Here is a 134523-nt window from a genome sequence, read left to right as displayed (position 1 = left end):
TGTTTTGTTTTATTCCCTTTTATCGCCTTTTATTTCTTTTTAATTAATTAATTTTCTTTTATTCCAAGAAACCAAACCGCTCCCGAATCCACCTCTCCCACCTTATGGAAACAACACCGAAAACAAAAATTAAAATGATTTTTTGAAAAAATTCCCTCCCTCTCCTTTTGCTGTTCCCGCATCCAGCGGCTCCGCAATCCCGGCTTTAGCATTCCCAGAAATCCGGAGCCGCCGGATTTAATATTCTCTCTCCTATTCCCTGGGACTAAACTCCCAACATTTTTTTCCTCATTCCTTTCCCTTTTCCAGCCTCTTCCCTGCCTGGGTTTGGTGGGGTTTTGGATTAACCGAAGCGGATTTCCCCCCCCCCCCCCCAAAAAAAATAATTAATAAAAATTAAAAATATCTAGGATTAGGAGAATTTCTGGGAGAAATAGCGGGAATTGCCTTGAGCCTGGGCGGAATTACAGCTTGGAAAAGAAGGCTCCATCAGTTTCCCGGGAGACGGGATAAGCCCTACTTGGGTGTTCCAGCTCTTTTTAGCCCCACTAATAATTAGTCCCATCCCAGCCCCGAGCTGTCCTCGTTTGTTGGGATTTTTTTTTTTTTTTTTTTCGGTTTCTTTTTCCTTGGGATCATCCCGAAATGCGCTGGATGCTGCGGGCAGGGCCGGCTTTTCCAGCGTTATCCCGGGAAAAAGGGGTTGGGGCGGGGTGGGGGGGAGAAATTTGGGATCCCACCGGGGCTTCCCCGTCCTCTTTGTGCTTTGATGTCCTTGGAGCCATCCCTGAATGCCACGAAAGGCCGGGATATTTAAAGGGAAATTTAAAAAAAATGGGGAAAAGCCGCTTTTCCTGGAGGGAGAAGTCATGGAAGAATAAATCTGTGGATAACGGAGGGAAGAGAAGCGGCTGGAGCGGGGCGGGTTTGGGAGCTCAGGCCCTGCCCGGTCCCAGGCGCATCCCAAAAACGAATCCCGAAGCGGGGATTTGACGGGGAATTGACGGGAAAACCGCGCGGGGACGCAGCGATCCCGGGGCGCTGGGAATGCTCGGGAAAAGAGGGAAAAGCGGGCGGGAGCGGCAGGGCAGGAGCAGCGGGAATGCGGCGGGATGGGGCACGGGCGGGCGCGCGGCGCTAATTGGAGCTGCCCGCGCTAATTAGCGAGAGCTCATTAGCGGTGTCACCCCCTCCCGGCCGTGACCCCGCGCCCCCAACCTCGGGAAGGGCCGCGGAAATTCCCGGTTTTCCCAAGCGAGCGCGCCCGCGGGAATGTTTGGATCCCGTATTTTATTTTATTTTATTTTTTTGGGGAATGCCGGCGGGAGCGGCGCTTCCTGGGGAAAAAAACCCCTCCCGGAATAAAAGACTGGGAAGAAAAAGAGCGGGGAAAGGGAGGAAATGCGCTGGAATGAAAATGGAACTGTGCAGGCTGAGGGCGGCTCGGGAATTTGGGAAGGAGCGGGAAGAGGGAGGGAGCCGGGCCCGCACGTCCCGGGCCTGGCCCGCGGTTTGGGGCTAAACCGGGAACAATCGGAGCCTCCAGGTGGCTCCCACCCCCCAGAACTCCTCCTGTGCTCCAAGACTGGGAGATGGGATCCCAAAAAACGCGCGGGATCGGCGTATCCCTGAATCCATCCATCCCTGAATCTGTCCGGGAACCCACCCCTGAATCTGTCCTGAATCTGTCATGAATCCACCCCTGAATCCATCCCTGAATCCATCCCTGAATCTGTCCTGAATCCGTCCCTGAATCCATCCCGAATCCCTCCTGAATCCTTCCCCCCGCGGCCTCCACTGCGCTCCCCTCGGCGGCGGCGGCTCCGGGCCGGGCTGAGGGGGAGGAAGGGCCGGGAATGGGGCTGGAAGGGCCGGGAATGGGGCTGGAAGGGCCGGGAATGGGGCGGGAAGGGCCGGGAATGGGGCTGGAAGGGCCGGGAATGGGGCGGGAAGGGCAGGAAAAGCGGGAGAAGGAGCGGCGGGTGTCCCCTACCTGCGCCCCGGCCCGGCTGTGCGGGGAGCCGGGAGCATCCCGGCATTTATTGGAGCTCCAACCGTGCCACTGTTGACTTTAGCACAAAGCAAAGATTTCGCCGGGCGCCCGTTTAAAAATGAATATTTTACCGAGATATCGATCAGCTTTATAAAATTCCCTTCCAGCGCCGCGGGGGGGGCGCCGGGAAAGGGGCCGCAATATAAGATCTGTGTAAATTTGCTGAACTCTGACGTGGTGGGGAAAGTTTACCCTCCTGGAATTTGGAGCTCCAGCCACCCCCCCCACACACCCCCCACCCCCCTCCTCCCTTCCCGTTCCTGCTCCTTTTTTTTTTCTTTTTTTTTTCCCTTTCTTTATTTTTTTTTCTTTTTTTTCTTTTTTTTTTTTTTTTTTTTTTTTGTTTACTGACTTTGTTTATTCACAGCTCACGGTTGCTTAACCAGGCAGGAGCAGAATGCGCTCGCGGCGAGGTTGGGATTGTGTGGAGAGAGGGGAAAATGCCAAGGGGAGGAGGGAAAGGGAAGAAATCACGCCCCAGCCGGAGGATTTTTGGGTCGTTTCGCTTCTTTTTCTTTCTTTTTTTTTTTTTTTTTCATTTTTTTTTTCGGGTCGTTTCGGACTCAAATCGTGAAGCGGGGCGGGGGAAAATGGGGGGGGGGAAAGAGGGAGGGAGAAGAGGGAGAAGAAATGGAAGTGGGGAGGAAAAGGGAGCGAGAAGAAAGGAAGAAAAGGAGGGGAGAAAAAAAAGGGAGGAGAAAGAGGGAGAAGAGACGGAATTGGAGAAAGAAGAAAAAGGAGCAGGAGGAGGAATGGAAAAGAGGAAAAGAGGGAGGAAAAGGGAAAGAGAAGAAACGAAAGCGGGGAGGGAAAAGAGGGAGAAGAAAGAGCAGGAAGGGAAGAAAGGAAGGAGAAGAAATGAGGGGAAGATGGAAAAAATGGAAGTTGGGAGAAAAAAGGAGGGAGAAAAAATGAAAGTGGAGAGAAAGGAGGGAGAAGAAAGCAAAGGAAGGGAGGAGAGGGAAAAATAAAAAGAGGGAGAAAAGGTAAAGGGGGAATAAAAAAGGGAGGAAAATAAAAAAGAGGGGAGACAAAAGGCAGAGGGAAATTCAAGGAAGGAGAGGAGGGGGCGGAAAAAGAGGGAGGAAAGTAAAAGGAGGAGGAGAAATAAAGGAGGAAACAGCGAGAGAATGCAAGGGAGGAGAGGAAAATGAAAGGAGCGAGGAGAAAAAAATGAAAGGGGAAAAAGTAAAACGGGAGAAAAACGCGAGGGGCGGGCGAAAAAAATAAAATTGAAAAAGAGAGAAGACGGGGAAAAATGGAGACAGAATAAAAGAGGGGAGAAAAAAGAAAAAGGGGAGAGAAAAACCAAAAGCGGGGAAGGAAGAAAAGAAGCGGGGGGGAAGGAAGGAAGGAAGGAGAAAGAGGGGGAAAGGGAGAAAAAAGAGGGAAAGGAGGAAAAAGGGGGGGGAAAGAAGAAAAAGAGGGGGAAAGAAGAAAATAGAGGGGAAAAGAAGAAAAAGAGGGGGAAAAGAAGAAAATAGAGGGGAAAAGAAGAAAAAAGAGGGGGGAAAGAAGAAAAAAGAAGGGGAAAAGAAGAAAAAAAAGGGGGAAAGGAAGAAAAAAGAGGGGGAAAGGAAGAAAAAAAAGGGGGAAAGGAAGAAAAAAGAGGGGGAAAGGAAGAAAAAAGAGGGGGAAAGGAAGAAAAAAGAGGGGGAAAGGAAGAAAATAGAAGGGAAAGGAATAAAGAAGAGGCGAAAGCTCCGCAGAGGGAGCGAGATGCGAGGCCGGGGCCGGGCCCGAGGCCGGCAGCGGGGGCAGGGGGGGGTGTCCTTGTCCCCAAAGCGTCGACACCCCCGTGCCCGTGCCCGCCGGAGCCTTTTATGTGCTAATGGCAGCCCTTGCACGCCCCGCTCGCCATCGTGTGTGTCCTCGCAGAGATCCCGACACGTTTCAGCCCCGTTTTGTTTTTTTGGGAAGGTTTTTTTTGGGGTTTTTTTTTTCCCCCCCTCTCCTCTTCCCCGCCCCTCCCCGCTCGTTGCCTTTTCTCGCCTTTTCTCTCGCCGCGGACAATGCGGAATTTTAAGAAGGATTTGGATGTTAGTTGGGAAAGCAACATCGCGGCGTGGCCGGCGCCGCGTGGGAAAAACAACAAGTGGTTGGGAAAAGGGCTGGAAAAGGGAATGGAAGGAAAGGGAGAGAGGAGCCGGGAGGTGCTGAAAATAAAAAGCTCCGCGCCTTTCCCGCCGCCCGCGGGAAAACCGGGATGCTGTCCCGGGAAAGGCAGGGATGCGCTGCCCCTGCCAGTCCCAAATCCCGCCCGCTTAACGCAGCCGGGAGGATTTTGCCAGGATCGCGGGGATTTGGGAAAGGGGTCCCCGCTTCCCACCTTGATTTTCCCTGGCGGCGGTGCCAGGGTGGGATGGGCTGGGAATAGCGGGATCCTGCGGGAATGGGGTGTTCTGGGAGGGATGAGGGGATCCCGAGGGGATGGAGGGGTTCCGGAAGGGCTGGAAGGATCCCAGAGACATCGCAGATTCCAGCGGGGGATGGAGGGATCCCGGCGGGGGATGGAGAGATCCCAGCCGGGTTTAGAGCGATCCCAGGCGGGTTCGGAGTGCTCCCAGCCGGGTTCGGAGTGCTCCCAGCCGGGTTCGGAGCGCTCCCAGCCGGGTTCGGAGCGCTCCCAGGCGGGTTCGGAGCGCTCCCAGGCGGGTTCGGAGCGCTCCCAGCCGGGTTCGGAGCGCTCCCAGGCGGGTCCGGCTGTCTGGCGGAGATCCCGGGAATGCCGGCCGGGATCGGCGGGGTCCCGTCCCGTCCCGTCGGGCGGCGGAACAGAGATGCAGGGGGAAAAGCACCGCCAACACGACTTTAATGGAGTTCCGCGGCCGCTCGCGACCGGAATACACAGCTCGAAGCCATAAATAAAGCATACAGAAACGATAAATTAATCAGATCCAAGTCGTTTACTCTCCCGGCAACATCAAGCGTTTGCTTCAATTACAACGATCTATCCTGCCTTTTTTTTTTTTTTTTTTTTTAATTATTATTATAATTTTTTCGTATTTTTTAATATTTTTTTTTCTTTCTCCCCCGTTCCCCCCCCCTCCCCCGCCCCCTTTTGGTTGTTTTTTTGTTTGTTTGTTTGTTTTTGTTTGTTTTTTACAGCGTTACAAGACTTTTGGTCCTCGGTTTCCGAACTCTAGGAATATTCACAAGGAAGGAGGGGTTGGTTCTGCCTCGGGTGGGGGTTTTTCTTCTCCCCCCTCCCCTCACTCGCACACAAAAAAATAGATAGATTTAGACCTGGTGGCGACGACGACAACGGAAAAAAAAATAAAATAAAATCATCAAAACAAGCCCCGGAGAAACCCCCCCGCCCTCCCCTCCTGTGCCCACCCCACCAAACCAAACCACCCCACACGGAGACCCCCCCCTCCCTCCCCTCCCCCCGCGGGTGGATTTGGGAAGGGGCCACACGGCTGCAGATTCCCGAATGGATGCGAACATCTGGAGCCAACAGAAAAAAAAAAAAAAATATATATATATATATATATATGTGGATATGTACCGTGCTCAGAGTCCATCGCGAGGGGGATGGGGGGTGGAGGGGGAGGGGGGAAAGGTTTCCCCCCTTTTTTTTTTTTTTCCAGGAGCGTTTTCCCGCTTAGGAGGAGTTCATGATGGGCCGGGAATACACGCCTTGGTAGTAGGAAGTCTCTCCGGCCAAAGGCGAGGCCTCCAGGGCGCTTTTGTTCGTGACGGGCGCCATGGCCAGGCCCGCGGGCACGGGCGAGGCGTAGCCCGAGTAGTGCATCACCTGCTCGTAGGCCTTCAGGTCCATTTTGTGCGGGTGGTGGTGCTGGTGGTGCGGGTGGTGGTGCTGCTGCTCCGAGGAGGACATCAGGTTGTTGATGGAGAAGGGGTGGTTGAAGGCGTAGTGGTGCTCGGGCTTCAGGTGGCCCTCGTGGGCCAGCCCGGCGTGCGGCGGGGCCAGCAGGTGCTGGCCCGGCGAGGCCGAAGGCTCTCCGGGGCTCAGCCCTTTCAGGTCGGCCAGGGCGCGCTTGTGGTCCTGGCAGGGCGAGGAGCTGGCCGGGGACTCGGCGCCGGCGGAGCCCTCGGAGCCCCCCGAGGAGCTGCCCTCGCCCAGGCCTTGGTTGGGGGCTTGGCCTTTCTTGCCGCCGCCGCCGTTGCCGCCGCCGGCGCCGTCCTTGGCCGCCAGCTGCTTCTCGCACTTGAAGCGCTTCTGGCGGCGCAGGTAGCAGCCGTTCTCGAACATGTTCCCCGAGTCCGGGTGCAGCGTCCAGAAGGAGCCCTTGCCCGGCTTGTCCGGCGAGCGCGGCACCTTGAGGAAGCAGTCGTTGAAGGAGAGCGAGTGGCGGATGCTGTTCTGCCAGCGCTGCTGGTTCTGGCGGTAGAAGGGGAACAGGTCCATGATCCACTGGTAGATCTCGCTGAGGGTCAGCATCTTGTTGGGGGACTGCTGGATGGCCATGGTGATGAGGGAGATGTAGGAGTAGGGCGGCTTGGCGTGCGTGTAGCTGCGCCGGTAGGTCTTGGGGTCGCGCGAGCGGTTCAGGTTGGACTGGCCGTAGATGGGGCTCATGGAGTTCATGTTGGAGTAGGGCGCCAGGGCGTTCATGGAGCCCGCCTGGCCGCCCATGGGGCTCATGCTGGGGCTCAGGTGGGCGCCCATGGGCGGCACGCCGGCCGAGCCCATGGCCGGCATGGCGCCCGCGCCCGGGGACATGCCCGCCAGCGAGGGGCTCATGCCCGTGTTGGCGTAGGACATGTTCATGGAGGTGGCCGCCGCCGTCATGTTGGCCGTGCTGCTCATGGCCGACATGGTCATGTAGGTGTTCATGCTGTTCATGCCCAGCCCCGCGTTCATGTTGCTCACCGAGGAGTAGCCCTGCGGGGACAAGCGACAGCGGGCACGGGGATGGCGCGGGGCACAGCCCAGCCCAGCCCAGCCCCAGCCGCGGGGCTCGGCGGAGGGCACGCCAGGAAAGGGTTAAATCCCGGCGCGGGGTGGTGGTGGTGGGTGGGGGGGGACGGGGGGGACGGGGGGGAGGTTGTTTTTCTTCTTCATGAAACCCGAATATATTTTGGGATCTGTGTAAGGAAAAGACACGGCGGCAGCGGGAGCGGCGGAGCCGTCCCGGGAAGCGGAGCAGCAGGAAAGGAAAGGGGAAGGGAAAGGGAAATATCCCAGCCCGGAGAGGGAAAAATGCCTGGAGGGGCGGAGGGAAAGACAGGGGAGAGTCGCCCGCCCCGCCACCCGCACCTCGGGACCCCCGCCCGCGGCGCCGAGCCGGTGCCGGAGTTAATCCCGGGGGGTTTTGGGGGTCCCGGCTCCCTCCTTACCTCGGGCTCCCCGTAGTAGTTGCTCCAGTCCGTGTGCTCATGGCCTTCCATTTTCACCGCTCCCAGCATACTGGAAGTGGAGTGCATGGCAGTTTAAAATTTAACAGCCACAACAAACGACGGCGGAGAGCGACCCAAAAAAAAAAAAAAAAAAAAAAAAAAAAAAAGAGCGAGAGAAAAAAAAAAAAGAAAAAAAAAAGGAAAAAAAAAAAAAAAGTCCCCAACCCTCCCTCCCCTCCGCCGGAGCCTCTGGAGGAGGAGGAAGAGGAGGGAGGGAGGAAGGGGGGGATGGAGCGGCGCTGGGGCTGGGGTGGGTTTGTTCCGCCGCCGCTCCTTGGGTGGGTTTTCGCAGCGCTCCGCGGCGAAGAGGCGCCCGGAGGCGACGGAGGAGCCGGAGGAGGAGGAGGAGGAGGAGGAGGAGGGAGGAGGGAGGAAGAAGAGGAGGAGGAGGAAGAGGAGGACAAGTGCTGCAGTGACGTGGGTGCCCCAGTGATATAGCACGGAGCGGCCGGGCGAGCCTCCAATCCCCAGGTCCTCGGCTGCCCATTTGAATAATCAGCTCACACCTAGGCGGGAGCGGCTCCTCCGCGGCCCCGCGCACCTCGGCGCGCCTCCGCCACCGCCCCGCGCCCGGGGACAGCCTCCTGCTCCCGGGGGACACCGCTCCCACCTCACCCTGCTCCCGGGGGACACCGCTCCCACCTCTCCCTGCTCCCTGGGGACACCGCTCCCACCTCATCCCGCTCCCGGGGGACACCGTTCCCATCCCGCTCCTGGGGACACCATTCCCATCCCAGCCGGTTCCTGGGGACACCATTCCCATCCCCGTGCAGCCCCGACGGCAGCGGTTCCCCCGCAGCATTCCCGCTGGGATCAGCCCCTCTGGAGCGGCCGGGGGTCCCCCCGAGCTCCCCGCTCCCCTCCTCACGCACCTTCGCTCCCCGCGGCGAACGGGCCCGGGGCTCTGCCTGGCCGGCAGCTCGGGACGCGGCTCTTCCCGGCAGGAAAACCGGGACTGAACGGAGCAGGGAGAGCAGGGAAAGGGGCGGGCAGCGCCGGCGGGGCCGCGGGGGCCGGCCCTGTGCGGCTCCCGGTGAGATCCCGGTGCCGATCCTGGTGCAGATCCCGGTGCAGATCCCGGTGCCGGTCCGGGTGCGGATCCCGGTGAGATCGTGGTGCAGATCCCGGTGCCGGTCCGGGTGCGGATCCCGGTGAGATCGTGGTGCAGATCCCGGTGCTGGTCCGGGTGCGGATCCCGGTGCAGATCCCAGTACGGGTCCGGGTGCGGGTCGGGATGCAGATCCCGGTGCAGATCCCGGTAAGATCCCGGTGCCGATCCTGGTGCAGATCCCGGTGCTGGTCCGGGTGCGGGTCGGGATGCAGATCCCGGCGCGGGTCCCGGTGCGCTCCGTCGGGGCAGCGCCGCTGCCGGAGCGCCTGGGAGCGGGGAAAAGCAGGAAAGGAGGAAAAGAGGGAAAGAGGAAGGAAGGAAGGAAGGACAGACGGGTGACCAAAATCACCACCCCGCTGGTCTAAATCCCCCCCCCACCGCGGTCCCGCCGGCGGGGGAGGACCGAGGGCGACAGGGAGGGACCGGGGGGCTTCCCCCCATTCCCACCGCCCCTTCCCAGTGCCCGCCCGGCTCCTCCGGGAGCATCCCGGCCGCTCCCGGGAAGTGTTCCATGAATTTCCACCTAGAGGAATTTTTTTTTACCGTCGTAAAAAACAAAAACAAAAACAAAAACAAAAACAAAAACATAAAAAACCCGACCCAAGCCAACCGCAAACCCCATTTATTTGTTTGTTTGATTATTTATTTATTCATCTATTTATTTAATTACTGATTTATTTATTTATTGAGCCCGCGCTCCCCAGAGGGGCTCCCCCTGCCCCACACCGCCGAGAGTTTTTAATCCCCCAGAACCCCTTCAGGGTTCTTTCCCTGGGCTCCCAAAATCCCTCAGGATCCACGGCCAGAGGAAAACAACCCCGTCACCTCCTCCTATCGCGATACCGCCGCGACAGCCGCAGCCCGCCCCCCTCCCAGCCACCCCTTCCAGGCGTTTCCTGCCGGGATTTGGGGGGATTTGGGGGGCGGCCCGCAGGGAGACGCCCCCTCCCCAAGAGGGGGGACACCCCAAAAAGAGGGAGGGGCCGGGCGGGCCGCCCCGAGCGCGGTGGCGCGGCGCCCTCTGTCGCCTGCAGCGGCCGCGGGGGGACGGGGAGCGACACCCCGGGCACCCGGCTGGGGTCACCCGGCTGGGGTCACCCCCGTGGGGTCACCCCGGGCCCGCAGCTCGCCCGTCCCGGCTGGCAGGAGGTGCTGGCGCACCCCAAGCGCTGAATCCCCCCCGCTCCCCGCGTTTCCAGGGAGCTTTCTGCTCATCCAAAGGCTCGGGAAGCGGGGGTTCTGGGAGGACGGGGTGAAATTCGGGATGCGGCTGCTGGGCAAGGTCAAGGATCCCGCTGTCCGCTGCTGGCTGGATCCAGGCGTTTCGGGCCAGATCCCGCTGCCTTTCCATCCCCTTTTCCCTCGGCCCGCCAGGTTTGCTCCCATGGATTCCGGAGAGGCCGGGATGAGCTTTTCCCTGGGCAATTCCCACCTCGGGCCCGGGCCCCGCAGATGTTGGGGCAGATGTGAGCGCGTCTGGCACCTCCGCCTGAGGGGTGAAGGGAGGTGACGCCATCCCCGGCTCCCGCCTTTCCCAATTTCCTGCTTTTCCCTCTTCACCCGGCGCCGCTTCCCCGCTTTGGCTCCGCAGGACTTGGAATTTCGTCCCCACCAAAGGTGAAGATTTTCATCCAGGTGTGGACTGGGAGCTGCCCCGATTCCTTGGATTTGTGATCCTTGAGGACGTTCCTGCCGTCCCAGACACTTCAATCCCCTTCTCCCACAATTCCCCCAGCCGGCTCCGTCCATGGAGCGCATCCCGGCGGGAATGGCGGTGCCCATCCCATCCCCGTGTGCCCACTGGGACAGGCACAGGCAGCGCATCCCGCTCCTCTCCTCAGACAAAGCCTTTGTCTCGGGAACACGAGGACACCGAGCAATTCCAACATTTGTATTCAGCAACGCGGGCCTGGAAGAGCGGCTGGATGTGGGAATCGGCTCCGGAGGCTCCGCTCCCACGTCCGAGCACCTCCCGCTCCCTTCTCTCCTTCCGCACGGATAAAATGAATCTCTTCAAAGGAGAACAAGCAAGAAAATCGGTGTTTTTCCCGCAAAAAATAACATTTTTGGGAATACCAGGACCGCTAAAAATGAATAATTTTCCGTGTCGTCTTATTTAAACGCTCACGGTCGGAACGAGCGCGTTCCCGGCCATCTCCACCCGATTTCCTTCTCTTTAATATTTAACTAATATTTAATTTAAATTTAATTTTGAAATGATGCTCTTATTTGCATTGGGAGCCATGGCTGGGGGGGTGGCTCCCACTTCCCAAGGGATGGCCGGAGTCCGGACGGGCTTTTCCCGCCTCCATCCCTCGTGCAATGCCGGTGCCCTCCCTCCCAGCCGGATAATTATTCCCCCTTCTGCTGATAATTATCATCATTAATTCAGGGTAATGAACTCTCCCGATTGTGCTGCTCCTCCGAAAGAAAAGCGGGATTGGGTTTTTCCCCTTGAACTCAGGAAATTGGGAGACGGCGGCTCCTGAAGAGCCGCCCTCCAGGAGGATTGTCGGAGACAAAAGGGATTTATTGAGGCCTTTCCCTGATAAGGCATGGAAATCATGGATGAATCAGTGCCTGGAAGCACTTCAGGAAGAGGTGGGAGATGGGATTGAGGCGGGAAGAGGGAAGGGTGAAGGAGGGAAGCTCCCATTGCTGCCTCTCGCTGGGTTTATCCCAAATTTTTCCTGGAGGATCCATCTTTGGAAGGTCAAGAGTTCTGCTGGGTTGGGAGCATGCCCAGGAACTTCCATTCCAACAACGGGAAGATGAGGATGAGGATGAGGATGAGGATGAGGATGAGGATGAGGATGAGGATGAGGATGAGGATGAGGATGAGGATGAGGATGAGGATGAGGATGAGGATGAGGATGAGGATGAGGACAAGGACGAGGATGAAGATGAGGATGAGGATGGCTCTCATTCCTGAAGTTGGGGATTAAGCTCAGCATTCCCACCAAAGCTCTCCAGGAAGAGCCGGCAGCACATCCCAAGGATCCAGCACCAATCCGGGAACCCGCACCAGGATCCTGCTCCTGAGGTCCCACAAATTCTATACGTTGGGAAAAGCTCCTGGAAGGATCCAGATGTGGACCACCGACATTCCCTCTTTTTCCCCACCCAGAGAGCCTCAGCTCCGGAACAGGTGCCGGAATTCCACCGGGAATTCCCACAATTACACCGGCCAATATTGACTCAACTGTTTGAAGAACTCTCCAACCGAGTCCCTCCTAATTAGATTCCACATTAAATGGGGCTGCTTAATTCCGGGAAAGATTTTCCAAGGCCTTAGGAAGGCTAACAAAGGAAAAGCCGGGAGCGTGCAAAAATTTCCCCTCTTTAATATCCCAAGGATATCCGTCCTTCCAGCTCTGGAATGGGATCCCTCAACCCCAGGATCTCAGGGGCAGGCCGGTTGGCTCCATCCACGAGGATTCCTGAGGATCCAGACAGTCGGGATACATCCCTATTTCTGGCCCTGGCACTCCCTGTCTCCACGCTCCTCCTTGCTCTGTAATTATCCGATGAAGGGAAGGAGCCGCTGGAATCAAATAAAACCCTGGAAAAGCCTGATGGGAATAGAGCCCCATGGCCAGTTATCCCCATGGGAATATTCCCGGGAATATTCCAAACGCTCCCTGGGGACAAGGCCGGCATGAGGCGGGGATCCTGGCGTGGCGGGATGGGATCACAGCAGGAACGGGCAGAACCCCCTTGGAAGAGGCCTCTGGAAAAGCTCCGGAGCAAAATCAACAGAGGGCATCTGCCGGCTGTTTGCCGTGGGCCACGTGACGCCCATTCCCGGCTTTCCAGCAGCACGTTTTGCTGGATAAACAAGATGCGCAGGCATCCGGAATGACGGCCGGAGGAGCCGGGAAACCGGGAGCGAACGGATTCGTGCCCAGCTCCCACGGCACAGCCAGAAGGATGAGCCCAGGGAGATGCCCAGACCGAGAAAGGAAGGGAAGAAAGTCTTCCCCCCATCCCGGGAAAATCCGGCCGTGGATGTTTTCTCCCGGCAGGCAGGGGAGTTTTCACCCGACTGAAATATCCAGGTTTTGGGTTCATCCCGGGAAATATTTTTGATGTTTAATGATCAGTTGCTGAAAACCGAAATGTCCTTGGGCTCCCAAGAAGAAAACAAACAGGAAGAAAATGGAACCTGGAGCCTCCTCCCAAAACCCTGGGATTTAACAGCTCCCTGTTATTTCCTAACAAAACCCCGGCGCTGCTGGAGCGCTTCCAGCCTGGCTGAGGTGCTCCGGCTCCCACCGGGAATCGGCCGCCCGGGAAGGGGGATGGGTGACCCCGGGGAGGGCCCAGCACATCATCCAAGGAGCAGAATTAAGGGACCAGAATCCCAAATTCCTCAAATTCAAAAATTCCCAAATCTCCTCCGTACAGGTGGAGACGGGCCCAGTCCCACCGGCCCCAGCCTTTTGGGATTGATGGGATTTGGTGCCGGAGCAGGGAGACAGGAGCTTTCTCAGCGCTCCGGGAGGCTGCTTTTCCAAGGAGATCCATCGGAGACAGCCTCTCCGAGGATTCTGACGGACATTTATAGCCCTGTGAGTCATTCCCGGCCTTGTTTAAACCAGTTAGACCTGGCCAAGACCTTGAAAATAGCTCCATTTATCCCGAGCGGCTCCATTCCCGCGCTCCGGGTATAAATAGCCGACGGAGCCTCTCCGAGCTCGGCACCGCTCATTCCCTGTCACCCCCCGTGTCCCCTCCTCCAAGCCTGCTGCCAAGGGCACCCCGTTTTCCCGGGAATGAGGTGTCCCCGGCAAAACAGCCGGAGCGGAGATCTCCGCTTCCAAGAAAACCACGGGAGCTTGGGATCGGGCCCCGTCTGGGAGCCTGCGGTTCCGTGACCACTAATAGCAGGCCAGGATCACCCCATAAATCTGCTCGGGGTGGGCACAATCCCGGTGCTGTGCCTGGGGACCAGGGAGCGGCGGCGCCGCGGTGACAGCTGGATCACGGTGGGAATTTCGGAGCCGCCCCATCCCAGTGCCACCCCGCAGGTCGCTGCCACCTGCGAGGATATTTTCGTTCCCTTTCTGCTCTTTTCCAGGGGGGAAAAAATTCCATTTCAACTCGGGCTTTAAAATCCAGGGAGGCTTTGACTGCGGGATCGGCTTCATTTTGCCGGACAAGGGGAAATCCTTTGGTTCCGCTGGAAAAAATAAAGATTTTTCTGATGGAAAAACGGCCTCAGGTTGAGGAGGAGCTTTTGGCACCTGCTCCAGCCCTGGAAAAGCTGGAAAACAGGGAATTTCAGGCTGCCTGTCCTGAGTGGGATGAGGGCATAGCTCATCCCAGCCAGGCTGGCTCCCACGGCCAGAATCCAGAATATTTCCAAGACTTTTTGCCCCTAAAACAGAGCCGGTGATTCCCTCCCAGTAAAATCAGAATTCCTGTGCCCCTGGGGCCTCGTTCCCTGTGCTGGTGGCCCGAGGCAGGCAGGTGAATCCAGAGCCTTCGGATCCTAAATCCTGCGGGCTTGGGCTGCTGAATCCAGGGATTTTGGCCTTTGAAATCCGGTGGGTTTGGTTACTAAATCCGGTGCCTTTGGACTGGTAAATCCGTGATTTTGGATTGCTAAATCCAGTAGTTTTGGCAACTAAATCCTGTGCCTTTGGCCTCTTAAATCCAATGTTTTGGGGGCTAATGAATCCAATGGTTTTGGAGTGCCAAATCCAGTGCCTTTGGCCTCCTAAATCCAATGGGTTTGGGCTCCTAAATCCAATGGTTTTGGGCAATGAAATCCAATGGTTTTGACCTCCAAAATCCAATGTTTTTTGTCTTCTAAATCCAATGGTTTTGACCTCCTAAATCCAATGGGTTTGGGATCCTTAATCCAATGGTTTTGACCTCATAAATCCAATTGTTTGGGGCTCCTAAATCCAATGGTTCTGGGCTCCTAAATCCAATTGTTTTGGGCTCCTAAATCCAATGGTTCTGGGCTCCTAAATCCAATGGTTCTGGCCTCCTAAATCAAATGGTTCTGGGCTCCAAAATCCAATTGTTTTGGGCTCCTAAATCCAATGGTTCTGGCCTGTTAAATCCAGGGCTTTTGGCCTCTTAAATCCAACATTTTTGGGGCTACTGGATCCAATGGTTTTTTGCCTCCCAAATCCAACGTTTTTGGGGCCACTAAGCCCGGCACTAACCCTCGGGCTGCTAAATCCAGCGCATTTCCAGGGAAGAGCCGTTCTGCAGAGGGCTGGAAAAGCTCCGTGATGGCAGCAGCTCCAAACCTCTCTCCCCCCACCTCGCTCCGATTTTCTTTTTTTTTTTTTTTTTTTTAATATTTTTTTCCCCCTCTCCGAGGAAACAGTGCCCAAATCAACACCCGCCCCAGGAACGGTTTTCCACGGATCGGACGGCGCTCGCCGCTGGAAAAACTTCCAATCAGCTGCATTCCCGAGCTGGGCTTATTTTTCACAGTTTTCTGAGTGCGTTTTGTTTTGGTGCCAGAGTAAAGAGCTGCAGGGACAGGCTCCAGCCCGAGCTGCTGCAGCAGCATCCTCGATGGGTTTTGGGACGGAGAACGGGGTTTCGGAGCTCGGATTTGGGGCAGGAGAGCATCCTCCACTCGGGAAAGGGCAGTTTGTTATCCCTCACCATCCCAAAACTGGGATACGGAGCTGAGATTGGGAGGGAAGCCGCCCTCTCCCCCCCGGCTGCCCTGCGGCTCCGGCTGTTTTGCAGCTTCCCAATCCCTTTTCCAGAGGGTGGAACAACCTTAACCAGAGCTTTTTAAAGCTCTCCCACCTTTGCCTCTCTCTTCCTCCGGCTCGGTGTCCCGGCGGCGGCAGAACAAGACGGCTACAGAGGCCGCTGGAAGCTGGAATACACTGGGAGGCCTTTTTTTTTTTTTTTTTTTTTTTTTCTTTTTTTTTTCCCTTGGAAAATATTTCCCTGCCGCAGGCTGCGGTGACAGCAAACATTCCTGCCGGGGCTGGCGCGGGGAGGCATCACCCCGCGGGATGGGGCTCCCGGGGCGGCTCCGGCCCTCCCCAGCCCAGGGTGCCATCCCCTTCCCCGGGGATCCGCACAAAGGCTTTTTGTGCCTCCGGCTTGTTTTTCCAAGGGGGGAAAAGAGGAGCTGGCCCGGCCCCCCGGGAATATCCAGGGGAGCCCTGGCCGCTCCGTGTGCCCTCGGCTCAGCGGGGAAAAAGGGAGGATTGTTAAAAAAAAACACAGCTCGGATCCGGAGCGGGGCAGGCAGGGCTGCGGTGGTGAATCAACAGAGCTGCTGCTATTTCCAGCTTTTTCTGGGAGCAGGGATAGAGCCCACCCCCCGCTTCCCCGGGCCAGGTGTGCGCCGAGGGATTTTGGGAGCCACCGCGGGAATGGTGGCACGTGGCACACACGTGGCTCCGGTCCTTCCATGAGCTTCCACGGGCAATTCCAGCCCTGTGGGAGAAAAGCCACGGGGCAGAGAGCACCGGGATATCCATAAGGTTGGAATTTTTTAATTTTTAAATTTTTTTTTAATGTATTTCATGGAATTCCGCGGTGGTTTGGAAGGGAGCTTAAAGCTCATCCCGTCCCATCCGTGGGCAGGACGTGGAACACCTTCCGCCATCCCAGCTCCTTCCATCCTGGCCTCGGAGCCTCCCAGGGATAGGGCAGCCCCAGCTCCTCTGGGAAATCTGTTCCAGGGCCTCATCACCCTCCCAGGGAAGGATTTTTTCCCCTCGTATCCAACCCGGATCCGTCCTTCTCCAGCTTCTCCTCTCACCCCTCGCCAAAACTCCTAAATGGTCATGGAGATGAGATGTCCCCAAACCCCAGGAGCTCTGCCGGTACCGATCCAGCGGGCCCACAGCCGGAGCTCCCGGTTTTCCTTCTCCTTTACAGCCGGGAAAAGCCATTCCCTGGGGCCATGCGGTGACTCCAGTCCCACCCAGCCCTCATCCCACCGGGAAGGGGCCAGGGCTCCGCTTATCTGCAGGAGCAGCCTCCCTGTCTCCATTCCCAACCTTTCCAGCCCCATTTTCCAGCTGATTCAATCTCTGCCGAGGAGCCAGAGCTCCCCACCGGGAATGTAAATCCACTCTGGAGAGGAGCCGGAGCCCTGCGCGGCTCATCAGCCCCGGCTCCACCTGGGAATGCCGGGGCCGCTCCTTATCTCCAGAGATAGCGCTGGGGATGTGCCGGGAGTGTCCTCATCCAGCGGGATTCACCTGATGGAGCACCGGGATTCTGCTTTATCCTGTGGCCTTTATCCCGGCTCTCACTGGGAGGGTGCAGGCACATCCCAGCTTCCAGGACCAGGGGGCCAGAGCATCCCAATTCCCAGAGCAAGCATCCCAATTTCCCAGTGAATATCCCAATTCCCACAGCGAGCACCCCAATTTCCTCAGGGAACATCCCAATTTCCCCAGGGAACATCCCAATTCCCACAGCGAGCATCCCAATTTCCTCAGGGAACATCCCAATTTCTCCACTGAATACCCCGATTTCCCCAGGGAGCATCCCAATTCCCATAGAAACCATCCCAGTTTCCCCAGTGAGCATCCCAGTTTCCCCAGTGAGCATCTCAATTCCCATAGAAACCATCCCAGTTTCCCCAGTGAGTATCCCAGTTTCCCCAATGAGCATCCCAATTCTCATAGAAACCATCCCAGTTTCCCCAGTGAGCATCCCAACTTTCACTGGAGCACACAACTTTCACTCCCGCCCCTCTTCCCCCTCGGCTTCCATCACAAAAGAGCCCCTAACAGGATAACATTCCCAATCCACAGGCGCCATCCCCGCCCCCTGGGGCATCCCTGCATCCCGAACTTCCACCCCGCTCCCCGCCCTTTTAGGCTCGGCGCGGTGGGGGGGTTGTTTCCCACCGCTTTTCCCAGCTGCCTGGGAAATCGGGATGCGGCCGTGACCCCCCCGCGCGCCAATCCCGATCCCTGCTCCCATTAACACCTCATCAGCTCCCGGGGATCCCGGCAAACACCGGCCGCTATCCGAGGAAATCCGCGGGCCTTGTGATGCAGGGCCCCCGTGGCGGGAGGAGGATGAGGAGCGGGAGATTTCCTGGCGCTGGGATGCGCAGCTGCTCCCGAGGCCGGCAAACAGCACCTGGGAGCGCGGGGAAGGCAGGATGTGGATTCAGGAAGCGTCCCTGCATCCCGCTGCTCCATGGAGATGCTAACGGGCTCCCCATTATCCCGGCTTCCCTGGGATCTGGGATTGGGAGCGGCGCGGGGGGCTCGGCCGGCAGCCGGCCTTGGGAAGGAGAGATCCAGGATTTATTCCTGCGGTCGGGAGCAGGCGCTGACAAACGGCCGCCGCTCCTTTGTTGGGAATGCTGGGAGATAAAGCAGCCTGGCAGCTCCCGGGAGGTCAGGGCTGGGAATTCAGGACGCTCATCCATCCTTCCTCATCGGGAATGGGACAACATTCCCGAGGAAACATCCGCTGGAGCAGCGGGAATGGGGAGAGGCGGCCCCAGCTGCATCCCGAAGGATTCCATGGATGCCATCCGCTCCCGCTTCCCTGCGCCGTCACCTGCAGGGCCTCCCAGAAAATCCTGATCCGCAGGGATCCGCTCCTGGACAGCCCAGAATTCCACCCTCTGCCTGGAGGCCTTTTCCAAACATTCCCCAACAGGATTTGCCTGTGGGAAAAATCCCCCCAAAAACTGGGATTTTGGGCAGGGAATGTCGGTGCCAAGGGTGTGTCCATGGAGCGTGGGACACACTTCCCATGCCAAGCTCCAGAACATCCCCATGGAATTTCATATCCCGCTGTGCCCGAGCCCGTCCTGTATGGAAAACTTTGGGAAAGGGGAATCAAAGCTCAGGCCGGCCGGAGTGGGATGCTCAGAATCCCTCAGGATCGGTCCCTGATGGAGCTTGGGATGGGAGCCAGTGGCATCATTCCCATGATTCCCATGATTCCCATCATTCCCTAGGGATGCAGGTATTGCTGGCTCCCCCTCGGGCTTTATCCAGAGGGAGACATGGAAGCTCCAAAGGGAAAATCAATCCATTGGGAGGCAAATTGGGAGCAATCCCGGTTATCTCCCAGCACGCTCCAGCTGAGTGATGAAATCAGGGATAATCCCGAGCTCCGGGCGGATAACACCTTCCCAATCCCTCAGAACCAGCTCCCACTGCTGGATGCTCCAGGCTGGAATTTCAGCCAAACTCATTCCAAGAGCAGGTGGATTTTGGGAAGAGCCAGGGGGAGCTCGGTGGATCCCATGGGGAGGCAGGGATGGGAATGCTGGCATGGGAATGCTGGGATGGGAATACAGCAGGGCTGGGAATGCTGGGATGGGAATACAGCAGGGGTGGGAACACTGCCGGGGTCGGCCCCATCCCTCCCTGCTCCCAGAAGGAATTGTGTCATTCCAGGTGCTGACATCAGCAGAGAGCTCTGCCCTGGGGCTCCCAGGACAAGGCAGATCCCAAGGCGCATCCCAAGGGTTTCCCACCCTATCCCAGCCTCCTCCTGCAGCCCTTCCCCACGGGAAGAGCAGCTCCAGGCTTGGAAAACCCAAATTCCATCCATCCCAAATCCTCGGGGATTCCCAGGCATGGATGAGCGGAGCCCAGACTCCAGCTCAAGCTGGGCCCTTGCCTAAGGATCGTTTGCCAGGAGCTTCCCAGGTTTCCATTTCAAATATCCAGGAATATTCCCCAGCCCCAGGATCCGATGTTTTGGGAATAAATGGAAGCGAAGCATCGCTTTTTGAAGGAAAACCACAGAATCCCAGTGCAGAGACAGCTGGGAATGTCCAACCATTCCCCCAGCACATTCCCAAGCTTTACATCCCTCCGGGAACTGGGATAACTGGGCGGCTCTTTCAGCGCTTCCCAACCTTTTCCAGGAGGAATTTTCCCCTAAAATCCATGGAAAAGAGAAGGGTGTGCCCCACCCCTCCCTTAGACATGGCCACACCTCCCCCACCGCCCCCAGTTTCGCTTCCCAAGTATTCATCCCAGAAAAAGAGATTCGTTCCCTTCCCAGCATTCCCATTATCCCAGAATTCCGCGGCCGCCTGGGCAGGGGGGAGCCGCCGCCGGCCGTGTTTGACTGAAATAATTTTATTTGAACACAATTCCCTGTTTCAACACTTTTAAGGAGCAGGGGGTTATTTAAGATGGATTCAGTTTTAATCAGTTTAATGGGATTTTCTGGCTTTTCATGGAAGCGCTTCCAAATGGTCCTGATTAACTTTTCCGAATCAATACGCTTAAGGGCAAAGCATACAATTATCCCGGCAAATGAGCTCCATGCCGGAGCTCCGCCCCGGATCCGGCCCTGGATCCTCTTTCCCAGCTCATATTCCATGAGGAAAAGGGGCAGCGCCCCATGGATCCCTTTCCCAGCTCATATTCCATGAGGAAAATGGGTGGTGCCCCATGGATCCCTTTCCCAACTCATATTCCATATGGAAAAGGGGCAACACCCCATGGATCTCTTTCCCAACTTGTATTCCATGAGGAAAAGCAACAGTGTTCAATGGATCCGCATCCCAATTCATATTCCATGAGGAAAAGGGGCAGCACCCCATGGATCCACATCCCAATTTGTATTCCATGAGGAAAATGGAGGATCAGCCCCAGTTCCTCTTTCCCAGCTCCCATTCCCTGAGGAAAAGGGAGGATCAGCCCCAGTTCCTCTTTCCCAGCTCCCATTCCCTGAGGAAAAGGAGCGTCACAAGCCCTGGAATTCCAGAGGAAAACCTCTGGCTCTTGCCTTGCCTTCCCCACCCCGGTTTTTAACTCCAACACATTCAACTCCCCCAGAGTGCCCAAATCCCTGGAAAAGCCGGGTTGGGATCGGCGCTGGCACTGGGATAACCTCAAACGGGATCGCGTATTCCCGTTATCCCAACCCAACCGAGGACGTGGGATCGCATCCGCCTCCCATCCGTGCACGGATCCCATCCCGCTTCCCATTTATTCCTGCAGGATCCAGCATTCCCGGCTTTCGGCGAGGCGCAGCGTTTTTCCGAACTTCCCGAGGTGCAGGATTCTTTGGGAAATGTCAGAGTTCCCGGCGGATTAAGCGGGAGCCGGAGCAAACAGGAATGACATTATTGTAATTCCTGCTGTGTAATTCCTCCTTTTCCTGCAATATCACGGCTCCCATCCCCAAATCCCGCTCCGTGCATCGTCCTTCCCATTCCCTGCTCCCAGATTTTGATTTATTCATCCCATGGATAAAAGCAAAGAGGAGAAAAAGAGGATTTCCTTCCTTTTCCTTTCCTTCTTTTTCCTTCCTTTTCTTTTTCCTTTTCTTTTCCTTCCTTTTCCTTCCTTTTCCCCTCCTTTCTCCTTTCCTTTTCCCTTCCTTTCTTCCTTGAATTCAGGCGAACTCACACCCCATTGAAATTCCAGGTTTTTTTAAATAACTTTTTAGGGAAGCATTCCCAAATTTCCCCAGCGGCTCCTGCATTGTCACAGGACTCCACAGCAGCAATTCCCAGCTCATTCCCAGCCGTGGGATACAAGGAATGTGGAATTGATATCCAGATGGAAAAGTCAGGCCCCTGGTCAGAGCCAGGATCATCCAATCCCTAAAATCCAGCTGCTCCGGGAACAGAGAACAACCCCTGCCAGGAAAATGTGGATTTGCTGCTTTTTTTAGGGAATTCTGGCTCCTTCCAGGACATTCCCAGCTTCCCTTTAGGGTTTATCCCTCTCCTTGCCCCACCCGCTGCTCCGATCCCCAAAACCAGCAGCAAATCCTCTTTTTCCTGTTTCTTCTGTGGGATCCCAGCGGATTCCACAGGGATGGGATCCATCCCTCACCTCCCCTCTTCCCACCGGGGTCCCGTTTGGGCCTTGCAGCCCGGGGAATCCAAAACCTTGGGAATTGCCGCCCTTCCCGAGCCTCCGGGGGAGGATGAGCACGGGGATCCGGGAGGGAAACACTCCCGGAGCTGAATCCCATGGGATTTCCAACAGGAGGGATTCTGGGAAGGGATTGGGAGCACCGGCACATTCCCTTGGGAATGTCGCTCCAGCCCCGTTTGCAGCAGGGAATTCTTTCCCACCCCGCCGGTGCAGGGGCAAAGCCGAGCGGGAAAAGCCGGATTTAAGGGAAAACCACTCCTGGAAAAGTGGGAAAACCGTGGAAGGAGACACCTTGGAGCTGCTGCCAGGAAGAGGAATCGAGTTTCCATGTTTTCCAGAGGTTTTCCCAGCTGTTTGCAGATGGGTTTGAGGCGGCCGCGGTGCCAGAATTTGGGAAGAGCGGGGTGGGGGAATTTCCTCATGGGATGGGAATCTGGGATTCCCAGGAAAAGCCTCTCCTCCCCTCGGGAGCAATGCAGCTGCGGAAACGGCTGGAAAAGGGAAGAATCCATGGATTTGAGCGGGAAAAGAAATCCAGACCCGAACGAAAAGAGGGAGCAGCTTCCCAGTGAGGTATCCAAGATTTCCAGGTGTTCCAGCCCATCCATCCCAGTGTCCCCATCCCGATTCTGGGAGCACGGGAAACTTCCCGGCTCCCTGATTTCCTCCCTCTGGAGCTGCTCCAGCTTTTCTATTTCTGGACTCCATTCACCCCCGGCCGGCTTTCCATAAAAATTCCCGGTGCCTCCGGCCTGGCAGCCGGGAAAACCTCCAGGAGCCCATAGGAAGCAGCAAAGCCTCCGGATCCAGAGCTCCAAAATTATTATGGAATGAGGGAGCGGGGAGGTGATGTCAGCCTGGATTTCAGGTGGATAATGCATCCCTCTGTCCCGGCTCCCTCCTGCTCTTCCCGAAAATTCACCACAACCACGGAGCGAGAAACTTGGGAATACTCAGGGATTTCACAGGGAGCTGCTGCTGCCTTCCCTCTATTCTGTATTCCCGGGTTTTTCCTTTTCCAGTGGTTTTGGGATACAGAGCTCCCGGCAAGGAGAACCACACGTTATTCCCAGCCCAGATTCCCACGGAATTTGGTGGTTTCCGTCCATCCAGGTGCGGTTTCCATGTCCATCAGTGTTTCCCACCCCACCGAATCCGGGGGGAATTTTTTCCAGCAGATATATGGAAAAGAGCCACAGGGAATTGCCCCATGGTCCCCAAATTCCTCGGGAGCAGAGGAGGCTGGGAGCAGGCTGGAGGATAATTCATGGAATGGGAAGAGCCACCGGAGCTTCCCCGCATTCCTTGGCCATGGCCGCATCCCAAAGAGGGGCTGAATCTGCTCCTCATCCCATCCCCACATCCCAATCCCCATTCCCATATCCCAATCCCCATCCCTGCATCCCAATCCCCATCCCTGTATCCCAGTCCCCATTCCCACATCCCAATCCCCATCCCTGTATCCCAATCCCCATTCCCACATCCCAATCCCCATCCCTGTATCCCCATCCCCACATCCCAATCCCCATCCCCACATCCCAATCCCCATTCCCACATCCCAATCCCCATCCCTGTATCCCCATCCCCACATCCCGGTCCCCATCCCAGCGGGAATTCTTTGCAGGAGCAGACACAGGAGCATTGAGCGGGGCCTGGAATGCGGCGGCGGCTGCCAGAGCCCAGGAGCTCCCGGGAAAAGCGCCAGGCCGGGAATAAGGAGCTGCAGTGTGGATCCCAGACTGGATAAACACATCCCAGCTCCCGGCTGGCATCGGGAATGAGGCCCTGACCTCCGGCTCCACTTCCCGCCGGGATAACGCCGCCTGCTCTCCCACCGGGAAAGGGAAACCGAGGCTTTTCCACCTTTTCCGCGGAGAAAAAAAGCAGGGAAACACTCCGGGGAGCAGCCACGGATCCACGGAAGTGACAGCCGGGATCCAAACACCATCCAAATTCCAGGCTTCCCGAATTTTTGGGTGGATATTCACTTTATAAATTCTCAAAATGGATAAATCCCTTTTTTGTTGTTGTTGTTGTTTTTTTTTCCCCCCTTATCATTCATCCCGGGATCCTCCCAAAAGATTTCTCCAATATATTCATTGGAGAAATTTTTGGGAATTCCTTTACATCACAAAAAATTTCCTGATTCCTTTCCCTCCCAAGCCCGGGAAGGAGCGGAAAACTCCGAGTTAAGAGGGGGGAAAAGCCCGGGAAGTTTTATGTTTTATTTCCCGGAAGACGAGGTCAGCTTTTGGCTGTTCCCGATCCAGCTTTTCCCAGAATTCCCGAAAATAAAAGGGGTTTAAGGAGGGGTAAAAAAAAAAAAAAAGAATCAAAATTGGCTTTTCTGGAATTTGGGAAGAATCCTATTCCCACAGTTCCTGTCTTTCCTTGGAATGCCTTGGAGATTTTAATCAGCGTTAAAAAAAAATATTCCAAAGTGTATTTCCAAGCATCCCAAATCCCAGGATTTGGCGGCTCCCAGGAGAGGGCAGCAAATCCCCACATTTCGGGCTTTCCTCGGGAAAATCGGGAAGGAGCGGGAAGGGCGGGGGGAGGCGGGGAAATTTGGGAGCAGCCCATGGAAGTGGGGCTGGAACACCGTGTCCTTCAGGATCCCTTCCAAATATTCCGGGATTGTGTGGAATTCCTGGATCCCGAATTGTTGGGAAGATGCGGGGGGTGGAAAAGGGATTCCATAGGGGATTTACCTGGAAAAGGGGAGCGGGACCCTTTAAACGGGAATTCCTCCAGGAAAATCCCACCCCGCTCAGGGGTTCATCAATTCCCAGCATCCACAGGCTCCTCTCCACTTTTCCCGCTTTTCCCAAGTCCTCGGTGTGGATTTGGGATCCCCAGCCCCGGCGGGGGGAGCGGGACAGGGATTCCTGGACAGGGATAATGGGAATGAAGAGGAAAATTAACTGGATTCCAGGATAAGGAGAGAGCAGAACGATTCCCTTGGACACCGGGAAAACCACATCCCACTGAATCCCAGGACGCTTTCCTTGGAATCCCTTGACTTAGAGGCTCCCTACAAACCCCGGGTCTTAAAACCCCAGAACTGCTGATCCCAAGATCCACAGATTCCTTGGGATGCGCCCAGCAAATCCCGCTTTTCCCTCGGCATCAGAGCAGGCTCCGAGATCCGGCATCAGGGGCGGTTCCTGAGGGTGGGATTGAGGAGAATCCCAGGATTTTTAGGAGTTGGGCTCTACTGGGGATATCCCAGGATTTCACGGATGCTCCTGGAACGGGAAGAAAGCCGAAGCTTCCTAATCAGAGCATCCTTATCCCACGGCGAGGCTTCAAATCACCTGGAATTGTCCCCCCTGGAGCCAAGGTTATTCCCGCTCCTCCCGAGCCAGAGTTTTCCATGGAATTCTGGGATCAAATCCACGGCGGAGTTTCCTCCTTGGCAGCAAAGGAGCCTGCAAAGGTTTCCTGTTGCTCCGGGAGGTGCAGGGGGCCCGTGGAAGCTGCGGCCGCTTCCATTGTTTAATTCCATGTTTTCCGGTCTCCGGCTGTGACGGGAACGCCCGGAGCTCCTGGGCTGGCACCCGGGAATTTCTGCGCCAGCACAGCGGGATCCCGCTTTCCTCCGTCCCCCTGGAACACCCCATGGAATTGGGGGGGATGAGGTGCCAGCATTCCCCGGATATTCCCAGCGGGATCAGCGCCAGCTGCACCATTCACCACGGCCGTGGATTTCAGCAGCGAGGAGAAAATCCACCTGCTTTCCCAGGATTTCCAAGCCCGTTCCCAGGAGTATCAGATGGATCTTTATCCCCCTTCCCATCCCGGCAGTGGGGCCACAAATGGGCTCGTTCAGCCAGCTCCGAATTCCCAGAAATTCCCGGTGCTTGGGATTTGGGGATGACTGAGGCAATGAGCTCCACCATTTCCCGGCCAGGGTTGGGATAAATGGGATAAGGAGCAGCTGAGGGAGAAGGGAATGTTGGAAAAAAGGAGGATCTGGGTGTGTGTGGGGGAATCTCGTTCCCTACAACTCCGTGAAGGGAATTAGGTGGGAATTGGGCTCTGCTCCCAGGGAATAAAAGATGGGATAAGAGGGAAGGGCCTCAGGGGAGGCTGAGGTTGGATATCAGGAATGTTCCTCTCCCGGGGCAGTGGTGGACTCCTGACTCCAGGAGGGATTTAAATCCATGTGGATGCGGCACTGGGGGGACCTGGATCACTGCTGGATTCACCATCGCATTCTGTGATTTTAGAGGGGCTTTTCCAACCTCGGGGGTTCCCTCATTCCTACTGCCCTTTGGTTCCACCATTCCGTGATTCCATGATCCTGTGATCCCACAATTCCATGATTCCATGGCCTGGGCTGAGCTGCTGCCAGGGATAAGATTCCCTGGATCCCTCTCATCAAAAAAAAATCCCCACAAAACCCAAACCCAGCAACTGATTTCCAACAAAGGAACGAAATGGGGGGAATTTCTTCCCATTTTCACTCCTTGCACCCAATTCCAGCAGAGCCGCCAATCCGGGCTGGAATTAATTCCCGGTGGGTCTGGACGTGGGGCTGCTCCTCAGCTCTCCATGCCCGGAATCCCGGGATGCGGCGCCGCAGGGAAGGGGCTCCAGCGGGAAGGAGCCGGGGCCCTGCGGCGCTGGGAAGGAGCGCGGGGAAGGCGGGAATGCGCGGCAGGAATGCGGGATGAGGGATGCGTTGCCGAGGCAACCATTCCTTCTCCATCTCCCGCCTCCCCCCGGAGCCGCGGGGGGGATGCGAGGGCGGGGTGCGGGATGATGCGGGATGCGGGATGCGGGATTCGGGATTCGGGGGGGCTGGGGGTTGGGGGCGGGGGGGGGATGGGGCTGCGGATCCCGCCCTCCGCAGCGCCGGGAAGGAGCCGCTGGAGCGGGAATGCTCCGGCCGGGAGCCGCAGGACGGCGCAGCCCGGCGGGAGGAGGGCGGAGGGCGCTGCGCTGTTTTCCAGCGGAAATCCTGGAGCAGAAAGTTGCGCGGCGTTTATTTCGCCATGGAAAGCCGATGCCTGCGGCGTAGGGATGCGGGAGAGGGGGAAGAGCCCGCGTGTCCATCCCCGCTCTGTCTTTCGCTTTAAAAGGTCCGGATCTTCCCGGTCATCTGATCCAGGTCAAGCAGGACTTTCCGTCGGTGACGGATCCCACCGGAGCAGCTTCCCGCAGCGGCCGCTTCCCCCCGGCAGGAGGGCGTGAGGCTCCTTCAATCCCTGGAATACTGAAAGGTAAAACATTCCAGGCTGGCTTCCTCCTCGGCAGGGTGAATGAAATCCTGGAGATTCGCGGGCGCTCCTTAAGGTGGATGGCGTTGATTCCCAGGCCGGGTTGGGGTTGGATGCCGGGCCGGGTTGGGATTGAATCCCGGGATGGGTTGGGATTGGATCCCAGGCAAGGTTGGGATTCCCAGGCTGGGTCGGGGTTGATTCCCAGGCCAGGTTGGGATTGGATCCCAGGCCAGGTTGGGATTGGATCCCAGGCCAGGTTGGGGTTGGATCCTGGACCAGGTCCTGATTGATTCCCAGGCCAGGCTGGGATTCCCAGGCCATCCCACCTGGTTTGAGGAGCCCCACGCAGGGTTAATTCCCACTGCGCCCCAGAGCCTCCAAGATCCCAAGAATCCGGGATGCTGCGGCCCGAGGAGGTGTCCAGGCAGGGCGCGGGTCGATGGAGGGATTCGGGGGGCGGCGAACGGACGGAGGTTCCCAATCCCAGGGGAACGGGCACGCCGGGATCTCCGTGCCCTCAGCCCCATGCCCTGCCCGCAGGTTGGCGCCGGCGCCGCGCCGTCCATGGATCGCCTCCCGCCATGAGCACGGAGGCCGAGCAGCTCCTGGGGGCCGGGATTCCCCTCTGGAGCGTCTCCTCCGGCTGGGCGGGCTCCGAGCCGCCCCCCAACAGCAGCGCGGCGGCGGCGGCCGAGGCCGAGCGTCCGTCGGGGCGCGGCGAGAGCGCGGCGGAGATCGCGGGCATGGTGGTCCTGCAGTGCGTCTACGGCCTGGTGTGCCTGCTGGGGCTGCTGGGCAACGCGCTGGTCATCTTCGTCATCCTGCGCTACGCCAAGATGAAGACGGCCACCAACATCTACCTGCTCAACCTGGCCATCGCCGACGAGCTCTTCATGCTCAGCGCGCCCTTCGTGGCCACGGCGGCGGCGCTGCGGCGCTGGCCCTTCGGCCGCGCGCTCTGCCGGACCGTGCTGGGCGTGGACGGCCTCAACATGTTCAGCAGCGTCTTCTGCCTCACCGTGCTCAGCCTGGACCGCTACATCGCCGTGGTGCACCCGCTGCGCGCCGCCTCCTACCGCCGCCCGCGCGTGGCCAAGCTGGTCAACGGCGGCGTGTGGCTGCTGGCGCTGCTGGTGGCCTCGCCCATCCCGGTGTTCGCCGGCACCGCCGTCACCCGCGACGGCCGCGCCGTGGCCTGCGACCTGCTGTGGCCCAGCCCGGCGTGGGCGGCCGCCTTCGTGGTGTACAGCAGCGCGCTGGGCTTCGTGCTGCCCGTGGTGGCCATGGCGCTGTGCTACCTGCTGCTGGCCGGCAAGATGCGCGCCGTGGCGCAGGGCGTGGGCTGGCGGCAGCGGCGGCGCTCCGAGGGCAAGCTGACGCGGCTGGTGGTCACCGTGGTGGCCATGTTCGTGGTGTGCTGGCTGCCCTTCTACGTGGTGCAGCTGCTGGAGCTGCTGCTGCCCGGCCGGCTGGACGCCAGCGCGCACAACGCCTCGCTGCTGCTCAGCTACTCCAACAGCTGCGCCAACCCCATCCTCTACGGATTGCTCTCCGAGAATTTCCGCAGCTCCTTCCAGGGCGTGCTGCGCCGCTGCCGCGCCGCCGGCCTGTGCTGCTGCCGAGGCGCCGACGGCGAGCCGGGGGACAGCGAGGACGAGGAGGAGCCCCTGGATTACCGCGCTGCGCCCCGCGGCGACGCCAAGGGCTGCGCCTGTCCCCCCCTGCCCTGCCAGCAGCACCCCCTGCGCCCCCAGCCCTGCTGCGCGCCCGGGGCCCTCCTCCCCAAAACCACCCCCTTCTAGGGGAGCCCGGGCGCCGGGCCGAAAGGGGATCCCGGACGGAGAGAACCCGCCGGGCCGGGGCCTGGCCGCGCCGCGCCGCTCTCCGAAATAAAAAGCCATAAGACTGGCCTGGGACGGAGCGAGTTCCCTGGATTGAGGAGTGGTTATTGCCGCGATTCCGGCAGCCGGGAGCCTCCAGCCGGCGTGGGGAGGATCCCAAAACGTCCCGGAGCGCCAGGCCCTCATGATTAATAAACAATACGTTCCCGTTGCTTCCCGGGAGATGGGGAGACACCGGGGAAAATCCCAAGGGCCGTCAGCTCTGCTGAGTCCCCAGCAAAATGAGACCCCGTGGAACACACCCCCCCCCCCCCCCCCCCCCAAATTCCCAGGATTTTAGCACGCCCCGGACCAAACTTCCACCAAAACAAACCAAACCAGGAGAACCGGGTTTTGGTGGGCTCGGAAGGCCGGGGTGAGGAACAGCGCGTGGAGGCGGCGCGGAACGAGCCACTTGCAGCTCATTTGGGGTTTAACTTTGCCCTTGGAATGCTGTCCATTACTTATGGCTCATTCCTTCCTTTTTAATCCCACTGGGGAAGTAACCAGCCCCGTTCCTGCCCTGAACGCTCCGGAGTTTTCCTGGATTCCCGGAGGAATTTCTGGGAAGGGGAGAAAGAACATTCCCTGAGCAGTTCCTCTAAACCAGACTGGCAAAGCTTTATTGGTGCCCGCACGGGATCTCCAAGAGACAATTCCATCTCACAGGGTAAAATTCCAACAAATAAATAAGGATTTACAAACGGCCCCGGGGCGAGGGGGTGAGGATAAAACAGGGAGTGCCGGGAATTCGGGGGACTCCGACACCGTGAGGGAGGAATTCGTGATAAAACTCCGCAGTGGGAATTTGAGATTAGGAGGGAGGAGGAGATTTTTGGGGGTGTGGTGGCAAAACCTCGGATCCACCCAGGAATGAGCTGGGGTTTGAGCTGGATAAGGAGGAAAGGTCCGTGGGGAGCCGATCCTGCAGGTGGGATGGTGCCTCTTAGCAAGGTCTTTCCTCTCTCCAACCTCATCCTTCCTTTCCCTTCCTTTTTCCTTGGATATTTTCCCAAGTGACGCCTTTCTATTTTGTTATCTCTTTCTGGATAGTCAGGGATAATTATGGAGAATCGCAACAGCTCCCTCCTTCCCACTGCAGCCAAACTGTCCTAAAATAAACCTGGCACATCCACGGATTTCCAGCCCTCGCTCCATGTGGTTTCACTTCAATCCATCCCAAGGGATCCATGGACGCGACCCTCGGCTCCCCGGCCTCCGGGATAACGACCCCGTAGGAAAACTGCCATTCCTGCAGCGCCTCTGTTTTGATTTTCCTGGGATTTTGCAGCCGAGGTTTAGCGTTCCGGGGAGGGGGATGCTGCCTGCTGGGAAGTCCGCAGGGTGGGAAGGGGGAATGTGGGGGAACAGAACCACCCCCAGCCCGGCTGTGATCCCAAGGCTTCCGAGACTCCCGGGATAACATTTCCCCGGCACGGAGCTGCCAAGGGCGGCCGGAGCGGGACCCCCTCTGGCTCCCCAGGGAAGGGTGGAGCTGGAAAACCAGATCCTTATCCCGAATTCCACCCCCAACCCCAGCCCGCGGCTGGGAATGAGGATCCCGCCCCGCGGGAATGTTTTGCTTTGGGATAGAGTCAGCCCTGCGGGAGGGAACGGGGGGGGAATCCCTGTGGGCGGGAGGGGCCGTGAAAATATCCCGAATCCAACAATCGAAGGCAACTTAAGTCATGGAAGGAGCCGGACGTGGCACCGCAAACCTCCCCTACAAAACCCACCCCGGCAGCCCTCGTGTCCCTGTTTAACCTCCACATCCCGCAAAAAACGTAACGCCAGGGATGGGGAATCAGGAATTCGAGTCCCACCCTGGTGACACCGAGCCGGGTCCCCGCTGTCAGCAGCGGCCCGAGGCGACAACAGGTGCTTCCCACAACAGCTTAGAACAAACAAACCCCATCCCAAAGAAAAGCGGGAGCCTCCCAGCTCCCGGGGAAACCCGTCCAGCCCAGGGGAGGGGGATTTGGGTCGAGGTGTCCTTCTGAAGTCCCCTCCTCGGCCACCCCGCGCTCTCATCCCACGGGTTCAGAGTCGCTTCCACGCGGAGCCGTCCCTGCTGGGTTTTCCCTCGCGGTTTTCCCTCGCGCCGGCTCGGGGAAGGGAGAGCTGAGCGCCAAGGAAGCGGAGCGGGAGCGCGGCAGCCTCCGGGTGTTCCTCCGTCCCCGCTCTCCGGCGCCAGCGCTCCAAGAGGCGGCTGGGACCGGAGGAGTTATTGCTGGGAGCGGGGTGATGGCAGCGCCTCCCGAGTTACCCATCAGAAAATCCCAGCCGGGAGGGGCGGAGTGGGGGAAGGAGGGGAGGGTAAAGGTCCCCCAGCTCGGCCTCCCGCTGTCCGTCCTGCCCGCTGTCCGTCCTGCCCGCTGTCCCTACGGCTTCTGCGCGGCGGGGACGGGCTGCAGCCCCAGCTCCTTCTCCTGGGGGCCGCTGTACTTGTAATCCCCCGAGCCCTGGGAGCCGCAGCGCTTCCTGGCCAGGTGGAACCCCGCAGCCAGCAGGGCCAGGAGGCTCAGCAGGGCTCCGGCGGCGATGCCCACCAGCGCCGCGGGGTGCAGCCCCTCCGCTTTCGGCGGGGCCCGGCTGGGCACGGCCGTGGGCGAGCCGGGCTCCGAGTCCCCCGAGAACTCTTCCTCGCCGTCCCCCCCGCCCAGGATGCGGACGCAGTCGATGCCGAGGAGGTGGAAGCCGCTGGGACAGCGGCACTGGAAGCTGCCGGGGGTGTTGGTGCAGTTGAACTCGCAGTAGTTGCTGTCGCACTCGTCCACGTCCTTGCACAGAGAGATTTCCTCGTCCAGCATGAACCCTTCGGGACAGTAGCAGCCGGTGGCGTCGCAGACGGGCGGGCACGTCGTGGTGTTGCAGAACAGGACGCAGCGGGTGGCGTTCAGCGGGTCCACGGCGTAGCCGGGCTGGCAGGAGCAGCGGTAGCCGTGCGGCAGCTCCTCGCAGAAGTGCTCGCACGGAGCCTCCCAGCAGGCGGGCAGCCGCTGGCAGCGCCCGTCCTCCATCCTCCACCCGCGGTGGCAGCGGCACTCGAAGCCGCCCTGGGTGTTGACGCACTCCTGCTCGCACGGGCCGGGCTCGGCGGCGCAGTCGTCGATGTCCTCGCAGCTGATGCCGTCGGCCGCCAGCCGGTAGCCGACGGCGCACATGCACACGAAGGAGTCCCCGGCCACCACGCAGTGGTGCTGGCACTGCGCCCCCTCGCAGGGCGAGCGGCAGCCGCGCCCGTCCGCGGCCAGCAGCGCGCCCTCGGGGCAGGAGCAGCGCGCTCCCCCGCGCTCCTCCGCGCACGTCCCCGCGCAGCCCCCGCCCGCCAGCCCGCACGGCCACGCTCCCGGAGCCTCCCGGGCCCAGCGCGGCCCCGCGCCCTCGCTGTCCTCGCAGCGCAGCTCCAGCCCCAGCTCGGGGACCAAGGCCAGGCTGAGCGGAGGCAGCGCCAGGAACTCGGTTCCGCGGGCGCCGAACGGGGTGCGGTAGGTGACGGCGGGGCCGTGCGGGGCGGCCAGGCGGGGACAGCTGCCGCCGTAGCTGTACTGGCAGAGGAAGCCGTCGGCCGGTTCCTCGCAGCGCCGCTCCTCCCAGCGCAGCTCCCGGGACACGGTCACGCAGCGCTGGCCGCAGCGCTTCCCCGACGGAGCCCAGTTGGTGTAATCGGTGCTGCGGTCGCCCGTGACCCAGCGGAAGCCGCGGAGCTGCAGGCCGGGCTCGGTGCAGGACAAGGTGGGCGACAGCGACAGCCCCAGCCACAGCCGGCCCGGGCGGTTCTGCACCAGCAGCGCGATCGCCTCCTCGGCCACGGTGGAGCGCACGGTCATGAGGTGCCCCCCGGCCCGCTGGCAGACCTCGCTGGCGCCGGAGAAGGGCCGGGACTCCCAGAACACGGCGAAACACTCGTGCTCCAGGCACTGCGCGCCCGCGGGGAGCGGCTCCCGGGGCTGCGCCAGCGCCAGCGGCCCGAGCAGCAGCAGCAGCAGCGGCAGCAGCGGCCGCATGGCCCGCGGAGGGGGCGGCCGGCGGCGGCCCGAGCTGAGCACGGAGCTCCGCTCCCGGCCGCGCCCTTTATAGCGGCCCCGGCGGGGGAAGGAAGCGCCCGCGGGGCCGGGAGGGAGCGCGGCGGTGAATCCCGGCCAGGAGCTGCCCCCGCCCCGGCTCCCCTCCCGCATCCTCCCGGCGGCTCCGCCCCGGCGGGGCCCGCCCGGCAGCGCGGGGGGAGCGGCGGCGGCGGCCGGGGCGTCCCGAGGGAGCCTCGGGAAAAGGGGGAAAGGGCGGCGGGACCTCCGCCTTCGAGGTGGGAATTGTCACCCCGCTGGGACCTTCGTCCCACTGGGATCCTCATCCCATGGGATCCTCACCCGGCTGGGATCCTCATCCCGCTGGGATCTTCATTCCTCTGCAATCCTCACCCCGCTGGGATCCTCATCCCGCTGGGATCCTCATCCCGCTGGGATCCTCACCTGGCTGGGATCCTCATTCCGCTGGGATCCTCACCCCGCTGGGATCCTCATTCCTCTGGGATCCTCACCCCGCTGGGATCCTCATTCCTCTGGGATCCTCATTCCGCTGGGATCCTCACCCGTCTGGGATCCTCATTCCGCTGGGATCCTCACCCCCCTGGGATCCTCACCCGTCTGGGATCCTCATTCCGCTGGGATCCTCAGCCGTCTGGGATCCTCATCCCATGGGATTCTCACCCCGCTGGGATCCTCACCCCGCTGGGATCCTCACCCGTCTGGGATCCTCACCCCGCTGGGATCCTCATCCCATGGGATCCTCACCCCCGGGATGTGCCCCAGCCGCTGCCTCAGTGCCAGCACTGCGGAGGTCACAGCTCAAATCCCGTGTCCAGCCCTGGATCCAGCACGGGAAGAGGAGAGGTTGGAGCGTGTCCAGGGATGGGAATGGAGCCGGGAAGGGGCTGGAGCCCCAGGAGGGAGCGGGGAAAGGGGCTCGGCCTGGGGAAAAGGAGGCTTCAGGGGTGACCTTCTCCCTCTCCACAATCCCTGACAGGCGGCTGGAGCCGGGTGGGATCGGGATCTGCTCCCGGGGAATAACGACGGGATGAAGGGAAACGGTTTGGGTTTGATCCGGGAAAAGTTCTTTAACAGATAATTAACATATAATTACATATATCCATCCATAGTTATACATAATTTAGATATCTCTTCTATTCGGTGATACTATTGTTATTTTTATTTTTATTTTTATTTTTATTTTTATTTTTATTTTTATTTTTATTTTTATTTTTATTTCTTCTTCTTCTTCTTCTTCTTCTTCTGATATTATTATTATTATTATTATTATTATTATTATTATTATTACCTTTTTCCCTATCTCCCCTATTCCCCACGGACACCTCCGAATGGATATCTCATCCCATCCCATCCCAATCCCAATCCCAATCCCATCCCATCCCATCCCATCCCATTCCATAGGATTATCCTTAGGGAATCCCTCTGTGCTGCCAGCACGGGGCCAGGGACAACCCAAAATCTCAGTCCAAATATCCCGATTTTCCGAGTTCCGAGTATTCTCCACTCCACAAAAAGGGGAGGTGAAGCTGTTCTTTCATGGAATTCCAACAGCCTCAGGCACCGCAGCTGGGATGAGCAGCGAATCCCAATTTCCTGGGATCGTGGCAAGGAAGTTTCTTTATTAAACTTTATTAAATGGGACTGAACTTTATTGAACTTTTGTTTGTCCTTCCTTAAACCCTTGGGGTTTGTTTTGTCCTCTCACAACCCTGGCTGCTTCCCGTAGATCCCCTGGGGCTGTGGGGAAAAGGGAAGTTGGGAATAATAATAATAAAAATAAAAACAGAAATGGAAATAAAAATAAAAATAAAAATAAAAATAAAAATAAAAATAAAAATAAAAATAAAAATAAAAATAAAAATAAAAATAAAAATAAATTAACTCTTCTTTAATCCCATCGGATGCTTGGGATCTGCCACAAAAATGGAAATGTCCACGGGATTTACTTCCAGCAGCAGGGATGAACCTCAGGGGGCTTGGAAGGAAGAATTTATCCAAGCAGGATCATTCCCAGGAATCTCCTGGAGGGCTGGATAATTCTGACCTTTCCTGGCTTTAGGAACATCTGTTGCTCCCACAGTTTTCACTTCACTATTTCCAATTCTTCTTCCACTTCTCCTTTTACTTCTGTTGTTTTTTCCGGGGAAAACCACCAAGAAAAGGGGGGAAAACATCCTGGCAAACCACAGGAAAAGAAGGAAAATGGAATGTGGTGGAGAAGAAAAGAAAAAAAAAACCCAATAAATTTCTGCTCCTGTCGTTATTTTTATTTCTTTTATTTATTTACATTTTTTTTTTTTCTTTTGCAGTAACTGCAAACCCAGATTAAAAAATTCCTTGCCCAGGATTTTTCCAGGAAAAAACAGAGCCTTCCCAAACAATGAGCTGGCTCCGCTGGCCTTGCCCCACTGACAAGGCTCGTCCCTGAAGGATGACGGAGTGGGATCCAGCGGGATCTCATCGTTCCCTTTTATCCCACTGAGTCAGGGTGCCAGCACTGCCCTTCCTGCTTTTCCTCTTCCCGATCCCATTAATCACCTTCTCCCTGCCTTTCCCTTCGGCTCTGACTCATCCCTGAGCCCTCACTCCGCTCGGAGGGGGCGCTTGGAATGCTCGGCCTGACCCCCGGATCCGGGAGCTGGCGTCAGCACGGGGGGGGGGATTTTTGTCTTCTTCGCGGGGTTTTGGGATGAGGTTGCTCCGCTGGAATGCTGGCAGCTGTCCATGAGGGAATGGAAAGCGATGGAATGGAAAATAATCTGAAATATCATGGGGTAATAGGACCTAAAGGGGTCCATCCTACTCATTGATCCCGAAAAAACCCTCCTGCGTGGAGCGCTGCTGAAACCAACGGGATTGATCATGGAGTTGGGATCTTGGTCGTGGGGTCGGGGCCTTGGCTGTGGGATTGGGAACCTGGTCATGGGATTGGGAACATGGTCACGGGATTGGGACCTTGGCTGTGGGATTGGAGCATTGGCTGTGGGATTGGGAACACGGCCATGGGATTGGGACCTTGGCTGTGGGATTGGGATCTTGGTTATGGGATTGGGAACATGGCCACGGGATTGGGACTTTGGTCATGGGATTGGGACCTTGGCTGTGGGATTGGAGCATTGGCTGTGGGATTGGGAACATGGCCATGGGATTGGGACTTTGGTCACGGGATTGGGACCTTGGCTGTGGGATTGAGACCTCAGTCACGGGATTGGGACGTCGGTCACGGGATTGGGACCTTGGCTGTGGGATTGGGAAGATAGCCATGGGACTGGGGCCTTGCTCACGGTTTTAGGACCTTGCTCATGGACTTGGGCCCTTCCTCCTGGGTTTAGGGCTTTTTTTGTAGCTTTGGGACCTTTTTTGTGGGTTTAGAACCTTCCTCGTGGATTTTGGACCTTCCTTGTGGTCTTGGGGTCCAACACAGCCCATCCCACTGCTCCCACCCCATGGCCCCTGCCCAGGACCACAGATCCTGGGAAAGGTTGAGACCACGGGATAAGGAAAGGATTTGGGATCGCCACCCACCGCTGTGGGGAACACAAGGATTAGGAGCACCAGAGCACGGATTTTTAGGAATATCTTTATTAAAACCCACTGCAAACACATTTTTGTTCAGGTTCTCTTGGAATTTCATCCCGAGAGAGGTGCCGGGATAACTTTATCCTGCAAATCCAAGAGTTTCACCCTGGGCAAACACAGCACTCATCCATGGCAAAAGAATTCCCAGGAGCAGGATGAACATCCTGTCTCCTGTGGAAGACAGAGCACCAAATGATCCTGCTCCCATCTGTGGGATTCACCTGGATAACTCCCAGAGGAGGCCACAGATCAGGATGTGGCAGGAAAAACGGGAGACAGGAGGTCGGATCCAGGTGGAATTGCACCAGGAGGGAGGATGCCACAGCAGGAAATATTCCATTAGGGAGAATCCAGCCTAAACCTTGGCACAAATTCCCGTCTTCCCCCAGCTCCGCCGTCATTCCCCACTGGAATACACAGAGGTTGCAACAAAAATCGGGATCATGGGGGGTTTTTTTGGGAATAAACAGCACAGCTCAGGTTTTTCCCAGCTCTGATTCCATCCTCATCCTTCCTTTTCCATCCTTATAAAAACCCCCAAGGCTTCCACTTCCCAAAGACCCCAAAGATCCCACAGAACCCAAGCCTGCAGAATTTCTTGGGATGATTCATTCCCTTCACTGATCTGGCTATTCCCAGCGCTCTGCCAGCTTGGGATTTGGGAATTCTCGGCAGGATTTCCAAGAATCCCTCTGCAGCATTGCCCCCCGTTCTCCCAACCCCGGCAGCACACGGAAAACTTTCCTTCCAGCTCCCTTTTCCTGTTTGCGGCTCACAATGGAGCCCCGAGACAAGAAAAAAGCAGGAAAGGTTTTTCCTCGGCACACGGAATGACAGGATGCAGCTCCCTGCCCACCGCAAACTCCTTTGTGTTCCATTCCCATTCCCGGAGCAATTCAGCCCCAGGGACAAAATAATTCCAACAGAAACTTCAGGAACCCTTCAAACCCTGCGGCTGAGCACCGATAAACCATGGAGGAGGTGCTGCTGGATGTGCCCCTCGGGATTCCAGGGAGAATTCCTGCTGGAAAGGCTGGAAGTGGTTCAAGGAATTTTGGGAAGCACCCGGGTAGCAACTTGTCCCGGCGAGTTTTTGGGGAGTTACGAGTTTTAATAATAATCTGCAAATATTCCAATTCCTTACGCAGGGAAAGAGGGAAAACACGCTCAGCCTGGAGCCGGGAAGGATCCTTCCCAAAAAAAAATGATCCAACAGGAAAAGCCCAGCCTCCCATGCGGCTGATGGGAAGAAGAGCATTGTTTGCTGTGTTTAGAACGGGATCTAGGCAGGATACTCTGGTGGTTATTCCAAACACAGCTTTTCCTACCTTTATGCCATTCCTTGGCTCCGTGCTGAGCCGCTTTCCCTGGTTTCAGCTGGCAGATTTGTAACAAAACCCCAAAAATAACCCTTCAACCCCACCCTGGCTGGGCCTGCAGGGGCCTGCTCCAGCTCTGCTGGGGCACATCCCAGCTGAAAATCCTTCTCCATCCCCATCCCAATCCCTTCTCCATCCCCATCCCAATCCCTTCTCCATCCCCATCCCAATCCCTTCTCCATCCCCATCCCAATCCCTTCTCCATCCCCATCCCAATCCCTTCTCCATCCCCATCCCAAACCCTTCTCCATCCCCACCCCAATCCCTTCTCCATCTCCATCCCAAACCCTTCTCCATCCCCATCCCAATCCCTTCTCCATCCCTACCTCAATCCCTTCTCCATCCCCACCCCAAACCCTTCTCCATCCCCATTGCAATCCCTTCTCCATCCCCACCTCAATCCCTTCTCCATCCCCACCCCAAACCCTTCTCCATCCCCATTGCAATCCCTTCTCCATCCCCACCTCAATCCCTTCTCCATCCCCATCCCAATCCCTTCTCCATCCCCACCCCAAACCCTTCTCCATCCCCATTGCAATCCCTTCTCCATCCCCACCTCAATCCCTTCTCCATCCCCACCTCAATCCCTTCTCCATCCCCATCCCAGTCCCTTTTCCTGGAGAACGAGACAAGTGCAAGTCTGGAATGTTCCAGGGGGAGCAGGAGAATTCCAAGTGAGCCGTTTCCCTTCAGGAGCGCACTCCCATAAATCCCAATTTGCCTTTCGGAGGCAAATTCCACCCCATTCCCTTCCCCTCCCTCCCCTGGAGCAGCAGGACTGCAGATCCCACCGGGACGGCCAGAGGAGCTCCCTCAGGGCACAGAGAATTCCCTGCCAGCCTTCCCTTGGGATTTTTAACCCCATCCTACCTGCGCTCCCCGCGGCCCTCGGGCTGCTCGGGCACCCAGCAATAATTATCGGCCGCGCTTTTGGCCGGCGGCTTCTCCCTCCTGGCCGCCCTTCTCCTGCAAGCCACGAGCGCCAGGGCGAACGCCAGCAGGAGCAGGATGGCCACCAGGCTGCCCACGATGTAATAGAGCAGCAGCCGCGGGCCGTCCGAGTCCGAAGCGGCTCCAAACCCCGCCGTGGGCATTCCCAGAGTCCGCGGGATGCTCGTGGTCCATGGGATGCGCGTGGTGCGTGGGATGCCGGAGCTCTGGGGGATGCTGGAGCTCAGTGGGATGATCCTGGAGCTCGGTGGGATGCTGCTGGAGCTCGGTGGGATGATGCTGGAGCTCGGTGGGATGCTGCTGGAAGTCTGGGGGATGCCGGAGCTCCCCGGCGGGATGCTGCCGGAGCTCGCTGGGACGCTGCTCGGGATCGCCTCCGCGGGGCTGCAGCCGCGCCCATCCCCGTCCCGGAGGAAGCCGGGCGGGCACAGGCACTCGTAGCCGCCGGGGAAGTTGCGGCAGGCGCCGGGACACGGATCCCGCAGGCATTCATCCACATCCAGGCAGGAATCTCCTCCCGGCTGCCGCTGGAAGCCGGGCCGGCAGGCGCAGCGGAAGGAGCCGGGAATGTTGATGCAGAGCTGCGGGCACGCGTGGGGCTGGGCGCACTCGTCCACGTCGTGGCAGAGGCGGCCGGCGGGCCCCGCGGGGCGGTAGCCGGCCCGGCACAGGCACTGGAAGCCGCCGGGGAAGTTGCGGCAGAGCTGCTGGCACGGCCCCGACTCGCACTCGTCCACATCGGAGCAGCCGCGGCCGTCGGCGGCCAGGACGTAGCCGGGCTCGCAGGAGCACTGGAAGCCGGCGGGCAGCGTGCGGCAGGAGCCCTGGCAGGGGTTGGGCAGGCAGGGATCCTCGGGCAGGCAGGACACGGCGTCCGGGGCCAGCACGAAGCCGGGGTGGCAAGCGCAGCGCGGGGACTCTCCGGGCCCGTCCAGGCACAGCTGCTCGCAGCCGCCGTTGCGGTGGCCGCAGGCCAGCGGGCACAGGGGGCCCGGGGGGTGCCAGGCGAAGCCGCCGCCCTCCAGCGGGCCCTTGCAGACTGCGAAGGCCGAGCGGCCGCCGCTGTGGCAGCGCACCTCGGCCAGCGTGCCGAAGGGCGCGGCGGCCAGGCGCGGGGCGCGCACCCCGAAGGGAGTGCTGTAGCTGACGGAGCCGCGGGCGGCCAGCGGCCCGCACATGCCCTGGAAGCTGAACTTGCAGAGGAAGGCGGGCAGCGAGCTCCGGCAGGCGCGGTCGCTCCAGCCGCCGGGGCCGTGCGGGCCGGGCGGGCGCAGCGAGACGCAGCGGGGGCTCACGCAGGTCACCGCCGGCTCCGCCGCCCACTCCGAGAACTCTCCCGGCTCGCCGCCCGCCGCCCAGGAGAAGCCTCGCAGCGGCTCCTGCGGCCGCACGCAGTGGCCCCGGGGCAGGGCCAGCCCCAGCCAGGCCGGGCCGGTCCAGCGGGCCGTGGCCAGCAGCTCCCGCAGGCGCTCGGCCTCGGGGGCGCTGCCCGCAGCCGCCAGGTTACCGCCGTTGTCCCGGCAGCGCTCCTGCGCCCCGGCCCAGGTGCTCTCGTTGCGGTGCAGGGTGTAGCAGGCGCCGGCCGCGCACAGAACCTCCACGGCCGCCCCTCGGCAGCGCCAGGCCAGCAGCAGCAGCGGCAGCAGCGGCCGGAGCGCGGCCATCCCGCCGGACAAGTGACCCAGCCACCGGAGCGCGGTCACATCCCCGTGTCCCGCCGAGCTCTCCCCGAACGCATCCTGTGCTCACGGCTTTCCTATTTATCACCGGAGGCCGCGGCTTCCTGTAGCGTGGAGCTCCCTGGCTTCCCTTTCCCGCCGGTTACTCGCTCCCATCCCAAAGTTTAGGGAAGAACGCGTCCCTGCTTTTTTTTCCCCCTTTTTTAAACCTTTTTTTCCCTCCCCGCCCCGCTTCCAAGAATTTGATTTATTCCCTCCGGCGGCACCAGCTGAGTTTTCCAAGGCCTTAATAAGGGCCGGGAGTTTTCAGGCACGTGTTGCTAAAAAAAGGGGAAGGAAAACATCCCGGCTGAAAAAGCCGTGGGATCCGTGGATATCGGCCTCTGAAAACAACAAAATAATAATAATAAAAAAAAGGGAATATTTGGCTCGGGCTCTTCTCGCGCACGCGCGGAGATTCCAGAGCGTTTTCCACTTTCCTTAAATAGATGGAAGAGCCCTGAAATAGGAGCTGGGCCGTGGGAAGGTCCTGGGAATGCCGGGATGGAGCCAAGCTCGGCCGGGCTCCGGTGCCATCCCCAGCAGCGCTGGATGAGGATCCCTCCCGGAATTCCAACTTCATCCATGAGAATTCCATAGGAACCGGGATGGTCCCCGGTAACAACTGGGCTGATCCCAATTCCCTCCCCGCATTCCCAGGGTTTCTCCTGGAGCTTCCCTCTGGCAGCAGCTGATTCGGGATTTAACCCTGGGAGTCCGGGGAATCTTTTCCCGCTTGGCACAGCCCTGGATCCACTGCCCATTCCAGGACTTCTTGGCTCAGGTGGGTTTGGAATTCCTGAGGGAATGGCCGTGATCCAGCAGAGAAACGAAAACCGGGAATCTGCTCCTTGGCTTCCCTCCTGAATGCAAAGAGCTGCCAAAAATCCCCAAAAAAAGCGTGGATTATCCCCAGACCTGCTCATGCACGGCATTCCCGGGAAAGCCCTGAGTGCTGGGATATCCTCTGGAATCTCCCATCCCATCAGGAATCCACAGCCAACGCTCCCAAACCTTGTGGGACAACAACTTCCCAAAAAAGCGGGAGGGAGAAACCCCAGCCGGATGCTGTTTCTCATTGGATTTATCCCGAAATCCAGGAACGGGGGGAATTTTGTTTTGGACTTGGAATAAGAGAGCTCAGCACGGAAGCAGTTCCCTGGAAAAACATGGATCAGCTGATCCCACAATTTTCCTTCTTTCCACAACCCAACATGGCCTTTCTCATCCGACCAAGATTTCCCAGGCAAAAATCTGGGAATTTTTAAGCACAGCTCCTCTGGAGATTCCCAAACTGGGGGAAAATCCCAAAATATCGAAACATAATTTAAATATGGAAAGTCATTCCAGGATAATCAAGGAATTAGTGCTGGGAATGTTCTTTCTTAGGATGCGTGGGGTGTCCAATCAGGAATCCCATCCCAGGGGAGAACTCCTGCTTCAAAACCATGGAATATTCATGGAATATTTACAAAAACAAAGCTAAAAACCTTTTCCAGCAGCTTCATTTTATTTTCATTTTATTTCCATTTTATTTTCATTTTATTTTCATTTTATTTTCATTTTATTTTCATTTCATTTTCTTCACCCCCTTCCAAAAAATAAAAAAAATATATATAAAAAAAATTGGGATATCCCTGTTTCCAAGAGTTTCATGGATAGGAAAGCTCCCTCCCATCACTTCCAGGGAGATCTCCACGTTCCAAGTTCATGTGGGAATATTTTTTTAGGATTTTTTTATTGGATGTTCCACACTCCTTAAATTTTCTTGGATGGCTCCCATGGAAAATCCATGTCCTGGCTCCCAATTTTAGAAGGATTTTCTCTCCCAGCCCCCCTCGGCTGAAGGCATCCGGAACCCCCCGTTTTCCATAGGAATCCGATCCCGGCCATCTCCCGGAGAGCGGAATTCCCGCCCAAGGGAAGATCCAAGATGATTAATTAAAACCAATTAAAAAAAAAAAAAAACAACAACACGGGAATTGCTGGGAATGAAGGAATCGGTTAAAAAAAAAAAGCAAAGTCTGAGGTTGAAGAAGGAAAAGGGCGTGGAATGGGTGACGTCAGCGGCGGCAAATCCCGGGACTGGGATGAGGGACAATGGAGCCGGAGGGGGGGACACCTGTGCGGGAAAAGAATTGGAGGAACTCGGCTCCCTCTGGAGACATCCCAAGGGCACGGAGCTGGAATGGGAAGCTCTGGGAAGGCTCTTGGAGATCTGTTCCATGAAATTTTGGGAATTTGGGCGATGTAGAGGAGCAGGAATTAGCGGGGGTTTAATGGGAGCGGAATTCCAGGGGGCAGGGAAAGGAATTGTTTGGGTCTCTGCTCCGGGGAGATCCCGGCTGGAATTCTGCTCCCAGCTCTGGCTCCCGGCACAGGAAGGACGTGGAGCTCTTGGAGCAAATCCAGAGGAGGCACGGGGATAATCAGAGGGATGGAGCAGCTCTGCCGGCAGGAAAAACCGGGAGTTTGGGATTGCTCAGCCCTTCAGGATGGTCCAGCTGTGCCATTCCAGGAGGAAAAACCGGGAGAGATTATTCCCGAGGGAAGGGGAACGGCTCCCCCTGCCAGGGAGCGGGCTGGGATGGAATATCGGGAATATCCCCTGGGAGGGCGGGCAGGCCCCGGCACAGATTCCCAGAGGATCCCCAGGATCCCGGGAATTGTCCAAGGCCAGCTCGGAGCACCCTGGGATAGCGGGAGCTGTCCCTGCCCGTGGAATGAGAGGAGGAATTAAGATCCAAATGAAACCGTTCCATGATTTTTTTTTCGGCTGAACGCCCACCCAGATGGAAAAGAGGGAAGGAAGGAGCAGCTCCCATCCCAAATATCCCGTTCCTTCCAGGCATCTCCCTCCTTTTCACGGGAGCAGGGAACTGCTTCCTTGGAGTCCCGATTCCAGGCTGGCATTTTCCATCCTTCCCTCCCGCTTTTCCCATTTTTCCAACCTTGGAGCAGCTTCCAGGCTAAAGCTGGAGGAGGAGGGAGAGGGGGGGATCAGAACAAGCCGGAGCCAATCCAGGAATTCCGTATCTCTCCAGATAAAATCCAAGGCAAGATTCCAGGAGGTCTCTGCCAGGTGGGAGGGAGCTGCTCCAGGTGTTCCGAGCAGCTCCAAGGATTTTTGCTGGATGTCAAGCGAGGACGCGATCCCTGAGTTTTTTCCAGCCTTTTCCGTTCCCATTGGGAAAAGGGCAGCTGGGATTCCAGGGAGGAGAAATCCCAGCGGCCCCACAGCAGATCCATGCTTTGGAATTGCTTTGGGATACAAGCGGGGTGCTCTTCCCAAACTCCTTCCCCCTGGAAGCGGGAGGGCTGCAGCACAGCTGGAATACTCGGCTGGATAGCAGCTGGAAAAGTGGGAATCCTGGCTCTGGAAGCCTTCCAGCTGAGAAGGAAAAACTCCTCAGATCCCAGTGGGAAAAGGGCCCTGGGGAAAATCCTCACTCCAAGGGATGCTTTCCCTCCTCCTTTGTTATCCGAGGGACTTCTTTTATTATTCCAGGATTTTTCCATGTGTTCGGAGCCTTGGAATTGCTGACAGGGTTGTCCTGGGTGGTCCGGGGGCGGGAACAACCCCTCCTCCAGATGGAGCCCATTTAGGAAAAGCGGGAATCCACGGGGACGGGTCCCTCCTCCCGGCGGGATATTCTCCAAGGGATATTTCCGGGATATTCCAGTTCTGGAATAGCAGGGAGGAGGTGAAGGAGAGGACGGCTCAATCCCAGCCCAAATTCCCTGGTTTTTATCCCGGATTTGGGGGAGTTGGAATGCCACCAGGACACCTGGAGAGCGCCCACGCCGATCAGCTCCTGGATTTCTCCAACCGATCCGGCCCATCCCGATCCAGCGGGATTTGGAGCTTGGAGCAGCGGAGAGAGGGAAAAGCTGCAGCTCCCCAGAATTCCCTCCAATTCCCAAATTTCCTGCTCATTCAGGATGAGCCATCAGGGAATCTGCTGTTCCTGAAGGAATTCCAACTCGCCTCCCCCAGCAGGGATTGCCCAAAGGAAAGGAAAATCGGGAAAATACAAAAACAGAAAAGAAGAATTCCCAAAGGAATTCCACGGGGAATTCCCATGCGGTTTTTACCGGGATTTGTGCGCCTGTTCCTCGTGGGAAGCTGGAGGAAAGAGGGAGCATCTTTAGGATATTTGGGAGGGTTTTTTTGGGAATAAATTGGGAATTTCCCAATCCCCCGGGCATTCCCACTTTTTAGCTCATCCCGTTTGGCGGCAGGATGGGTTTTCCAGGTGGAATAATTAAGGAATAAATAAATGAATAAATAAATAAATAATTATGAAAAAAATAGAAAAAAAAAAAAAGAAAAAAATTAAAATAAAAATTAAAAATAAAAACAAAAATGAAAATAAACATAAAAACATAAAAACATAAAAAACATAAAAAGAAAAATTAAAATTAAAATTAAAATTAAAAATAAAATAAAAATAAAAATAAAAATAAAAATAAAAATAAAAATAAAAATAAAAATAAAAATAAAAATAAAAATAAAAATAAAAATAAAAATAAAAATAAAAATAAAAACTGGGAGTGTATTCATAGGCAGATGCTGCCTGAATAAACATGGAATTACCACGAGAAGGAAACATTCCAGGGGATCCATGAGGAGTTGATTCCTTCTTTTTTTCCCCCTCCAGCTCCCGCTTCTTTTTCCCATGGAAATCAGGTTTTCCCTGCCCACAGCAGCTGTGAGGGACAGAATTCCCAATTTCCACCGAGAATCAGGATCAGGGGCTCCCAGGTGATCCCTGTATTCCCATGGAAGCGGTTTTAGACCCGGCCTCGCCATCCCAGGGACGGGATCTGGAGGAAGCGCTGGGATCCGGGCCGGAGGATTTGGGGAATCCCACAGGCATGAATCAAGGCAGGTGTATCCATAGATCCATGGGTTTTTCCAGGAGCAGAGCCAGGGAAGTGCTGGGCTCTGCTATCAAACATCCATTTCCCCCCTCTGCTCATCCCACAGAATTCCCTGCCCGTTTTCCCTCCCCCTCCTGTTGGAATTCCCACATTTGTGGCCCGATCCAGATTTCCAGTCCTCCCCAAATTCCCGCAAGCGGCAAAACCCGAGGATGGGGTTAAAGAGGGATCCGGGCCCGCTCCGGCTGCTCCGGCTCCAATCGGGATTCGCTGCCATTCCCAAATGTCATTCCCGGCCGGAGGGGCTGGGAGGGCCGGGAATGACTCAGCCCTGGCCCAATCCCAGAGTTCCCAACCCTCCCAGCTGGATTGTTCCCTGCTTTCCCCCTCTCCTCCCGCTTTTTTTCTACCGCTGTCCCAGCCCCGCCGAATCGCTTTTCCCGCTGATGCGCAAAATCCCGGGAAGGAGGCGGCTCTGGAATGCGAAGGGAAAGGCAGGGCTGGAAACATTCCCGAGGCTCGGGAAGCGCCGGGTGTTGCCCGGGCAGGGCGGCAACAACTGGAAGGAAAAGCAGGGTGGGATTCTCCAGAGGGATGAGCAGAGCCCGCCCCGCCTTCCCGGGACAATGAATTCCTTGTTTTCCAAAGGGCTGGCAGCGAGGTGGGATTTCAGGTCATTCCCAAGCTAATTCCCCAGCCTGGGATTCTCGTTCTCCTGATCCTGACCTTCCCAGAATCTTCTCCCCCAAAACGATCCCGTCTGGAATGTGGGATCGTGTTGCGGAACGAATTCCATAAAAAAATAAGGGAATTATCCACGTTCCATCCGAGGACAGATCCCAACATTCGGGGAGGAGCCGAAAGCTCAAATATTCCTTAAAAAAAAATATTTGGCAGGAGAATGAAAACATTGAGCTCATTCCCGGCGGGAGCCGATCCCAGCAAAGCCCGGTTCTTCCGTCCTATCCCAGAAATCTTCCTCCTTGGAAAAGAGGAGGGGAATCCTGAGGGGAAAACTGTCCCTTTCCCTTTCTGCCGATTGTGGCAGGGAGGTGAGAAAAACGGGATATTCCCACTGGAATTGTTACTGCTGGATCGAAAGGCAATCCCAGCTCGCTTCCTTTCCCCATTGGATGCCGACTCTGGGAATCTTTTTCCAGCCAGGAATAGTGTGGGATTCTCAGCTCCATATTCCACCCCCCCACCCCCCCCCCCCCAGTTTTCCCTCATTCCTTTGCAAATGCTGAAGGAATTCCTGTGATTCCGTTACTTTTGGGATGTGCTTCCATAGGGAATCAATGCTTTGGCTTGGGAGCAATTCCACAGGCAGGGAAGTGGGATTTGCTCATGTATCCATCTTTCTTTGCAGGGAGCCACTCCAGGGTTTTTCCAGGGAGCTTGGGATGTGTGGGAAGCGCTGCCGAAACTTTATTCCCATCAAATCCAGCTGAAAGCAGGGAACTACCCTCAGGGAATATTATCCCATAGAAACCCCATCCCATATCCCAGCACAAACACCAATCCCAGGGGAGCCAAAGAGAAGTGGGATCCCATTCCTGCTTTTGGATGGATTTGCTTCCCAAGGCCCAGGGTTCGGCTGGAATTCCCACTTAAAGTAGGAAAAACTGGGCCAGGCTTCATTCCCGACACTCTGGATCCGGGAAATGGATTGGAATAACCATTCCCTGGGTTTAGCTTGCATCTCATGGGATTCAGGCCTTGGATGCTGCTACTTTCCCTCTTGGGCTGTGGGATGAGGCAGATCCCAGTGCCAGGAATTCCTGGGCATTCCCTGCCCTGCAGAGCCAGGTCCCGCTCTGATCCACTTCCCAAATCCATAAAAATCCCAGGATTTCTCTCTTTTCCATCTCCCGGTGTGTTCAGTTGAACCGGATTAAAATGGGAAGGGAATTCCTGTTGGCACCTGGGCCAGAAGAAGGAAGTTTTTCCCTGGAATGGCTGATCCTTTGGGTTTTGCCTTGAAGATCCCAAGTTTCCAACCCCTTTGGATGTGGAGAAATCCTTGGAAAACTGCCCCAACCCTGCCCTCAGAGCCCCCAAGGCAACTAAAGTTAAGAAAGGCTGTTGGCACATTCCAAAGTTGGAATTTTGGAAGAAAAAAACTGGGATGGGACGGATGTGGCTCCTGGGACAGCTGTTCCAGGCTGGCTCCTTCCCTTCCAGACCCTTGGGAGAATCCAGGAACAAAGAACTGGACCCAAACCCTTCAAGGTGCTTCCCGAAATCCCGAGCTGGGATCCCTGTTCCGGAGCCCACCGGGATGCGGGAGCCTGGAATTCCCATGGGAGAACCCCTGTGGCAGGAGCAGAAGTGTCCCACCTCCTTCTGGGATGGCAGAATTCCCAAAGAATTCCCATTTCACCCTCTTCAAGCCCAGGCATGTTTGACCTCGGTTCCCGCAGTTTGTGTGGACGGGATGGATTGAAAATCCATGGAAAACAGGAGGGAAGAAAAGCCCTGTGCTGTTCCCAGCACCAATTCCATGGTTTGGACTGGGAAAAGCACCAAAATCCCAGTTTTTTTTTAATGGAAAAGATTCCCAGTGCCCAGCAAAGAAGCCTGGTGGGATTTCCTGGGCAATTCCAAGCTGCTTCTCCTTTTCCTTGTTGCTCCAAGTTTTCTTCCCTTTGGTTTTGTCCGGTTTAACTCTTTTCCCTCTTCCCCCTCCTATTTATCCAAGGAAATGGGGCTGCTCAGGAATTCAATGGGAGGAAGGCAGGAGCTGCTGGCTCCGCATCCGGGGGCTGCCGGGGGGATCCGGAGGCGCTTCCCTAATTTTTAATGGGATTGAGGAAGAATGTCCTAGCAGCTCCGCTGGAAAACCGATGGAGGGCTTGGAGAAACGGGATCCCAAAAGCTGGAGCCGGGGCAAACCGACCATTAGGGAATGGGGAAGTTTGGGAAAGGGGGCAAACAAAAGCAGCTCTGCAATTCCCAGGAAAAGTCAAGCAAGGGTTTCATTCCTTACTCGGGCTCTGGGAAGAAGCAAATCCCGCAGCAGGGCCGGGATCCCAGGTTTTCCTGGAATGGGATGGCCTTTGCTCCGTGCTGGTGATTTATGTGGGAATCAATCTCCCCACTCTGGGATATTTGGAGTTGCCGAGCTGGGAGCGAGCTGGGAAGTTGGGAAGCGGGCTGGAATTCCATCCCAAAAGTGCTCCCAATCCCTCTGGTGTTGGGATGGGGCTCAGTGGCCCAGGGAAATGTCCCCAGATCTTCCCGGAATTCCCAAATCCCAGACTAGATTCCAGCCAGAGGTCACCACCACCAGGGCAGGACCCTTCGGATCCACTCCATGGAGCTGGATTAACAGAATTTAGGGATCAAATCCGTGCCTTATGCCCGGTTTTAAAGCCCATCCCAAGGTTTTGTTGGAGCTGCCTTGGGAAGCCGGGGTGTTGTGCCACGGCCGAGGCCAGAGCTCCCGGCCCACGGCGGAGCGGGACACGGATCCCGGCGGGATCGCTCCGGAAAACTCGGCGCTCCCAGTACAATGCCCAATTTCCTGCTGGGAGGGAGCCGGCAGGGCAGGAAAACATTGGCACTTTTCCAGAGGCTCCCAGCCCTGCTTCCCTGCTCCCGGCTGCCTTTGGAGCAGGGAGCATCGATCCCACGGTTTTTGCTGGAAGCGCGCCGCCGTCAATCCTCGCCTCGCATCCCGAGCTCCTCGTAACCTCGGGGATGGGAGCTCCGTAAAGAAAACTCGGGATCCTTGGGAATGTGGGCAATAAAGATAAGGGCCGGGAAGGCCGGGCAGAGTTTTCCTGCTGGAGAACGTGTCCCGAGGCCGCGCTTTTCCCTCCTTATCGCGGCTCCGCAGGAGCCGGCCGCCGCTGCCAAGGGATGTGCCGGAGCTGGGATTGCCTCGGCTGGAATTTCCCTGCCTCAGCAAGGAGAAAAAGGGAATGCAGAGTGAAAATTCCCAGGGCTGCTGGGCAGGGAATGACAGCCGGAGGGAAATCTTCCCTGGATTCTGCACGCAGCTCTGAGGTTTTGGGGGGTGTTTTTTTCACCCCGAAAACAGGGAAGAGAATGCTTCCTTAGAGGTTTGAAAGGAGTTTTCCCTCTTTTCCAGCATTATTTATCGGTGTTTCCATAGGATCCTCCGTGCCACGGCTGGATTTGCCTACGGACAGGGAATGGATGGAGCAAAGGGAATTCTGGGAAAATGGAAACAAAAAACCATGGATCGGGACCCATTCTCCTGAGATGGGATTTCAAGGGTTAATTAGGGCCACATTCCCGTGCTGGAACGGAATCAGGGATTGTGTTGTAGGTGCTGGAATTCCAAGGCCTGTGCCTTTCCCGGGAGCTCGCCGGGTTATCTGTGGCTGCTTCCGGAGCTCCCCATGGAATTTGGTGAAGGCCAGCGGGGAAATGGGAAGAGCCTTGCGGATAAGCATCTGGATCCTGCCATTGTTATCCCGGGAGGAGCGGCGGGAGAAAGGTGGGGAGGAACCAGGGACGCTCCGAGCGGGGCTGATGTTTCCAAAGGGATGAAATCCTTGGATTCTCGTCCCTCCCGGCCACCTGCAGGCCTGATCCCAGCTGGAGGCAGCTTTCCACTGACCTCACTGGGAAAACATCCCCTCCTCCCTGGTTTTGCAGGGAATCAGAGGCTGGATACGCAGGATTGAAGGAAAAATCCACTGAGACCGTTCCTAAAGGCTGAGCCTGTTCCCAAATCCTCCTGGGATTTTCTGAGGGCTCCAAGTGAAATCCAAGCTGGATACCCTCGGGAGGTCTGGGGGTCTGATCCCACTTTTTCCCAAGGAATGCGCTGTGCCAAGGCCAAGCTTCCCATTAGTTCCTGAAACTGATGGATCCGATTCCCATGAATTCTGCTGGAACCAATTAATTTCCCCGGTTCAACAGCCCAGGTTTGGTGTGGTTTTCCCAAAAAATTCCCTGGAAAAGCTGGAAAAGCCTTATCAGGCAGCTACGGGGATTCCCCGAGAGGGCGGCCAGAGCTGGATAGAGTTATCCCTAGGGAAGTGGGAAGCACGAACTGGAAGTGGGGCGGCTTGGAAAAATAATGGGAATGTCATTCCCACCCTGCAAAGAAACAGAGGGAAAGGAGATGGGAAGGGATTTGATCCCAAGCAAATGGGATTGGGTGGTTTATTGCCGGCACTGCCGCAGCATCCACAGCTCCTCTTCCCTCCGTGTTATCCGGGATATGGGAATTCCCGGTAGCTAAACTGGGATTGCTCCCTTTGAACCCCACCTTGGGAGGGTTGGAACCAGGCACCATCTCCCGGATTTTTAACAGGAGGGGATGGAAAAGCGGCATCGCCTGGCTCAGCCGACGATTTCAGGAATGCACAGTGCTGCCGCCGCCTTTCCTTGGAGCTTTTCCCTGCCCCATTTCCCAATCTTTATTTCCAAATCCGTAGCATTCCGGCCTGATCTCCTACGGAATTCAGGCTATAAATTTCCCTGGCAGTTCTGGCTCCGAGCGGGAATGCTGGTGTTGAATTGTTCCCACCTGGATTTCAAAAGCCGTTCCCAAAAGGTGGAATCCATTCCCAAAAAGGAATCCATCCTATCCCGGCGTGATCCATCTGGGATCAAACAGCCACAGCTCCAGGGATGAGGACTGAGTGGTTTCTTTTGGTGGGATCCATTTTTCCCCCTGGAATTGCTCTCCAGGCAATTCCAGCTGTTTCCTGGGGACAGCAGCTGCTTGTTCTTCCCACTTTTGTGGGATTTCAGGGATTGTCCTTCCCGCTTCGTTCCCTCCTCCTCAGAAAGTCTCGGTGCCAAACTGGGGAGCCCCAACCCCCCGTGGGAACGGCCTGGAATATACCCGGAGCCACTGGAAAAATCCCAAGTTGTGGTCCCGGCCCTGTTGCCATGGCAAGGAGCTCTTGGATTCCATCAGTGCAGTGGGATGGGGTCATTCCCACTTTTCTCGCTCGCTCCAGCCGGGATCCCAGCAAGAACAGGGCTCCTCACCATGAGCCCCGCATCCTCATCCTGCTTTTCCATGGGGAAACCGTTCCGGCCTCTGCTGCCGGGCACGGCGGGATCCGGTGGTCATTCCCTGCCTGGAATGCCCTGGGATGGCCGGAGCAGTGCCTTGGGAAAAGGGGACTGGAGGGAGCAGCCTCTCTCCGTCAAGAGCAGACTCCGGCTCCTGCCAGCATTTCACTGGGAACAGCTTGAAAGGACTGGAAAAAATCCAGGGAACACGGATCCCCAGGAGAGATCCGCCTGCTCCGTCAGGGCGCGTGCAATCCGCCGTCATTCCCGCCTGGATGCGGGAATTTGGGATTACTCAGGGGTGAGGTGACGAATCCGTGAGTGTCCCAGATGGGAAGGCCTGGGATGGGAGGCGGCAGCACGGGAACTGCCGAGCACGGCTCTCCAGCTGGGATGAGTTTCCGTTTTCCACAGCCTGGGTGAGGAGGGGTTATCCTGGATCTGGATCCAGGATCCAGGGGTTATCCTGGACCACGTGGAGCTGCCGGGCTTGGAGCAAGCAGCCCCTGTGGAAGGAGCAAGGTGTGGAGATCCTCTCGGAATTTTCTTCCCAGCAAAATAACCGATGCGGCTTTTCCACTTTTCTTGGGAATGTTGAGAAGAAGGGAGCGGTGCCAAGGCATCCTCCCGTGCTCCATTCCCAACTGCTCCATGCCAGGGGTGGCTCCAGAACCTTGTCTTTGGAATTCCGGAATTCTGAGCTTCCACTTCCTTCCCACGCTCCCCCGTTTTCCAGAGGGACAAAACTCCCACCTGATCCTGGCAGCTCAGCCCGCAGTGACCCTGTCCCAGCTCTGGGAAAAGGCAGGAAAACTCAGATGTTGGCATTCCAGTTGGGAATTCTGGGCCCATAAACAGCTCCCTGCTCCTATCCCAGCTCCAGGTGTGTGTCCTGCATTCCCAACTTCTTGCTCCGGAGAGGAAAGTGTTTGTGGAGTCACACAGACTTGCTCCTGAACTTTCCCACAGCCCATTCCCTTGGGAAGCTGGAAATGTGCATCCACAGCATCTCCTGGATGAGCTTGGATCCTTGGGCCCAGACCCACGGACCTAAAAACGACGTTTAAGGATTTTGGGATCATTTTTCCTTTCCTTTTGGCTTCTTTCCCTTGTCTCTCCCATGTTTTTCCCTGACACTTTCAGGCTCCAACCTGTTTCCCTGTTTTTATTTTCCCTAAGGATGGGGTTCCGTGTCCGCACATGCCTGGGAGTAGGTAGGGATTAAAACCACGGATATTTTGGGATGTTCTTCCAGCTCCCAATGCAAGCCTGGGCTTGGCAACCCCACTGCAGCCATCCCGGTGCTCCCAGATTTCTGGGATAACCTGGAGCCAACTCTCCAGCTGCCGGAAAACCTCCTGACTCCATGGATCCCTCTGAGCCATATGAAGCGATCCATAAAATCCCTGGCCTTTGGAATGCTGGTGCGTACCCGGAATCTGCTGGTGTGATTCCCCTAGGGAAAAATAAAGGAATTTTAGATGGAATTAGCTGCCACATTGCATCCGGCTCCCAGGGTTTTGCTTGTTATAATTCCCTCTGGAATGTGTTTTCCCCGAGGAGAAGGTCCCGGAGGTTGGATCCATCTCTTTAGGTGCTGGAATTTTCCTTGCCTGTGGCTATCCCAGAAAATTCCTCCTCACTTGGAGCCTTCTCTGTGCTTGCAGCAACATTTTCCTATTTCCCTCCAGCCCCGGTTTATAAGGGATAATGAATCCAGACGGGAAAAATCGGAGAGGGACGTTCTGGGAGTTGGAACTGCAGCTCCATCCGAAGGGATATTTTTCCTTTATCCACCCTGGAATTCCTCCAGCCCTGGAATTCCTGGCGATCATTAAATGTCCCGGAGTAAAAGCAGATGCTTTAACAAAGAGCTCATGGCCCAATCCAAAGTCATTCCCGCTGCTTTTCCAAAGGTTATCCAGCCATTCCCGGCCCCGCTGCTCCCTCCCTGGGAATACGAATTATTTTAATCCCAGTTGGGAAAATATTCCTTTTAAAGGTGGGTGGTTGGTCTGGGAACATTCTGGAGATGGATTTTTTGTGTTTGAAGGTTCCAAAAGCCGTTCCTGAAATTAATTGGGGTAATTATTTGGATCGTTATTAGGGATAAGCACAAAGCTGGGGAATTAGCAGTGGGAAAACTCAGAAAGTCCTTCTCCTCCTCCAGAGATCCCTAATCCACTCTTTTATCCCGAAGGCTGGCATGACCCCGAGCTCCATGTGGGCATCCGAGCCTCATTGCGCAGTTTTGAGCTTTTCTTGGAATTCCAGACACGGAATTCCAACGGCTCCGGGTTTGGTCATGGTTAACATCTGGGAGCGTGATCAATCCCAATGGAGCCGAACTGGGATGTGGACACGGCTGGAGAAAGGCGCAGCTCCGCCCATTCCCACTTCCCAGGAGATCCCAGCACCTCCCCACCATTCCCAACAATGTTTCCCTTTGTTTCCTTCCCTTTTTACGCTGGAATTAATGAATTATTTCCCTTCCAAAGGGGACGAGGGCAAGGAGGGCTTGAGGGAACAGCAAAACTCTGGGAAGAGTCCAAAAATAACCAATTTGGGAACTTCCAGCACGGAGCCTCCCTCCCTGCTCCTTTTCCATGCCTAACAACCGTGCGGGGAATGAACGGTGATGGATCCAAAGGGATTAATTGGGATTTTAATGAGCTCGGACATTTGGCTTGGGATGAGTTCCCCACGTTCCATCGGCTTTGCGGGCATGGGGATGGATCTTGGCATAGACCTTCTCCAAGCAGGAGAGCTGAAAGGAGAAAAGATGGGATAAGAGGTGAAGGCAGATGGGAATTTCTTCGTGGAATGGGGTCTTAACTTTGGAATTGCTCTGGGAAGTTTGGAGTTCCCATCCCTGGAGCAGTCCTTGGAACAGGATGAAAGCAGATGGGAATTTCTTCATTGAAAGGGTTGTCAGCATTGGAATTTCTCAGGGAGGTTTGACATCCATGAAGATGTCCTGGAATAAGAGATGAAGGAGATGGGAATTTCTTCATGGAAAGGGTTGTCAGCACTGGAATTGCCCAGGGAGGTTTGGATGCCTGTTCCTGGAGGTGTCAAGGAATAAGACATGAAAGAGATGGGAATTTCTTCATAGGATGGTTCGTTAAGGATTGGAACAGCACAGAAAGGTTTGGAATTCCCAGCCCTGGAAGTGTCCAAGGAATACCTGGACGAGGCACTCCTGGGCTGGGTGACAGGTTGGACTCGATGATCCCAGAGGTCTTTTCCAACCTCAGTAATTCCATGGGATTCTGTGGGACTAAAAGCCGACCTCCCGAGCTGCAGCTGGGGCCGAGCTTCCCCAGCACGGCCCGGGATGACTCATCCTGAAATTCCCCAAAATATTTTGCCAGGTGTTTGTTTCTCCAGGCAGCTGCTCCTTCCATGTTTAATCATCCCCGTGCCAAGATTCCACACTCAAACCAGGACTTTAAAAAGGGCATTTTCTCATCCCTGCAGGAGCACCTGGAGGCAGGAATGCTCTCCCTGAAAACACTCGGGGGTTCGGGATGCAGATATAAACTGACATTCCCGTTTTTCCCCCAAATAATTTGGATTCGCCAACCGCGGTGAGCGCTCAGCACTAAGGAAAAATAAACACTGGGGGAAAATGTTATTGCTGGGAGGGAAGATATTTGTGTTAAAAAACAAAATATTGGGATCATTCTGGTGGCTGAAAGTCAAGAGGCTGCCGTAGGAGGACGAGAAGTTTGGGATCTTGAGAGGGAATGCTGCTCTCTGGGGAGCAACGGAAAAACACTCCTGTTCCAACAGCCAGCTGTTGGAAAAATATCACTTCATCCAACGTATTCAGATTTATTTTCCTTATCATTTCCCCTGGTGAACAGCTGGGATCAGCTGGAATTTGTCCGGAATCACCTCCGTGAAATCAGCAGCTCTTTTAATCGGTGTCTTGGAACAACAGGAGGGTAAATCTGGCAAGAATTCCCTCTTTTCTTGCCATTAGGAATAACTTTGGGGGTTGTTTTGCTGGGTTTCTTCTGGCTGGGAGCAAGGTGCTAATCTGAATTCATTCCTCGGGATCCTCTGCATTCCGTATGGATTTCTGGTGGAATATTGAGCTGGAAGGGACCCTGTGGAGAAGAGGGAGGAAAAAAACCGGGATTTTCCCCCCACCTCCTTTTGCTAATGGAGTATTTGTTTTATATTGAACTGTAACTAAACAGGAGGCAGCTCCTTTCCAAGCGGGAAAAGCATTAACATCCTGCCTTTTAGCCGGAGACTAAACATTACCCACCTGTTTCCCAGATCCCGGATGGAAAACGGGATCTTCAGGATATTCCAGCCTCAACTATTTCAAACTCAACTATACAAAAAATCAATTCAAAACCATTTCAGTTTGGGCTTGACCGGCCGTGTTAAGGAGTTAAAAATACATGGATCAGACCTTCAATATCCATGGAATGTGATGGGAAATCCCTTGCTTCCAGAGGCAACTTTCCGGGTTTGATGCCCAGGGCTTAGCAGGGGTTAAAATATTTGGGAGAAGAAGGGGAAGAAGTTTGCCAAGAGCTTAAAAATGTGCGATAAACAAGCGAACGAGCTGTGCCGAGGATTTATTTCGTGCCAGAAGGAAAACATCATAGATGAATCCTGGAATTTGGATTCCCATCTCCCTAACACATCACTTGTCAGGAGTGTGGGGTCAGCATTGCAGGGAATTAACTCCAAAGCAGCCACGCTCCCTCTTCCCCTGGAGCTGTGGGAATGCATCCCGTCACCAGCGCCACCTCGCAGGAATGAGCTCCCGGGAAAAATGAGAGGGAGAGTCCGGAATTCACAGCCCAGAGCCAAAATCCTGGGAGCCTCCGTGCCCGGGGTGGTGCTGAGCTGGCTCTGAGCTCATCCCGGAGAAACCTTCCCAAAAGCGGGGTCTTGACTTTGGTGGGAGCCCTTCCAGGGACTCCTGGGTGTGTCCCCACATCAGGAACACGGAGCTGGCATCCGAAGTGTGGGCTCCATAATAACCCCAGGAACACGGAGGGGCGAAAAGAGCTTTTCGTTGATTTGTTCCTTATTTTTGGTTTATTTCTAGTTTATTTAATTTATTTATCGCCTCGGTCCGTAACAGTCATCGGTTTTCCAGGTTTTCCAGAGCTCCAAGCATTCGGCCTGGAGAAGAGAAGCTTTGGGGTGCCCCAAATGCAGCACTCTGGGCCAGGATCTGAAGGAGATACACATGGAAAGAGATTATTTCCATGGGCTTGGAATGATGGGACAAGAGGGAATGGTTTCCCGCTGCCAGAGGGCAGGGACAGACGGGATATTGGGAAGGAATTATTCCCTGGGAGGGTGCCCCGAGAAGCTGTGGCTGCCCCTGGATCCCTGGAAGTGCCCAAGGCCAGGCTGGAGCCCCCTGGGACAATGGAAGGTGTCCCGTGGCAGGGGGTGGTGGGACTGCATCATCTTTAAGGTCCCTTCCAACACAAACCATTCCATGATCTTGGAATTTGATGGTTGGACTTGATGATCTTAAAGGCCTTCTCCTATTCCCTCTTGGTTTGCTCTGGTATCCAGGTTTTCCCCACCAGAACCTTAGTGGGAGTTCAACTTTGCTGGTTTTTAGGATTCTAAAATCTCCTTTTTCATACAAAACACACAGGGACTTCCCTCAATTCCTGTGGTTTTTGAGTGACAGCAGGATCTTGGAAGCGTTCTGCCGGGATACACAGAACTCCTGCTCCTTGAGACTGAGCGTGACGGGGAGAATCCGTGGGATGTTTGATTTGTAGCATGATCCCATGCCAAAATTTCTTAGGGAGAACAAGAGATAAGCAGAGCTCGGTGCTGACACACAGAGCCAGGCCTGCTCTGTGCTTCCCATCAGGATTTTCTCTGGAATTTGCGTGTTTAGCCCACGCTGAAAGCTCTGTCCCTGCTTTGGGGATGATCCGGAGGTTTACTCGGCTCCTGAGGAAAGGCTTTTGGGAGCTCTCTCTGCAGTGCCGTGGTTGATACCCAGGGTTGGATTCCTCTGGATTAAAGGGATGAGCAGGGCCACCGTCAGGGCTGCTCTTTCTGAAGTCTGCAGCATCCTCTGGTGGAGCCGTAAGGAAGGGATATCCATCCATGGAAAACACAGGAGGATGTTTCCCTGGGGGGCTCTAAAATGTCCCCCAGCTTTGCTGGGAAGAGCCAAAATCGCCAACGCCCACTGTGCTCCAGGGGGAAGGAACCTGGGATCTGGGGACATTCCCAACCCTTGCTTTGCTGGAGATGTCCTGGCTGACCTCAAACACAAACACCCGACGGATCAGGAGCAGAACCTGCCTGGCAGAGCCGACTCCCAGTTTTTCCCCCTTTTCCTGGTTTTAGTCACCAAGATCAATCAAAGCCCCAGGTATTCCTCCACTCCCAACCAAGGGGAAGTGCTCAGATAAAATCTGAGTTCCCAGGCTCCGATTCTTCCCTGGATTTTGTTGTTTTGGCTTAACAGGTTGTTTTATTTCGCCATCCTGGCGCCTGGAATGCTTCACCCACCGCAGGATACCCGGGATTGGCATTTCCCACAGCTGCCTCCCACATGTTTCATCCCTCCTGTTGAAGTTCCGAAATTAAGGATTGGGAAAGAGCAGCTATGATGCTCTTCCTTCTCCCTCCCCACAGGAGAGACATGGAGAATTCCAGGGGCTCTAGGGAGCCCCTGAAGTGCATCCGAGCACCCGGAACATTTGGAGAATCAAGTGGATCTCCTGAGAAACAAAACTGGTGGCAAAGAGCAGAGTGAAATTCAGCCTTGGGAAAATCCCTCCTGGGACGGACACACGGACACAGCCCAGCAGTGTACCCAGAAATTCCCTCCATCCTCGTAGAATCCAGAGGGAATTAGCTGGGAGCTGCCCAGGTCCTCTGGGCGAGAGCTGCCGAGTTTCGCGATAAAGGAAAAGCAAACACGGATCCCTCGTGCGAAGATGCAGGAATATTATCCTGACATTTTCCACACGCCTCGCTCGCACTGCCGCTCGTTCTTCCCGCTCCGAGAGCTGTGTCTGGACAATAGAAACATTCCCTGGCTACAAACGAAATAATCAGGATTGAAAACGTGGCTAACGCAGATGTCTGCCTTTCCCGATTTTTTGGTTTTTTTTTTTTAATGGAGGAACTTATTTTACATTTCCTCAGGGAATTACAGTCATCCAACATTTTCACAAGCTGTTAAAATGTGAAGATTAAAACATACATTTAAGTGAGGGGAAAAAATAATGCTTCAAAGGAGGAATTCATCTCGGAAAAAAAGATTGGAAGTGCTCGGCAGCCCACTTTTAAATGATTTTATGTGATAAAAGACAGGAACGTGAGATCACCAGCGGGAAGAAACAGGGAGACCCTGCGCTTCTCCGAATCCCAGATTTACCCCGCTAAAGTTCACAGCTTTGTACTGTTTTTTATGAACACCTCCCTTAACTCTGGCACTGATCTCCCAGGATCCCCAGTGGATATCCCGGGATCCTCACGGATATCCCGGGATCCACACCGGGAGAGCCCGAGGAGCTGCCCCAGCGAAGCGGGCTGCATTTCAAGCACCTGAGGACGCGCATCACCGAGGTCATTTCACCTGATAAAACCCGGCTTTTTAAAAGCGCGGAAACAAACTGTTCCCAGATCGTTTCGGGAGCGCTTTTTTTGCGGATTCGGGCCGATTTAAGGCGGGATTGGGGGTTTTTGAGGGTTTTTTCCCCGGTTTGTGGGAACGCCCTGCCCGCACTCAAGATGGCGGCGGCGCTGAGGCGCTGAGGCCGCGGCCGCCATGGCGGGAACCAGCGGCGGGGTAAGGGCGGCCCGGGGCCGGGAGGGACCCTCGGGATACAGCCCGGGAACGCCGGGAATCAGCCCCGGGAACGCCGGGAATCATTCCCGGCAGCGATCCCGGCCGCTCCCGCCCGGCGGGAAGCGATTCCGGGCTGCTGCCGGCAGCGGGAGCGCGCAGGTGACTCCCCCTGACGTCCCGGCGCTTTATGGCAAAGCTGGGATAAACATTCCCTATCCCCGCTTTCCTTGCAGCTCTTCCCAGGTATCCGGCTCCAAATCCCGTGGCTGCACTCAAAATGCAGGAGAGGATGGCGGCTGTGCCGGTGGCACAAGGAGCGAAGCGGAACATTGCCAGAGGATGGTGAGGGCTGCTCCTGAGGCAGCCTGGAATTCCTCGGGGGAGGAGCCTTCCCTGCGCTGTCCCGAAGGTAAAGTCCTTAGGGAGAGAGACAAGTGCTCGGCATTTAAAAAATAATAAAGAAAACCACCCCAAACTTTAGGACTTTTGGAGGAATTTGGCCAGGGTTTTACTGGAGGGAGAATGGAAATTCTCTGGAGTGTAAACAGGTTTTTTTCATAGAGCGCAAATAGAGATTTTTCTGGAGCATCAGTGGGGATTTTCCTGGGAGAGTTTTCTGGTGTGCAAACTGAGTTTTTTTCTGGAGCATCAGTGGGGATTTTCCAGGAGGGTAAACGTTGATTGGGGGTGGTAAATGGAGATTTGATTCTGGGTGATGAATAGGGATGCTCTGGAGCAGAAATGGAGATTTTCAGGTGGATAAACCAGAAATTTTTCCAACAGGTAAATGGAGGTTATAAAAATATACAAATATAAATATTTTCTCGGAGGTTTGGGCTGCTGTTGGGCTTTATTTTTTAAAGGAATTGTACCAATTCCAGCTGCACCGATTCCAATTCCTCATCAGGAATTCCATACTTGAAATATGGATTGAGTTTTGCACCAGTTCTGATGCAGTTTTGACACTTATGATGATGAAGTGTCTTCTCAAATAATCTCTTGGATTAATTATGCTTCCTGCAAATCTTGCACACCTGTGCACGTTTTTGAAGTATTTATTCCCAAATTGCCAGGGAAAAATCTGGAAAGGAGTTACAAACAAAGCCATAAAATGGGGAGGAAATGGGTTTTCGGTTAAACCCTTGGAGGGAGTGTTTTGGAGACTTAAGCATTCGGCAGCACTTTGGAAAACTAAAGATCAGCTTCCGAACGGGAACGGAAAATAGAAATCCCGTTGGGTTTTTTTCCTGAAGGAAAACATGGTGGGAATTGATGGATTTGTGGAAAGATGCTTCAGTTGCTGGTGGGGGGTGGTGTTAATCCAGAAGCAGCTGAACTCAGAGATGATCCTGGAATTTATCTCTCCCATCGGGCTCCATGTCAGGTCCTTGTGTCAGAGGAGCTCCCGCGGGAGCGCGGATCGGGATCTTATCGCAGGCGGGAATCTGGCGAAGGAGCGGCAGGGAATTAGCAGGTGCTGCTCTCATTGATTTCTCTAAGCACTGCACACAGCCCGGGATTTCCTGCTGGAAACCACGGGGGCAGCAGAAGGGCTGGAAGCTCCTGTAGATTTTGGAGCTGAACCTCTGGATCTGCATGGCTGCCGGTGGGCCGGGGTTTTGTGTCTCCAGGTGGGAATAGCTGGCAGGTGCTGGGTCGGGAGCGTTGCGGAGATCCCTGCTGGCCGTGGGAATTGCCCAGTAGGAATGCGGATGTGAGCGATCCTTTTCCGACAGAATACAGGCAACGCTCTTGTGTCGGTGTTCCTTCAATTTCCTGCTCCTGGGAGATGGTTTGGTTCAGGTGCTGGTGGTCCATCCAAGCTTGGAGGTCTTTTCCAACCCCAGCGGTTCTACAATTCCACCCCTGCAGGGTGAGCAAGGAATGGGGGCGTGGAATTCCGCTGGGCTTTCCCTGAATGGAAGGATAAGAAAAATCATTCCAGCGTTTCTCTGTTTTCTTCTGGCAGGATGGAGAAGAGGAAAATCCTGATGAAGTCCAAGGTTGCTGCTCCCAACCTCCTGAGGGCTCTGCATTCCCTGTACCGGCTCGGGCACCTCTGCGACGTGACGGTCCTCACCCAGCACCTGGGAATTCAGGAGGAATTCCTGGCTCACAAAGCCGTCCTGGCAGCTTCCAGCAACTACTTCAGGGGGCTTTTCCTGCACCAGGAGACGCTGGACACCCAGAAGTGCACGGTGACCCTGCAGGACATCTACACCGAGGAGTTCACCTCCTTCCTGGAGTTCGTCTACACGGCAGAGGTGGAGATCGAGGCGGGAAAGCTCCAGCGGATGAAGGAAATAGCGGAAAGGCTGGAATGCAAGGATTTGCTGGACATCTGTGAAGAAGTGAAGGCAGAGGGCAGGAAGGGCTTGGATTTGAGCCTCCGCCTGAAAGGGCGGAGGGGTGAGAACGGGGGATCGCAGTGGCCTGGCATCCAGCAAGAGGAGAACCCCAGGAACTCCGCCCAGGTCGTGGCAATTCCCATGCAGAGGAAACTTTGGGATAGGCAGAAGCATCAGGAGCTGCTGCCGGAGCTCATGGGAGGCCAGGCGGGAGGCCTGGAGCGGGAGGCCGCAGCTTTCCCAGCCCCCAAATCCAGGCCGGCAAAGCCGCCCAAGTGCAACGAGCCTCGTTCCCCATCGGGACTGGGTGTGGCCATCAGCAGCCTGGAACACCAGGATGGCCGTTCCCTGGGCGAGGGGCAGGAGCGGAAGCGGGAATGCCAGGCGTGTCCCTACTGTGACGAGGCCATCGGCTCCGAGCGCGGCCGGACGCGCGGCGGGGACGGGCCCTACCGGGGCTTCGCCCACGGGGCCGCCTGCACCTCCCACCTCAGGTACGGAACTCCCGGGAATGCGCTGCCCAGGGATCCCGGGATAAAGCATTCCTGGAGTCCTCCCTGCCTTCGTTCCGGGATTCCTTGGATCTGACTCGGAGCGGGTTGAAATGGGAATTTTTCTCTTGGCCGCGCGGTGTGGATGACTGGATTGGGGTCTCCCAGATGGGGAATTCAGGGAATTTCCTGTTGGATTGTGCAACTGGAATTCTTTGTAATCCCCAGATTTGGGGTTATAAATAGGAATTTTGTGTCTCTCTCTGAGCATTTAATCCCTGTTTCCTTTGGTTTAAATCCGTAATTTCACGGCCTGGGAAGAAAAGTCCATCCTACATTCCTGCTGAGGTGAAAAATGCAGACCTTAATGAACAGAGGCATTTTAATTGTCCTCAATTATCCAGTCCAACTCTTCCCAAACTCCCCCTAATTTGAAGGAACGGACTCTTCCCCCAAGGCCTGAGTTGAAACAAACAGTGAATGAGTTTCAGATAAATTTAATTGAAGCTGTGCTCTGTTTTTAACAGGAAAATCCACGAGTCTGGGCAAGAGAGGAAACTCCTGCCTGTCTACTGGATGGTGGTTCCACCTCCACACGGCCCAAACCCCACAGGCCGTGGCAGAGATCCCGACGGAGAGACTCGGGATGGGACACCGGAAACCTCGGGGCGTGAGGAAGACCCCGGGAATTCCTCTGTTGCTGAAGCAGAAAGGAGCAAGGAGCAAGAGGAATCCCAGGAAGCTGAAGGAGGGAATGAGGATGAAGGTGGAATGAGTGTGAAGGGCGAGGAGCAGGGAGAATACGACGCGGGATACTCGGAAGTTGAAGGAAGCAGAGCCAACGAGGAATGTCACGAGGAGGAGGAGCAGGAGGAGGAGGAAGCCTCAACAGAGAAGGACAGCAGAGAACCCGAAGCGGGGTTCAAGCTAAAGAAGGCCGGTAAAAGCGTGGCCAGCAAGAAATCCGTGTGTGTGATCCAGTGTGACAAGTGCCAGGAGCAGTTTGTTTCGCGGAAGCAGTACGTGGATCACTGCCGGGACGCGCACCAGAGCCTGCCCGGCAAGGCCTACCGCTGCGAGCTGTGCGGCAAGGCCTTCGCCAGCTCCACCAGCTGCAAGGAGCACCGCGCCTGCGTGCACAGCGAGGAGAGGAGGTTCTCCTGCGGCCTCTGCCAGGCCACCTTCAAGAGGAAGCGGGATGTGAGGAGCCATTCCGTGCGGAAGCACGAGGGCAGGGCCAAGCGGCCGCTGTGCTCCGTGTGCGGCAAGATGCTGAGCTCCCGCACGGCGCTGGTGCTGCACATGCGGACGCACACCGGCGAGAAGCCCTACGAGTGCGCCGTGTGCCGCTCCAGGTTTGCTCAGCCGTCCCAGCTCAAGATCCATACCAGGTCAGACTCCAGCCGCGCCCCTTGCTTGCCCCTTAGAGCGGGAACGCCGGGATGTCGGGTTCCGTGGGATCCGTGATGAATCCCCCTTTAGGCGAAGGCTTTGGCTCCGTGCCGCGTTTCCCGCGGTCGGGGTTTCGACACGGATGCCCTGTCCAAACTTGTGAGGAATGTCCGTCATTCGGGACAGGCTCTAAAATCCCACGCCAGCCCTCGGTGACGAGGAGTGAGTCAGGGATCCCGGATCAGCGGGTCCTGGAGCAAGGGATCGCCATGGGATTTCATCTCCGCGCGCAGCTCCAGATCCACGCCGCTCGGCTGGAGCCTGATGGGAGGAGCTGCTCCCTGCTGGTGGCGTCTGCGTGGATGTGTCCTCTCCCAGGAGAGGATGAATCATCCCGTGGAATTCCCCCTCTTTGGAGCAAGAGTGATGACAATCCTTTGTCCTGACGGCTCAGAATCAGGAATGATTTTGGATGTCGTCCTGTTTGGGTTGGAATAAGTTAAGACCAAACATTGAGGCTCAGATTTTTCTGATTCTCTGTCACTTTCTGTCATTTCACTTTCTTTCCCCTTTCCCATGCTCTGAGCTGCCTGAGGGGGGGAAAAAAAAAGTGGATTTTGTAGGGCTTAAAAGTGAGGAATAGGTAAATTTTAAGTGGGGATTTTAAAAGGTAAATTTAAATAGGGGAATTTTAAATTTTAAAAGGCAAGTTTTAAATTTTAAAAGGCAAATTTAAAACAGGAATTTTTAAATTTTAAATAGGGATTTTAAATTTTAAAAGGTGAGTTTTAAATTTTAAAAGGTAAATTTTAAATGGGAATTTTACTCCTGGAGACACTCTGTTTTTTGAGGGAGCAGAGTTTCCTTCTCCCGCTACATTTCAAACCCAAACGTGGTTTCAAACCCAGCATTTTAGGGATCAAGACCTAATTAATCCCTAATCACCGGTGTTTTGTCTCCATTAGATCCCACACTGGGGAGAAGCCCTACATTTGTGAGGACTGCGGCGCTTCCTTTGCCGACAGAGGAAAACTCACCGGCCACAAAAGGACACACACAGGTGGGAATTAAATATTCCAGGCGGTTTTCCCCTCCCTTTCCTGTTTTATTGCTGAGATATGAAATAAATGCTCCCTTTTTTGGAACTCCTGGTAGAGTATCCAAGTACCAGGAAGGAATTCATAGGGATAGAAGGACTTGTAGCCTGGAGAAGAGGAGGGACTTTGCTGCTTTCTGCAATTCCCTGACAGGAGCCGGGGGGGATTTGGGCTCTGCTCCCAAGGACCGAGGGATAGGATGAGAGGAACGTCCTTAAGTGGTGCCAGGGGAGGATATCGGGAAGGAATCCCTCATGGAAAGGGTTCTCAGGGTTGGAATGGGATGGAGTCCCCACGCCTGGGTGTGCCCGGGGACGCTGCCGGGGCGGGGATCGGGCACAGGTCGGACTCGATGACCTCAGAGCCCTTTCCCAGCCTGGGCTCTGGGATTTGCAGGCTGACTCCTACGGACAGAATCCCCCTGTGAGAATTCCCAGTCTCTCTTCCCTCAGGAGAGCGGCTCTTCGGCTGCGACGTGTGCGGGAAGCACTTTGCCACCAACGAGTACCTCAAGTGCCACAAGCGCTGCCACCTGGGAGCCAAACCCTACAGCTGCCAGGTGTGCGGGAAAACCTTCGGCCTCAGAGCCTCCCTGGCCCAGCACAGCAATGTCCACGCAGGTAATTCCCAGCCTGGAAAAGGGATTCTGCCTTGGTGCTGCTTCCCGCTGCGGGTGGGATCCCAGAACCACCGAGGTTGGGAAAGGGCTCCGAGGACGTCAGGTCTGAGCTGTGTCCCCAGCTCGTCACCGAGTGCCACATCCAGGCATTCCTTGGATTCCAAGGAGGGGAATTCCATGGGGAAGCGGGGCTCATCCTGACCCTGGCTCACGGGAGCCGTTCGCGGTGCCCTGAAAGGCCCGGATTGTGCGGCTGAAGGAATCTGGGGGTGGAGGATGGCCGCGGCCTTGGCGGGCATTGGGGAATATTTCCCACGGAATGGTTGGGATTGGGAGGCGCCTCAGGGCTCATCCCATCCCACCCCCTGGCACGGACAGCTCCTGCCTCTCCCAGCCGGCTCTGAGCCTCGGAGGAGCCGCTCCTAACGGGCTGGTTGTTCCCAGAGAGGCGTCCCTATTTCTGCGAGCAGTGCGGCAAGGCCTTCACGCAGCCGGGAGCTCTGCGGCGCCACCAGCGCATCCACACCGGAGAGAAGCCCTACAAGTGCCGGGCCTGCGACAGGACCTTCACCGACATGTCCACCCTGCGCCGGCACGCGGCGGTACGGCATCCCCCTGGAGCTTCCTGCTCCTCCCTGCCGGCATTCCCCATCCCAGCGGCAATTCCCATCCCCCCGGAGCTTCCTGCTCCTCCCTGCCGTCACTCCCCATCCCAGCGGCAATTCCCATCCCACCGGAGCTTCCCGCTTCTCCCTGCCGGCATTCCCCATCCCAGCGGCAATTCCCATCCCCCCGGAGCTTCCTGCTCCTCCCTGCCGGCATTCCCCATCCCAGTGGCAATTCCCAGCCCTCGGGAGCTTCGGGGCAGGGCGCGGAGCCGCCGCTTTGACGCCTATTCCTGAAGTTTGTGGGGTTTTTCCTCCTTCCTGCCAATCCAGTCCATTCCCAGTGGCCATCCCTGGAAGTGACGGCACGTCCGCTCCCAGATCTTTTCCTAAAAGACTCCGTGGGAAGGTGTGAGGAAGGGCTCGGGATTTGGGGTTGTTTTTTAGGGATGAACAGCAGAGTCCCCGCTGCTTTAACCCTCACCACGGCCCCGTGCCGCAGGAATTCACACATTCCCAGCTCAGGAAAACGCTGAGCTCGGCGCTTCCCAGACACCTCCAGGTCCTGGAAGTGACAGCAAAGACAGAACTGGAGGTTCCCTTCCAGCTCCCAAGTCAGACTTTTGCCGAAATTCCAGCTGGCTTCTGGAATTCACGGAATTCTCTGTGGCAGCAGAGCCAGAAATCTGGCACGGAGCTGGCAAAAGAGTTTGTGTTTGAGTTGAGACCTGGAGCGCAGGATCCTGGCGCTGTCCCAAAATTGTTGGGTTTAGCTCAGGATGAAGTCAAATATTTGGCAGATAAAGATCAGCTCTAACCCTTTTCCTGCCCCGCTCCCTTTTTCCCTCCCAGATCCACGACCGCAACGCTCACTGGAGGAGCTTCTTGATCGACCTCACACAGAAGAAACACCACAACTGGTCCAAGATCCAGACTCTGGCGGAGGCGCAGCCAGGACGGGATCCCACGCCGGCAATTTGCTCTCTGGGCCACGGGCAGCTTCACAGAGCACCGAGGGCCAAAGCAGCAGCAGCAGCAGCAGCAGCAGGCGGCGTGAGCCCGGGGCCTGGGGACAGTGGCGGCGCTGAGCCCTCCCTTTTGTACTTATAAACTCCTTTTTAGCCCCAAAACGGGCGCTCCGAGGTGGGAATTCTCCTTTGGGGTGCAGGGAGCCGTTCCCAGAGGGCGGTGTGACCTCGGGCAGCGTTACGGGTGCTGAAGGGGTAATTTATCCTCCTCAGGAGGGTTTTTATTCCAGTGAACCTTTGCAGCCGTCCGGAGGTTTGTGTTTTCCCCCGAAGCTGTGGGAGCATCCCATTGGGAATGGGCGGGGCGGGGTGTGTGTTTACAGGCCGCTGCAAATCACCAGTTCCTCCTTTAATAAAGCTGTCAGTGCTCGGCCCTCCTTCATTCTCCCGGGATTCCCTGGCAAAATCGCCGGGATTTGGGAATGCCGGGGCGGGGGCGGGAGAAGGCCGCGTTGCCGAGCAACGCCCGGCGCGTTTCGTGGCGTCACTTCCGGCGCGCCGCCGCCCGGGCCGGGGTCGTGGCGCGTCAGCGCTTCCGGCCGCGCCCGGGGCTGAGCGGGAGCAGCGGCCGGGAACGGAGCGAGGACGGAGCGGGAACGGAGCGAGGACGGAACGGGAACCGAGCGGGAACGTAACGGAAACCCAGCGGGAACCGAGCGGGAACCCAGCGGGAACCGTGAGTGCGGGAGCCACGCCGGGCTGGCCCCCACCCGCCTCTTTCCCCCTCATTCCTCCGCCTCTTTTTCCCCTTTTCCCCCCCTTTTTTCCCCTCCCTTTTCTTCTCCTCCCCTTCCCCTCCCCGTTGTCCCCGTTCCTCTCCCGTTTTCTCCCCCCGTCTTTCCCCGCGGCAGCATTCCCGGGGATCCAGGGGGTTGGAAGTGGGCGCTGTGGGGCTCCAGCAGCAGCCGCCGGGGAATCCTCTCCCCATTCCCCTCGGGCTGGGGCTTTTCGCCTCTTCCCAGGCGGCTGTGCCTCTGGAAGGGGCGGCATTCCTGGGAAACGGCCGGGATGGGAACTGGAGTTTGTGCAGCAGCACGAGGGGGAGCTAAGAGAAATTGGTTTTCTCGGGGTAAAAGATGTTTTTGGTGTGGCTTATGGAGCATTGGGTGAGACACGGCGGAATTCCCGGGACACGGAAAGAAATCCCTGGGGCTCCGGTGGGAACAGGCTGGGGCTCAGCAGAGCAGCTTTAAATCCACAGAAACCTGGTTTGTTCTGGGGTCGGACCTTTGGGAACGGCGCCCCAAAACTTCCGCCCCTTTACAAACCCGGGAGCAGCTTCCGACATTCCCGGGAAATGGGAGGCTGGAAAAGGGCCTTGGGAATGAGCAGGCCCCGAGTCCTTCCGGAGGAGCTGCCACCATCCGTGGGGTTTTCGGTGTGTGGACACGGTTATCCGTCAGGGAAGAGCCTGGGATCGTACGGGGGAAGCGTTTCCAGGCGGTTCCTTTAGGGTTGCCCCGTTACCTTGTGCTTAGTCTTGCCTTCCTTTCATTGCCTGCTGCCTCATTCCTTAATTCCAGGTGCCTTCACTGGGATCCAGCTCTGCTCCATCCCTGTCCCAGCGTTTCCTGGCAAGTCAGGCCTGGCATTTAAGCTCTCGTGGGCTTCCGGCTCGGTGGCCGCGCCGAGGAGCCGGAGATGGCTCCGAGGTGGGCGTGAAGGACCTGGGAGCTCCTCGGATCCCCACGGAGCCGCGGCGGCGTTCCCGGGAAGATGGAGAGCAATCCGGTGCTGCTGGAATCCAAGTCGTCCCCGCTGAACCTCCTGCACGAGATGCAGCAGCTGCGGCTGCTGGGCCACCTGTGCGACGTGACGGTCAGCGTGGAGTACCAGGGCGTGCGCGCCGAGTTCCCGGCGCACAAGGCCGTGCTGGCCGCCACCAGCAAGTTCTTCAAGGAGGTGTTCCTCAACGAGAAGGCGGCCGACGGCCCCCGCAGCAACGTCTTCCTCAACGAGGTGCAGGTGGCCGACTTCGCCTCCTTCCTGGAGTTCGTCTACACGGCGCGCGTGGAGGTGGAGGAGGACAGGGTGCAGCGCATGCTGGAGATCGCCGAGAAGCTCAAGTGCCTGGACCTCTCCGAGACCTGCTTCCAGCTGAAGAGGCAGATGCTGGAGTCCGTGCTGCTGGAGCTGCAGAGCTTCTCGGAGTCGCAGGGCCCCGAGGGGGAGAGCGCGGCCGAGGCCAAGCGGGAGCCCCCGGAGCCGCCGGCGGCCGAGGGGCCGGCCGCCAAAGCCAAGGAGAAGGCGGACAGGAAGAAGGAAGCGCTGAAGGCTCCGTACGCCAAGATCCGCAGGGCGAGCGGGCGGCTGGCCGGCAGGAAGGTGTTCGTGGAGATCCCCAAGAAGAAATACACGCGCAGGCTGCGGGAGCAGCAGCGCGACGCCGCCGCCGAGCGGGAAGAGCCGCCCCAGGGCGAGGAGGGGCAGTGCAAGCAGGAGGAGAGCTCCGGGGAAACCGAGGCCGCCCGCCCGGAAAACCCGGCGGAAAGCGGCGAGGGGGACAGGAAGAAGCAGCGCGGCGGCACCGGCGGCGGCGGGGGCTTCAAGTGCGGCACGTGCCAGAAGGAGTTCCTGTACGAGAAGAGCTTCCTGAAGCACGTGCAGCAGAGCCACGGGGCGGCGGCGGCGCCCGAGTTCCGCTGCGAGACGTGCGCCCAGACCTTCGCCAACCGCTGCAACCTGCGCAGCCACCAGCGGCACGTGCACAGCAGCGAGCGCCGCTTCCCCTGCGAGCTGTGCGCCAAGCGCTTCAAGCGCGGCAAGGACGTGCGGCGCCACGTGCTGCAGGTGCACGAGGGCGGCGCCGAGCGGCACCAGTGCCAGCAGTGCGGCAAGGCGCTCAGCTCCAGGACCGCCCTGCGCCTGCACGAGAGGACGCACACCGGGCACAAGCCCTACGGCTGCCCCGAGTGCCAGGCCAAGTTCTCGCAGCCTTCCGCCCTCAAAACGCACATGAGGTAAAGGAGAGGCGCCGGCCTGGGCGTGGGGCTGCACAAATCCCTGGTTTCATGTGGGGTACGGCCTTCAGGGTCTCCCAAATCCCTGGTTTCTCTTTCAGGGCCTCCCAAATCCCTGTTTCCATGTGGGGTCCAGTTCTTGTGGCTGCCCAAATCCCTGTTTTCATGTGGGATTCAGCCTTCAGGGTCTCCTGAATTCCTGGGTTCTCTTTCAGGGCCTCCCAAATCCCTGGTTTCATGTGGGGTCTGGTCCTTGTGGCTGCCCAAATCCCTGTTTTCATGTGGGATTCAGCCTTCAGGGTCTCCCAAATCCCTGGTTTCTCTTTCAGGGCCTCCCAAATTCCTGTTTTCATGTGGGGTCTGGCCCTGAGGGCCTCCCAAATCCCTTTTTCTCTTCAGATACTGGGTTCAGCCCTCAGGGCCTCCCAAATCCCTGTTTCCATGTTGGGTACGGCTTTCAGGGTCTCCTAAATCCCTGTTTTCTCTTTCAGGGCCTCCCAAATCCCTGCTTCCATGTGGGATTCAGCCCCCAGGGCTTCCCAAATCCCTCTTTTCTCCTGATGTGGAGGTTCAGCCCTCAGGGCCTCCCAAATCAGTTTTTATATGGGGGTTCAGCCCTCAGGGCTGCCCAAATCCCTGTTTCCATGTGGAGATTCAGCCTTTAAAGCCTCTCAGATCCCTGTTTTCTCTTTCAGGGCCCCTCAAATCCCTGTTTTCTCTTTCAGGGCCCCTCAAATCCCAGTTTTCTCTTTCAGGTCCCCCCCAAATCCCAGTTTTCACGTGGGCAGAGGAGGGGTGGCGCGTCCCCCATGACGCCCGCACGGAGCTGCTGGGTTTTTATCTGTCCCAGGATGTTTTTATGAGGGAAAAATATCAACCCTGAGGGACTTGAACCTGATTTTGGCAGTATTTTATCTACTCAGGGCCTTCTGATAAGGGAAAGATCATCCCTGAGGGGTTTTAACCTGAATTTATCCATTTGATCTTTCTGAGGGAATTTTTATCAGGGAAAAAAATCATCTCTGAGGGGGTTAACATGATTTTATCCTTAATTTTATCTGTCTTGGGCCAGAGACATTTTTATGAGGGGGAAAAAAAATCCTCTCTGAGGGGTTAAACCTGTTTTTTGTTTTTGTTTTTTTTCCTGTTCCCAGAGGCCTTTCAGGAATTTTGGACTTTGGGAACTCAATGCTGCCTTGGTTTGGGTGAGGTGGCCGCCGGTGGTGGGAATTCCTCATCCTTTGGGATCTGTTTTTCCAGGTGGATGTGCCTCTCCAGGAAAAGCAGCCATCCCTGAGAAGCTTTCCCTCAGATCCCAAAGGATTGGGCAGCCAGGGAATGGGGGAAAGGTTCTCCCTGGAGTTTGAAGATCCCTTTTTCCTTGCAGGATCCACACGGGGGAGAAGCCCTTTGTGTGCGATGAGTGCGGGGCGCGCTTCACCCAGAACCACATGCTCATCTACCACCGGCGCTGCCACACAGGTGAGCCCGGAAAAGGGGGAAAATCCAACCCCAGACGTTCCAGGGAAACCGCTGCCCTCAGGAAATGCTGCTCTTCATCTGTGTTTTTAGGGCTAAAATGAGATCCTGTCGTCTCCTCGGTGGCATTTGCCTGAGGAAGGTTCCCCAGTGGTTTTGAGCTGAGGGAGGGTTGGGTTAAATTGGATTTTTTGGGGGAGAAACCCCTTCCTGTGGGAGTGGTGAGGTGGTGGAATGGTCTTGCCAAAGAAGCTGTGGATTCCCCATCCCTGGAAGTGTTCCAGGCCAGGTTGGGAGTGGCCAGTGGGACAGGGGAAGGTGTCCCTGCCCATGGAGCGCTTTGGAACCGGCTGACCTTGAAAAGACCCCACAGTGAGGACACACCCTGGAATTTTCTGGGATTTTTTAGGAGCATTCCCAAAGCTCTGCTGGTTTCATCCTCCTTTCCCCCTACCTTTTTTTTTTTTTTTTTTTTTAGGGGAAAGGCCTTTCATGTGTGAGACCTGTGGGAAGAGCTTTGCCTCCAAGGAATACTTGAAACACCACAACCGGATCCACACAGGCTCCAAGCCCTTCAAGTGTGAGGTTTGCTTCCGGACCTTTGCCCAGCGGAATTCCCTCTACCAGCACATCAAGGTCCACACAGGTAGGCTGTGCCCCTTTTCTTGGACACACAAACCCCTCAGCACTCCAATATTCCAGCGAGGAATTCTCAGCCAGGCTTTCCCCCGCTGGCACCGCTCCACGTGTCGTGTTCTCCCCTTCTCCCACTGGTCCCAAGGGACAGCGTTCCCTGGGATGCTTCCACAGGCTGTGGAGGTACCTCGGTGACCTGCCAGGATCGTGGGTGACCCAGGGTTTAACTCCCGAGGTTTATCCAGGGAAGGGGGAAAACGGGATCAGTTTCCTCCCAGCGGGGAGTTTGCGGTGTGTTGGGAGCGATCCCGGGGTTGGCAGCGGCAGGACAATGAATAAGGGGGAGGAATGTTTGGATTCTGGGCAGGACTCGGGTCTCCAGTGGAAAAATCCCTGGGAAGTCCATGGCAAAAGGCAGCAGGGCTTTGTGGGGCTGGGAGGATGGAGAGTGCAGGACGTTTTCCCTGGGCCGGCGTTCCCAGCCCGTGTCCCGTGGCGCATTCCCAGGGGAGCGGCCGTACTGCTGCGACCAGTGCGGGAAGCAGTTCACGCAGCTGAACGCGCTGCAGCGGCACCACCGCATCCACACCGGCGAGAAACCCTTCATGTGCAACGCCTGCGGCAGGACCTTCACCGACAAATCCACGCTGCGCCGCCACACCTCGGTACCGCCAGGGACAGCGGGAGGGAGCCGGGTTTCATCCTCCTTTCCCCACCCTTTGTTTTGGGGAGGTTGGGAAGGCTCTGCCGCGGTTTGGCCGGGGAATCTGCGGGTGCTGGATCCCTGGAATTGCTCAGAGGGAGCTTGGACATGGAGCAGCAGGGAGAGGGGAGGTGTCCCTGCCCGTGGCGCTGTCCTTCCAACCCAACCCATTCCACAGCTCCAAAAACCTTCCCTACCGATCCAAACTCTTCCCAGGCACCTCATCCCCAGCCTGCTCTCTCTCTTCTGGTTATCCCTTTGCAGATCCACGATAAGAACACCCCCTGGAAATCCTTCCTCGTCATCGTGGAAGGAGCCGCCAAGAACGACGAGGGGCACAAAACGGAGCTTCCCGACGAGGAATACGAGGTGTCCCCCAAAATCCCAGACAAGCTGCTGGCCTTCCCAGAGAACAGCCCCTACCAGAGCCTGGCAGCGGTGCCGGGAAGCGGGAATTCCAGCACGGACCGGAAGGGCTCCGGAGGGCAGGAATCCCTGCTGGGAGAACTCAGCGTGCTGCACGCGCAGACGGACTCCGGGCAGCCCCAGCTCTGTTCAGCCCTGGTGAACATGGAATAATTCGGGATTGCCTCCCGCTCCTTAGGCTGCAGCCCTTGGACAGTCCCGGGCCTGAGGGAGGCCGGTGTTGGGGAGCTGGGAAAGAGCGGATTTCCAGCTTTCCTCTGGACATTCCTTCCCCAGCTCCACACCAGGGAACGTGTGGGAGTGGATTCCCCGGGAATTCAGGTAGCTCGGTGGCGCAGGTGTGTTTTCCAGGGAATTCGATGCCACGTGGACAATCAGGAGAAGCGATGTTTCTCCCTGACATTGGCTGTGTTTTCCCCAGTGGAATTCCATCCAGGAGAAGTCTGGCTGCATTTGCTCTTCAGGAAATGCTGGTTTCTCTCTGCTTTTGCCAAAGATCCCCAAGAGTGGGAGCGGCTTTGGAGTTCCATTCCAGGAGTTTGGAGTCTCTGAGCAGCAAAACAGGGCAGGTGGCAGCCAAGTGCTACTGCCATGGTTTTACAATTCCATGGAAACTGGAGCAGTCTGGCACTTGGATCCTGCCAGTTCTCACCTTCCAGCTGCTCCCATGGAATCGGGCACTTAGGAGGCCTGAACATCTCCTGGAATAAAGTCTGGGAAAAGGAGCTGTGCTGGGAAGGGCTCGGCTCAGAGGCTTTTCCTGCTCCTTTTTAGTGGAATGGGATTTGGGGAGATTTCCCCAGGGCAGGGTAGGAGCCTTGGGGGCGTTTTTTCGGAGCAGCGAGTCCCTGCTGCGGTTTAACGCTCCAAACCTCGGGATGGGCTTCCCAGAGTAAAAACCCGCAGCTTTTCCCGTTCCTTTTCCCACTCCTTTGCCTGTTCCTGTGGTATTCCCCCAGCGATTCCTCAGTGAAGCTGTGAGCAGAACTTTGGGAAAGGGAAGCACAATCCAGCCCGGTGAGACCCAGCAATAAAGAAACCCCCCCCCACCTGTGGCACAGAGCTGTTTTTTGGGATAAAGGGATGGTGGAGGCATTCCCAGGGAATTCTTAAGCTAGAAAAAAAGGGAATTTTTGTACCAGAGGACATTTCCAAGGGGTTATATTTGAGATATTTATTCTTCCTGCTGGAGCTCAGTCATTCCCAATGGAAGGAAGGGGGGGGTTGTAGGAATATTTAAAGGCTGAGCACTCGGATCTGGAGCCGGGGAATGTTTGGTATTCCAGGACCATGCGGAAGTGAGTAACTTGTTTGGGCTGTTCCTATTAAAATACGGAATATGGAGACCTCATCCGGTGACTCGGTCGCGTCCAGTGGGACACTCTGGGATATGGAGAGGCTTGGGAAGTTCACCTGGAGAAGAGGAGGTTCCCTGGAAACCTCAGCAGGAAAAGCGGGAGGGATTCCTCGGCAGGAATCACAGTGACGGGACAAGAGGCAGGGAATGGCTTCCCAGGGACAGAAGGACAATTCAGCTGGGATTTGGGAAGGAATCCATCCCTGGCAGCGTTCCAGGGGCTTGGAGCAAGCTGGGATGGTGGAAGGTGTCCCTGGATGAGCTTCAAGGTCCCTTCCCACCCGAACCATTCCAAGCAGGAATGGAGGGAATGACGGCCCCTCCCAGCCGCCATCGTCCCACCACACTCCAGCCTCGGGAGTTTTCCGGAAGAACCAGTTCCGCCTCCTTCCATCCATGATTTTCACTTTATTCATGTACAGAGTCACACCAAACATGATATTCTTGCTAAGGCCATTTCCTTAAATAAGTTTTCCGAGTAGAGAGTGATGGAAGTGGGGCGGGAATACAGCGGGAGTGGCGGAATTGTCACCTGGGAACCGTCACACTTCACCATGGATACAGCGGAGGACATGCTGGAGCTACTCACACACAACTACCGGGTGTAGGGATGGAGTAACAGCCCTCCTGCTCCTCCTGTCCCACGACACCGGCGCAGGGAACGGCAACAGAACCAAAAAAACACCGGGAAAAGTGGAGCCTCCCGAGCTGTGCTTCCCCTGCTCCCGGCTCCCACAGTGCTGGACGCCAGACAAAGCCATTCCCAAGGGTGGGAATGGATGAATTCCAGGTGCTTCCAAGCCTGGAGCTGGGAGATCCCACCCCCCCCCTGCCTACCAGGCTTTTCCATCTGTTTGGGATGGTTGGGATGAACACAAGGACCTGTGGGAAATAAAGAGATCGGGAAGGGCGGGAAAACACCAAACCGAGGGGAATTTAATTTGGCATGGATCGGAATTTTTGGTTTTCACAACTTCAGAGCCCAACGAGCCAAGCTCTATCCAAAGATATCCCAACATTCCAACCTGACTTTTCCAGAGGAAAGAGGGGCTGGGGCTGCCTGGAGCCTCCGGAACAGCCCGTAATTAATGACTCCACTCTTCCAAGGAGTGAGGAATTGCACAAGCTCCCGACGCCTCTGACACATCCCTGAAAATCCCGGCCGCTCCATCCTCTCTCCTTAATCACGCATCCACCAATTCCTGCAGGAATTTCTCAACTTCTCCCAAGAAAACTGTGGCCCCAGCCACCCAAATTCCAGCCAGGCTCCCACGGGATCGACACCCGCGTGCAGCCGAGGGGTCGGAATTCAGGGATCGTGCCCGGCTCACGTGGAGGGCGAGGTGCAAAAATCCCACCTTCCTCGGAATTATTTGGGAAGTGGAGGGATGGGATGCACCACCAGCTAAAGTGGAAAATCAATCCAGGAAAGATGGAAACCAACCAGGACCTAGGGCCGACACGGATCCCAGCGCTCCTGGAATGCCTTTGGCGCGGCGGGGGTGTGCGGGACATTCCCAATTCCCAAAGCCTCTGGCTAGCAGCACTTCCAGACCCCCACATCCAAGCGTATCCAACACTCGGGAACGGGAAAACGGGAACACAGCGGGCTGGAAGCGCCTATCGGTACTGCGCTGGCCTGGATGGAATATTTACATGCTGGAAATTACAGCGGGAAAACCGGGAGCCGCGGGTGCAGGCACCGGGATGAGCGGGACCAATCCCGAGGAAGAGGAGGAGGAGGAGGAGAAGGAGGAGGAGGAATTCCGCTCCAAGGGCTTCTCCTGCCTCGCATCCGCCCGGAGCGTCACAGAGCAGGGGCTAAAGAAACACAGTGAGCCATGGGAATGGGAAGCGACGAAAGAAAGCGCGGGATTGGGTCGGGAATTCCCGAAAAGTCCTCGGCTGGAGGCGGGAAGGGCCCGTGGGGGTCACTTGAGGTCGCCGTCGCCCTCGCCCTGGATGGTTTTCTTGATGCGCAGCAGCATCGTGGTGAGCCACTGATCCAGCCGCGAGATGGAGTCAAATTCCTTCACCTGGCAGCGGGAAAAAGTGGGATCAGGGAGCGGCGGGAAAGGGAATGAGGCAGGGATGGGAGTGGGAGATGAGTGGGCTCCTCCTGGGAATAAAGGGGAGGGAAAGAGGAGAGAAAAGGGAAGGGGGAATGGAAAGAAGGACACTGAAGGGAAAGGGGGAAAAAACCAAGGGGAAAGGAGGGGAAAGGGAGAGGAAAACAAAGGGAAAGGGAGAGGAAAACAAAGGGAAGGGAAAAAAAGGAGGGTGGAAAAGGGGAAGAGAGGAAAAAGGGGAAGAAGAGAAAAAGAGGAAGAGGGGAAAGAACCAAGGGGAAAGAGGCGGGGAAAAAAGGGGGGGAAAAACGCAAGCGGAAAGTGGGGAAAAACAAGGGAAAGGAAAAAAATGGGGGAAGAAAAGGGAAAAGGGACAGGGCCACATTCCAGAGAAGAGCCTCTCCAAACTCCCCCCGAGCACTTCAAGCTCCTGTCAAACACCAAAGGAGCCACAGCAAAGCCAGGCAGGATGTGAACTCTCCAGGAAAACCCGGGAATGCTCAAGGAAGAAGCCGGGACCTCGCTGGAGCAGTTCTGTCCCCCGCCCCTCTCCGCAGGTTCCCAAATACCGAGCAGGGCACAGGCATCCCAAAAAAGAGAAGGGAGAAGCAGCATTCCCGAGGGAAGCCACGAGTACTCACTGCCTCGGTGTAGGCCTCGCTGTTCTGCTCCTCGTGAGCTTCCAGCAGTTTCTGGGAAAACACCAGGAAAAATGAGGGAATGCTCTGTGCCTGCGTGTCCCCGCTCCGGGAACAGCACCCACCACAGACAGGGTTCTGGGCCAAACCCAGGGAAAAGTGAGGCTGACGTCCTCTAAAATGCTGGGATAAAGGAGAAAACCCCTGGAAAAGTGGGAAAGTCCCCTGGTTACTCACTTTCAATAGCTTGCATTCCCGGGAATCTGTGAAAGCCGGGAACATTTCTTCGTATTTCTCCAGTGCAAGCTGGAAGAAAGGAGAGATCCCTTCACAGACCATTCCCATTAATTAATTTTTTTTTCCCAGGATTTGTTTTCCCATCCTCAAACTCGGGAAAGCGTCCACCAGGAATCCAACGCGACAGCGGCACGTGAAGAATTCCAGCCACTGCTGCGGGGGGATTGGGAATTCTGGGATAACTGACCTTGGCATTCAGCTCATCCACGATGAAGTGGCACAGGGCGGCTTTGAAGAAATATTCCTTGGCGCTGTACTTGAGCAAAGGGTTATCCATCGTGTTTGTTCCCACCTGGACAAAAAAAAACGTGGAAAAAAGGGGCAGGAAAGGAAAGGCTGGATTAAACCAATCCAAATCCCACCCTGAGGCTGGGAATAAAAGGGGGAAAATGGCCAAAAAGCCATGGGGAAGCAGGGAGGTTTTGAACTCATCCCAAGGGAAGTCGGATCCCAGCAGGCTGATCCCTGGTGGATGAGGAAATGGGAAAACAAATCCACTTGGGAAAAAGCTGCTCCAGGATTAAGCCTGTGGAAGCACCAAGCAGCAGTGCCGGTATTGGCAGGTAAATATCCAACGGAAGGCGGAGCTGACAAATCCGGGAGGGAATTTTCTGCCAAAGTGAGTTGCAAGTACATTCAAAGGGGAATTCTGATGGATTTCTCCCAGCCTTTTCCTGGAAACACTGAAAATCATGGATGTGGCACTTGGGGGACACTCAGGGAGCAGCGGGACTCTGACCTCAGGGAGCTTTTCCAACCTAAACAATTCCCTGATCCCGGAGGTTTTGCCGACGCCCCTGGGCCCTTTTCCTTGGGAAGAGGTGCTATTCCCGCGGGATTTGGCTCCTGACCTGCTCGTAGATCTCGATGGCTTTCTGGTACTGCTCCAGCTGCGCCGCGTAGGCCGCCACCTTCAGCAGACACTTGTTGGCTGAGCTGCAAGTACATCCCAAAAATCAGGCCCTGGATCCCGGGAATTCACCAGCCCATAGCCCAGCAGCCCTTCCCGGAGAGAAAGGCGGGAACCCACAGCTGGGATTTAGAGGAATTCTCTTGGAAATTAGCCCAAATGGGAAGTGTGGCAGTTGTGGGAGCGCCAGGGATGGATCCCTGTTCCAGCCCTTCCCGCCGATCCCAAGGACTTGCCTGTTGGATTCCTCTCCCTTGTAATAATCCGCGGCCTGCTCGTAGTGCGCGATGGCCTGGGGACAGAAAGGTGGGATGGGTTATCCCGGGATAAAGCACCCCAGGGAACAGCGCTCCGGGAGAGAGACGGGATCCAACGGAGCGGAGCCGAGGAAGGAAATCCCTGCCTGGAAAACAACCCCTACATCCCGTCCGGTTTTATCCTATGAAATTCAGCAGGAGATCCGCAGCGGGATTCCTGCCCGGGGAGCCTGGGAGTGGGAATGAGGGAATCAGTGCTGAGCTGGGAGCTGAAGGTGACGGGAAATGGCTCCGTGACATTCCCCAAGCGCTTTTCCAATGGGAGACACTGGGGTGGATTCTCAGCGGGGCGCTCAGCCCGTGCTGCTGGCACAGGGACACACCAGAGGGTGCAGATCCCTTGGGATTGCTCCACCAAAGCCTCCGGGCCGGGACAACCACAAACTCTAACTCAGGGCTGGACTGCACCAGGAATTCCGGTGCTGGATGGGAGACGGGAATTCCTGAGCTGAAGGCAAGGAAATCCCAGGATGGCTTGGGTTGGAAGGGACCTCAAAGCTGATCCACTTCCACTGGGGGAACATCTTCTGCTGTCCCAGGCTGCTCCTGCTTCCAGGGCCGCGACAACCACGGGTTTCCCGGGAAAGCTGCGCCGTGACGTCAGCGGCGACGTCAGCGGCGTCCCCTCACCTTCTCGATGTCCACCAGCTCGGCCTCGTAGATCTCGGCGATGGTGATGTGGTGCTTGGCGGCGATGGTGAAGCGGCCCTGGGGACGGGAGGGAAGCGGGATGAGGCGCGGCGTTCCCGGGAAGGCGCATGGCGTTCCCGGCGGCGGGGCCTTACCATGTCCGTGTAGATATCGATGGCTGCGTTTAAGCAGTTGATGGCCTCTGCAGCGTGCGTGAGAGACAAGAGCGTCAGCCACCTCCCGTCCCCGCATCCCGGCCGGCTGCTGCTCCGGGGAAAGGCTGCCCACGGAGCGGGATCTGCCGGGACCCCGCCCCAGCCCCCCGAATTCCCAAAGGGAACCGACACCGGGACCATCCCAGCCCGAGTTTGCTGCCTGCCTCCCCCAACAGAGCCAACTTCAAGGGATCAGCTCCAAAAGGCTGCTGTTTTCCAGGGAGTTTGGGAGTTTCACCATTCCAAAAGGGTGTTATCCAGCCCTGGCTCCCGGGATAACGCCGCTGGAGGCGAGGGATTTGCTCCCAGAGCTATCTGGGGAAAAGTGGGCTGGAGACTTCCTCAAAAAATCACAACCCGGTTGAAAGAATCCCAGATCCTTAATTCTCATCCCAGGGCTGGGGAAAGCCTCGGGAACAGGGATCCCACCGGGATCCAGCCCAAAGCCATTCCTCTGGAAGCCATTCCCTAAAGCCAAGCCGAACCGGCACGGAAGCTGCCAAAACTCCCAACGCCCTGCAGCATCCCGAATCCCAACAAACACCAAGGGGAGATGCCAGCACGCTGCTGACCTCCTACACCATCCCAAAGCTCCTGGAAAAGCGGGAATGCACCTCTGCCACCACTGGCTGGGAGCAATCCCAGATTCCGCCGCCTTACCCTGCGGATCCGCTTTTTTGTAGGCGTTCCCGGCGTCCACGAAGCTGGTGGCCGAGTCATGCTTGCTCTGGAGCTGCATGTGCAGCTTGGCCGCCTGGCAGAAGGCATTTCCTGCCGCTGGAAAAGAAGGAATACCGATCCCGCGAATCCCGGCAGATTTTTTGGGATGAGGCCTTCCCAAGCAGGATCACCAGCCGGCATTTTTACATTCCTCCAAAATCCTTCAGCCCCTTCCCAGTATTTAAATAGGAATTGCACGGACACAGAGACCGTTCCCCAGGGAATAACTCACAGGAAGACGTTTGGGCGCTTCCCAATCCCCCCCAGATCCCGGGATTTGGACTCACCACTCCAGTTTTTGGCGATCTTGAACATGTTGGCAGCCCTGGTGTACATCTCACAGGCCTCCTCCACCCGGGTGTTGCCCCTGGAACGCAGCGGGAACGCTCCTGAGGCCGGGCCGGGAGGGAACACCGGCTCCAGAGCCAAAACTGGGATTGGGAATCTTGGCCTCTCCAGGCTCTGTGGGGCTGATCCCACCCCACCATGTGAGAACACTGAAAGGGGGAATGCTGGATTTGGGGGATCTCCCAAAATTCCCAGATGCCAAAGGTCAGATTTTTGGTAAGGAAATGCAGATTTTTTTTTTTTCATGGATACCCTGGGGGGAAAAAAGAGAGGCTCTGGGGAGAGCTCCCCGCTCTCCATAACTCCCTGACAGGATCCAGGTGGGATCCAGCTCCACTCCTGCAGAACGAAAAGGAATCCAAAAATCCTTAAGGCTGGAAAATCCCTCAATCCCATGAATCCAACATTCCTCTCCGAGTGCTGCTCTTCAATCCACCTCACAGCAGGGGTTATTCCATTGTCTTTTTCCCATCCCTTGGGAATTCTGGCGCTTCTCTCCCCTCCCTGTCTCCCTCTGGCAGCCGAGCACGGTTGCTTTGGAAGCACAGGCGGGATTTTTGGATCCCTCCTTGCCCTTGGAAGGCGCCTCTGGCACGAGCCAAAGCCAACGGAGGCGGCAGCGAGGAATGCTACACCCGGAGTGGCCCCAGGAACCGGGCAGCTCCCAGCCTTTCAATCCCAAAACACTGGAAATAAAAGGAATATCAGCTCCTGTGCAAGGTGCTGGAGGAATTCCAGGAAGAGCCCAGGTGGGAAGGAGGCATTTGGCCGGCGCTGGGAGGCCTGGACATCCTGTTGGCCGGGAAGAAGCCGAGAGCCGAGTCACCCCCACAAAACCTTTCCTTCCTGTTTCTTTTTATTTTTTTTTATTTTTTTCTTCCATCTGTACTTATCCCTGAAAATTAAAAATTCCCCTCTCGAAATCTCTGCCCGTTCCCTGCAAGGATTTTCAGGAATTTGCCGCCCGGATTATGCCCCTGGAGCAGGCCCTGGTTGATTAATCTGCCGGAGGCCGGAGAGGAATTTCTATTTAAAACTTGTGGATTTTAGGGCGGCCGCAGCCGATTTTTCCGGGCTGATGGATAAAAACCTCCCGGCCCTCACAGAGCATCGCTCCGGGAATGTTCTTTCCTTAAAAAAGCCAAGGAAAAGCGGGAGCGAGGTGGCCGGAGCATCCCGATTCCAGACACACGGCTGGGGAACAGCGAGCCTGGAGCAGCCAGGCCCAGGGAAAAGGACGCTCTGCCATTTTCTGGGATAACGCTGCCGGTGCTCCCGGGGATTTCGGGAGAGCCCATGGGGAGACGATTCCCGCCGGGATAAGGCCGGGATGAGCGCGGGCCCAGGCGGGGAAGGGACGGGAGCCGCAGAGGCCGAGGGCGCTCGCCACATCCCTGGGGCTGCTCCAGGGGGATCCGGCCTTGGAGCGGGATGGGAGGGGGCTCCCTGTGCCACCCCCCGGACCTCGCACGGATGAGGAAAACCCTCACCCACACTGGGGGGCAGGAGTTGGGAAAAGGGGGGGAAGAGGTCGGCAAGGGGAGGATGGAGGAGATGGGGAAGGGGGGCAGGAAATAGGGAAGGGGGCGGATGGAGGAGACGGGGAAGGAAGGGATGGAGGAGAGGGGAGATAGCCAGGGGCTGATCCAGGAGCTGGGAATGGGGCGTGAAGGGGGGCAAGAGCCGGAAAGGGGGATCCAGGAGCCGGGGAAGACGCCGGAGATTGGAAGGAGGATGCGGGAGCCGGGCAGGGGGTGCGGGAGCCGGGCAGGGGGTGCAGGACACGGGCAGGGGGTGCAGGACACGGACAGGGAATGCCGGACACGGGCAGGGAATGCCGGACACGGGCAGGGGGTGCGGGAGCCGCTCACCCGAAGAGCCCCCGCAGGAAGGAGTGCGAGCCCTTGACCCGCTTCTCGGCCTCCGCCATGAGCTGCACGGCCTCCCGCTCCTTGCCGGCGCTGTCCATCGCTCCCGCTGTTCCGGCTCTCCTTCCTCCTCCTCCTCCTCCTCCTCCTCCGCCGCGGCAGCGGGAGCGCGGCGGGCGCGTGCGCGGGATGCGGGATCCGGGATCCGCCGGGAACGGGAACGGGAATGGCGATGGGGAAGGAGCGGCTCCTCCCGGCGGGCGGGGCTCTCCGCCGCCTGCCCGAGGGGGATCCCTGCGGGGGCTGTGGCGGGTCCGTCCTTCTCCCGGCGGTTGTTTATGGCGCCCCGCGCGTTTTCCAGGGAATTACCTCACCTGTAACGCGGGAGAGCTGAAGCTCAGGTTCCCGGGATGGCGGCTACGCTTTCCCGGAAATATTCTGCGTCTGGAGAAGGGTCTCCTGTGTCCCGCCGCCGTTAGCCGGGGCGCACATTCGTGTTGTTCAAAAACTCCCCTGGAAGGAGTGAGGCCCGTACGGGGAAAACCGGGATATTCCCGCCTGATCCCGGCCCGAGGGGAGCCCGGCGCTCCGAGCCCGCCGAACTACAACTCCCGGCGTGCCCCGCGGCCGGCGCGCGCGCCGTGACGTCACCGCCCCGCGCCCGTTATCTCCATGGCGACGCTGGCGCATCCCGGCGTCGCTCCCATGGGAACGGCCCGCGCGGCGTCCCGGGAACCGCGGGAACCGGGGGAGAGGGGCCCGCCGCTGCCCCCGGCTCCGCCGTGCCGGATCCCTCCCTGTGAGGGAATGAATGCCGGCTCTGCAGCGCCGGGAACAGCCCCTGGCGATCCCCCGGGAAAGGCAATCCCGGCTCCGGTGTGCCGGGAATTCCAGGTGAGTGACCTGGATTCGGCGCTGGGCGAAATGAAAGCCGGGAGCGTTTCCCAAGCCAGGGACTGCCATCCCCATCCAAGCTCGCTGAGAAAACCGGGAACTGTTCCACGCTGGATCCTAACTAAGCCCAAAGTTTTTTCCCTTTTCCAGGCAGGACACCATGGAGCGTTTTTCTCTCTCTGAGCTCGGGCTCCCAACAGAAAACAAAGCTATCCAGGGAATTCTCTGTCCCATGGCTGTGGAGCTCTGCCACCTCCTCCTCGCCCTGGAACGGGAAGATGGGATTTGTCCAGCCTTCCCCAATTTGGGGGGAAAGGCGAGAGAATTGGCCAAAGCTATGGAAGAACTCGCTGCTGTGGCGAGGAGGTGAGGCGGATGGGAGTCTCCCGGGTGGATTCGAGGGCTGGGAAGAGACGGAAAAGGTGGCAGGGAGCCTCCTGGAGAGGTGGGATTGGGAGCGGGGGATAGCCAGGAGAGCTGAGCCCAGTCCTTCCCTCGCAGGATCTCCGAGGATCGTGGCACGGGAGGGAGCACGGAGCTGTGTCCCGTGGGTGAATCCCTGCTCCAGGCCGGGAGGGACCTGGCACTGGCAGCATTCCAGCTGCAGGAGCATCCTCACAGCCCTGGGCATCGCCAGCAGCTGGCAGCGGCCGCCAAGAGGAGCCTGACGGAGACAGCGAAGGTCAGGGGCACGAGCAGGGGACACGAGCAGGGGAAGCTCCGGCAGATCCACGGAGCAAACTGCTCCAGGGATGGAAGGGGAACGGCAGCTCCTGACCCGTGCCGTGTTTCTGCCTTGTTTCCTGCCCAGATCCTTCAGCTGGAAGAGGCTGCGGGGCTGAGGAGGATCGCTGGCGCTGCCAGCTGGCTCCTGGAATGCCTGAGTGAGCTGTGGGATGCCCGGGACACTCCGGGGCTGCTGGATGCGTTCCAGGCCTTCTCCCAGGCCCTGCTCCGGCTGAGCCGCCTCACGGCCGAGCGCCTCCAGCACCTCGGAGACTGTCCCGGAGCGAAGAGCTTGGCCCAGAGCCTGCAGCTGCTCCACCAGTGTGTCCCGCTCATCCACACAGCCCTGCCGCGCTCCAGGGATCGCCAAGCTGACCTCTCCCAGGATTCTGTCTTCCAGCTGACCGAGAGCACCGTCAGGGGGCTCCTCTCCCAGCTCACGGAGCCCCAGGACAGCAGTGGGATCTTCTCCCAGCAGGTGAGCAGGCTCCAGGCTCTCCTCTCCCAGCCCGACGCCCTGCGCCTCTCCGAGGGCGGGTTCAGCTCCCTCTTGGAAGCGGTCATTCTCCATGGAATGCTGCTGGCAGAGTCATCCCGGCTGGACCTGCGGCTGGAGCTGCTGGAACGCTGCTGGGCGCTGCTGCAGCTGAGGAGGAGCATCCTCAGCCACACGAGCCAGAGACAGGGGGAACAGGGACTGCAGCGGGAATGTCACAGCCTGAGGGAGCAGCTGGAGAACCTGGAGCGGGCAGCGCTCAGAGCCACGCTGTGCCAAATCCTGGACGGATTCTTCGAGGAGAAGGAGCCCCTGAAGCAGCTGCTTGAAGGTGTCCTTAGCCTTGCCCGTTCAGGACGTTTTCCTGCAGGACCAGGAGGAATTTTAAGGAAGCTCCAGCCCCTCACTGCCGCCTTCTTTGCTCAGGCCCAGCGGATGCTCCGAGCGGCCGATCTGGTCCTGGCCGGGTGTGCCGCGGCCCAAACCACCAGGGAAATCCGGGAGGGCGCGGAGCAGCTGCGGAGGCTCCTGGGCAGCCTCCCTTCCCTGCTCACGGAAACGAGCGGGAACGCCACGGAGCAGCTCCAGGCCCTGGGCCGCGCCTGGGCCAGAGCCACCGACGGCCTCCTGCGCTGCTTCGAGGAGACCATCGGCGTGAGGGAACTCCTGGAGTTATCCATCCTGGAGCTGGCCGAGCACAAGGAACGCTGCGAAGCGGCGCTGGAACGCCGCGATCCCGAGGGATTCTCCGAGCACGCCGCTCGCCTCACGGGCTGGGCGCGCTGGGTGGTCGGAGCCGCCTCCCGGCACGTGGACAGGGCCACCGATCCCATCTTCAGGAACGGCTTGCTGGTGTGGGTGGAGCAATTGGCCAAATCCATCCTGGAGCTGCGAGCAGTCACGGCCCTCATTCCAGGAAGGTTTTCCTGCCCCCAAAGCCGGGATGCCTTTTCCCAGGCAGTGAGCTCCCTGATGGACTCTGCTCTCCGTGTCCAAGCCGGGCTGGATGGCTCCAACCACCCGGAGATCCTCAGCCCGCTCCGGGAGCGAGTGCGGAGCACCGAGGTGGAAGAGGGGCTGGAGCTCCGGTCCCACACTGGGATACGAACCAGGACGGCTGAGGCAGAGTTCCAAGGAGATCTCCAAAGTCATCCATCTTCACCACCAGATAGCTTCCGCCTGGATCCATGGGAAGGGGAAACACACCCTGTCATCGCAGCTCTCCTGGCAGCATCCCGAGCCGGTGCCAGGGACGCCGTCGGTGCTGCTTGTTCCGTCCTGCTGGAGCTCTCCGATGGCTGGGTGGAAGCAGCACGGGAAGCGCTGCCCGTGGCAGAGCCCCCGCAGTTCCGGGTGCTGCAGCAACACCGGGATATCACGGCACTGACCCCACAGATCATCAGCCTGGCCACGGAAACGGCCCCCGGGCAGCTCCCTGCTCCAGGCAGGCTTCTCCAAATGGCACTCAGGCTCTCGGGAAGGGTCTGGGAGACTCGGGAGTGCCTGGCGGCTGTGGCAGGCCCTTGGAATGCTCTGGCCCAGCAAGTGCTTGGATTTATCCTGTCGGGTGACTTTCCAAGAGGGAAGCAGGCTCTGGATGAGACCCTGCTGGGTTTAGCAGGAGCAGTGCAGTTGGCGGGAGCCATGGCGAGCACAGCCTGCGGTCAGGAAAATCCCAATCCCTCCTGTGGCCAGCAGAGCTTTCTGCAGCTCCAAGCCAAGTTTTCCCGTGCTCAGCTGAACACCAAAGCATTCCTGGAGAAGGCAGCATCCTTCAGGGAATCTTGTGGGATGGAAAAGGCCATCCTGGAGCTGCACGGTGCCCGGTGGGCTGTTGGCATGCGTGTCCTGCTGGATGCCATGGATGGATTCGTGGGCAGGGATGTCCTGTTCCTGGCAGAGCTGAGCAGAGCCGTGAGGAACAAGGCTGCCCCACGGAGCCTCCTGCCTGCTGTGGCTGAGAATTCCCTCAGGCTGCAGGAGGCTGCCCGCCTCTCCTACTTATCCTGCCCTGGAGACCACAGTGCCAGAGAAATCCTGGCGCTCCGGGAAGAGATCCAGGTGCTCATGGAAGCTCTGCTGGACGTCTCCAACACCCTCCTGCTCTCCCCACTGCCTACTGCCAGCTTGGCCATCCGCTTCGAGCTGCTGCGGAGGGACGTGGCCCTCAGGGCCAAGGCGCTGTCGCTCCACATGGAAAGGGTCAACATGGAACAGCTGCAGCTCATCCAGGACGTGGCTGGAGCAGCTCTGTCCAACCTCAGCCAAGAGAGGGAGAGGAGCAAGGAAGGGTTTGAGGAGAAGGCAAATCGGCTCATGGCTGATGTCCGGTGGGTCAGGAACACCCTCCGGGATGCTCTGGAGGCCGGTGCTCAGCCTGGGTCGCAGCCTGACCTGCTGTCCGTGGCTGACCACCTCCTGCTCCTCACGGCTGACCTGGTGGGAAGCGTCCGGCGGCACTTCAGGAGCCAGCAGGACACCAGGGATCCCCTCCTGGACACTGGGGATCCCCTCCTGGACACTGGGGATCCCCGCCAGGACCCTGGGGATCCCCGCCTGGACACTGGGGATCCCCACCAGGACACTGAGGATCCCCTCCTGGACACTGGGGATCCCCACCAGGACACTGAGGATCCCCTCCTGGACACTGGGGATCCCCTCCTGGACACCGGGGATCCCCGCCAGGACACTGGGGATCCCCGCCAGGACACTGGGGATCCCCTCCAGGACACTGGGGATCCCCTCCTGGACACTGGGGATCCCCGCTTGGACAGCGTGGTGTGGTACTGGTCAGCCAAGGCACACTACCTTGTCACACAGCTCCGGGTTATCCCTGGAATTGACAGGGATGTCCTGTGGCGCCTCACGGAATGCCTGCAGCGGGAACGCTTCCCAGGATCGCCCAAGGGCACAGCTGCACTCTCCCCAGCTCCAGAGCCCACTCCAGAGGCAGCAGGAATTCATCCACGTGGGAGCAGAGGAGCGAGTGGAGCCAGGCGGGAAGCGGGTGAGCCGGTACGGGAGCTCTTTTTTCCCTGCTTTTTTCCCTGTCCGTCATTCCTGGCGCTCCCAGCACGGAGCAGGAATGTGAGGGATGCTGGCAGGGCTGACCCTGGGCCACTCGGGCAGCTCAGGTTGCTGGCAGCCCTGGATTCTTGGACATCCGATCGGCCAGGCTCTCCTACATCCATCCCAATCCGCCTTTTCGGAGGCAGGGGGGCTGCAGCACTCTCCCTCACCGCCTCACATTCCCTCTGGAACCAGCAACTCCATTCCCATGGGTGTCAGGAGCTGGGAAAGGCTTTGGCACAGACCCAGGTCCCTCAGCAAAGCACTGTAGAGCTCTAATTGTGCTGGGAATTAATTACAAGCCGTCACAGCTTGCAGGACACCCTACTCCCACTTGGAGATGGCTCCAAGGGCTTTGGATTTAGGGAGAAGGGCTGGTGGGAAGGTGGAGTGGACCCAGCAGGGGGAGAGCAGCTCTCCCACCAACTTCACTCACCAAAATCTCCTTCAGAAACACCCAGGTGGAGGAGACCACTCGGCATCGCCGTGTCCACACATTCCAGGCTTGGAATCTGCTCCCTTCCTGTCTCCACAGAACCGGGATGGCCCTTCCAGCATCTCCCCTGCAAAGCAGGAGACAGGAAACCGTGGCAAGTGGCAGGGTGGCCCCAGCCAGGTGTCCCAGGTGACTCAGGACATGGCCACGAGGATGCTCCACATGGCTCAGTTCCTGCGCAGGAAGGGCCCCATTGCGGTAGGTTCATCCCTCCCGTTTTCCCGTAGGATCACGGCAGCTCCATCCCAAATCCTTGTGTCACCCAGCTCTTGGGAGAGTGGCACCAGCTCTGTGCGAGCAAAATATTCCAAATTCTTTCCTCCTGGCTGGATGTGAGCTTGGCATCCTGTCCTTTCCTCAGGAGAGGAATTTCCTCTTTTCCTGAGCCTCCTGGACCCTTCCCCGTCCTGCAGGAAAAGCTTTTTTCTCCTTCTCTCCCCCATCCCACTGATTTTTATCCCGTTCCAGAGCAAGGAGCAGTTTGTTGCCTGTGCCAGGCGAATGGTTTCCGACGGGCAGGTGGTTGTTAGGTTTGGGAACATCCTCGCCAAGCACTGCCTGGACCAGAGGTGCTCCACGGAGCTGCTCCGCGCCGCCGAGCACACCCAATCCATCGGCAGCCAGCTCGCCATCGTGGCCAGGTGAGCTGGGATCAGCTCTCCAGGGGCATCCTACTGGAATCCCTTCTCCAGGGAATGCAGTGGTGGTCCCCAGAGCTCCTAGGGGAGGTATTGGCCAAGAGTTGAGGATCCATTTGGAGGCCTCCCTTCCCTCCTTGGGTTTCCCCGCTCTGATGGCGCAGGGGATGAGCTGGGTTTGGAATAACAACGCTGTCAGAACGTCCAGTGTCCTTCCAATAAAATCCTTTGGAATGTCTTTGAAGGGTGAAGGCAGTGACTGGGGAGAGCAAGGCCTCCTCTGAGCTGCTGCTGAGCAACGTGCAGAACCTCATCCAAGCAGTCCAGCACGTCCTGAGGGCGGCCGAGGCAGCGTGTGTCAAAGTGAGTCCATGGTGGAATCGATCCCAGAATTACTGGGGTGGGAAGGGTTGCTCCAAGGCCCCGTCCAACCTGGCTTTGAGCAGTTCCAGGGCTGGGGCAGCCACAGCTTCTCTGTGCCGGGGCCTGCCCGCCCCGCACAGGGAAGGGTTTCTCCCTCACAGCAGCAATTCCACGCTGCAGGAGGTTCTCATCCAGGTCTTTCTATGGGAGCTGGGATCTGGCTGCTGTGGGATTCCAGCTGCAGCAAATATTCCTCCTGGAATTCTTTCATCTTGTGCCTTTCTGCCTCAGGCATTGCCTGTCCTTGAAGTCACTTTGACCTGGTCCATTCCCCACTTAATTTTTGGATGGCAGAGCACCTTTTCTTTGGAATTAGTCCATGCTATCCTCTTTAATCCCAAAAGCCAGATTCCCAAGAGTTTCCCATGCAGCTGCCATCAAGTCTGTGGCAGCAGATTTTTCCAGAAAAGAACAGGAAAACAAGGGCAAACACCACCAGCCTCTCCCCGAGGCAGCACTTCCACCTGAATCCCACCCCATCGCTTTTCCTGGGATCAGCATCTCTTCTTGAATGCAGGATTTTTAGAATCCCATCTGCTGAACAATCAGCCCCAAGGGTGACAAAGCTCCTCCCGTGCTTAAATAAACTTAAAGCTTCCTCTATTTGCCCATTTTTCACTTTGCTGATGCCAGCCTGGAGTAATTAATTGATTTTAAAAATTAATTAATTAATTTTGACTATCTAGATCCCAAAGTTCTCTATGACCTGGAGATTTCCCTTTGGAAAATTCCCTGCTTATCAACAAACTGCCCTCCTTTCCTGTCCCTGTAGGAAGCTTCTGAGGCATTCTGAAGCACCGAGAGGCAGTGGTGCCGTGTGGATCACGCGCACATTCGGCACTTCCAGACTTTTCCATAATTTAGGATGCACAGGGATGAATTAAAGCAATTCCTTTTCCCAACAGGGTTTGGGACAGCCCTCAGCAGACCCTGAGGAAGAAGAAGTTGCTGCTTTCTGCCAGCAGTGGAGGAAAAACCTGACACAGCACAGAGCCAAGGAGGCTTTAAATTCCGACCGGGATGAATTAGGGCTCCGGAAAACTCGAGGGGCAAAGGCTGAGCCCACCCTGATGCCTCTGGTGCAAGAGCAACCCCCCTGGAGCAGGAATGTCCCAAAGCACCCCAGTCCTAGGAAAGGACACACAGTTATGGACAGACACCTGTAACCCAGAGAGAGGTTCCGTGGCGCTGGAAGCAGAGCAGGAATACTTTGCAGCGTGAAGGATTCGTGCTGGAGTTTTCCACCGCGGCAGGAAAACCTCGGAACAGGCTCCGTGGGGAGGCCAGGAATCTTGTGGTGAGTGTTTTACCCCCAGCTGGTGAGATGGGGTGGACGGGGCTTTGGAGAATCCTCATCCAGTGGGAGGTGTCGGAGGTGTCCCTGCCCGTGGCAGGGGGTGGAATGGGATGAGTTTAAGGTCCCTTCCCATCCAAACTGTTCCAGGATTCTGTGATCCAGAGATGCTCAGGCTTTCTGCCATCTCTCCACCTTTCCTGCTTCACCCAGCCATGGATGCAGCAGTGGGGAGCGTTCTGTCTCACCTGCTGGCCCTGAGCCTGCAGATTTCCTCCCAAAATCCCACTGGGCCCAAGGACTCTCTCCCATCCAGAGTAAACATTCAGTCCCCGAGATCGCCTACCTCACAGCTCCCAGAGTATCCCAGACTGCTGCTCCTCTGTCCTGGCTCTCCACATCCATCCTTCCCAGCCTGGGGATCACGAGCTGTCCGATGGCAGCACTGCTCCGTGCTGGAATTCTGCAGGAGAGGTGGGAAGGAGCCACCGTGGAATTCCCTGTGGAATACACAATCGGCACAGCAGATCACAACTGGCTCCATGGTGGCTGCAGCCCATTCCAGCCCCCCTTGGTGTCCCACCTGCATCCCAAACACCTTCCCCCCACCAGGAATCCCACTACTTGCGTGGCAGCAAGGAATCTCCTCCGCATTCCCAGGAAAAGCAGCAGCAGGCACACCGGAGACTCTGGGAAGATAACTGAAATGGATGAAGCAGGAGGGGAGGGAAGGGAGGGAAGGAAAGGAAGGAATTACACATGGAGATAACAGGCTGTGAGGACTCACAGGCCTCTGTATCCATGCCATTTCCACACTATTTTTCCCTGCTGGCTCGGTTTTTTGAGGAAAACCTCGACCAGCCACTCCAGGGAGTGGATGAAGAAATAACAAACTACTAACAAAGGACTAATGAATTACTCCAAGACAACCACCCAGTTCCACATCCATTCTCTACTTCTCCTACCCAAAGGAAATAATGAAATCAATGGAATTCACACTCTGGGAAATCAGGAAGGCAAAGTGAAGCCGGGATTGCCTTCAGAGATGGCTCCTGTGCCGTGCAGGAATCGCCAGCTTCCCTCAGCTCATCCAAAATCTCAGAATTTGGGATAAAGACTCTGCAGGCAGCACATTTTTATTGGAAAGGCAGCTGGCTAGGAACAACTGCTCTTCCTCTGGAGAAAAAGCAGCCCCAAGGGCAGGACAAGAGCTCTGCCATGCAAAACCTGGGGAATCCAAGACACGCAGGATGCTCCGAGACGGAACACGGCAGCTCCCTCCGTGAGACCTCGGGATCAGGTACAAGGTTACGTTAAAACCCCACAAACCATCCCGAAAAGCCCGGCTCTAGTCCCCCACCGGCACGCACACGGAGTCGTCACCAGGAATTAACTGTACCCTTTTTAATTGTTTTGTTAAAAATGTCGTCGAGACACCATGAATACAAGTACTGCAGTTACAGCCATACAAAAAAAGCAATACAAATTAAGCAGCTGAATACAAAAATACGTTGAAATACATGAACACCACAATGGAACTCGGAGCACTAAATCCCAATCGTGTAGGCGTGGAAAAAAATTAAATAAAAACCTTTTTTTTGTGGTTTTTTTTTTTGTTTTTCCTTTTCGTATTAGACAATGTAGTTTTCTCCACTTTGAACAGTTACTTTTGCTAGTTATGTACTTCACAATTTCTTCTATGTACAGCATAGAATAAAATACTTTCAAAAGATATGACATTTTTCATCCTCAATATGTGATATAGTCTCTTTTACACTAATATCGACTGCAGGAATAAAAACTGTCCGTGTCTTACATCGACTCATTGGAAAAGGAGGAGCGACGATTTCCTCTGGATTCATTTCCGTGGGGTTTTCCATCAGTTCGGGGGTTTGGCAGTCCTGGAACGGCATCTCTCCCGGGAATTCATGTACATAATATTGCTTGGATCTATACAAATGTGGCAATCGGATCTAAGTGGTGCTTGGGAAAGAGGCAGCTCACACATATACAGCTCTGGGAATTTTCCATGACTTATTTACAATGAAAGTGCTTTTCTCAGCTCTAACACGATCCAGGGGGGGGATTGGTTTTCCTTTCTACAGGTCAATTATTAGTCTCCCTGAAATTGGAAAGAAAAAGGATTCTCTAGAAAATACCACAGCCTTGCAAACACTCGAGCGTACTGGAGAACTGCGTGTGGTTCGGAGATTAGCAGCTGAAAAGTGGTGGGAATTATAATTTAAAAATAAATAAAGCCAAAAGAGGTAACCCAGGTACAAAACAGCAGAGAACTGCAATACCCACGACGGTAAAAAGACTCCAAAGCCATCTGCTAACAAAACGGGGAAGCGGTTGGATCGAAAGTCTTGAAAACATCTTTTAAGGATTTGTCATCCGACTCCCCGTTGGGATCGCTCTCCGGGGCCTGCGTTACCTGTCCGGGCTGCCTCACCTGCCGGGGGTCGCTGTACTGCGGCCGGATCAATCCCGACAGAGCCTGGATCGGGAGATTGTGGACGGCAGGAGCGGCGCTGGAGTGTTTAGCCTGAGATTTATTGGTGCTGTTCGCCTTGTCTGAAGCACCTTCCGCCGATCCTTCCGTGGCTTTTTCCGCGTTGGAGGCGGCCTTCTGCTGGGATGTGTCTTCCGCGAGACTCGCCTCGTTTTTACTGGAATTTTTCAAAATACTTTTTTTCTGGTTCTCTCCGTTCTCTCCCGAAGCGGCCGGAGCCGTGTCCGAGGATGAGCTGTGATCCCTGGGATCGTACAGGCTGATCCCGCTCAGGATGGAGCCGGGAGATCCCAGCCTGACGCCGCTGGACGATAATTTGGGCGCGTACGGAGGCAGAGCATCGGGGTCGGATTTCGGAGTCGCGGCTTCCGAGGGCTGGGATGAGCTGGCAGCAGCTCTGGCGAGGCGGGGGTCAAACTTGGGAGGGTGGGAATCCTTCCCGACTCCGTGGTGAGCGTCCGCGCTCGACAGTCTGTGGAGCCTGGGATCGACGTTCTTTTGCAAGCGAGGATCCCCCAGTTTGCTGGAGCTACTGGCATGGGAATCTGTGGATGGATCCAGGTAGCCGCCCCGGCCCGCCAGGCTGTTCTTGGCCTTGGCAGCGAGCCGAGGATCGGCCGGCACGGCGCCGGGGTGCGGATCGTTCTTCAGATTCCGCAGTTTGTTCAGTCTCTGGTCGGCGATGAGCGGAGGGAGGGGTAAATTGATGGAAGAGACGGGGTCGGGTTTAGGCAGCGGGATCGGGAGCAGGTCCTCGGGGGCCCACACGATGTGCTTGGCAAAGTTGGGTTTCATCAGGGTCACGTCCATCTTGATGTGGCTGAACTGCCGCAGCTGGGAGCGGGGATCCCGTAACGTGACGCCCGGCAGAGGTTCCATGGGAATGAGGAAAGCTCGTTCCCTCAGCTCCCTCTCCGAGTCCTCCTCATCATCGTCCAGCCCTTTCTGCTTGACCTTCACTCCGGCGTGGTGCAAATCCAGCTTGGCCCCGGGCAGGGAGGAGCCGGGATGGCCGCCCTCGCTGACCTTGTGCATCCGCGGATCGCGGGCCAGCCGGGGATCCAGGGACGCCGACTCCGAAGGCTTCCTGGGATTGGGCCTCGGGGAGCCCCGCAGTCTCGGGTCAGCAGCCTGAGGCCCCACTCCTTTGTCCTTGGCCAGCCTCGGATCCGTAGGCATCCCAAGCATGTGCTGCTCCGTGGAATGTTGCTGCCGATTCCTAAAGTTTTCGCTTTGTTTCTTTAGGGTTTTGAGGATTGATTTAACACTGCTCCCCTCTTCCTCCTCACTACTGGAATACCAGTTGACATTGTCATCTAAAAGTCAAAGAAATGCCACAAAATTTAGATTATTCCAGCAAATAATCCTTGGAGAATCCAAGACTCCCTAACGGGAAACTTCTCAGTAAAGTCAAAGTGAAAAGATCTCCTATGAAATCTCTCCCTGCATCATAAAAATCACACCCTGAAATGACCAAAATCCATTTAACCGGAGAAGTGCCGGAACAACAAACCCTGGAAGTAGTGGAGATGGAATGTGACACAGCTTGGGAGTCTCTCCATATCCCCCGATATTAACTGGGGAAAATAACCTGCTTTCAAACAATCCTTGTCAGTACTAGTAAAAAAACCCGTATCCAAAATCTGACTCTTGATGGAAGAAGGAAAAATAAAATGGGCCCTTGCGGTGGTCTTTAATCCAGGTAAGTTATGAATTTGCTGCCTAACTTAAACCAAATCCCAAAGTTTGCAGGACAGGTTGAGATTCAGGAAGGGAAGAAATGACAATATTTTATTTTAAAGGCTATCTGAGAAGGAAAAATCCTGCTCTAGAGGAAACAGATCAAGAGGTGCCACTGAAGAAACAGGATCGAGGACGCACTTCCGGTCCTGGCAGCGATAAACAGCCTCTCTGCTCCAGCAAGGGATTTTTCCAAAGTAATCATCAACCAAAGAACCTTTTAAAATTATTCACTGGAGCTAGGATGGACTGAGCCTACGCTAAGATCCTAGAACAAGCTGGGAAGAAGAGCTGAAAACACTGAGCTGCTGCTTGGACTTAGTTCCCAAGAACTGTAAACAGTGACACGGCGCGAGTCAACGTCAACCTATTTGTTATCTGTGGCCATGGAAGTAGGACAAGAATTCCAACCAAATGCTGCTCACCTTCATCTTTGCTCATGGCCCTCTGTCCCTGGCTGCTGGCAGAGTCTCCATCCCGTTGGTGCTTCTGGCTGAGCCTCACGTACAGGGCCTTCTGCATGGCGGGCAGGAAGTCGGGCACGTTGATGCCCTGGTTGTGGCCCATGTGGCCACCTATGCAGTCCGACTCGCTCCCGCCCGGATGTGACTCCGGAGCCATGAGGTGAGCCTGGTGATCCGTAAACTCTCCGTGCCACGCTCCATCTGTGGGACAAAACTCCGGTTAGCGGTTAAGCTACACAAGTGTTGATGGCTATAAACGTGGAATCGTGGAATGGATTGGGTTGGAAAGGAGCTCAAAGGACATCCAGTTCCAAGCTATGGCAGGGACACCTTCCCCTATCCCAGGCTGTTCCAAGCCACATCCAACCCAGCCTGGAACACTTCCAGGGATGGAGCAGCCACAGCTTCCCTGGGAAAAACTCTGCCAGGGCCTCCCCACCCTCACAGGGAAGGATTTCTTCCCAATAGCCCATTTCAGCCTAAAGCGTAACTTGACTTAACAGCACCAGCTGAGAAGCCAGAACGCTGAAGACATTCCAGGAAGCTTCTATCCAAAATTCATCCAGCAGACATCCTTACCTCCGGAATTATTGGCTGGCTGGAAGTTGTGCACAGCTTGGTGGGAATAATAGTTGTCATAGAAGTCGGCCGGGTTCTGCATGGGCTCGTACTCCCCGGGCATCTGCTGGTACTGCGGCCCCGGGGGACAGTGATTGTCCCTTGGCATGTTCACCATGTGTCCCTGCACTCCGGGGGAATTGTAGGATCCCCCCATCCCCGGGGGGGTGAGGGGTGGCCCACCCTGCTGGCCCTGCATGGGCATTCCAGTCTGGTTCTGCGGGCCCATGTATCCCGGGGGAACGCCCTGCATGGGGGGGCTCTGCGGCATTCCCGGCCCCTGGGGGCCCCCGCAGGGATGGTGCCCGGGAGATCCGGGGTGCATTGGGGGCCCGTTGTGTCCCTGGGACATGCCAGGACCTGGCCCTGGGCTGGAGCCTGGATTGTACATGTGCTGGGAATGTGGGTCGTTGCCCTGGAACGGCGGCCGCGGCGGGGACGCGCTGTTGTAGAAGGTTGGTGGCCTGGAAGCACAAGAAAATCAAGGAATCAGGTTCTGGACATCCAAACACCAACAGCTGGATCCCTTCGCCCCCTCCCGCTCTCACTTGACCTAACATTGGATAAAATTCCCAAAGGAGCATTATATTCCAATTACACCCATTCCACATTCCTTATCTTGGCCAAGACCATGTTTTTTCCAGTATTTGCTCACCTCCATCAGTTCTGCCCACAAAAAATCCAGCTACAAAAAGACTAGGGCAGGGAACAAACTGCTCCACCTGCAGATGGAGATGCCAAACCAAGACTTCTGGGAGGTCAGGCCTAAATTCCTTTCTATGGAAAACATGAAATAATCCTGGCATCAACTGTCTGATCCTTAACTTAGCCCAGAATCCTGACAGGAACAATGATTAAAGATTAAATGATAAATATCCAAGAGAATTCTCCCCAGAATTCCAACACCTACTTCTTCCCAATCTTGTGTGCCAAGTCCACCGTGGGCTTCACGACAATTTCAAAAAGAGATGGGATTTTCTTATAATCTCCTGAAGGATCCTGGTAATTTTCCATGTCGGACTCGGAGAAGGGATATTGCTCCGGGGGGGTTGGCAGGAGTCCGACCCCCGGCGGGGGTTTGGGGAGAGGAACAATGCCCCGCTTCCGGAGTTCCTCCAGCTCCTTCTCATCCTCATTCTGGGGTTCCTCCTCATTATTCAGAACCTGCAAGAAAGCCACGTGGTGAACATTCCATCGATTTTCCAGTATTCCACTTCAATTCAGTCTTGTGCTTTTCACTGGGATATTATTTCCATATTTAAATAAACAACTTTCCTGTCATCTGCTACAATACTGCTGGGCATTGACATCCAACCCAAAGGAATTCCAAACCCACTTTTGGGAGCTGTTTTCCAGGACACCAAATCCCAGCCAAGAAAATACTTCTTTATTTCAGGAAGGAACAATTTCCCACGAGTCCTTCAAACAGGAGTGGAAGGAGTTATTCCAAGATTCCTCACGTTTTTAGTGTTGGATTCACACCCCTTGGAGAGGGAATATCCCAATAAACCAGAGCTCAGGATTTCCTGGAGCACATGGAGAAGGCTCCTCCATCCCTTCCCCGCTCGGCAATCCCGATATTCCCGGTATCCGGACCGCTCACCTTATCCAACAGCTCCTTGGTTTCCGCAGTCAGGGGCGCATGAGAGAATTTGCATTTATCTCCTTGATAACACTTTGCTCCCGTGTGGTAGAACTTGCAGGGGAATTCATGTGAGGAAGGAATTAAGGATTCCTAACAGTTTGGGAAATCCAAAAATCAAAAATACCAAAATGCAAAAAAAATATTCAAAAATCAATCAAATCCAAAAATACAAATCAAAAATCCAAAAATCCAAAATCCAGCTGGTGGCTACCCCTCAATTCTTCATTAGGAATTCATTTTTATGGGAGGAATTCTGAAATCTAATAACCAACTTACCTCTTACTTCCATTTAAAATTCTCCTAAAAATGACATTTCTGTGGCCTTCAGATTTAATTTTCCAATTGTGATTAAAAAGGGAAAGGTCTCAGTTCCAGAGGAAAATGCCAAAATAACAGTGACAAAGAGGAACAGATCAGGGGTTTAAAAGTGTGGATAAATGTATCCAAAATTCCAGGGATTTTGTTTTTGAAACAATTATGTTTCAAACACGATAGTGTTTTGAAACATTTCAAGATAACAATGTTACAAATCAGTAATTTTATATTTATTTTTTTCCTCTGAATTATTTGAGAAAAAGAATCCTGCAATTAACCTACACAGTAGGTGGCAGAGTCTCTTAAAAAAGAAATTGTTTAGAAATCGTTTCTATCAAAATAAATATAAATAAAATAATAGAAATTAACATTTCAGGTGAATTTAGAAGTACTTTTAAAGGATATTGTGCAAATAAATGCAGTTCTCTCCTTTGGTGCAGTAACCCTGGATGTAAAACTTACAGATTTCTTTCTTCTTTTCAATCTCTGCATCATGATCAAATTTACACTGCTCTCCCTAGAAATAAATTGAAAAGAAAAACAAGGGAAATCATTATCCATCTGAAATGCTGAGTAATTTAATTCCACAGTAAAAAGAACATCCTCCTCTGCAGAATTGAATTTTTTCCTTTTTACCAGCATTAAATTCCATTACAAGCAATAAAAACTGTAAATGGGGCTGGTTCTGGACATAGGGAAAATTCCTGGATTGGAATTCAAAGGAATAGATGGAATGGTGACAGAAAACAATCCCTGTTCTCTGCCTCGACCTGGGAATTTGCATTAAAAAGGCACTGAAATAATATTTTACTGAATGACTTCCATAGATTCTGATATTCTTTAGGATTATTTTGCTGGATGGGGGTTGGGTATTTTTGTAGGATTTCTTTTCCTGAAAAAGACACCAAGTGCTCTTTCAGTCCCTTCTAAAACTGAAGGTGGCAGCAAATAGTCATCTGACCCCAAAGGCATTTAAAGGCAGCAAGAAACACAACATTTCCCATCATTTCCACTTTTATTTCTACCATTTGGGTAAGAAACAGAAAATTCCAGCCAAGGAACCAAATAAAAGTCATTCAGTGGTTGTGTTTTCTAACCCCACTTTTTCAAGTTTAGCACCACAAAGCAAATCCTTCAAAATTCCCAAATCAGCAGGAAATAATTTCCTATATTCTGGAATTGTTGCCTATTTAGAGATTCCAGAGTTGTGAGGTATGATGTCATTAATACATTATCATTCTCAGGGTAAGTTTTAAGATATAAAATAAGATATAAATTTTTATTATAATTTAATTCAAGATGTGTAACTGAAGGGGATGTTTTCCCACAAATAACTCCATCTAGAAATCCTCAGCATGTCAGAAATCAAAATATTGAGTTTCAACACCCAAGTTTGCTAAGAATTTATTTTAAAAAAGAATTAAATTTACCTTGATGCACCTCCCTTCAAGGAAATATTTACAGATCTGCTTGCCCTTGTGCTCCACCGTGTGCTGGTTGATGAACTCCTGGCTCATATTAACCCATTTCTTCACTGGTTTGCCATCCTGGAAAAGAAAGAAATAGGCATTTTATCAGCTCCCTTTTGGAGCACTGCTGATGCAGATCCTGGGAATAAGGGCTGGAATTGCAGGTACCTCATGGAAGCCATCGGATCCTTTATTGCCACCTCTGCCCCTCCCGCGATCTTTGCGCTTCAGTTTCTTCTGCATTCCACGCCCTCTTCCAATGTTGTAGTTGTTCCCTCGTTGGGAAATGCCTGGAAAACGGGGATAAGCTCTTAAAAGGATCACAGAAATGAAGGGAAAATGGTTCTCCCATGGCATCCAGGAGAGATAAATGGAGCAAATTAAATCCCTCCCTTAATTTCTGACCTGCCAGAATATCCCCAGGAAAACCATCCCTGGCAGCTTCCCTCATCCAGGTCTCCATCCCAAAATGCCACCAAAACTTCCCTTACCTTTCTGGATCCCTTTCATGCCCTGCTTCTTCACGGGTTCCTTTGAGAATGGAGGTCCCAAATCCCCACTGGAAGTCTCTTTAGCTTGTCTGTACTGTTTGAGCTGGTCAGCAAAATCCTCATCCTTTTCCTCCTCGTTGTAATTGCCAAAGTTTTCATCACTGTAATGACTGTAGTTGTCATATTCCTTACTTTTGACATTTTTTTTATGCTGCATCTTCTGGGAACTCATGTAATTCCCTGACACATGTCCATGCTGTAAGGAAAGGGACTGCATTAGGAAGCAATTCCGTATTTCCAAACCCCACCCCTCCAAACTGCTCTAAAAATCCTTTTCTAGGGCTGTTTTATCATGACCAGATTTGTCCAGAAAAAGGATCAATAGCACAGGGAAAATCAGTTATTCAGGAAAAATTAATAATTTTAATTCACCAGCTGAGAAAAACCAAGAAAAATCACAGAGCAGAATCCACTTTAGATATTGAAAAGTGGCTTTTCAAGAGTTCCTTCCTTTGAGTCCAGGCTAAATCCAGTGCAGGCAATAAAAAGATTCCCTAATAATAAAGCTTCCTTAATTCCTGTTGCCTGATGGGAGGAAAAATTGGTATCAGGCTTATTTTCTACCACAGATCCTGCTTTACACCTGGGAATCTCCTCAGGGAGATGAGAGCTGGATGTGCTTCCAGAAATCCGGGAGAACGGGCACCGGGATGGAGCCAAACTTCCAAACCCACGGTGTTTACATTAGTGTTTTTGGAATGTCACCTCAATAAAGATGTGAGGAATGAGTTTCAAACTTCCTACCTGACTGAAGGAGGAATCATAATCCCTGTAGGAAGAGCTGCTGCTTTTTTTGTGGGGCCTTTCCGTGCGCTCCATGTCGGAGTCGTGGCTGTAGTCGGAACTGTCATCGCTGGAAGGGGAGTTATGCTGGAAAACACAACAAAAAAGCTGGGAATTTTGAGGGAATCATCTTCTTTCCATAAATACAATGAGCACAAAAGTGATACATTTCCATTGTGCATCTTATCCTAAAAACTCTCAAATCCCAGCCTCCAAGACCTGGGCTTTAACTTTGAACATTTAAGACCAGTTTAAGTCTTAATGGTAGTAAAAGCATTTTATTTCCTTTGCCAGTTCCTTGGATTCTTGTCCTGGACAGCCATCAGCCAAATCAGCACTTCCAAAATGTTGGGGTTTTTTTCCTAACCTTATGCTTGTCCCGTCTTCTCCTTTTGGATTTTTTCTTTTCCTTCTCTTTTTTGCGTTTTTTCCGGGATTTCCGGTGGCCTTTCTCGTTTTTCTGCTTATCCTCCCCTTTTGAACCATGTTCCTTCACATCCTCATAGGCTGCATCATCTATTTCCCCATCTTCCAGCTCTCCATCCTCCCTGGAAGAGGGAAACCAGGAAGACAATAAAATTCCATGTTATTATCCAGCTCACCTGTCACTGGAAAAAAAAACAACGGTTAACAAGTCCCAAGCAGCCCCAAGCTGTGATTTTTGGGATAAAATGGATATGCCAGGCAGAAGACACAACTGCTGTATGACCTGGAATTTCTTGGAATTACATTAATGAAATAAAACTGGAACATTAATATCCCTGAAACACCTGCAGCTACCCCAAAAATCCAATTATGTTTTGACGTTATTGGTTAAACTCATTCCCTCAAGGATTCAATTACAATATCCTCTTCCATAAAATACCTACTGAAAATGCTCCTTGGGAATAAAGTTGTTCCCAAGTCCCAGTTCCTCTGGGAATTACACTCGTGGATTTGCACTTTTTGGGATGCATCCAGGCATTGTCTGGAATAATTTTCCAGGTAAACCAATCTCAGTAATACAATCCCTTGGATTGCATGGCAGAGGGAAGATTACAAAAGTACTCTAATCCCTAAGTTCTTTCCATAACATCCAAGCATTTTCCAAGGACTGAGCTTCAAGAATGTGAAAAAGAGGGCAGGGAAAGGAAAAAGAAGAAAAAAAGGAGGAAAAACCCAACAACTGGATAAACAAGGATTGAAAAGATAATGGTCAAAAATACCATTTCTTGGAAAATAAGTTATTTTTCCAAGAAGTGCCAAGGCAGGAATTCTCTTCTGGTTTAGCTGCTTTTATTCCCATTTAAATCCCAAATTGGAGCTGTGCACCAGGAAGGGACAGCAGAACCTCCCTTTCAGGAGTTCCCTCCCTCTCCCACAACCTCCAGATATTTGGAGCTCGATGGATATGTGAAAACAATCCCAGGAAACTTTCCCACTGTCTGAGAGGATTCCTAGAGCATCTCCAAAATGCACCAGAAAGGCACAGAAGCCAAATGAACTTCCAGGGAAAAGCAACATGGTGAAATCCCTGGGCAGTTCCACAAATATCTGGGAAGGGAGAACCAGAAAACCCCAATTCTGGTATTTTAATTTCATTCCTAACCTTCCAACCTGGATTTTAGCTTCCCTTCCTTGACCTTCTTTCAGGTCATCCTTAAAAATAGAATTCCTTACGCCCAAAGAAGATTTACTCCAGAAGCTCCTTAAGTCCAAGGTCCAAACCCAGGATGCATTTTCTGAAATATTCGGGGAATTTTTATCCTCAGACATCACTGAAGCGTTTTACATTTTCATTCCCCATCATTTCATTCAAAAATAATTTTACTTTAGGTTAAAATTCCCTGAGGGCTAAAATTCCCCAAATTTTGATACTAAGGTGCTGCTTAAGAAATTAGGAATTAAGAAGGAAAATAACTCCAAATAACAGGGAATTCTCACTGGGAAAAATCAAAAGCAGAGGGTGGCTGGGAGCAGTAAAAAGTGAAAGTAAAATAATTCCAAGCTATTTTCTGGGAAATCTGTGTGTAAATAAACTTGTCTCCAACTTTTTCCATACCCTGCCGTGGATTTACCCACACAGAACCAAGAAACCCTCACAAAATCCTTGCAGGAAAAATCTTTCCAGGACCCCTGTGCTGGAAGGCTCAGACCCTTCATCACCAAAATAACGTCAACAACAGGAATTACCTAAAACTAATTAAAGAATTAAAAACATTCCTGTCTTGAGAAAACTGCATTAAAGCAACCTTCCAACTTGGAATATTCAAAGTGTGGCCAGACAGGGAGTTTTTAAAATTATTTTTTACTAATAATTAGCTCAGATCAGCTCAAATCAAATTATTAACAGAACTCCTGCTGCACAAATTGATTGGGAGTCGTGAGGTTCCCAGTATGGGTGTTCCCTGCAGTGAACTGGTTTTACTGGTCCTACATTTGCACACCTGATGTTACACAAAAACTTGGGAGTTGGGCCTTTTTTTGAAGTGAATGAACTTATTTTACAGAGCTGAAGTTCTAGAAAAAATACAAGTTCTCCCAGGTTGTGTGTGTTGTTGCTCTTCACCTCATAAATTAAAACATTATAAAGCAAGGCTTGTAAATTAAAATTAATTATGTTGTTAGGTGGCACTTATTGGCTCTGTTTTACAATTACCAGTGTCACAACTGGTTGTACTGGTGGGAACTGCTGGTGAGAGGATGAGAACTCCAAGCTGGAAAAACTCTGCTCCCAGCACTACCCGGAGTCACTCGGGCTCGTCCTCAAGTATTGGAGAACTCCAGCTATTCCCAATCCCTGGAACAGTGGAAATCGCAGAACTCCACGGCACAGCTCTGCCCCAGAGAGCTCTGCCCCAGCTCCAGAGATCCCAGCGGATTCCTGGTGTGCACTCGGCTTGGAAAACAGAGCATGACCCAACTTCCACCCTTGCCCAAGGACAAGCAGGAAGGGGAAAAGGAGAAGCAGCAGCTCTGGGCTATGCCTTGAACCTGCACTAAACCCCAAGCCCACTTTAGGGATCGCTTCCCGAGGACAAGCAGGAAGGGACAAACAAGCACCAGCAGCTCTGGGCTCTGCCCTGACCCTTGCACTAAATCCCAGGAGCATTTCCCAAGGACAAGCAGAAAAGGACAAACAAGCACCAGCAGCTCTGGGCCCTGCCCTGACCCTTGCACTAAATCCCAGGAGCATTTTGGGACCACTTCCCAATTTATAACACAGAACTCGGGACTCTTTTCCCCAGCAAGGAAACAGTTTTGCCTTTACCCACCAAGCATTTTTTTTTTTTTTTTTCTCTTTTTTTATCTGTTTGTTTGGGGTTTCTTTTCCCAGTGTTTTCCGGTCCTCTGAAGTACCACAAAGGGTTGTGGAGCTGTGTGGGGGCAGGCCAAGCTCTGGGAATCCCAAAACCCCGGCGTTTTTAACTCCTGCAGCTGTGTCAGGAATGCTCAGGGTAGACGTAGGCTCAAGCACTGGTAACTGCCACCCTGGCACAGTATTTTTAGCACTAGTTAGGAAGGCCAGGGCTGCCTGGAGAAAGGATTTGAATTTCCAGCAGCTGCAGGAGAGAAAAGGAGGGAGGGAAGGAGGGAGGGAGCAACAGAGGTCCTTTCACCAGGAACAGGACTCTGGGTTTCTGCGCATGGGGATTGAGAGGTGGCAAAGATAACGTCAGTCAGCCCTTAATCTGCATAAAAAAGATCCAGTTAAATGTGTAAGGTGGAATCTGGCAAGAAAATGACGTTAAATATGGCTCTAGTGAGAGATTGTGGTATCAACAAAAACAGCCAAAAATAAAAAACCCGCCCAACTCGGAGCACCCTTTCCTGCCTGAGACAGAGAACAATGGTGACATTCAACAGACACCCCCTGGAAAGTGCAATTTATGGAAAGAATGGCAAACAGCCCCCCTTCCCAGCCAGAATAAATCAATGAAGATGTAAAAACGCATGCATTCCAAAAGGAAAAAATTAAAACCTTGCTAAAAAAAAATGCACTTTTAATGCAGTGACACCCCCCTCCCCTCCTTGCATTCCCCACCACCACCACCCCGCTCCAGCCTGAAGGTGACCTGCCCCCCAAAAACATCGTTAACCCCCTCAGGCACATTAACAGAGCATCATCATCATCAGCATCAGCATCATCATTACCAGCATCACCCCACTAAGTACCACCATTATGAGAAGCGGAGAGAGAGAAGAATGTTACTCGACCTTTCGTCCCCTGCATGTTGCCTGTCAGAGTCGGGCATGTTTGGGTCAAGAACTGGGTTTGGGGGTTTGGAGAACAAGCTTTCAAAGGCCATTGTGCCTGGCTGTGGTGTGGTGAGGAGGAGGAGGAGGAGGGAGGTGGAGGAAGGCAGGGCCCCGCCGCTGCCCGCGGTGCGGAGCGGCGGGAGGAGGCGGCGGCGGCGGCGGCGCGCACGGCCGCGCTGGGGGCGGCTCGGTGAGGAGGAGGAGGAGGGCCGGGCCCCTCAGTGAGGAGAGATGATGAAGGTTTGCACTCACGGTTACTTAGTGAGACACTAACGGGCACTCAGCGCCCGGGCCCGGCCGCCCCGCGCGGGCGCTGCGGGGAGGCGGCGGCGGCGGCGGCGGCTCGAGCGGCAGCCCCGGGGCACAGGAGAGCGGGAGGACACACACACGGGGGGAGGGAGGTGCTGCTGGCCGGAGATGGCGGCCCTAATTCTTCCTTACAAACATGGCGCCCGCGCGAGGCACTCGCACAAAATGGCGGCGGCGGCAGAGAAGGGAGGAGGAGGAGGAGAACGGCGGCGGCAGCAGCGGCGGCAGCGGCCCCCGGCGCTGTGCCCGCACACGCTCGCTCAGCGCCCGCGGCCCGCACACGGCGCCGCCGCCGCCACAGCGTCTTCCGCGCCCGCCGGGGCCGCGATGTCGCTGCGTCCCCTCACGCCGCCGCCGCCCGCCGCGCTCCTCCTCCTCCTCCTCCTCCGCCGCGGCCTTGGGCCCGCCCCCCGCGCGCCGCCATTGGCCGCGGCCGCGGCGTATCGCGCGCTCATTGGCTGCCTGCCACGCCCGTCAATCTCGCCCGTGACGTCACGCGCGGGCCCCGCCCTCCTCCGCTTCCCCTCGGCCGCCGCCGCCGCCGTGCGCGCGCGAAGGGGGCGGGGCCTCGCGGCGCGCGGCGTCACGTGCGCCGCGCCCGTCACGTGACGGCGGCGTCCCCCCGGGAATGGTGGGGGAAAAGGGGGGAAAAGGGAGGGAAAGGGGGAAAAGGGAGGGGAAAGGGGGAAAAGGGCGGCGGCTTCCGCCGGGAGAGAACCGGGACGGGCACCGGGAGCGGGAACCGGCCTCCCCTCCCGCCGCTGCGTCACGGCCCCCCCGTCCCCCCCCCCCCGCCCCTCACTCGCCGTGGGCAGCGCCCCCTGGCGGCGGGTGCGCGTGAGGGGAAGCGGCCCGCACGGTCATTAATTAGTGACGCTCGTAATTAAACCAAGAGCGTGTGGCCCCAGGGCGGGACAAAAGCTGTCCCTGGAGTCGCCGTCGGGGTCAGGGCGTGACAAAAGGCGGGATAAAGTGATTCCGAGCCAGTCATTTAATAAAAATCTGGTGGGCGAAGGGAAGACGCGTCCGTCAAGAGTCACCCCAATGACGCTGCATCAAACGTTCCCAGGAAAAGTTCAATTTTTTTCCTTTCCCTGCCTCTCAGAGCTTTTCAGGACACTGAAAAAAAGCTCGGCTTTTTCCAGTGCTAGCAGTCGAATAAAGTTTATAAAAACGAGGCGGACCACTCGCATGCATTCCCATGGGATTCCCGGTGGGAAGAGCCTCAGATCCTGAAGGGAAGAATCGTCTCCCATCACCCCTGAGTGTGGAAACAGGGTCCAGACCCTCGGGGAAATCAGGTAAAATCACACCTGAGTGTGGAAACAGGGTCCAGACCCTCGGTGAAATCACGTAAAATCACACTCGAGTGTGGAAACAGGGTCCAGACCCTCGAGGAAATCAGGTAAAATCACACCCAAGTGTAAAAACAGGGTCCAGACCCTCGGGGAAATCAGGTAAATCCAAGGAAAAGGCTGGAAAACAGCATTCCTCCAGGGACGGGACGCTGCTGGCTGGGGAAGCATCATTAGGGCTACTTAGGACTAATTAGTGCCATCAGCACAGGTGGAGCCCTGGAGCTGAGGCTCACAGGGCTCAGCATCATCTCCCCAGGCCACAGGCAAGGAAAAAAAGGGTTTCTAAACGTGGACTTGAAGGGAGAATCCTAAAGTTTTGGTTAAATATTCTGGGGTGAGAAATGGTGATTTTTGGGACAGCGCATCTGGGGCCAGCCGTGCCCACCAAAGAGAAGCAGAAGCGTTCCTGCTATTTTTATTTTTATTTTTATTTTTATTTTTATTTTCATTTTTATTTTTATTTGTATTTTTTTTCAGCTCCTAAATATTATTATCCCCAGTGAAGGTTGTATTCCAAGATTGGAAGAGCCTCTCTCTGCAAATTCCAACCTCGGTAAGTCTGAAAGATTCCGGAGCGGCCGCTCTGGGGCAGGAAAAAAATCTCCTTTAGTCAACTGGAACGGCAGCCAGAGGTTGAGAAAGGCAAAGAGCCGAACTTAAACTTTTCCAGGGCTGGAAGGGAGAAACCAGCTCACCCTGGCCTCGGGAATTAGGAAAATGTTGTCAGTTTGGGATCGTGCCGCAAGGAAAAGCCTCCGGAGCGCGGTCCAGGCGCCCGTCTCCAGCTGTGTTATCCGGAGAAAGCGGCAGATGGAAACTATTCTGCCCGGTCAGGAGTTTGTCCTCTCCCAGATTCCTGCTTTTTGGCTCCCACATTTTGTTATCATCCCAAAATAGGCTCATGGCCTGTTGGAGGAGCACATCCAGCCAGGCTGGGAAGTGGCAGGGAATGGGAGAGAAGAAGGAGAGGAGCAGCCGTGCTTCTAGAAAAGCATTTTCTCCTAATTTTTAGGGATATTTTTTTGAAGAACTCCAGAGTTTTCCCTTCCCTCCCCCAGCACAACCCTGGGATACATTTCCCTGCCCGGCACTGCATCCAGCCGGAGCTCCTGCCAATCCAAACATCCTCCATCCGCCGACAGCAGCCCTGAATGTCCCTTCTTGTTCTTTCCGAGCTCCTGTACCCCCCAAAAATCCAGGAGCTGGATCCCCTAGAGGAGACTGATCCGTCTGGGGGAGCCTCTTTCCTCGGGACAAGGAGTGGGAATGGTTTTGGTGGGTGCAGGATGCGAGGGAGTGAGGATTCCCAGGGGAAAGGACGCTCAGGGATGAGGATTCCTTGGGGGGAAGGATGCTCCGGTGGGAATGAGCTCCCTGCTATCAGCCAGCCCCTCCCAAACACAACAAAGCAGGAAAATAAACCCACAGATAACAGGTTCTTGCCCTCCCGGATCCCAATTCCCCTTGGACTGCTCCGGGTGAGCATTCCCCCCATCCCACACATCCATCAGGTGCCTCACTCCGGTGCCATCCTTTACATCATCCTTTAATTGTGCTAAATCCAGCGGGATGAGGGAACATGCGGAACATGCACAAGCAGGAGGGTGAATCCCCCCGGGAGAAGCCGAATCCCAGCTCTCCCCAGCATTCCTACGCTGGGATGGAGGCTCTGGCTGATGGAGCAGGGAATATTCCCACCTCCACGTGCAGCTGAAGTTCTGCTGGGGGGGGATCCATGGGGGATCCCCGTTTGGGAGGCTGGAGGAGCAAGGATAACCCTGGAATTGCTCCTTTGCCCCGCTTGCTGGAGAGGGCACCCGGGTGGATGTCCATGGAGTTTTCCAGCCCTGATGGATCCCAGTGCCAGACCTCAATCCCTACAGGGATTCCAGGATTCTCAGGCTGCCAGGGGGATTCTCAGCATCCAGAGGGAAGCAGAAGTGTGTTTTTTAGGGATCAGGTCTGGGTGCAACAAGGGAGGAGAGCGGGAAAGGCCGTGAGCCTCTCTCACCCTCCACACCCGGCTTCACCACTTCCTAAAGGAAAAAATGGGAATTCAAAGGAAACCAGGGCCGTGGTTTCCAGCTGCTGTTGTAGCCGGGATGAGGATGGGACTTCTCCACCTCATTTGGTGGTGTGAATCCACCCAGGCAGGCGTAAATCCCCCCGGAATGGAGACCTTTGGGACAGAGCGGCGGCTGGCCGGCTCCAGCCTGGACCTCCCCCGGGAGCCACGGGCAGCCGAGCAGGGATCAAGGAACAACCCCCCTCACTTAAAACTCATAGGCCGAGACGAAGAGGGTGATTTTGGACAGGTGCTTGGCCTGGAAGGCCCGATCCAGGTACTCGGCCATGTGCACATCCACGTTCAGGGTGCGGGGCCCTTGCAGGCTGTGCAGCAGCAGCAGCTCCCCGGCGTGCCGCTCCGAGCGCCGCACCGCGAAGTGCCCGCGGCCGCTGCCGCCCGCGATGCCGAAGCGCAGGCTGTCCGGACCCGGCCGGCCCGGAGCCATGCGGAACAGCGGCACCGGGGCCCGCGCCTTGGAGGGGAGCGGCAGGTAGTGGAAGGAGATGGTTTTGGGGGCCTGGTGGCATGAGCGGCTCTCCATGGGGCACGGGTTGCGCTCGCAGCGGCTGCGGAAGGAAAAGCCACGGAGGGGTTTTTTTGGGGGGGTGGGGGGATGGATCCGCGGGGATGGCGCGGCGTGGATTTGGTGCCCCGCACTTACAAGGGGGAGGTTTTGACGTAGGAGATGTTGCCGGCAGCCGGGGGACACTCGGGGGTGACGCACTGGAATCCCCCGCCCGTGTTGATGCAGCTGCTCCCGCTCGTGCAGTTATCCTGGGATAGGGAACACTCATCAATATCTGGAAAAGAGGGGCGGGAAGAGGGGTCAGGGCCTGGAACTGAGCTCCAGCTGAGCTCACCTTCCTGTCAGAAAATAGAAAAAACCGCCTTGAAACAGGTCAAACACGATCCAAAAAATACGGGAGCATCCCGGGATTCCATCTCCTCTCCCCAGGCTCAGCCCCGGGTTAAGAGCAGCCCGCTCCCTGCAGGAAGGCAGCTGCTTTCCCAACCTTTCTGCTCGATTGTTTGGAAACCCCATCCCTTTTTATTTACTGATCACCCGAGGGACACCTGGCAGGAGCGGGAATGCAGAGGATTTGCTGGGAGCATTAGCGAGATGCCACGGAACACAGGAAAATCAGGGAGCAATGGGGAAATCGGGATTTTCCCGACCCTGAACTGCAGCAATCGACACTTCGGGGCACAAAAAAAACTTCCCTGTTTCTCAGGAGGCTTTCAGCAGTTGTGGCCTCCCACCATTCCCAGCCACTGCCTTCCACCTGCACCCCAATTCCCTTGGGACTGCCAGCCTCTGAGCTGATCCTGGAATTCTGGGGGTTTAACATCGCTTTCGGTTCTTCCCACGAATTCCTTGCTCCAGGAACATCCCCACAGCCACAGCAGGGTCATCTTCAAGGAGGTGCAGACCCAAAGTGCTCCATCATCCAGAGAGGTGAGGGAGAGGGAAAGGGCAGGAGAAAGAGAAGGAGAAGGAAGAGAAGGAGCAGCCATGCTTCAAGGAAAGCATTTTATTTTCATTTTTAGGGATTCTTTTGAAGCACTCTGGTGGAGTTTTCCCTTCCCTTCCCCAGCACAACTCTGGGATTCATTTCCCCATCCAGCTCTGCATCCAGCCGGGGCTCCTGCCAACCCAAACATCCTCCATCCGCTGCCATCCCGCAAAGCGTGGCTCCATCATCTCCCTCCCCTCTGCACCAGCCTCTCCCTTGGAAATGGAGAAAAAGCTGGGGGGAAATGACAAAGCCCTCGGGACCGAGTGGATTCCAGCCCCCTCACCTTCGCAGCTCTTGCCGTCGCCCAGCAGGACGTACCCGGCGGGGCAGGAGCAGCGGAAGGAGCCGGGAGTGTTGATGCAGGCGTGGGCGCAGAGCCGGGGTCCCCCTTCCTGCTGGTACACCTCGCACTCGTCGAGGTCTGCGGAGACAGGGATCCACCGGGATCTCGCTCCAGCCTCCCGGGAAGAGCCAGGGAGCGAGCTGGGGCTGGAGGAGCGGGGGAGGCGGCTTGGGGCAGGGCTGCTGGACCCCCGGGGGCTGTGACCGGCGGTGTCCCGCAGAGAGCGACACCGGGGCCGGCCCAGCTCGGTCCCCATAGCCCGGCCCCCACGGGAGCGCTGGGCTGAAGCGCTCGGAGCCTCCCGTAGGAGTTTGGGGAAGCGGCCGGGTCTCCCTCCCCGGGGATGTTCCAGAAGCAGCCGGACACGGGGCTGTGGGCCCCGGGGTGGCGGGGCTGAGCCGCTGTGGGCCCGGCCGGTGGCTCCTCCGGGACTCCCGGCATCCCCGCATCCCTCCCGCATCCCGGCTCACCCTGGCAGATGCCGTTGGAAGCCGTGCCGCTCATCTGGAAGCCGGGATCGCAGCTGCACTGCTGGCTCTGGGCGAGCTGGGCACAGTGGGGCTGCCGGCTGAAGGCTGGGTCATCCGACACACTCCAGCCGGGAGGAGCTGCGGGAAAACGCCGGGATGGGGAGCCGGGATGGGCCGCGGGATGGAATATCCCATCTATCCCCCGGCAAGGGTGACCCACCGGTCTGAGCCCGGTACTGGCAGCTGGTCCCGGCCCACTGCGGGGGACAGAGGCATTGGAAGTGGCCGAGCCCCTCCAGGCACGTCCCGCCGTTCTGGCAGGGGCTGCTCGAGCACTCGCTGATCTCTGCGGGAAAAGCAGAGATCCGTGTTCCGTGTTACCTCCTTTCGGGAAGCGAACCTCGGGCATCGCCTCGGTACCCTGCGGCACGTCACAGCCGCGACCCCGCTCGCCCTCATCTCCTCAGCTGCTCCAGCTGTAATTCCCAGTTTTCCTTGAGGCTGAGAAATCCCAAAGCCACGGAAGCTGCAGCATCCCTGGAACTTTGGGGGGCAGCCGCGATCCCTCCCCACTGTGAGCAGCCCAGTGTTGGAATCGATCGGCTTTTCCAAAGGCCATTCCAGGGCCGGGAGTGAGCGGTACCTGCACAGCGCGGCTCCTGCCCCGTCCAGCTGCCGTTGGCCTGGCACGTCCGTGTGCTGGAGCCCAGGAGCTGGAATCCTGGATCACAGGCGAAGTGAACCTCGTGATCCACCAAATATTTGGTGCCGAACTTCCTCCCATCCGCAGGGGCTTGGAGGGCAGGACAGGAGGCTGCGAGACCCACGGAAAGGGGATGAGTTTGGACGGGGCCCTTTCCTTCCAAGCCACCCTTCAGCCGCTGTTTCCCTGGAATGCTGTGCCAAGGACTCACGGGCGGGCGGCTCCTTGGCCAGGGAGGCGTGGATGGTGCTGAGACGGCTCCTGACGGCTCGCAGCCCCTCGGAGAAGCGCGTCTCCTGTCCCTTGAGCAGCTGCTGCATCTGCCGGATGGCAGCCAGGAGCTGCTGCCTGCTGAGGCAGCTCTGCGGGGACAGGGATGGGGACAGCCATGGGGACCTCCCTGTGCTGCCGCTCCCCCCAGGAGCCCCCCGGGAGGAGGCTGGTGCGGGAGCTCCGCGGCGTCCGGTGTTCCCTGAGCGCCCTGACTTTGTCTTTCCCTCCGCATTTACCCAGATCCGGGAGTTTTTTCCACCTAGGCCCGCGATCCAGGCAGGGCTGGGATCGCTTTGTGGAAGAGATGCTATAACTCATGTTTCATCCTGCTGGAGCTCCAGCCCTGTCCCGTTTCCACATGACAAAAGAAGAGGAAAACAGCTGTCTTGTGAGCTCTGCCGGGGCCAGGAACGCTGCTGGGACTCCTGCCTGCAAAGCGATCGCTCCCACGGGACTGACTCATGCCGGAGACGGGCACCGTTATTATGGGATTCCTGTGGAATTGACTCGAAACCGAGGAAAAAGAGCAAAGCCATTCCCAGAGCTCAGAAATCCGGGGAGCGCAGTGAGGAGGGAGCACGCAGGGACTGCGCTGGGGGCTACGGAATTCCGGGAAAGCGAACCGGAGCTGGTGGGCTCTGTCCCACCTGCTGGAAGGGATTTCCTCCCTCCTTTCCACAACCGCGCTGTGGAATGATTCCCGTTTCCAAAGAGCTGCTGAGGGTTGAGGGAGGACAAACGGGGAGCCCATGCACCGCGCTCGGTGTCCTCTGCTTCCCCGGGAGCGGTTTCGGGGCTCCCGGGCTGCCGGGGGTGTGCTGGCAGCTCTGGGATACCCCGAGCGCACAGGAAGGGAGGCAAAAGCAAATAGATGCTGGCGCGTCGCTGGCTTTAATAAACAGCTCTTTGTTAGGGCTGGGTTTAACTCCGGGAGCCAGCGCGAGCTCCGGCGGGATGCTGAGCCATCGCAAAGCTGGAAAATCCCCCCCCCGCCAAAAAGAAAAAGCCCCAAACGGGGGTTCTTTGCTCCCGGTGCCCTCGGGGGCAGCTTCAGGTGTGGGCTGAGAAGGGTGAAAAGATCCCGAAAGCGGCCGCTCGCGCTTTAAGCGCGGCTCGGGCGCAGTTTAAGCGCGGCTTTGCCCACCTGTCTGCCGGGGCAGCGCTGCGGGGCGCAAGGGCAGCGAGAGAGAAGCGGAGAGGAGCCCCGTGTCCCCGCCCCAGCCCCTCCGGGTGCCGGTCCCCGCTCACCTGGGCGGCCGGCGCGGCCGGGAGCGGCAGCAGCAGCGGCAGCAGCAGCAGCAGCGGCGGCGGGAGGCGGCCCCGCGCCCCCCGCGGCCCCGCCATGGTGCGGTGCGGCCCCGCCGCTCTCCGGAGCGGCTGCCCCGCGCTCTCCCCGCCCCGCCCGCGCCGCCCCCGCGCTGCCCCGTGCAGGGGACGCGGCGCTTCCCCGCCCCGGCGCCGGCCCGGCCCCGCGCATCCCCCGGGACACCGGCCCGGCCCCGCGCATCCATCCCCCGGGACACCGGGACACCGGGACACCGGGACACCGGGACACCGGGACACCGGCCGGGCTCTGGGCATCCATCCCCCGGGACACCGGGACACCGGCCGGGCTCTGGGCATCCGTCCCCCGGGACACCGGGACACCGGCCGGGCTCTGGACATCCATCCCCCGGGACACCGGCCGGGCTCCGGGCATCCATCCCCCGGGACACCAGCGGGGCGCTGCGGGCATCCACCCCCAGCGGTTGGGGCCTTTTCCCGCAGCAAAGCTGTTTCTGCTGCTGCCGGGATCTGCGGGCACCGTGCAGGAGCCCCTGTGAGCCCCGGGACCACCCGCGTCAGGCAGGGAAACCTTTTCCCAGCCCTGCACCCCATCTCAGTCACTGCACCCCTTTCCCCAGTCCCAAAACGCCTTCCCCAGCTCCTGCAGCCCCCGTTCCCAGCCCGGTCTCCCCCAGGGAGAGGCAAGAGGTGCTGGCTCCAGCTCCGGTTGCTGCGCAGCAGCCCCAGCTGTGGAAGCAGCAGAATTCTCCCCAGAAGGGGAAGGGGCAGCAGGGAAGGGCCAGGCCATGGCTGGGGGGCTCCAGCCCTCCCGGGACCCCCCTCAGGCTCCCGTAGCATTGCAGCAGGAGCGATGGTTCCTCAGCACGGGGATGGGATGGATGGAAAGCCGGCCGGGAGAAGGGAATGTGGGAGCACCCGCTGCTCCCACTGGGGCTCCCGTTTCCCGTGGGGATCTCCTGAGTGTCAAATCCTCCAGCAGGCTGTAGAGCTGGAGCCCTCACCATCCCACAGACCTTAACAGGCCATGGAAAAGGGGGAAAACGCCGGGCCCTGCAAGGCCAGCTGCCCCCCTCAGCACCACCCGCCCCACCCTGCTCTGCTCCTTCTGGAAAAGATGAATAATTACAGCAAAATAATTCCACTGTTAATTCCAAACCCCCGGGACTTCAGCCCAGGGACGAGCTCCCGGGGAGAGCCAGCAAAACCGTGCAGGAGATAATAAATAAAAGAGACGAGCGTTTATTAAAATATTCCCTCTGTGTCCTTGCCACGGTGCCGCTCACACCGCTCCCAGCGGCGCTTCCAAGTCCTCCCCGCGGCTCCCGGCCCGCGGCCGCTCCGACACCGGCAAAGTGCCGGCCTGGCTCCATCGGCTGCCCGGCTCCGAGCCCCGGCAGGGAAGCAGCGGCACGTAGGGCTCCTCCACGGGGCCACCGAGCTGCTCCTCCACCACGTACCTGGCGTCCCACGCCTCGCCGGGATGCACATCCACGGCCACCAGCGCCGCCTCCGCGCCGGGGGAGCCGGGCTCCGATGCCTCCGCGGCGTCCAAATCCGAGTCCGCTTGCGGGAAGCCCGAATCCTGCGTGGAGTCCGGGCTCTGCTCGGGAAGGCCGGTGTTGATGTAGATGATGTCTCCGCAGGCTTTGGCGCTGGGCAGGTTTTCCAGCAGCTTCTCCAGCTGGCCTTTGAGCTGGGAGAAGGTGGGGCGGGTGGCAGGGTCGGCTCTCCAGCACTCGGACATTATTTCGTACCTGGAAACCGGGAGAGGAGTGCGGTTGACAGAGGATCCAGGCATCCCAGGATGGTTTGGTTTGGAAGGGACCTTGGAGATCATCCAGTTCCACCCTTCTGCCATGGGCAGGGGCACTTCCCAGCATCCCAGGTTGCTCCAAGCTGTCCTTGAACACTTTCAGGGATGGAGCAGCCACAGCTTCTCCAGGCAGCCTGCATTTCTCTGGATCAGGGCAGGTATGGGGGCCAATTCCCAGCTTCCCTCCAAGCTGGGCAAGCCTTGAAATTCCCATTAAATCAAGAGTGAAGCCAACTCTCTCTGCTCAGGCTGTTTCCCAAGGGCATGGATTTATCAGCCCAAGCTGCTGTTAGAATGTGAGAAGTGTTCCAGTGCAGCCCTGGGATCTGTTCCCTGGGATCTGTTCCCTGGGAACATCCCAGCCCTGTGTGTGGATGTCAGGGAGCCCTGGAAGCTCCCAGCACATCCCTGCCAGCCTCTCTGCCCTCCAGCAGGCTGGACTCTTAGAGGTTCCTGCACTGCTTCCTTCAGGAACAGGCAGTGGAGAGGAGCCTTTTAGGAAGTGTTTGACTTTATTTATCCGCTTGGGATTCAGAGCTCTAGGTCATGGGGGGGTTAAAGCATTTTTTAGTTCTAATGGCACTGGGGGAGAAACTCAGCAAAGAAGCCTGGGAGAAAAGCCTTTTCTGAGCTGCTCAGAAGTCCAAAGGTTTGTGTGTTCTGAGTTTCCCCTTTCCAGGGGGACACAGATTTATAGATTTGAGGCAAGGCAGGGCCCTAGAGGGAGTTTTGTCGGACAAAGAGGAGCATCACCAGCCAGGACCTTTTGGCCAAACCGAACCCAAAAATCAAGAACTGAAATACTAACAAGTCCCATCACTGACTGCTCCTGGGGACTTTGCCAGCCCCACAAAGCTGTTGCTTCCCCTCAGGACATTTGTTGGGATTTTTTTGCCTGGAGTTCAGCAGATGCTGACCCACACTCTGCTCCAGGCTTTCCACTGAGGGGCTCATTCCTAGGAAAAGCCATTTTCCCAGCTGGCATCCCGGGACTCACAGCTCATCCAGGCAATCCTCGGGTTTCTTCAGGCGCTGCCCGTGGAAGAGGTACTCGTAGATCTCGTGGTTCTGCACGCCCGGGTACGGCGTCATCCCGCGCGTGGCGATCTCCCACATGGTGACGCCGAATGCCCACTGCCGGCACAAAGGGAAAGGCCGAGGCTCAGGGGACCCTTCCAGGAGGGATGAATGAACCTTTTCATGGGGAAAGGTCACTGCCCAGCGTCCCAGGGACAACGGGCAGAGCTGTGGCGCTCCCCAAACCGGGAATGAGCTGGGAGGCCAGCGGCCCACTCGAGGGCCACTCCCACGGCTCCCGCGCTTCCGAGGAGCGACAGGAGCACGGCGTGGCTCGGCCCGGGGGAACCAGGACCCACCACATCGCTCTTGGTGGTGTAGACACGGTCAGCCAGGGACTCGAGGGCGATCCACTTGACCGGCATCTTGGCGATGCGGCCCTGCCGGTAGTAATCGCCACTGTAGATCTTCTTGGAGAGCCCAAAGTCTGCCACGCACACCGTCATGTCATCCCGCAGCCTGGGGACACACACACGGCCTCAGGACAGCCACACGGGCCAGGCTGTGTCTGCAAACTGAGGGGAAACACACAGGGTGCCCCGTGGGATGGAGCAGGGGAAAAGGCTCACATGCAGTTCCGAGCTGCCAAGTCCCTGTGGAGGAAGTTCCGACTGCTCAGGTATTCCATGCCCAGGGCGATGTCCACCATGAACTTCACCAGGGTCTGCAGGGGCACAAACTGGGGAGGGAAGGTGGGGGCTGCACGGCGTCGATCCGAAAGGTTTCCCTCTGCCATCCCAAGGGATGAGCCCACGGCAGCAGACCAGCTCCCATCCCTCAGACCGTGCCGTTCCTTGACCCACGAGCCTGCAGGAGCTGCGGAGGGCGATTCCCTTCCCACCTCGATCCCACCCCACCCTCTGCTCCCTACCTGGGGGGCCATTTCCAGCCGGGAGCGCAGCAGGAAACTGTGCAGGTCCCCGTATTTCATGAAGGGCAGGATCACCATGGGCTTGGGCACCTGCAGGGAGCTCAGCTCGATGCACACCCCTGGGAAACACGGGCAACTCACACAGCGCCCCAGGAAAAGGGATCCAGCTCCACCCAAACCCCGGCTGGAGGGCGGCAAGGGACGGTACCCAGGAGCTTGATGACGTTGGGATGGTCGAAGTCCTTCATGCACGCCGCTTCGCTGAGGAACTCCTCGATCTCCCTTTGGGAAAAGTTGTCCACTGGGAAGCAGAGAGAAAGGAAGAGCTTTAAAACCCCCAAACGGCGGCAGGATGCCGCTCCTGAGAGAGGCACTGGGAATGTTGGTGTCCAGTGGGACAGATGTCAGGTCCTGTGGGGCAGGGAGACAACTCACACTTCATGGTCTTCACAGCCACCTTCTGCGGGGGCCCCTCGGGCTGGCTGAGCCGTCCCTCCATCACGGACCCGAACTCCCCTGCACCACAGGGAAGAAGGAATCCCTTCATCCCAAGCACCACCTTCCAGGACATCACCAGATCCCGAAGATCTGGAGTGCTCCAGGCCGAAAGGCTCATTCCTCACAGGAGGAATTGTCACACGTTGTGACAGGAGGACAAGCTGGGCTCACAGGAGCACAGGAGCTCCCCTGCCCGCAGCAGGAGGTTGGGATGAGAGGAGCTTTACTCACCCTCTCCCAGGACCTTTCCCAGGCTCAGGGCATTCCTGTCCACGACAACATCCTGCAGCTTCTGCTGGAGCTCCCTGCTGACACCCAGGCTTCCCACTGCAGGAGAGGGGGACAGCAGCTCAGGCAGCTGCCACCTGCCACCAGGTTCCCCTCCAGTCCTTGCAGAGGGATAAAAGCGTGTCCTTACGGCTCAGCTCCACGGCTCTCCGGCAGTAGGACTTCTTGGCTGTGTAGCTCACTGCCAGCTCCGAGTCGTTCCTGCTGAAGGCATTCCTGAGGGAACACAAACACATCTGCTGTGCCTGGACGAAGGAGGCAGCGTGGCAGGGGCAGGAGCCCAGGGGATCCGCAGGAAAAGAGGAAATGCACGTTCAATTTCCTTTTTCCTGGATCACGCCTGCGACGTCTGGGCAAAACAACAGCTCCACAAACACCACTGAAGCATCAAGGAGCGAGTCACGGAGCTTTTGGGAAGGAAGCAGGATTCTCATTCCTACTCAAGGAGCAGGAATTCTGCTGGAGCCCTGCAGAGTCCAGCTCTGGGAAACACAGCCAGGGCAGGATGCTGCAGAGCAGGGCAAGACTGGCAATAACCAGTTAGGAAAGGGACCCTCACTTGGTACCAGCTTCCAAAGTGGGAGCAGGGGCAGTTAAACAGCACTTGGGAAGTCACGAGGATGAGTGAGGAGCGTTGGGCTGTTGCAGGAGAGAACAGCCCTTTGTCCGTGTTTTTAAACAATGCTGGGCCATTGAACCCGGGCGTGGGATGAGGCAGGAGGGTTTCTCCAGGACATGGGATATTATGGAACCACAGAATCATGGAGTTGAAAGGAACCCACCAGGATCGTCCAGTCCAGCTCCTGGCCTTGCACAGACACCCCAGAATCTCACCCTGGGCATCCCTGGCAGCACTGTCCAAATGCTCCTGGTGGCCTCAGGGCCGTGCCCATTCCCTGGGGAGCCTGGGCAGTGCCAGCACCCTCTGGGGGAAGAATCTTCTCCCAAAATCCAGCCTAACCTCCCCTGACACAGCTCCAGCCACTCCCTTGGGTCCAGGTCACCCTCTGGTGACCAGTGACACCCTCTGCTCTCTCATTTCTGTGCCAAAACACCTCCCCCCACCAGGCTGCACGAGTTCACTTCCCTTTCAAAATAGGAATAGTGAGCAAAAGGTGAACTAAGCTGAGCTAAGGAAGGGAGGGGAAGGAAAAACCCACATAGTCCCTCATCATGGGCACAAAAAACGTCATTTGTGGTAACAACATCAGTCCTGGGGACAGAATCCTCGTCCCCAAACCCAGCAGGGGCTGGGAGCCGCCCTGTTTCCCATCCCCTTACCCGTATTTTGTCTCCACGCATCGTTTCTGGATGACCACGGACAAGCAGAGGAGGACTCCGACGGCAATTGTCCCGCAGATAAATCCCAGGGCTATGACAAAGGAGTCGGCATTCCCAGAGGCTGGAGTCGAAGAGGGGGCTGAGGTTATTAATCCTAAGAAAATATCCTGTTAATGGAGCTGGTGAAAGATTCAGCCTGCAGCACCCGGGGTTTGGGGCAGGAATTCCCAGGGGTTCTCAGCGGAGCCCAGAGGGTTACACGGGGTTAAAAAAGGGAATGAGGAGTGAGGCTTTGCTGCTCCCACACCAGGATCCTTGGCTGACGGGGAACGCATCAGAAGGAGGGTGCTGAGATGCCAAAGGGCCTCATGGACCTCCTTACCCCCGGCAGGGATGAAGATCTCCACAGGAGCACTGGAAGGTCCCACTCCCCCCTTGGTGACGGCGGCCACGCGGATGGAGCAGGTGGCGTTGGTGGCCACCACGGGCAGCACGGCCGCGCTGCCGTTCAGCCGGGCCTCCTCGGAGACAATCTGCTGCAGGGAGGAAAGCAAGAAACTGCTGGCCTGGGGAAGGCAGGGAAACTTGGGGATTTACTGACAGTTGTCCCCTTGGCAACCTTTGGAGCTGCTTTGCTTTCCCAGCCCAGAGGAAGCGCAGCACCCGGCTATTTAGGGAGAAGAATGGCTCTGTGTGCGAGGGCCGGATGGGATCGGGAGCGGAGCTGAGCGGTGCTTCCCGTTCAATCCCAGCCTTTCTGGCCCTCTCCCCTCCCCAGCAGCAGCGGCCAGGGCCAGGACAGAGGCAGGGGAGGAGCTGGCAAGGAAGGGAAAGGCTCTGCTGACATGGATTGTGACCCCCAGCCTTCACCGTGGCCACGGGAGCCCCGTGAGGCTCAGCACCTGCTGATCCCTGTGCTCCTGGTGGGATTGTCCAAGTGCTCTGGAAGCAGATCCTAGGGCAGGTATTTTCTGCCTCCTGTGGTTTTTGTGTCCAGCTAATTATATTCCAACTTTTTATGCGTTTCCTCGGCTGGTACCATGGCAGGAGGCTTGGTAAAATCACAGCAGCCTTTCCCTGCAAATTCCATCCTTTCTTGGTTGTTTCCAGCCGAGAAAGTGCTGCTCCCTGCCGATTGCCAGCTGCAAAACATCTGCCCAAACATCTGGCAGGCTGCTGTGTCCGGCAGCACCCGGCTCCTTCCTGAAGATCCCACAGAAAAAGCAGGAGCTGAGGGGGATCAGTGGGTGAGGAGAGGGAATCAGAGCCGCTCAGAGGGAACCACTTTCTGTTCCCTGTCCCGAAAAAGCCACGGAGACGGATGTGAAACACCCTGGGAACGCGTGGGCACCTGCTGGCGGTGGCAGGAGCTGTTGTCACCTCTGCTCCCACATTCCTGCCTTTTTCCTCCTCGTATCCACATGGGATCCTTCCCCTATCACCAGGTTAAACTGGGATCCTTCCCTGTCCTACAGGGCCCTGCTGTGTCATCTGAGGACAGACCCGACCCTGAGCACAGAGCAGGCCTGACCTGCCAAATTTAATGGGATTTTATGAGTTTTGTGGTAGTTGAGGAATTTCTTCCCGGCCCAAGTCAGGCAGCCTTGGCTCCAACAGGGACTGCTGGTCAAGGAGGAAAATAAAGCAACTTTTGGGAATTTTCTGGTTGTGGAGAGGCCTGCAGGTGGCCCTGTGACACCGAAATCCGGCATCTTCCTGACTTTATCCTGCAAAAAACTGGTGGTTATTTTGGGGCAGTCCAGATTTAGCCTGTGCAGGGACTTTATTTCACGGAATCACTCTCACACGATCACTGAGGTCAGAAAAGACCGCTGAGATTGTCAAGTCCAACCTTAGAAGGAGCTTTTTGAGGAGTCAGAACTCCAGTCTCGTGCCTCAGACTCATGGAAAAATTGAGAACTGGAAAAAAATTTCACTCCATAAGCTGGGAAATAGGACAAAAGTTAACAAACAACAACAACAGCAACGAATCTCCCAGGGCCTAAAGGACAAGGCCTGGATTTGGCCTTTTGCTGGAGAGAGACAGCTCCTGTCAGCACTTTTATTCCGAGTCACAAGACCACAGTTTTGTTTCCCTGGCTTCATTCAGGCTGGATCTATACGGAGGAGCAAAAGGAGAACAGAAAGTGCAGCATCCGACAAAAAAATGGGGATGAGTCACCATTTCCAGCCTGGCACAGAGGAAGCCAGACCACAGCTGGATCCATTCCTGCTGTTATCCACAGGCTCTGGAGGGGATCTTTTGCCCAGAGCCCGGGCCAGCCTTGCCCTAGCAAATTCCTGCAGCTACTTCCCAAATCCTAGAAAAGCCAAGCAGGGTGTGCCAGGTGATTTCATGCACTCACAGAGAGGCCTTTGAGCCAAAATGTTCCTCGAGCTCTGGAATTCTGTGCTGTGGGTTACAGCGGGATAAATCCCATCTGAGTAAGGAACAGCTCAAAATCCAGGGAATGCAAGGCCAGGAGGGGTTTGAAGCCCACACAAAAGCCCAAGACAGCAAAAAAATGAGCTCCAAGAGAATCTGTGGAAGCACCAAAACCCATCTGGATGTCCCTGCTTGGAATTTTTCCAGGATTGAACCGTTCTTCCCCGTTTCCTGGTGACTCACCGTGCCCTCGGAGTTGTGCCACCTGTACCAGATGTGGTAGCCCTGGAGCTCCCCGTGGATCCTCTCCAGGGATGGTCTCTCCCAGCGGATCTCCAGCGAGGAGCTGGATTCGTTGAAGGACACCATGACGTTCCGCGGCGGCGTGCTGGGAGCTGTGGGGATCCGTGGGGAAGGAGGTGAGGGAAGCTGGGAGAATGGGTGCAGAGAAGCGGGAATCTGATGGAAAACTCAACCAGAAAAGCCCATGGAAAACGGGGATGTTTCCTTTCCCACCCCGGGAGCAAGCAGGGCTCCGGAGCTGCCTCTCATCCAGAGGGATTGAGGCAGGGAAACCCTTCCCAGTCCTCACTCCCCGTTTCCTACCTCCCTCCGTGGTGCTGGCCGTTATCCAGGGGCTGAATGCCGACCAGCCGACCTCATTCCCGCAGGAAACACGGATGTTGTACTCTTCCAAGGGCTCCAGCTGCTGGATGTGATACACGTGGGGAGGCACCGAGGTGTGGAAGGGCTGAAGGGAGCTGTTGCCTCTCGGAACAGCTTCCTGGACCTTTAATTGGAAAATCAGCCCAAAAACAGGGATTAGTCAGCAACAACCTGCAGGGAGAGATGTTGGAAAACAGGATCCAGAGCCCTGCCTCCCGTTTGAGCTCTGCAGGGAAAGCTCATGGCAGGACATTCACAGGGCACGGGGAGACGGCTCCAGCAGGTGTGGAGCTGGGAATATTCCAGGGATGTTGGGAAGGAGGGAGACACGATTTGCTGTTTCTTGTGGCATGGAGGAGAAGGAGCCCCAAATAAAATAACCAGGCAGCACATCCCAGAAAACCAAAACAAAACGCACATGGCTGGAAAATGGGATTTATCTCCATGGGATGTCACGGGACCAAGCCCCATCCTTGTCACATTTACCAGCATGGATGAATTCAACATCCCAAAAACAAGTCCTGCTTTTCACAGGGAGACAAATTTATGGATGTGGAGCCCCCCCGGAGCTGCCCACAGAGGCACCACAGCTTTCCAGGAAACCTCTCATTTTGTGGGAAGCACTATCTGGACTGGAACAAAGGGAGGAAAGAGGGAAGAGCAAGAACAAGGACAACCCAACCAACCCTGTGAAAAGCCTCCAGCCAGGATTTTGGGATGGCAGGACACCTATCCTTATGCTCAATCAAAAGAGCCCCCCAGGGTATCCCAGGATGGTCTCAGCATCTGTTTTACAGCCAAATTATAAAAGAACAGCCTTCCATCCTCAGGTTTTCCTGGAGAAATTCCCAGAAATGCCCCAAGTAGATCTTTGGAAGACTCTGCAAGGTCGGCGCTGCTGCAGCCACACGCTCGTCCTGCTCGCGCCCTTCCCAGCCAAGCAGCATTCCCAAAGCCAGGATTTGGAAGGGCATGTTTCCCTCGGCTCCCCATTCCTTACAGGAAGGAGCTGAGGGGTTGCCTGTCTCCTGAAAAAGTCAGGGAATGCCACCCCCATCCCCAAGCTGTCACAAGACGCTCTGAGGGCGGCGAGCAGTGACCAGAGGAACACACACGGCACCTCCAGGACCAGATCCTGAGCACCCAGCCCGATCCTCAACCGTCTTCTGAGGATAATCCCTCAAATCCATGGGTTTTGGAAGGAAATCGGGATGTTTGCAAACTGCAACGGTTGGAATTGGCAGGTGGGCCAGCTGCAGCCCTCAGGAATGAGTCACTGGCTCAGTGGGCCCGGGGATTATCCGAGGGGACAGCAGCAAAAGGGCTGAGTCACAGCTGTGTTTTTGCCAGAAACCCTCTCCTGTTTTCCACTTTCAAAGGCCATTTCCTACGGACAGACCGTGAATGTTAAGTCATAGGAAATTCCTTGGCTCTCCACCCCGCTTCCCAAGCTCCGGCTGGGAGGCAGCAGCAGGACACGGCGCTAATATTAGCCCTGGTACCTTTCTTCCCTGAAATTCCTTTCACTTTTACCTGGCTTCAAAGGTCGCCTCTCTCCCAGCTGGAGCAGAGATTTTCCAGGATAAATTTATGGCTGGAGAGGGACTTGGACAAGGGAGTGGAGTGACAGGACAAGGGGGAATGACATCCCGCTGCCAGAGGGCAGGGATAGATGGAATATTGGGAATAAAACACTCCCTGTGAGGCCGTGGCACGGGCTGCCCGGAGAGGCTGTGGCTGCCCCATCCCTGGAAGTGCCCAAGGCCAGGCTGGAGCAACCTGGGATAGTGGAAGGTGCTGGGAAGGAGTTGGAACTGGACGATCTTTAAGGTCCTTGCAGCCCAAAGCATTCCAGGATTCCGTGAAATCTGCGCAGCTCGTGCCAAACCCCACCAAAGCCTCGGAGCATCCCTGCGGGGCAGCTGTGGGGATCTGGGAATTCCGGACGCTCACCTGGACACTGCAGCTGTTCAAGGCAGAGAAGGCATCAAAGCCCGGCTCCCAGGATATCCTGATTCCATGGGCTGTCCTGTTGAGGACCCGCACGCTGTTGGGAGCCGATGGAATTCCTGCAGGGAGAAGCCAGGGAAGCCTGAGCACAAACCTGGTGTGGTGGCTTTTCCCTGCAGCTCCCGGGGCTCGGCCTGTGACCCCACATCCGAATTCTGCGGATGTGCCGGACCACCGGATGGGGAAGCACAAAAATGTCACTTTCAGGACTATTTTGGCCGTTTCTATATTTGTGACCACTCTGGGCAGCTCAAAGGCCATGATTTATTTTGGGGAACACCTTCCTCACGTTGCCAGAGCGGCTCCCATCAGGAATGTCAGCAATTTCCACTGTTTCCTATGGAAAATTCCTATGGAGCACCGCCCTGGTTATGAAGGAAGGAAGGAAAGGAGCAATGCAGCCTTTCCAAGTTCTACTTTGAAGCTGACAGCTTTGCTTTCAGATTTAGATTTTGGTGCTCCCTCCTCCATCCCGGTGCTGGGATGGCCAAAGCGGGATGAGCATATTACTACCGGATCCCGCTGGGTTTTAATTCCAGGACTGAAGGATGAGCATGTGGGGAGACTCGGACACTGAGCTTTGACGGGCAGTGGGAGCTGACCTTTGATGTTGACCTGGCCCGGGCTGGATGCAGTCAGGCCTTTGCTGTTGTGGGCCTCGCAGCTGAACAGCGCCGGCTCGCTGAGTCCTGCCGGGAAAACACAGCCCCTGGATATCCCAAACCATCCCGAGCCCGGCAGCTCCCCAGCAGCAAACACCCAGGGTTTCCTTTCTCAGCCCGGTCTCACTTCCCCCTGTGCCCCTTCCGCTGCCCGGGGGTGACCCAGGCTCCGGCTGCCCCCAGCACGGTGTTCACGGCAGGGACGGGATGTCCCTTGCACAAGCCCCTGAGGAAGGGGCTGCTGTCCCTCCAAAAGGGGAAAGGCAGAAAGCAGAAGAGCCCAGTCAGATGATTTGGTGCCGGTCACAGACCCACAGCTGATGGTGGAGAGGGAGCGCTGGGAATTCCCGAGGCTGGATTCTCCCGGCCCGGCTGAGGCCAGCCTGGCTTTGGGATCCCTGTCCCGTGCCGCAGGGTGCCGGGGCTCCCGGGCCAGGAGCAGCTCCGCTCCAATGACCCAACCGAGCGGGTGCCAGGCGGATGCGAGGCCATCCAAGAGGAATGAGTCGCTTCTTCCGGCTTTCACTGCCTTTTAAAGGCCGCTGCATGCAAAGGCCAGGCAATTACAGCCCAGCTCCTAATTAACCACCAGCCTCCTCCTCACCAGCAAAGCAAGCAATACCCCAGTGGGGTTTATGGGACACCGAGGATCTTTCTCCCCGTGTCCCACCAGCTGCCGTGGACACATGGCACAGGGGGCATCCCAAACTCTTCCAGAGACACAAAGTGGGCACCAACCAACATTCCAGGGGCCCAGGAGAGCAGCCAGGTTCCCGCTGGCACAGCCAGAGGCTGGCGGAAAAATCCGCTGCTCACTCAGGAACAAGCCAATTGAGTATCCCTCTTCCAAGGAAGGGGATTTCTGGCAGCAGCCAGAGGGGGTTGGATGGAGCTTCCTGCCCCTCCAGGGCTGGGAACAGCCTCTCCTGGCAGGGACAGGCTCTGGAATGGCACAGGGCACGTTCCCAGTAGGGATGCTCCACAGCAGCGACGCTCCCTGCTCACCTGGCACCGTCAGGACCGACGGGGAGATGTGGGGTTTGTGGTTGAGCTGGATGTTGTTCTGGAACCAGTAGATCTCCACAGGCTCTGGAGGTCCCACAGCCTGGCACGTCAGGTTGAAGGGGCTGTTCCTGGTGACGTTCAGCTGCTCGGGCTGGCGGATGAAGTGCGGGAGACCTGCACGGACACAGGGAAGCGAAGGATTCCCCATTTCCAGCTCCCCGGTCACTAAGCTGGGACACAACTCCACAGCTGCTCCAGCTCACCTTCCAGCTGCACCAGGATGGGATCTGACACCACCTCCACGCCGGAGATGTTGAGTTTGCAGACGTAGGAGCCGTTATCCGAGCGCTGGGCACCCAGGATGCTGCGGGACAGGATGGACACCCCCTCAGGCCTGGTGGCTTCCCACCTTCCCTGGGAGCCGGCCCTGGGGGCACCCCTCCCTCCCACCTGCTCCAGCAGCGCTCACCTGAAGGTGGAGGTCATGGCCACCTCCTCCTCGTCGGGGATCTCAAAGTGGCTGCTGGCGATGCGATCCAGCACGTGCAGCTCCCTGCCGTCCTTCCAGAGGGAAATTCCCGGGGCATCGGGCCGGAGCAGCTCCTGAGGCACTTTGATGGAGCAGTTGAAGGTGACGTCCTTGTGCTCGTTGATGACCACGTGTCGCACCGTAGGGTTGAAGCTGAGCTGGCCCAGGGGCTCCTCCCTGGTGCTCCGGTGCTGGGAACGCCGGGAATGCGCCGACAGGTACAGCCTCACACCTCCTTTTCCATCAGCATCCTCTGCAAGGGAACACCTGGGCTGTGGCACCCAAGTCTGGGACACCTCGCAGCAAAACAACCCCACTGCTTCCGAGAATCATTAAATGCAGCCCATTTCCATTTCCCAAAACGTCGTCCCAGGATTCTGTACGGGCAGCACCTCCAAAAAAGCCCTTTTTAAAACAAACAGGGACAGGCCAAGCTAAAGAAAACACTCAGCCACGTTTCTTTGGGCAGGGAGCTGTTCCTGCTGCATTACACCCCCGGGACTGGAATATAAAAGGATCCCTGGGCAGCAGGAATTTGGGACTTTACTCCAGCAAACCCCTTGCAGGGCCTCATCTGAAGCATTTTCAGCTGGGGCAGAGGAAGAGCTCCCGGCTGGAATTTTGCTGATTTTAGGCTCTGCCAGGAGCCTGTCCCTTCCCAGGGCAGGGAGAGCGGGACACGCTCTGAGTCAACTTTTGCTAAGTGCCTGCACTGCTCTGCCTTTCCCAGGAAAAGAGCTGCAGGCGGATGAAGAAATGCCTTTGGACAGCGTCTAGGAGCCAGCTGCTGCTCACTGTTGCTCCCCCAGGGTCTTCTCCCGCATTTTTTCCCAAGGGAAAGCTCCTTTTGAGGATTTCGTATCCCCCCCTCTTCCAAATCACCAAATGGCATTTTCACCCCCCGGCTCCCAGCCACGGCTGAGATGAAGAGCAGCTCCACTGAAAGCAATTCTAAATCTCTTCCAAAAATAAGTGTGATTTTGAGGAGACCAGATCTAGGGGATGCTCCAGGTTGGAGGCTGGTCTTCCCGGACCATTTCTGAGCTTCCTGAGGCTTTCCCAGCCATCAGCAATCCCGAGCCGACTGCTAAATCTGCCTTTCAGCCAGCAGAGGCATTGTGCCAGACAGGAATTTCACCTAAATTAATTCCCTTTTTCCAAGAAAGAAAAGCCAATCAACCACTCGCAGTTTAAAAGATAAAGAAAGCCCAGGTTTCATTGAACCTGAGCTCAGCCGAGTTTGTTTTTTGGGCAGGTTTTTAGCCCTCAAACATCAAACAACAAGTTTTTAAAGCTACGTCATCACTGTTGTGAGTAATGGGGCACGAGCCTGGCGTGTTTTTCTCGGAGCCAAGAAACACAGCCCAGTTTTGAGGTTGGATATATCCCTTTGCTAAACCTCTCCCTATTTTTAACCCTCAAGAAATGCTGCTGGAGGACAGGGTTTTTCACTCCGGAGGAAAGGGGGAGGCTCTCCCTGCCTCTCCCGCAGCACAATGGGTTTCCCTTTCAGGGGAAAAACAAAACAAACAAACAAAAAGAGCCGCAGCTTTTCCAACCTGCGTCCCTGAGCTTCCCCATCCCGACACAAACAGAGCCCGTGGGAGTTGTGCAGAGCTGCAGGGACAGGGATGTGCAGCAGCTCCCGAAGGATCTGCTAAACACAAACAAGCAGAGATCCCAAATTCCCTCCCCTGCTGTTCCGGGAGGTCACCGGGGCTGGAGCCGCTCCCTGCCTGGCACAATCCAGGCTCCAAGTGCTGCTTCCAGGCTCCATTCGAAGGACTCTGGCCGGAGCAGCTCCCCCAGCACGCACCCCTGGCTGGGGAGGACATGGATCTGTGTCCTGCCATGGTTTCTGCTCCCCCGGGCTGCTCCAAGCTCCAAGGCAAAGAGCAGGGAGGATCACAGCCTTGTTTTCACACTAATTAAGAGGGAAGAGGTGTTTGCTGGCCCGGGAATGAAATGCTTTGCTCTCTGACTCATGTGAGTGCAGGAATTCCTCATCTCCAGCGCTGCCTTTGGGTACCCCACGAGTTTGGGACGGGGATATCCTCACGGCACCTTGGACTGGGTGGCAGGACAGCCCGTGCTGGAGTCCAGAGCAGTTCGGCTGGCTCTAAAGCCCCAGGATAAAGCCAGGGAGCTGCAAGCCTGTTGTGCCTGCGTGGGTGCAGGAGCAGCTCCCGTCCCAACCACAGCCAGGCCTGAGGCAAAAGCTGACGTGGAAATGAAACCGCTCGCAAGGGCACTGCTGCTCTCCTGGAACACCTGGAATTGCAGTGAAACTCCAGGGCCAGCACAGGCAGATCTGGCTGCACAGGTCCTGTGTGCCTTCCTCCCTGGAGAGAGGAATTTTAGCAGGAAAATCGGGCAGGATACATCATTAGGGATGCAGGACGACAAGCAGGGAGCTGCACACCCTGCGACTGAAACAAGGTTTTTACTGCAGTCATGATGCATCCAGCTCTGCCAAAACGCTGGCTGCATCCCTGGCCCTGGAATTCCCACTGCTGGCAGTAATTCACCTGCTGACAACAGCTTCTGCTCAGGCACTGCTGAGCAGGAGGAATGAGGAGCCCCTGCCTGAGGGTTTTCCAGCCTCCCGTCCCCTGGGAGCTGTGGCAGACCTGCAAGTGTCGGGTTAACGTCAGACTCGATGATCTTTCCCAAGCCAAACAATTCTACAATTGTATTAAATTCATCTTCCCCAGGCTCACACCTGAATCTGAAGAGATTTTCCTTACTCAAACACCTTTTGTACAAACCAGCCCAGGATTCCCGGTTCCATCCACAGAGTTCCCCTCGCTGCAGGCTCCTGCTGTGACAGTCAGGACTTTTAACTCCTCCCTGCCCAAAGCAAACACTCACATTCCCGCCTTCCCTGCTAAATTCCATCAGCACAGTGACTCCGAGACCCCCCAGCACCCCTGAGCTCCCCCAGCAGCTCCCAAAGGTCGGACAGCCCTGATCACAGGATTTTTGAAAGTCCAAAAATTACTTTACCTCCTCATTTCTTTCTGCAAATGGAGTTGAAGAGCCACCAAACTGCCTGCACTGCACAGCATCACAGACCATGGGGATTCCTGAGGATTTTTCCCTGCATCACTACTAGGAAGCTGGCTCATGGCTAATGGGATAAATCCCAGACTGATCTGCCACAGTTTGTGGTCCCTGCCTGTCGTGGTGTCCCTGGCAAGCAGAGGCACATCAGGCAGTGAAGAACTGGGGCAGGACCACGCTGCAGAGGCAGAGCTTTGTCCTGGGACAGCCAAACCGTGTCCCAGGACATCCAAATCACATCCCAGAAAAGCCAGACCCTGTGTCCCAGGACAACAAAATCCTGTGTCGCGGGACAGCCACACTATGTGTCTGAGGACAGAGAAACCTCGTGTCCCTGCACAGCCAGATCCCATGTACCAACACAGCCAGATCCCATGCACCAGCACAGCCAGACCCTGTGTCCCAGCACAGCCAGATCCTGTGTCCCTGCACAGCCAGATCCCATGCACCAGCACAGCCAGACCCTGTGTCCCAGCACAGCCAGATCCCATGTACCAGGACAGCCAGATCCCACGTACCAGGACAGCCAGATCCCATGTACCAACACAGCCAGATCCTGTGTCCCAGCACAGCCAGATCCCATGCACCAGCACAGCCAGATCCTGTGTCCCAGCACAGCCAGATCCCACGTACCAGAACAGTCAGATCCCATGTACCAGCACAGCCAGATCCCATGCACCAGCACAGCCAGATCCTGTGTCCCAGCACAGCCAGATCCCATCCACTAGCACAGCCAGATCCCATGTACCAGCACAGCCAGACCCTGTGTCCCAGCACAGCCAGATCCCATCCACTAGCACAGCCAGGTCCCGTGTCCCGTCACAGCCAGCCCCGCTCGGGTGGCGATGCGGGCAGATCCCGCCGGGAGATCCAGGCTCAGCTTTTCCTCGGGCCCGCGGGGTGCCCGTACTGCCCATCCCAGAGCCCGCGGGGAAAGCGCTCCCCGCGCCCCGGACGAGCTCCGCTCGCTGCCCCCCGTCCCGGGGCCGTGCCCGGCTCCCTCCATGCCCGGCTCCCTCCGTGCCCGGCTCCCTCCGTGCCCGGCTCCCTCCGTGCCCGCCGCGGACTCACCGGCCCCTCCGCGGGGCGGGCGCAGGGCCGCCAGCAGCGCCCAGAGCAGCGCCCAGCGCCCGCCGCCCATCGCCCGCCGGCACCGCCAGCGCCGCCGCCTCGCTCCGCCACCGGGACCGGAACAGCTCCGTCACCGGGACTGGAACAGCTCCGCCACCGGGACTGGAACAGCTCCGTCACCGGGACTGGAACAGCTCCGCCACCGGGACTGGAACAGTCCCGCCACCGGGACCGGCACCGCTCCGCCACCGGGACTGGAACCGCTCCGCCACCGGGACTGGAACAGCTCCGCCACCGGGACCGGCCCCGCTCCGCCTCCGGGACTGGCACGGCTCCGCCACCCGGACTTTCACCGCTCCGCCTCCGGGGCTGGCAGGGCAGCACTCCCCCAGCGCAGGCAGCGGGCGCAGGGCCGGCAGCGGCCCCGGCAGCGGGACACGCTCCGCTCCGCTCCGCTCCGCTCCGCCGCGCTCGGGGCCGGCAGCGCCACCGCTCCGCCCCAGCCCGGCCCGGCCCGGCCCGGCCCGCCTCCCGGCGGGGGAGGGACGGGGCTGCAGCGGGGCTGCCGAGCCCAGAGCGCTCCCCCGGCACTGCGGGGCCACCGCCGAGCCCCGTCGGGAAGGGCTGCACGGGCTTTACACCCCTCCGCCGCCGGGATCCACCACTGCCCTGGGCCGGGGCGGGACGGTCCTTCCTGTGAAGGAGTTTTCCCAGTGTCCAACCTAAACCTGTCCTGCCACAGCTTGAGGCAGATCGCTCTTGTCCTGTCACTTGTTAGGTGGGAGCAGAGACCGACTCTCACCTGACTACAAACTCCTCTACCCCGTTCCTGGCAGTGTCCAAGGTGGATGGGGCTTGGAGCCACTTGGGCTAGTGGAAGGTGTCCCTGCCTTTGTTTATGTTTAAAGTTTTAAAGTCCTTCCAACCCAAACCATTCCATGATTCAGACACTTGCAGAGAGCGACAAGGTTCCCCCCTGAATCTCCTTGTCTCCAGGCTAAGCTTCCCCAGCAGCTCCTGGTGCTCCAGACCCTTCCCCACCTCCATTCCCATCTCCGGATACGCTCCAGCACTTCCAAGGCCTTCTTCTCATGCGAGGCCCAAAATTTCCCCCAGGATTTGAGGTCACACAGGGGGATGGTCACTGCCCTGGTCCTGTGGCCACTCCGCTGCCATTGCCTCCTCGGGCACCTGGGCACAGCTGGGCTGGCCTTCAGCCACCTCACACCTCGGAGCTCTCCCGGCCGCTCGTCCCCAGCCTGCAGCTCTGCTGCTGTCACCCAGGTGCAGGAGCAGTCACTTCACCCTGTGGGATCTCACCCCCTTGCCCTGTGGCCCATCCAGCACGGGAATGCTGTGCTGAAGGCACTGCTCCTTCTCACCTGGCCCACACCAGCAGCACAAGAGGGGACGGGGACAAAAGCGAGGAAAGGAGGAAGACCCAGGTGAAACCAGCATGAGCCACTAATCCAAGGCAAATTGAACACATCTCCTGTGGCACGGGAAGGGAACAAGGGAGGTTCTGGATATTCAGCCCCTGCCCCAACACTTGCATGGGGACGTTTGGGACCAAGGTGTTTCCCCTCCACGGGAAGGGACTGGGATTTGGGGAGCCAGCAGGCTGATGACGTGGCTGGAAGGCACTGGTATTTCTCTGCACCAGCCTTTCTGCTCCCTGAACCCGTGCCACAAGTCACTGCCTGCTGCACTCTTCCCAAAGAATAGAACCATACCTAATCCAGATCGAAGCCTTTTCCAACTGGGAAGAAAAACCTTCTTAAGCTCAGTGGAAAAACCCCAACAAATCACTCCCAGACTTCTCTGACTTGCAAAGCTGCTTATTCACTGCACATTCCCAGGCTTTGGTGACAGGGATTGAATTTTCCTCCCATCTTCCCACATCTTGAAGCCATCAGCAACCAAGGAAGAGCTCATGGAGTTGGAGGCCCCGAGGAAAGGGGAGAAGGAAAATTCACTAGAACTGCTGCAAGAAGTTGGAGCATCTTCTGTGCAGATCCAGAAGCACTGCTATTCCTCCAGACGCTGGGCACATTCCCTGTGGATCCAGCATCCCCCAGGGACAGACATTTGTCCCACCCCTGTCACTTGTGGTCAGCCTTTCCCCGCAGGAGTGCACTTTGATCTGCCTGCATTCCTCACCGCTCCTACCGGCTTTGTGATTTTTGGGAACAAAGAGGTGGAAAAGCCTTTTTGGGCTGCCCAGTGGGAATGGCCCTTGCATCAGGATACAGTTGCCCCACTAGCATGGGGTGAGGAAGAGAGGCAGCTTGTGCAAAAGAGGAGTTTAAAAAATAAACAAGAACACGCAGGAGCATAAAGAGGATTTCAGCAGCTCCCAAAAATCCCCCGATTTGGGTCATTTCTTTGCAGCAGGTTGGGTTCTGCTCCAGCTCCTGATCAGAGGGTTTGTTGCACAAGCTGACATGAGGAAGAGGCTGGTGCACGGAGAGGGAGGAAGAAAACAGAGAGGAGAAATCACAAGAGAAGCTCTCGGGTGAGGTTAGTTATAGGAAAAGCCTGGAAGCAGCTGGCAGGAGCCAGTCTGACCCCTCTGGCTCTTGGATACCTCACTGCCATCCTCCTGCTCCTCACAGCACATGGAATACTGGAGTGGCCTTTTTTGGAGCAGGTGACAGATTTCCAACCTCAGAGCCCAAACTCAACAGTTGCTGGTGGGTATCCACACAAACCACTCATGGCTTCTGGGCCCTGACTCACCAGATCTTCCCAAGCAGTATCCCCCGTTCCTGCTGCCCAGGGTTGGGAATCAGCTGGGATTTGGCCCTAAGAATACCTCCTGGGGGTCAGGGAAAAAGGCACCTGATGTCAAAGGAAGGAGGGACAGCCTTTCCTGGAAACAAAGGCTGCCTGTCTGAGCGGCAGGGTCGGCCCTGAACCAGCAAAACCAGTCTCTATCCGAGGTTATCCGATCATCCCCAGCAACGAGTCCATGTTTTCCTGCTGCTCCACGGGGAGAGATCCTTCTCCTCACGGCTTCTCCTGCCTGGCTGAGCAGCTCTAACCCTCTCCACAGGGAACCTCATCTCTCCCTTGGCAGGATCCCAGCGATGCAGGTGCCTGACTCTGACCCTTTTCTTGCAGTTCCACTCCAGGGCATCGACTCCATTTCCTCACCAGACTTTTGGGAGACCTCGGAGTCAACACAACCCTTGGGAAATCGGATTGTTTAGCAGAAATGGCATTCGGCAATCACACTTGTGGGCTTTTATTTGCTGAGGGGTTTTTCCCCCCTGGCTATTTCTGTGTTTGTATTTTCATTTTGCTAAATCGTTCCTTTATTTCTGCTTCCTCTTTGGGCCTATTTTTATTTCGATTCACAGGGGCTCCTGCTCTTTCAAATGCCAAACTCCTTTGGCAACACGTCCTTAGCTGAGGGCAGCTGGCCCGTTTGTGCTCAGTGCTAAACCCCAGGCACAGGATGCAGCTCCCAAACAATTTGCAAGGAAAACCAGAACATTTTGTGATGCCACTAAAATGCCTTTTTCTTGCTGTGCCTGCTCTGGGCACCAGGACACGCTGCAGCTCTTACCGGGCACATCCTGTCCCTTGGCTCAAGCTGGTCCTTCCCAGGACAATTTCTCCTGCTCTGCAAATCATTTTGCAAAAGCAAAGGTTGGACATTGGCTTTTCCCATCCTGCTTCTCCTTTCTGAGAAGCGCTTCTGTCCCAGCTTAAACCGAAGAACCCCAGTATGTTTTCGATTCATTCACAGCTTCTCCCTTCTTTGATTATTGTGAAACTCACGTCTTGAAAAGAAATCATTTGCTCTTTCAGTTCCCACCCAGGTACTCCATACAGGTTTTAGAGGAGGGTTAGATGGGATATTGGGAAGAAATCCTTCCCTGTGAGGGTGAGGAGGCACAGCTTGTCCAGAGAATCTGTGGCTGTCTCATCCCTGGAAGTGTCCAGGGATGGGGCACAAATCCCATGAGAACAGAAAGGGCTGTAAAGCACTGCAAGAGGCTGCCCAGGGAAGTGGTGGAGTCATCATCCCTGGAATTGTTCAAGAAAAGCCAAGTGGATGTGGCACTTGAGGCTGTGGTTTAGCGGTGAACGTGGTGGTGGTGGTGGTGATGGCTGATGGTTGGACTGGATGATCCAAAAGGTCTTTCCCAACCTTAACTCCCACCCAGGAGGGAGAGGGGATGACATAATCTCCCTCCATAAAATTCCAGACAGAGCAGCCCCTCCTGTGTGCCAGGAGCCGGGATTTTGGCTGGGATAAGTCAGCTCACACAGATTTATGCTAATCCATGTCACGAGCACGTGGAATGTTGGGAAGAGGGTTGTACCCATGCCCAGGGGTGGCTGCAGAAGCCCCCACAAAGTTTCTTAAGCACTGTATCAGAGAATTCCAGAATCCCATAATGTTTTGGGTTGGAAGGGACCTTAAAGATGATCCAGTCTCACCCCGTTTCCACTATTCCAGAGTGCTCCAAGCTCTGTTCAGCTTGGCCTGGAGCACTCCCAGGCATGGGACAGCCACAGCTGCTCTGGGCTAACATCCATGTCTCAAACCGGACAGGGATTGCTGGGAATAACGGACAGGGATTGCTGGGAATAACA

General features: G+C 56.3%; 11 protein-coding genes across 19 annotated transcripts; 4 read left to right on the top strand and 7 right to left on the bottom strand.

The window, feature by feature from the left end:
* Nucleotides 1-5452: 5452 nt before the first annotated feature.
* On the bottom strand, nt 5453-8374 carry FOXA2 (forkhead box A2). Of its 2 annotated transcripts, XM_058834953.1 has the most exons (3): nt 8293-8374; nt 7361-7430; nt 5453-6905 (listed from the first exon to the last, which is right to left on the bottom strand). In XM_058834953.1, the coding sequence occupies exons 2-3, from the start codon at nt 7427-7429 to the stop codon at nt 5661-5663; spliced, it is 1314 nt and encodes a 437-aa protein (XP_058690936.1). In that variant the 5' UTR covers nt 7430; nt 8293-8374; the 3' UTR covers nt 5453-5660. The 2 variants fall into 2 exon arrangements, with proteins under 2 accessions (XP_058690936.1, XP_058690935.1); XM_058834952.1 differs by lacking the exon at nt 8293-8374 and having other exon boundaries at nt 7361-7495.
* A 17835-nt stretch (nt 8375-26209) lies between these two features.
* SSTR4 (somatostatin receptor 4) lies at nt 26210-28506 on the top strand. Its single transcript, XM_058834954.1, has 2 exons — nt 26210-26586; nt 27127-28506. The coding sequence occupies exon 2, from the start codon at nt 27168-27170 to the stop codon at nt 28386-28388; it is 1221 nt and encodes a 406-aa protein (XP_058690937.1). The 5' UTR covers nt 26210-26586; nt 27127-27167; the 3' UTR covers nt 28389-28506.
* A 2197-nt stretch (nt 28507-30703) lies between these two features.
* Nucleotides 30704-32659, bottom strand: THBD (thrombomodulin). The gene has a single exon (XM_058834951.1). It carries the CDS (start codon nt 32642-32644, stop codon nt 30848-30850), a length of 1797 nt encoding a protein of 598 aa, XP_058690934.1. The 5' UTR covers nt 32645-32659; the 3' UTR covers nt 30704-30847.
* A 3399-nt stretch (nt 32660-36058) lies between these two features.
* On the bottom strand, nt 36059-40218 carry CD93 (CD93 molecule). Its single transcript, XM_058836204.1, has 2 exons — nt 38341-40218; nt 36059-36498 (listed from the first exon to the last, which is right to left on the bottom strand). The coding sequence occupies exons 1-2, from the start codon at nt 40083-40085 to the stop codon at nt 36489-36491; spliced, it is 1755 nt and encodes a 584-aa protein (XP_058692187.1). The 5' UTR covers nt 40086-40218; the 3' UTR covers nt 36059-36488.
* A 17994-nt stretch (nt 40219-58212) lies between these two features.
* Nucleotides 58213-66508, top strand: LOC131576952 (GDNF-inducible zinc finger protein 1-like). 2 transcript variants are annotated; one of them, XM_058834119.1, is made up of 8 exons: nt 58213-58616; nt 59073-59248; nt 60809-61681; nt 62206-63069; nt 64036-64130; nt 64620-64787; nt 65231-65388; nt 66244-66508. In XM_058834119.1, exons 3-8 carry the CDS (start codon nt 60810-60812, stop codon nt 66499-66501), a joined length of 2415 nt encoding a protein of 804 aa, XP_058690102.1. In that variant the 5' UTR covers nt 58213-58616; nt 59073-59248; nt 60809; the 3' UTR covers nt 66502-66508. The 2 variants fall into 2 exon arrangements, with proteins under 2 accessions (XP_058690102.1, XP_058690101.1); XM_058834118.1 differs by having other exon boundaries at nt 58213-58839.
* Nucleotides 66509-66704: 196 nt separating this feature from the next.
* GZF1 (GDNF inducible zinc finger protein 1) lies at nt 66705-74229 on the top strand. 3 transcript variants are annotated; one of them, XR_009277118.1, is made up of 5 exons: nt 66705-67050; nt 67084-67095; nt 67943-69379; nt 70767-70861; nt 71337-71473. XR_009277118.1 is itself a non-coding variant. In XM_058834120.1 (5 exons), the coding sequence occupies exons 1-5, from the start codon at nt 68136-68138 to the stop codon at nt 72774-72776; spliced, it is 1980 nt and encodes a 659-aa protein (XP_058690103.1). In that variant the 5' UTR covers nt 67996-68135; the 3' UTR covers nt 72777-74229. The 3 variants fall into 3 exon arrangements, 1 of the variants encoding a protein (XP_058690103.1); XM_058834120.1 differs by lacking the exons at nt 66705-67050; nt 67084-67095 and adding exons at nt 72002-72159; nt 72462-74229 and having other exon boundaries at nt 67996-69379; nt 71337-71504; XR_009277117.1 differs by having other exon boundaries at nt 66705-67095.
* Nucleotides 74230-74368: 139 nt separating this feature from the next.
* On the bottom strand, nt 74369-82248 carry NAPB (NSF attachment protein beta). Its single transcript, XM_058834122.1, has 11 exons — nt 81996-82248; nt 80064-80143; nt 79717-79833; nt 78997-79043; nt 78842-78919; nt 78131-78186; nt 77836-77920; nt 77172-77276; nt 76925-76993; nt 76691-76741; nt 74369-76016 (listed from the first exon to the last, which is right to left on the bottom strand). Exons 1-11 carry the CDS (start codon nt 82091-82093, stop codon nt 75912-75914), a joined length of 891 nt encoding a protein of 296 aa, XP_058690105.1. The 5' UTR covers nt 82094-82248; the 3' UTR covers nt 74369-75911.
* Nucleotides 82249-82723: 475 nt separating this feature from the next.
* On the top strand, nt 82724-88009 carry LOC131577720 (uncharacterized). Its single transcript, XM_058835764.1, has 4 exons — nt 82724-83252; nt 83388-83568; nt 83698-87123; nt 87629-88009. Exons 1-4 carry the CDS (start codon nt 83047-83049, stop codon nt 88007-88009), a joined length of 4194 nt encoding a protein of 1397 aa, XP_058691747.1. The 5' UTR covers nt 82724-83046.
* A 3363-nt stretch (nt 88010-91372) lies between these two features.
* On the bottom strand, nt 91373-104750 carry ZC3H6 (zinc finger CCCH-type containing 6). Of its 3 annotated transcripts, none has more exons than XM_058835195.1 (12): nt 104326-104457; nt 100496-100676; nt 100090-100215; nt 99286-99541; nt 98963-99084; nt 98756-98872; nt 97731-97842; nt 96969-97078; nt 96276-96529; nt 95327-95829; nt 94709-94948; nt 91373-93859 (listed from the first exon to the last, which is right to left on the bottom strand). In XM_058835195.1, exons 1-12 carry the CDS (start codon nt 104415-104417, stop codon nt 92364-92366), a joined length of 3609 nt encoding a protein of 1202 aa, XP_058691178.1. In that variant the 5' UTR covers nt 104418-104457; the 3' UTR covers nt 91373-92363. The 3 variants fall into 3 exon arrangements, with proteins under 3 accessions (XP_058691178.1, XP_058691179.1, XP_058691180.1); XM_058835196.1 differs by lacking the exon at nt 104326-104457 and adding an exon at nt 104620-104750 and having other exon boundaries at nt 91374-93859; XM_058835197.1 differs by lacking the exon at nt 104326-104457 and adding an exon at nt 102767-104077 and having other exon boundaries at nt 91374-93859.
* A 1766-nt stretch (nt 104751-106516) lies between these two features.
* Nucleotides 106517-112799, bottom strand: FBLN7 (fibulin 7). Its single transcript, XM_058836383.1, is given in 8 exon segments — nt 106517-108668; nt 108764-108902; nt 109903-110040; nt 110433-110570; nt 110653-110778; nt 111076-111246; nt 111347-111565; nt 111568-112799. Coding segments are annotated over 8 exon segments (1365 nt in total). The 5' UTR covers nt 111641-112799; the 3' UTR covers nt 106517-108307.
* Nucleotides 112800-113918: 1119 nt separating this feature from the next.
* Nucleotides 113919-130410, bottom strand: MERTK (MER proto-oncogene, tyrosine kinase). 3 transcript variants are annotated; one of them, XM_058835624.1, is made up of 19 exons: nt 129916-130410; nt 125722-126034; nt 125516-125616; nt 125253-125426; nt 124188-124274; nt 123529-123644; nt 121516-121699; nt 121153-121304; nt 118906-119059; nt 118524-118677; nt 117373-117458; nt 117186-117281; nt 116892-116972; nt 116665-116757; nt 116457-116575; nt 116155-116264; nt 115885-116044; nt 115506-115642; nt 113919-114449 (listed from the first exon to the last, which is right to left on the bottom strand). In XM_058835624.1, the coding sequence occupies exons 1-19, from the start codon at nt 129983-129985 to the stop codon at nt 113975-113977; spliced, it is 2862 nt and encodes a 953-aa protein (XP_058691607.1). In that variant the 5' UTR covers nt 129986-130410; the 3' UTR covers nt 113919-113974. The 3 variants fall into 3 exon arrangements, with proteins under 3 accessions (XP_058691607.1, XP_058691609.1, XP_058691608.1); XM_058835626.1 differs by having other exon boundaries at nt 118524-118644; XM_058835625.1 differs by having other exon boundaries at nt 118906-119056.
* Nucleotides 130411-134523: the final 4113 nt, after the last annotated feature.

The sequence above is a fragment of the Poecile atricapillus genome, chromosome 3 (genome assembly GCF_030490865.1).
Source record: "Poecile atricapillus isolate bPoeAtr1 chromosome 3, bPoeAtr1.hap1, whole genome shotgun sequence".
Classification (NCBI taxonomy): domain Eukaryota; kingdom Metazoa; phylum Chordata; class Aves; order Passeriformes; family Paridae; genus Poecile; species Poecile atricapillus.
The sequence above is the reverse complement of the archived record's forward strand: the minus strand, read 5'-3'. Positions and strand labels throughout refer to the sequence as shown.

Coding starts and splice junctions, on each gene's coding strand:
- LOC131577720 (XM_058835764.1), top strand. CDS start 83,047: ATGGAGCGTTTTTCTCTCTCTGAGCTCGGGCTCCCAACAGAAAACAAA. Junction 83,253..83,387: donor CTCGCTGCTGTGGCGAGGAG/GTGAGGCGGATG, acceptor CTTCCCTCGCAG/GATCTCCGAGGATCGTGGCA. Junction 83,569..83,697: donor GCCTGACGGAGACAGCGAAG/GTCAGGGGCACG, acceptor TTTCCTGCCCAG/ATCCTTCAGCTGGAAGAGGC.
- LOC131576952 (XM_058834119.1), top strand. CDS start 60,810: ATGGAGAAGAGGAAAATCCTGATGAAGTCCAAGGTTGCTGCTCCCAAC. Junction 64,131..64,619: donor CCACAAAAGGACACACACAG/GTGGGAATTAAA, acceptor CTCTTCCCTCAG/GAGAGCGGCTCTTCGGCTGC. Junction 64,788..65,230: donor GCACAGCAATGTCCACGCAG/GTAATTCCCAGC, acceptor GGTTGTTCCCAG/AGAGGCGTCCCTATTTCTGC.
- ZC3H6 (XM_058835195.1), bottom strand. CDS start 104,417: ATGGCCTTTGAAAGCTTGTTCTCCAAACCCCCAAACCCAGTTCTTGAC. Junction 100,216..100,495: donor GAAGACGGGACAAGCATAAG/GTTAGGAAAAAA, acceptor TGTGTTTTCCAG/CATAACTCCCCTTCCAGCGA. Junction 97,843..98,755: donor TTGAAGGGAGGTGCATCAAG/GTAAATTTAATT, acceptor ATTTATTTCTAG/GGAGAGCAGTGTAAATTTGA.
- FOXA2 (XM_058834952.1), bottom strand. CDS start 7,447: ATGCACTCCACTTCCAGTATGCTGGGAGCGGTGAAAATGGAAGGCCAT. Junction 6,906..7,360: donor ACTACTACGGGGAGCCCGAG/GTAAGGAGGGAG, acceptor TTGTCCCCGCAG/GGCTACTCCTCGGTGAGCAA.
- GZF1 (XM_058834120.1), top strand. CDS start 68,136: ATGGAGAGCAATCCGGTGCTGCTGGAATCCAAGTCGTCCCCGCTGAAC. Junction 70,862..71,336: donor CCACCGGCGCTGCCACACAG/GTGAGCCCGGAA, acceptor TTTTTTTTTTAG/GGGAAAGGCCTTTCATGTGT. Junction 72,160..72,461: donor CGCTGCGCCGCCACACCTCG/GTACCGCCAGGG, acceptor ATCCCTTTGCAG/ATCCACGATAAGAACACCCC.
- CD93 (XM_058836204.1), bottom strand. CDS start 40,085: ATGGCCGCGCTCCGGCCGCTGCTGCCGCTGCTGCTGCTGGCCTGGCGC.
- MERTK (XM_058835624.1), bottom strand. CDS start 129,985: ATGGGCGGCGGGCGCTGGGCGCTGCTCTGGGCGCTGCTGGCGGCCCTG. Junction 124,275..125,252: donor GTCGGTCCTGACGGTGCCAG/GTGAGCAGGGAG, acceptor TTTTCCCGGCAG/GACTCAGCGAGCCGGCGCTG. Junction 119,060..121,152: donor GGCACAACTCCGAGGGCACG/GTGAGTCACCAG, acceptor TCCTCCCTGCAG/CAGATTGTCTCCGAGGAGGC.
- THBD (XM_058834951.1), bottom strand. CDS start 32,644: ATGCGGGAGGGGAGCCGGGGCGGGGGCAGCTCCTGGCCGGGATTCACC.
- NAPB (XM_058834122.1), bottom strand. CDS start 82,093: ATGGACAGCGCCGGCAAGGAGCGGGAGGCCGTGCAGCTCATGGCGGAG. Junction 79,834..80,063: donor GATCGCCAAAAACTGGAGTG/GTGAGTCCAAAT, acceptor CTTCTTTTCCAG/CGGCAGGAAATGCCTTCTGC. Junction 76,994..77,171: donor TGGATGAGCTGAATGCCAAG/GTCAGTTATCCC, acceptor CCTTTCTTCCAG/CTTGCACTGGAGAAATACGA.
- SSTR4 (XM_058834954.1), top strand. CDS start 27,168: ATGAGCACGGAGGCCGAGCAGCTCCTGGGGGCCGGGATTCCCCTCTGG.